At 42.0% G+C, this 144,179-nt stretch overlaps 3 protein-coding genes and 1 long non-coding RNA gene across 4 annotated transcripts; all 4 read left to right on the top strand.

The window, feature by feature from the left end:
* Positions 1–11,579: 11,579 nt before the first annotated feature.
* Positions 11,580–37,513, top strand: LOC146181673 (cytochrome P450 3A18-like). The gene is made up of 14 exons (XM_084575827.1): positions 11,580–11,617; positions 16,769–16,874; positions 17,172–17,224; positions 18,686–18,782; positions 19,952–20,077; positions 22,619–22,862; positions 26,321–26,448; positions 27,644–27,734; positions 28,665–28,737; positions 29,906–30,014; positions 30,772–30,860; positions 32,761–32,901; positions 35,265–35,430; positions 37,265–37,513. The coding sequence occupies exons 1-14, from the start codon at positions 11,580–11,582 to the stop codon at positions 37,349–37,351; spliced, it is 1,548 nt and encodes a 515-aa protein (XP_084431953.1). The 3' UTR covers positions 37,352–37,513.
* A 6,258-nt stretch (positions 37,514–43,771) lies between these two features.
* LOC146181672 (uncharacterized) lies at positions 43,772–56,252 on the top strand. Its single transcript, XR_014700268.1, has 3 exons — positions 43,772–43,906; positions 54,370–54,485; positions 56,205–56,252. It is a non-coding gene; the product is annotated as an uncharacterized LOC146181672 (long non-coding RNA).
* Positions 56,253–64,097: 7,845 nt separating this feature from the next.
* Positions 64,098–101,015, top strand: LOC146181671 (neprilysin-1-like). The gene is made up of 18 exons (XM_084576677.1): positions 64,098–64,255; positions 68,172–68,252; positions 68,759–68,967; positions 72,012–72,206; positions 77,557–77,643; positions 79,247–79,377; positions 82,019–82,244; positions 86,020–86,118; positions 89,057–89,134; positions 91,341–91,453; positions 92,490–92,548; positions 93,011–93,062; positions 93,774–93,841; positions 94,977–95,107; positions 98,768–98,833; positions 99,179–99,283; positions 100,245–100,321; positions 100,766–101,015. Exons 1-18 carry the CDS (start codon positions 64,114–64,116, stop codon positions 100,869–100,871), a joined length of 2,025 nt encoding a protein of 674 aa, XP_084432803.1. The 5' UTR covers positions 64,098–64,113; the 3' UTR covers positions 100,872–101,015.
* A 3,109-nt stretch (positions 101,016–104,124) lies between these two features.
* LOC146181670 (uncharacterized) lies at positions 104,125–136,985 on the top strand. Its single transcript, XM_084575826.1, has 8 exons — positions 104,125–104,316; positions 121,219–121,257; positions 124,534–124,633; positions 126,474–126,583; positions 130,027–130,053; positions 131,367–131,390; positions 133,400–133,553; positions 136,808–136,985. Exons 1-8 carry the CDS (start codon positions 104,125–104,127, stop codon positions 136,882–136,884), a joined length of 723 nt encoding a protein of 240 aa, XP_084431952.1. The 3' UTR covers positions 136,885–136,985.
* Positions 136,986–144,179: the final 7,194 nt, after the last annotated feature.

The following is a 144,179-nucleotide window of genomic DNA, read 5'->3' as shown; positions in this document are numbered from 1 at the left end:
AGCGTTTGCACTACAAAGAAAACGTACTCTTACTGTGGACTGCTGGGCCACTTTGCAAAAGCCGTTTCGTGTGTTAGTGCGGCGTAATATTATATGTTCGCTTGAAAAATGTTACTCAGGGCAAATTGCCACGTTTCAAGTGCCTAAGAGCGGCGAATCTGCTTGAAGGAGGTTTTAGGCCATATTAAAAAAAAAAATATTTAGTCATTCTTCTTCAAAACATTCGCCTAACTTTTGAAGTTTGAATCTAAAACTGAGTTCTTTATTTATATTGTTTCTCGCATGAATCGTGAATCAGGTTATTTTCAGGCAGTTGGTAGCGTTTTCTCCTTCATTACAATTTAGAATGGGATACCCAATAGGATCAAAGTGCCGTTTACACCCTCCGTAGACAAGTACCGTATTGCAGCGTGTAAATGTAATCTATTTTTTTTTTTATCAACAACCGCAGTCGTCCAGCCTTATGTATATTCTTGTACCACAAAGATGGATATTCTTCTTTTTGTCTTTTTTTCGCGTTCACTGACGTTGCCGTGCGGTCGTTTCACTTTCACTTACGTTGTGCAAACAAAATAAGCCCAGCTCTCTCTCAAAGGCTGCAGACAAACGCGGTTGATTCGGTACTGTTTGAGACTGTTCTAGCTTCATTTGGCAGGATTTTCTAGCTGTTTTTTCGCCGACTTTCAATTTAGAGCTGACGAGTACAGCGGGCATTTGTAGTTGGACGCCCCCGAGCATTCTACCTGCAAACACCGCCGCCAAAGTGCATAAGTTCATTAGTGGGCGTATGTCAGCCCAATAAAGAGTTCATTTCAGTGAAACCGTATGAACTCTTATAGGCGAAAGCCTTTAATGGCTCATCATTGTCGTCAGCAAAAGTGTCACGCTTTACCAGCTGCTCTGATACTCCGATCCAGAACGACAAAAACACCGTGAGTGGGAGGAACCAAAGTGTTCAATATTGACGTTGAAATTGCACTTCAAATGAAGTTTGGTTTGTTTTAAGAGGGCGTAACGTCCCAAAGAGAATCAGGCTATGAGAGGCATCGTAGTGGAGAACTACGGGAATTTTGATCACCTGGGGTAAATTAATGTTGATTCACATTGCACAGCTCACGGGCGCCTTGCTCTTCCACCTCTATCGAAAAGGCGTTTGCGTAGCTGGGTTTTGATACCGCTTCCTTGGGAAGAGTGGGGAAGTGCCGTTACCAATACACCTCGGCCGAAGGCCACTTTTGCAAATAATTCTAAGAACTTTGTTCTCCATGCTGATCACCAACAAAGTTTCATGGTGCGGACCCTTCTACAACTGCAATTCAACATGCGTCATACTGGTTAAGACAATGCAAAGCCATGTGGCTAAGGAGGTGGAAACGCCTTGCGTTTAGAGGAAGGAGCCACCTCTTACTCAGAGTTTGCTGAAACCCGTTTGTGGTTATAGTTTCCGTAACAATCTCTACTGAGAACAGCAAGAGAGGCCCTCTAGTGTTCACCGCGGAAAACGTCGTACGAACTCTTCAAGGCCTATAAAGGACGTTACATTTCTGTCTGTTTACAGTGCTATTTTGCTGCTATAGGTTTCTTGTTTTCCTAGACTCAAAGTAATTACTTACGATTTTTCTCCCACATTGCATATGAGAACAGCGTGAATGGCAAATTTACAATGCATCTTCAAGGATTAAGCTTTTCATTCGTTCAGTTAAATGACAGGTATGTTGCTAGACTAGGCCGCAGAACATTACCGTGAATCTTTTAGAGGTCACTTTCAAGAACCAAACGGTCTCATTTTCAGCAAAATAATCCCGCGCTGCTTTTCTCCTGTTCGTTCATGCTCAGTGCCGTTGGGACTAAGGTTGATCGCTTTCTTTAGGACTCAATATTCCAGGAGATTTCAGTTTGCCTGTTCGTCTACGGCTCTATTTGCCATTCGCGGCTTTATTTTGATGTTGTTTGGAGAGCCTTATATTTACGTTAGCAGAGCATTGCAGGCAATATGTCCTAGCACAAGTGTTAGGCACGTTCGCTTCTAACGACGCCGACTGGAATGAATACAAGGGCCCGGGAGGCGGAAATTCCTGCCTGTTCTTGTAATCTTAAGTGACCTATAGAGTTAGTAGGCCCTTCAGTATGATGTGGTCCGCTAAGCTCACGCAAAACGCCAACTATTCAGAGCCTGGCCACGCCATCCGCCAACTACTATCCGCCGGAGCTACGTTCGTAAGATTTGCGGCGAATATCCAAAAACCTAGTTTTCTGCAGAGTGAACATTTGAACGCTCTCTTGGTGAATAGAAACCAGTTTTTTTTTGGCTCAGATTGTTGAGCAAGATAGGGAAAAGTAAAATATTTCACGTGGTGGGTATCGGCATTGTCGGCGTTCTAGGCGAAGAACAATGAACATGGTTCTCACAAATGATAGTTTGCAGTTCACATGACAGGACACTGGTTAGAGTAAGGATTGCATTTCCTTAAGAGACCAAAGAACTTGGTAGGAGCATGGTAACAATGGTAGTTTTATTGAGATTGGAATCGATTCCAAGTAGAAATCCCGATTCACAATTCAACACCCACGCTGCATCTAGGCTACGCTTGTGCGTTTTTGCGACTCGTTCAAAGCGGCGTTTTACGTCTGGTTTGGTTTGTGGAATTAATTGATTCGTTTATAGGAAGGGAAAGGCGCGATAACTGTCTCACTTGTTTTCTTGTGGACACCTCAACCGCGCCGTAAGGGAAGGGAGGAAGGTGGGGTGAAAGTGGAAACAGAGAAAGAGGAGCCGTAGTAGAGGGATACAAAGTAATTTCGACCACCTGGGGATATCTAAGATGCGCTGACATCGCACAGCACACGGACGCCTCTTCGTTTCGCCTCCATTGAAACGCAGCCGCCGAGGTCGGGTTCAAACCCATGTACTCCGGCACAGTAGTCGGGCATCTTACCACTGCACCACCCCGGAGGGGCGGTTTGTGGGGTAACGTTCCAAAGCGACTCAGGCTATGAGAGACGCCGTAGCGGAGGACTCCGGAAATTTCGACCACCTGTGGTTCTTTAACGTGCAATGACATCTGTGTCGGGTGGTGTTCGGCCTGACATGGTAGCAAACGACTGCATGCTTTTAAATATGTAAAGGGTCATCCACTTCTAGCTATAACATGGCCGCTGCTTTCAAAGCAATATTTTGTGGCACGTGGACGCATATTAAAGCAAAGCGATGCAAGCACAGAGGGAGCCGGACGTGCTGCATCATATGACCTGCCACTTAACTTTATTGCGCGGGCGGGTCAGACGCAATGACTATTTGAAAGCAAGGACCTTGTTATAGCTAGACGTGGACGGGCTGTACAATAAAACAGGCACACATTACGAGACCTGCTCCGAATAGAATATCAAAGCGCATGTGTACCAACGAGAATGCGCGAAGGGAAGCACAGGCGGAAGAATGAATGCTGTTACGTCATACTATCAAAGACAGAGCCTAACTCTCCTCTGAATTTCAATGCGACAGAATTTTTTGCATCATTAGTAGCGTGAACAGGATGTGTGATCATGAGCTACGGACAGCATGTGTCCTTGCGAGAGAAAAAAAAAATAAGCAAAATAAGTGAATCATGACCACATCTGGACTCGAACCACCACCTTTCCAACACCATGCTGATTTCCTGAGAACGAGCTCATAATTCTCCCAGTGTAGCGTAAGGACGCTGGACCGAAGACTTGGGGCGGGGCAACAAGTGGAAGAGCAACTGCGGTTCTGCGGAAGAGAATGTCAACGGCTGCCGCACGACCACAGCGGTCTCGCCCGCCTTGTATACAACGCCGCGTTGGCTCAGATCTCATAAAGTTTAAAGGAGGGGAAAGCGAAGAGAATTAAGAGCATCTCTTTCACTGTTTCTTTTCATCGTGCACGTGTCTATGCACCTACTACAATTCGCCGGTGTCGAAGTAACCAGGCAGGCATGACTGCTATTTTAATGGTAATGTTCTTGTTTAGCTGAAGGCAAAGATATGGAATTTCGTCGATATTCAAGGACTGCTGCGAATAAGGCTAAACTCCGCGAACGAAATTAGGTATATTGCTTGCGTTTTCAATACTGCAATTTTTACCTTCTCCTTCGTTACTTCCTTCAAGAGACTATACAGGCGTCGTCAAAGTATAATGGTAGCAACATCAATCTAGTTCTACACTTCTCTTAAGCGCCACGACACGGGTGATTTCCGGACGCGTTTCAAAGACTTGGTGGCGTCTTAACAAGACTTCTAGCAATAACAAAGAAGGCTGCCTTAGGACCTAAATGCTGGTTCTGTGCATGGGATGGAATCAAATCAGAATAATTGTTACACGTCCCCAAGTGACCAAACCGAAATCTCTAAATAATCGTTACACGTCCCCAAGTGACCAAACCGAAATCTCTAAGTTAGTTGGGCCCCACCGGGGCGGTGCAGTGGTAAGACGCCCGACTACTGTGCCGGAGTTCCTGGGTTTGAACCCGACCTCGGCGGCTGCGTTTCGATGGAGGCGAAACGAAGTGGCGTCCGTGTGCTGTGCGATGTCAGCGCACGTTAAAGATCCCCAGGTGGTCGAAATTACTCCGTAGCCCTCCACTACGGCTCCTCTTTCTCTCTTTCCACTTTCATTCCCACCTTCCTCCCTTCCCCTACGGCGCGGTTGAGGTGTCCACAGAGCAAGTGTGACAGTTACTGCGCCTTTCCCTTCCTGTGAACCAATTTAACGAAGTGGCGTCCGTGTGCTGTGCGATGTCAGCGCACGTTAAAGATCCCCAGGTGGTCGAAATTACTCCGTAGCCCTCCACTACGGCTCCTCTTTCTCTCCACGTTCATTCCCACCTTCCTCCCTTCCCTTACGGCGCAGTTCGGGTGTCCACAGAGCAAGTGTGACAGTTACTGCGCCTTTCCCTTCCTGTGAACCAATTTAACTAACTAAGTTAGCTGGAGGCTAGTCTAGGGCATGCAAATGTGATTGCGAGAAGGTGAACGTATTTTGATTGTGATATTAGTTTTTAGAGCTCCTTGTTTCATAGAAAACGAGATGAGCTGATCAGAATTTTTTTCATGCACGAACAAACGCATCACTCTCGCCATCCTGGAAAAATACTCGCCGAACAAATGATTTGAATTTTGTGAGAACACCTGATATATATAGAGTACATAGACAGCTATAACATGCATTACGTTCCGGTTAGAGAAAGAAGTGGCTTACACTTTTGTTGGATATAATTCAAAGGTATGTTTTAAGGTTTAAGTGAGCCTTTAGAGGAGAAAGAGTTTGCATATAGGTACCTTGCTACCCGTTTTTTTTTTTCCAATTACCTGTGAAAGTTGGGGCTTGAAACCGTAACGAAACAAAACACCACTTTATTCGTCATAAAATTAATGTACTATCATTTCATAAACTTTCGGAAGAACCAGAAGCTCATTTTCTGCTCGATTTAGGAGAACGATCAGCGCCACCAAAAAATATAAAAAAACTAAACTCATTCGGCTATTATTACTGCGTCATTGCGGCAACGGGAAGGCGCCTGCATAAGTTAATAAATTTAGGGCCTAGAGCTGACAGTAGTAGGAAAACTGGTCGCCAGTGACTTGTCGCACGTGCATTCTATGCTTTCCATGTTTGTGATTTATGACCCTTGTTTAAAATAGAGGAAAAGCCAAAGAAAGAACCGGAAGTTTCAATTGAAGCTTTGTTCACTGCTTTCTTTTTTATATCAGATATCATAGTACTGTCGAGCCCGTAATAATATTCAGCACGCCTCAGCGACATAAGCTTCTATTGCACTTGAGCTAGCGATTACTAGACGTTGCTCCACCATACGTTAAAACAAGGCATCTACCTGATTGCATATGAACGGAAGTGACTATCGCATCCTTTTTTGCCAAATGCGTCACAAAATTCTGATCACCGGAAACGTGCTCCATAAGCATATCGCCACACGTGTACAGTCCCGACCCTAATAATACGGACATGCCTCGGCGATAAAATATTTTTGTCACTTTTACCCCAGAATATGTCAAGAAGCATCATGCTCGTATTTACACACACGTATATACACATGCCACACGTGCGTCGCATACTAATCATTATAACCATGGAATTTTCTCTGCGGAAGTTGTGAAGAAGCTTCAAACGTAATAAGCACTCTCCGTGATTTTATGTTTGCCCCTTAATGTAGGGTCATATTAGGAAGTGCAACCGAATAAAAGAGGAAAGAGAAATAGAACACCGGTTCTGTTTCTGCACGTACAAGATTCGTTAAATCGTAACTATGCCGCTTCAACTACACTTGTAGTCTTGCCAACCTTCTCCTGTAGTTTTTACTCTCCTTTTTAAAGCATTTTACCGAATTCGCGAGAAGTGAGATAATTCGTTTGTGCATTACTTAATTTTAAAATATGTTGTTTTCGTACCCTCCATTGAGGTGGTTTAAGTGGACAACATTGTGTTTGCGATGTCACACACATTATGCTCACGTTATATCTCCACTCTCCACGCTAATTAATTTTGAGGCTCCCATCACGGAGTCTGAGGCATTTTAATAACTGTATCTGGATTTCGAGACTTTCGCCATTCAACGCACGTGGGAATGTTCGTTGAATCCGCTGCTTGATGTCATTGTTGTTCATTGGACGTGGTTGCTGACCGTGAAACCCGTATAAAGTTTCAGTTGACTGTTCTTCCTTTTAAAAGAGCTTATACATACTACTTTGCAAAACTGCTTCACTATGAGAAATTCAGGGGATATCGAGTAATGTAACCTATTCAAAAACTTCAAAATGACAAAACACACGTGGTCGTACTTTTTTTTTTCAGACAGTGCAATTTTACTTCGGGCTTTCTTAGTCGGGAACATATGACCAGGCGCGCCTTTGAGGCCCGTCTTGCCGTTTATTTTTCTTTCCACCATATATTTGGTCATCCCTTTACTATAGCAGTTTAACTTGATGTGAGGTAGAAACAGGAAACTACAATCACTGCATGTGTAGAGCTGTCGCTCCCCCAGACAAATGCCCCCGTTCTCTTGCTAAGCATTCATACTGCTTCTAGCATTCATGTGTTCATGCATGCATTTATGAATGCAGCGTGCGTTGCGGTACTCGTAGTTCCGTTCACATTCGTCAGCTGGAAAGATGTTTACTGAGCGCATTGAGCGAAGTTAATTTTTTGGGACATAGGAATATCAGCAGTTGCTGAATTTGTTTACTAAGGATGGGTTAGCTCGCATATGCAAATTTAAAAGCTAGACACACACTGGTAACGCTACGGTTAACGAAGCTGACCGCGCCGAATGGTACCATAGAAATCACAACATTGTGTTGTCTATATATCGAGCAATATGGTAATTCTTTTCAAAACTCTGAAATTAAAAAAAGCTTTCGTTACTCTGCAACTATGTTTCATAACCGCAATAATTACATAATGTTGCTATCCGGCGTGAGGTAGTTCCTTACTTTCCCCAATTTCTATTACTGCGTTGATGTTTTTGCGTCAAAGAAGACGCAAATAATTTAATTACCAAATTTCTTGACAGCGAAGTGGTTTACTTCCAAGACGTCCAGCTTTGTTTGTCCTGAACATTACATAAATTGTGTATAGTAGTATGTGGGCACTCTTTAAAGGCTTTTTTCGAAACATTTGTGAGTGAAAACGGATGTGAGGCTAACATTAATCACAACCTCATCAGGGACTTATCGAGCTGACCCCAGTTGCTAACCTTAGCCTAGCGTCGGAAAAGCTATTGGCGTTGCAGTCGTCAGTTATAAGCAAAGCTTTTTACGGATAACCTTTGGCCGTGGTATGGTTGCTAATGGTCCGAATAACTCGTTGTAGTTTAGTAAATATAACCATTTCAGCGATGCTTCTCATGCTTTAGTGAGATCTGCATCAAAATAATTATACGGCATCAATGAGGTACAAAATTAAAGATCATTTGAAAGGAAAGGTCGATCGTTTCAGTTTGTTCAGTTTCAGTTTGGGGGTTTTATAGCTACATGAGCTGTAACATTTCCAGTACAATCGTTTTTTTGTTTTTACATATCGCGACCAGGTAAGCTCGGTGTTGCTTCTTAAACGTAAGATAAATATCGCCCCGCCGGGGTGCTGCAGTGGACGCCCGGCTACTGTGCCGGAGTATCCGGGTTCGATCCCGACCGCGGCGGCTGCGTTTCGATGGAGGCGAACCGAAGAGGCGTCCCTGTGCTGTCAGAACACGTTAAAGATCCCCAGGTGGTCGACATTACTCCGTAGCCCTACACCACGCCTCCCCTTTCTCTCTTTCCACTTTAACTACCACCTTCCTCCCTTCCCTTACGGCGCGGTTCAGGTGTCCAAAGTAGCAAGTGTGATAGATACTGTGCCTTGCTCTGCCTGTGAACCAATTATTTCAGTAGCGAATAAACAGTGTTTCAACGCTACGGTGTTGTTTATACAAAGTATGGTATCAATTCCGTTCAGCTAACACGAGTAGGCACATCATGGGCTCACCGTCATGAGTTTTATGATTCTGTGAAGCAGAGGGAAAACCAGCCTGCAAAAGGAGACTGAACTGATTAGTTAAAATGTAATAAATATTACCGAAGAATAGCAATAGAGTAATTGTCTAATTTTGGTCACCTGGAATTCTTTAACGGAGACTGACACTGCACAGTACATGGGTGCCTTGAGTATTGCTCCATCGAAAGGCGGCCGATGGGACCGAGTTCTTACTCGCGTTCTCTGGTTCAATTGTTTATCCCTGTAACCACTGCCGCTGTGGGGGAATATAAAGTTCTGACAGAGAAACTCTAAACAAAAGTTACGAGCCTGCAGAGCTGCAGTAACATATCGATACATGTCTATACATGTCGATACATGTAGCAGTATTAACCTTGGGATGAATGTCTAAGTTACCTTTCGTTTTGATTTTGTAGCGGCATCAGTTTCACATAGATGCAAAGATGCAGAAAAAGATTAGAGGAGTATCTGTTACGAAAAAATGTAAAGGTGACGCTCAAGTAACTATGCGAATAATTAGTAAGTTGAAAACAATTTAGACACATGTTTGAAAAGACGTCAGGCTGTCTGACTGAATGCTGTGGCTCCTGAGGTTACATTTTGTTTTTTAGAAAAACATCAAAAAAATAATAATGCCTGCCATTAAAACTAATGTCCTTGTAGATTAAAACTCATATTTCCGCGAAAGAATAAATTAGGGCCTAATTGCGAGCATCGAAGGAGTTGTCGGAGTGGAGATCTATGCAATACTTTTGGCCATGTTTGGACTGTAACAATCATTGAGACCCCATAGTCGACACAGGTGCTTCAGCTTTCCGGGATCGTAATGATCCATGAAACTCCCTTGCTTTTGGAATGGCCATTAAGCTCAAAGGAAAAAAGAAAGTACTTGTTTTTTGTGTCGTCCAGTTGACATTTTTATTTGCATGTTTATGGCCTTGAGTTTGCACGCCATATGAAAAACGCGTATGGCTGTGCACCATGCTGCTGCTGATATTCAATCTTTAAGAGGTAGCTTTATTGAGAATGTCATATATGTTCGTGAAGTTTTCAAGGCTCAAAAAGAGCCACTACCATGAAGTTCTGTGTTGGGCTAGTTGGCTACTGTCAAGCGTTTTTAATAATGTAACAATAGCCAATTATGTGGTTGTTGTTTTTAGGATGTCCGCTTATGCTTTTATCTTCGGCTGTGGCATTGGATCAGTAATAATGAAAAAAAGCCGCGGTTGCTCAGTTGTGAAGGCGCTCTGTCCATTAACCCGATTATCCTGGTTGAATCTGACTGCTTCGAATTCGCCCAGCACCAATTGTTTTTCTTTGTCTGCTTCCAGGAAAGCACTTCACGCGGTTCAGTTAAGCAGCCATGAAAACAACGAAGTCATAGTTTGCAGCCCAGAAAGCTGGATAGCTGCTCTAAAATATTTTCACCAGCATTGAGACGCTAAAGGAGGAGAACAGGTGGATCAAAGAAGAAAATATCTTTCTAACCTAACCACATGCTTTATGGAAAGGCACCGCCGCGAGGATGCAGTAGTTTGGGATCCCGAGCAGGCGGGATCGAATGCTGGTTACGGCGGCCATTTTTAGATGAAGTCGATACGCAAGGCACCGGTGTGCTGTGCGATGTCAATGCACATTAAAATCACCACGAGATCAAAATTTCCGGAGCGCCCCACTACGGCGTTTCTCATAGCTTGTGCCGCTTCGGAATGTTAAACCCCATAAACAAAAGGAAGCTTAGCGGGAAGAATTTCAGTTGGGGCCTCGTGAGGAGTTCAAGGTCATTCGACGACAGCCGACGAAGTGGGGAACAACAGACCAAATAATAATGCCACCGTTTTAATACTTCTGATATTACTACCAGCCAAACCTTTAAGAACGAATTAGAGAAAATAAACTTAGGAGCAATGAGCTAAAGCCCTCGCTTCGGCCCACACAGGGAAGTCGTCAGATATTGGAAGACTGATTCATACAGCTTTTATTGGGACGTTTTCTGGACAGATTTCTATTACCTCAAGACTGTTCTTGTAGGAGACAAACTATATGGTCCTACTTTGAAGGGAAACTCTAGATGTTTACAATCCGCCATTAGATTCGAGCTCTTAGGCGCATGACGAGAAATAAAAACAGTAGTAAACATTTCCTTCCCGTGCAGGCAACTCTCACAGCCAAACAGCTGACTGTAGTCTCTCTCAAAGCATTTCAACATCATTGCAACCAACATCTTCCTCTATTCCACGTTGACGGCAATCTGCTGGTAAGGCTCATAATCACCGGAGCTCGCACAGCAGGATAGTTAATCAACATAACTATTCAACGCTCCATGTAGGTGCACTGAGAGCGTATTGCCATTCCCCGAAAACTCAAGCAAAGGAAGTGCCGGGTGGCATCGCTAAAACATAAAACACAACAAAAAAATAAAGTCAATAAGGCTATATATTTTTGACTAACATTGCAGTGCATAAACTAAAATGCATACGCAATAAAATAGTTTGCTGGATTAAAATCGCTTGAAGTAATCTTCTTACCATGCCAGTTTTGTCTGTCGAACCAACTTTAGTACGTTGAATCAAAACGACTAAGAGCGCATATAAAGACAGCACTACCCGTCGCTGCTGTGGCGCAATTAGAACACGTAACAGATATTAAGCTATTAACACTTTTATCTTAGCCAAAAGGCCAATTAACAGCACGTACCTGATTGTAAAACATAGGTTCGATTCCTGTAGATACAACTGCTTTTATTTTTGAACACGCAATATCCAATTAAATTGCACCCATATTTCCTGGGGTATGTTCTCCTTTAGATTGCATAATACGATGTTGTTTTTTTAATTCCTAATAGCAGCAAAACCTGCTGCGAACGCAGCCAGAATGTTTCGGTATGACAACGGTTACACCATTTAATTACCTTCGCAGTAATCAATTTCTGTCTTAACGTGAGTGCATGTTACCTTTCGGTTGCCTTCAGAGACAGTTCTCTGCAATGATTGCCTTTTAAGACTCTTTAAACACTTCTGTACGGATATACGCCGCGCCAACTTTTCGAATTAACCTATTCAATGTAGCAAAGATGGTGCGAGAGACGCCACTGATGTATTACGCTTTGCAGTAAGTAATTTTAATCATAGAAAACCATTTTATTATTAGTGTATTTAAGTTGCCGTACGGCGCTTCATGCTCGAACAAAACGTAAGGTTTTGTTTTATTTCGGAGTGACGCACTCGGCGCTTTTTTTGCTGCAGTTTTCGGGGAACGGCAATACGCCTTCATAGGCTTAATAAATACGAAGGTTTGGTATCACCACTTCTACAACTTTCTCTTCCTAAACTATATTGAACTGATTACACTCTTTTTCGTGCGTATCACTTTCCAAATAATAAACCTTACTTTCTAATATTGAATGAATGAATGAATGAATGAATGAATGAATGAATGAATGAATGAATGAATGAATGAATGAATGAATGAATGAATGAATGAATGAATGAAGCCTTTATTTTATAAAGGGATGCCTCTGTACCGCTGTTTGGGTAGTAAGGAAGTTAGGAGGCATGGGAATGGTAGCTTACTGCTTCTTCACAGTTCTTGAGGCTGTTTCTCGTTGCTTGCCATGCCGCTGATCTTTGCGCTGTATGTCGACCGCTCTCGCACTAATCGAAGCAGGCCACTCTCACTGCCATAGGTGGCAATAGAATGTTGTATTGCAGTGCATGATAGTACCTGATGTGCTAGGGTGGGCATACAATTAGAGGCCATACTCTGCAAAGAAAGGTATGATTGTGCGATGTGCTAGCAAGCAGTTGACCACATTAGCGACTGCTTGGTGTTTTTGATACAGCGGAATATTGATTTTGATGATCTGCGCACATGATGAACTTTGTCTGGTGAACAATGTGTTAGTGCGCCTCCCGTTTCCTTTTTGAAGAAAGCGATGAAAATTCCAGCTTACTGGCGGTACAGTGAAGGAAGAACTCAGCTGTACTTAAAAGTGAAGAAGGAAGAAGGTGCTTAGGTGTGAATAATCACTTGTCAGTGCAGCGATCGTCCTTGTCTATGTGTGTGTGTCTTTGCCAATTCTGTATGCGTCGTCTAATACATGCGTGCTTCGACATGGTGTTTTTGAGCTCGTGTACATAATTAACTGTTATGATCATATAGACGTGAATTTACACTGCAACACAAATGTTTCACTAGCGCATCAGGACGAGTCGAAAAACTGGTAATAAATACTTTGATAATTACTCTCGGCGTTACTCTTTTCGGATTTGTACTAATTATTCTCCGTTGTGGGAGGGACGATGACGCAACAGGGTGAGCCATTACTAACAAAGCAACAGTGAGCAAACTGGCAAATTTATACCTGATTACCTTTATTGTTTTTTACTGATATTTTTAAATATCTTGCTAAATACCTTTCCAAATTTGTATTCAATATTTTAAATAATATGGAATACGTTTATAGATGCCACACCAGACCACATTTGCGACAGGTAAAAGTTTGACACAAACCGGGCTCAACGGTTGTCTGTGGGTGTCATTCAGTGACGCTAGGGAGTATTTTATAAGGGTTTTTCATTGGGTTTTGTGCAGATACACAAATATTGAGCAGCCTCTTTGACTGCTATCAACAATTATTACTTTAAAGTATCGGCAAATATTGTACAGTTGCTTTAATAACAAATAAAAATTTCAGAAGTTTTGTAGTATAGAGCACGAATGTTGGGATTGAGCCCTGCACTGACAATGACAATATTGGTGAACACGAGGAGAGAATAAGAGCGAGAATAAATTCACCACTGAACTAAAGCTTCTATTAAACATTTTTTCCGCTCTCTCCTTAGTGTGAACACAGATAGAGAGTGTCAGGTATCTAGTGTAGCACATGAACAACAGCTATAGAACCTCACCGCTGGCGCGGCACGTGTGCGTGCCCTCACACTTGGAATAATACAGCGCGCTTTGCTACTTTTGTTATTGACGCGAGTAAAGTGTGTTCGCAAATGCCTTGTTCGATCTCCTTGGCCAGCAGATAGTTGCGCTGCATTCGGCTATGGACGAAATGGAATTCTTTGTCGCCTTCGCAGAACTGCGAATTTGCTCATAATAGCGAACTACAGAATACAAAAGTCAATGCAGTGCTTTATGGCTCCTTCACTTTACAAAATGAAACATATGTTCATATATCCTTCTTGTCTTTTGTGCCCCTTCCATAAATTACACAGCTGTGGTGAATAATAGATCTCTAAAATACACTTGTTAACAATGGAATGAAAAGGTAAAATTACAAGAGTTGATTAGAAAGCAGGATTATTATGGTGTCCAATGCCTGTGAAATCTGGAACCTTTAGAAGAAGATACGTGAAACCTTTACCTCCATTGTTCCTAAACTTTTCCCTTTTCCTTTATTCCTTCCATCAATGTACGGTCAAGCTGTCAAGTTCCAAAACTGCTGTAATTGCTTCTTTGTTAACTACATATAAAATATACAGTGAAGGAATGATAGCATCTCTTTCAAGGCAGCTTTCGCATTGAAGGCGTGCACCAGAGTTAACTGGCTTTGTAAATTTAAAATTAGACTGGATGTAAAAACACTATTGCGCACTGTTATTGATCCTGATACCCTATAGCATACGCATTATCGCCTTCTCATGGCGAAGACTTGCATTTGCGGCTTGAGTGGCATGCTGAGCCGATTGCTGCTTGAATCGCATTTTGCTGCGCTCTTTTAAAATGCCGTTCTCCTTGTGATTTGCAAACCGCTGATCGGGAGCATAAAAGAGCGCTCTGGTGTGCATAACAAACGGCTTTGCAACTGGGGAAAAGAGACTGTTGAAACATAAATTTTTCCACTTTTATGTTCGGGTAGCTTGTCGATATGGGCTTCCTGGAGTTCTACCTTCGTGTAACGTGGCGTGTACCGAGAATAAGGATAATGGTCATATTTTCAGCCCCGCATGTACCTGACAGATAATTCCTTTTCGAGCACAGTGCACTTCCGTTGGTTCGGCATGGAAATGGCTGCAATAAAAAAAAAATAGTGAATCGACGGGACGAACTGTAGGGAGAGTTTGTTCAAAAATACTCGTGAACGGATGTCGGTCGGATTATGCCGGCTGAAGCATCCGGCAAACACTACAGGAGAAGCAACTCAAGGCCACATTTGAGTCAACGTATGCGGCAAGAATATCCTGGTTTTATCCGCTACCGTTGTTCAGCAAATACACCTACACCGCACGTGGCGTTTATGACCCAAAAATGTTAACCTTCGAAGTTCTATAAAAGATTTGGTGAACTATTTTTCACGGCCATCTGCAGGCACATTTTCGTAAAATACAAATGGTAGGCAACAGCTCAGGTTTTCCTTAGCAAGGCCTTCCGTATGGGGATCTCGTATACCTTGTTCGCCATCCTGAAATAAGTATAGGCCCTGGAAAACTAGGTGAATACTTAAAAAGCCAGCAACCTTGCCATATGCTACATATTAGGCCATAGCATACGGACTTCGTTGTGTTAAAAACCACCAGACGTCATTGCCACTGTCCTGTAGCGGTCGGAAAACGTTTGATTCCACAACATAGCGGAAAAATTCTGATTGAATGACAAATTTACGACACCGCAATCACATCACCTCTCACGGGAATTACAAACACCCCAAATACAGATAAAAGGAAGGCTGTCGAGGACGTTCCTCAAAGTGGGTATTTAAGAAATCTGAAGAAACTCAATCAAATAAGTTTGTCGCCACGAATGTTCGAAGCAGGACCCTCAGACATGTCAGACGGCCACTAAAACCACACGTCACAATTTTTTGAATTGAAGCGATTGCTTCGCTACGCGAATTAAAGCCAAAGTCAGTGTGCTTCTGATGGCCTTAAACATCTTTGAGTTCGAGTTGGAATTTAAACCACAACAACTTTGAGTGGCTATGTGCTCCCAAAAGTTCCAGGTCAAAGGCAGGTCAAAGATCAACTGACCTGGGAAATAGCTTAACGCGTGGGCAGCTGCGTGGCGATACACATGATCGACGATATTCAATTTTGAGTAAATATAGAGCAGCAACGTGCGGCTCCGCCGGAGCAATCGCTTCACACTAGGTTTAAACGAAGATAAACCACAGCCAAGCGTCTTAATTATTACAGTTATTACAGTGTTAGTTATTACAATATTGCATGCTCTATATAACGTGCACTGCGTAAAGATTATGGGAACACCCGTGTCAAATAAATGCAATCTAGAGTGCAAGAAAGCAATGTAGAACGCTGCCTACACTATCGGGACTATGGCCTCCACCCTTTCGGGTTCATAACCGGGATTTAAATACAATTATCTCCCCGAAAAAGGAACGCTTGAATGAAAAAGGTGCACGAAGTAATAGAAGAACGCTTACGTTTTGCTCAGTTACAATGCCTAACGTCTCAAAGGGACTTTGGCTATGAGAGACGCCTAGTATAAGGCTCAGAAAATTTCAACCACTTGGTTTTTTTAACGTGCACTGATATCGCAGGGCACACGGGGGCCTTGCTTTGCGCCTCCACTGAAAAAGTGCCCGCGCAGCCGGGATTCGATCCTGCATCTATGGGCACAATAATCGAGCGCTCTAACCACTTCGTGACCGTGGTAGGTAGGCAATTTTTTTTTTTAAAAGCTCAAAACAATTTATGGTATAAACACTTGCACTCCCTAGAATACTCTCAGCAGACTAAGCTCCTGTGGAAGCCATACGTTGTGCGCGTCAAGTTCGTTCGTTTTAGGCAAACTTGAAGCCTGTTAGCGTTCCCCTCAGCAAGCATCGATTAGCTACACCTATTGAGCGAAATTTCGAAAAAGAAATTTTTTTCGGGGCATTGTTTTCTTAATGTCTGCACGAGTGAGGCGAAACATGTCATTACAGCCAATATTGAATGTTCCAAGCTTGCCTGTAATTATTACTTGATGCCTTTTATTAATTTCCTGTTTTGTTGGACGAGATATTGTGAATGCTGAATGGAATTCAGTCGTTACATTGTTTCATTATTCGCAAAGACACTAGTTAAGTTTATGAGTTCATGGTATAGGTACCTTTTGCATATAAAAGTTTTGGCGAGTACAAAGAAAAAGTGAGTATTCAGAAATATTAGCCTCAGCTCCACACAATATATCATTATTGACAGCTGCCGGCAATAGACGTCTTCCTTACTTTAAGTGTGGTATACCGGCCCGTGTTGTTACGGTGTTCGCCTCAAATATTTCACTCATATCACAGTGTAACAATTATTGCAGGTTCTGCGCCCAGAGAGCATGGAGGTTTTCTTTGTTCAGAAGACTCGGGATACCCGGTCCTTCACCCTGCTTCATATACGGAAATCTCCAGGAGCTACTTGGAAAGGTAACTGCGATCGCACCGATAATTTAGCAGCAGCCACATCACTGCTGCTGGTAAAAAAGGGCAAATCACCATACATAAACAATTATGCCCCAGCGCATCCAGAAAGCATATTTATCTATTTCGTTTTCTTCTCAAGCATAAATTCTAGCGTAATAAATTTAATGAAGTAATCGAAACTTTACTAGATAAAATATGACTTTTGTAGCACGTCCACTACAATTCCCTCTACTCGTCCAAGCAAACGGTGAAATCACAATATTATGCAGGAAGGAACTTTATGTCATGCCTGCTTTTCAGGGAATGGCCGCCACGTTCGACGATTGGATAACGAAGTATGGGGATATTGTTGGGTGAGTTTGCTTTCTTTCTTACTCATACATATTGTCGGGCCAATGTTTCTTGAACATGTTGATAACATGCTTTTAACTTTGTTATGCTGGAAAAGAATACGAGTCGACGTATTTAGAATGTAGTCGCTAAATAAGTCGTGGCTGACTAAATGCCTATTTAGCATTGCCGTTGACAACGTTATATATGTTCCAACATTCTAAGTAGGCTCAAAATAGTCACAGTTTGTAGAAACTATTCCTGCAGGCTGTACAGATAGCTTCACCGTCGCGTTATCTACGCATTTAGGGCGCTAGACATCTCCTAAGGATGCGGGTGTGATTGTGACCTCGACGGCCGCATACTTAGGGAACGTAAACAAGATAAAGCAAACAAAATTCACATGTAACTCGTAAAATGTAAAATGAGGCATTAAATATTTTTCACACTACGCATGATTTGCAAGTAATACAATATTGAAATGCTTTTTGTAATGGAAAAAAATACGTCTTAGACATCTTAAATTCACAAAGCACAGCTTCTATTAAAGTACGCTTGGCTAAATATGAAAACAAAATCCAATCCTGCTACGTACGAAGGTTGGCCATATGTCGGCCGCTAGGATATATATTACTAAACTAATTTTGCATTGTAAATTGTTGGCTAAATATGAAAACAAAGTCAAATCCTGTTACGTACGAAGGTTGGCCATATGTCGGCAGCTAGGATATATATTACTAAACTAATTTTGCATTGTAAATTGTTAAATTATAATTTTGTACCAACATCTCATCCCCTTTTTTTAACAGCACGGAATAAAAATATGCAGGCATTTCACAGTTCTAGTTTCCTTAAAGACCTATAAGGTAACACTACGACCTCAGACAATAGCTAATTAGACAGTTTTTTTTCAGCAACCGCAGTCTCTTTAGTCTAAAAATGTTCAGATAATAGAACACTCAGAGCAGTCGCACAGTATAAAATGATAGGTTTAACGATAAAAGATAGGAAGCGTGCGGAGTGCATCAAAGAAATAAGTTAATTACATTCCAGTCGAAATCAAGAAGACGAAAGGGGAATGGGATTCACATGTAGTGCGAAGAAAGGATAATCGACGGTAACTTAGGGTAAGAAATTGCATTCTAAAGGAAAAGAAGTATAGTGAAGGGCGACAGAAAGATAGGTGAGCGGATGAGGTAAAGTTTGCGTGGGTTAAGTGGATACATTTAGCACAGCAACGGGTTAATTGGGGGAATGTGGGAGAGGTCTCCACTTGCAGTGCGTATAGTCCGGCTAATGATGATAAATATAAAAAGCAAGAAGCTGATAAGGGCTATTTGGGTAAATCCTAGACACCGACTAAGCAGATATTAGAGCGTTTCCGGCTAGATAAACAATCAAAGTAATGGCTGATGTTAAAGATGCTTAAGTGCCGCTCACCTTCAGAACCTGTGAAGGAAAACAAGTTTTTCCTACCCTTTCAGGTACTTCCATGGGTCTGTTCCAGCGGTGCTAACAAGTGACCCAGAAATGATTAAGCAGGTGTTCGTCAAAGACGGAAAAATGATCACAGGAAGACAGGTAAGGACTGGTTAAAGAACAATTAACTTTTCTTTTTGCTGGGCTTAAATGGTTGCATATCAGGGCCCGAAAGAACACTAATAAGGAGAAACGAATATAAATGGTGGTAATTATTAGTAGAAAAAGTGGCAAAATTAACGAGATAGGAGGGCAGACCTCGGTGAAGGTGGTGTCGTTTTCTCTTCGTGACCTACTGTTGATCCTATTCATTATTTTGGGAAGACATATTTTGCACGCATAGCCAGTTTTTAAATAAATGAGGTCGGAACCAGGAGCCATTATTCTACCGACTTTCATCAGCGTTTTTTTTTTCAGCCCCTTCCATCAAAAGTATGTATGTTGACCTCCTGATACGCGACCGAGGAAAACACGTGGCTTGTGTGAAATCGGCCCCTACTTGATCACCTGGAGATATTAGTGATATATGTGCAATTATTAGCTGGTATTACCTGCTAAAACAATAATTCGCGAGTGAGTGAGTGAAATAACTTTATTGAGGTCTTTTGGTTAGTCTCGGAGAGTCTTCCTGCAGCCGCTTCTTCGCCACCGTTGGAGACTCCTTAGCACGGGTGGTTCCCTCATTCCAGGGCTCCACTGGTCCTGGCTACCTCGCATGCGTGCTGCACCAATGCCTTTTGGGCGGTGAGCTCGCAGCTGGTTAGCAGGCCCTCCCATTGCTCCGCACTTGGGTTAGTTTGTTTGTGGAAAGTGTAGTTGTGTTTACATTCCCATAATTCGCGAATAATTCCCCCTAAAAGTAAAGATTCAAAAACGAATTTGTCATTGGTTTGAATTGATCAATTTGTTAAAATAAAACAATTAAAATATTCGTGATATGGCTTCGACCACCAGCCAGTTCTTAAGTTGGTGTTGTCATCTGCCATTGCTGCTAATCAGATACTCATATAAACTACTCAGCACAGTGTCACACTTTGGCCAGTTTTCGGAGCTAGAACTTTGCATTCAAATTACTGTCAAAATTTTCTCAAGCAGCGTTTCGAATACGCTTAAATGCAATCTTAGCGCTTGTTGTCAAACTTAAGATTTTGAGTTTCTCCGTCACTCATATGAAGTGCACTGGCCTCGCCTTACAAACATTTAAAACAGAAATGATAATCTTCTTTTACACTCTCAATTTTTACGTGTCATCTCTTTCAACGTCTTTCTAGGTTTTCACTTTGGTCACAAAGCCTCTGCTTCTGAATCAAGTGCGACTTACGAGAGTGTATGGACAAGAATGGAAGGAGCTCCGCGGACTCATCTCTCCGACATTCAAGGGGACCTACATGAAACAAGTTCGTATAGGGGTCCTTTACACCGCGCCCATTACAACAGCTGCACAACCACTTTTATATACCACACTCGTCCGCTCACAGCTTGAATACGCTTCAGCAGTCTGGGATCCTGGTACTAAACATTTGATCGACCTACTGGAAATGACACAACACAAATCAGCTCGTTTTATCCTCTCTGACTACCGGCGCACATCAAGCGTAACCATCATTAAACTTAGCTTGGGCTTAACTTCACTTGCATCACGACGCAAAACTGCACGTCTATGTCTTTTTCACAAAATGCTTCATTACGAATCGATTCGCCGTGAGCTGCTCGTTCCCCCTTCATACATTTCACCTCGAACCGATCGCATACATAAAGTAGGCATCTCCATCTGCGGAACTAAAACATTTTTGTACTCTTTTATACCTCGCATATCATAAGAATATACGAGGTATATTCTTCCCACCACCTTCCTTCTTCCGTTGCGGCAATTGCTGATCCTGTTCTGTTTCGTTCTGCTGTTACCGTTTGTAATGTTTAATATTGTATTATTTACTTGTAATGATATTTTTTTCCTCTTTTGTTTTAGCTATTTGTTGCGTTCTGTTCATGTTTCACGTTTTTCAGTGTTTTTATGTACTTTCCCACTCTCCTCTGTAAAGCTTTGCCCTGAGGGTACAATAAATAAATAAATAAATAAATAAATAAATAAATAAATAAATAAATAAATAAATAAATAAATAAATAAATAAATAAATAAATAAATAAATAAATAAATAAATAAATAAATAAATAAATAAATAAATAAATAAATAAATAAATAAATAAATAAATAAATAAATAAATAAATGTCGGATATGAAGTTTAGCATAAAAATGAAGGCTGGCCTTGGAGGATTGTATATTTTAACAACAGTACATAAACACTAACTTCGCTGCCAGTAAAGAAGGGATCATAAACATTACCTACTTCTTTTGATGCAAAAGCTTCATTGCGCCATGTAGCAGCCAGTCAACATGGCAGGCCGCTTGGCAACAAGAGGTCACAGTGTGGATATTTAGCTTAACCACGGTACCACGTATGGTGTACCATGCTACTCCTGATGAGGGTTGAGGGATGAGGGTGAAAAACTGTGGGAGAGGAGGGGGAAATGAATGAGAAAAAAAAAAGAATTAGTGTCACGCACTTTCACACGCACATAAACACACATCACATAATCATAATCACATGCTAGACTCACCACCAGGCAGACATCTCCTGTTGCCATGAAAATATCTCTCTCTCCCTCACGTATGGTGTACGACCACTTGAGCTTTGCCACTTGACATTTGACCTTTTAGCTTTGATCTATGTGACAGATACAGCATCACGTGTTCCCTCTTGTAGTTTACGGCTTCCTCGACCCCGTATTCTGGGTAATTTATTCACTGCAAAGTTATTTTTGCCCACTTCTAAACCTAAGCCTAACCAAATCAATACCAAATAAAGCAAAGCTTTCGTTTGGTTTAACGAAGTTTAGACGGAATAAATCTAAGCCATTTTTTGATGACATGATGCCCACATGACAACTATTGGTTCTGTTAGCAATAAATGAAATAAGAAAAGCTTGAGTTGTGTTAACACTGGGCTGTATTTTTGCTTACTGTAAATAAGAGATAAATACTTTAAGCATTCGTTTTACAAAGCACTCTCTTAACAAGCTGGCAAGGTTTTCTTTATACGTACGGGCATCTTGGATTTTTTATGAAAATCACATGATATATTTTATCCAAGACGCAGCGCTGGAAGCTTTCACCCTTTTTCAAGCGATATGCACTCACAAGATCACTGCGATAATCTAGTGCAGTTTGTATGTAGCATGAAAAACAGAAAGTGAAGGAAACAAAAACAGGTAAAAAGAACCTAGTGTAGAATTTCTTTTTCTGCTGTCGATTTTACTTTCGCTGATTCCTAACGCTAGTAAACCAATCTGAAAGATATGTAATGTAGCCACTTGGTTGAAGGAAATTGAACTAATAACATTTATATCGTTCAAATCCTTATTCATCTCATAAATGCAGTTACTACATTATTACACCAAATCCTCAAGCATCAAAATTTATACAATGTAGTATGATGGCAGATACGTTTGCTGGTTCAGAGAGGCTTCATAAAAATACAGGTTATTAGTTAAAGTCCTAACAATGTTTCAGATAATGCAGATAGCTTTGTTCAGATATCTAGAGGCAAAATCTTTCCTAAAAGTGGCAGAAGATGTCGATTGAGGTGATGCACACTTTCGATTACAGCTTATGCCAGAAGCATTTGCTTTTACCTAATTATCTAGGGGTTCTGTATCCGCCAAGAAAGTAATTGTGCTCGCTGAAGTGCGCACAAAAATTTGTGCTAGAGGAAAACCGAACTTATGGGTACTGTCTTTCTAGACGCATATCTGTGTGTTCCTCTTGTTCTGCTGCTCAAATAAATTAGAAAATACAAACATTCGAAAAGAACATCGTATCACATCAACAAAAATGAAGCCTTTGTGGCTGCTTTGTTCTCCCTTATCTTGTGCGCAGGCTGTGGTCATAATGAAGGATCGTGCCAACCTTTTTGCTGACATGATCGAGACAGCCGCGGCGAAGCAGGAAGGTGTAGTGAACATGCACACCCACGTGCTTCGTCTGGCAATGGACGTGGCAATGGGAGTGTTTCACGGCACCCAAACAGACGTGCAGCGAGGCGACGAAGCAGCCTGCAAGCTTCTCATGAAGTGCCGTCAATGCACCGGAATGTTTGGCGAAAGCAAGATGGTTCTGATAAGTAAGGGATGGTTTTTACTCACAAGAATGCGGAACAGGGGAGAGCGCATGCATTTTTTTTTTTTCAGGGGTCAAATGAGATGGAGAAGGAGATTGCCGACAGCAAAGGCACTTTCTTACAGACTGTGCATTATTAAACAGCTCAACTAATTTGCACAAAAAATGAGAATCCAGGCAATTCGTATGAAGTCGAAACCATTAAACACTCCCTACTTCATTCCAAGCAGAGTGCAATTTACGTTTTCCTTTTAAGGAGCTCCAGATTTGGGAGGCCCATAAGCTTTCAATCAGTTACGAGTGAAACTTGATATTCCTGCTTATTTTATTGCTTTCAAGTTTGCGCATATAACATAGTACATATTGAAATAACTTGCAAGTAAACCGGTGCTCCTGTGCTTCTTGAACTATTTTTCTCTCCCATCTAAAATTGTTCTTTTTTTTTTTGTGGCCTATGCAGAATTGCATGTCAGATTTCATCGGGGGGGTGGTTTGAAAATCACCCCGATAGCTAAGTCTATTCGAAGCAGTTTGCAGACAGGAATAGAACTGTTTGTTATTTTAATAGCTGGGCAAAAAGCTTCGGAGTCTTCAAGAAAGATGAAATGCCACCAATAGAAGTCAGAAAGAATCTAGTTTTTCTGTGCTGAACACCTCCGCTCTATAGTACGCAATGGGCTTTGTTGACTATCTATGATGTACTATCAAGGGCCATGTTGTTCTTTTCAATTAGCAAGCGGTATTCAAGCTCCAATCGACGAGTTTACACGTCGAAGGTGTGAGCTTCTCTTAAAAGTAATCTGCGCTCGTGAAGGAAAGCCGGCATTTGTTTCATTCCAGAGCATCGCTTTTTCACTGGCGGTAGCCAGAAGACAAATATTCTAGGAGTGATCCCAATGCCACGAATTTAGAACAAAGCAAATTCCAGATAACAAACACCTCTGCACAATGGAGGTGATTTTGCAGAAAAACTTCTGAAAATGACATATTTACACTCACTCAAAGTAGAGGTTCTCTCTATTCGGTGAGTGGCCCGCTGGGTCCGTAAAGTTGTATCGAACGGTCCGGATATGGTCACTAGCCCCTGAATGGTGTGATTTCGCCAGCAGGCCGAGACAGAAAGGACTAAAATGTCATTTTTGAGTTTTTTTTAGCGCTCATTTCTGGATTGATTCACCTCGCTGTTATCGCCGGTGTAGCGGAACGAAGTACCGTCGGTCGCTCTTAGATTGCTATAGTGTCACTATAGAGTCGAGAACTATATTATAGTGCGCAATATGGTCATTGCATGGACAGTGATAGGGTGGCTATACAAGACAGATATTTCTGAAGCGGCAGGCGAGTACCGCCGCTTGCTCATAGATGGCGCAAGGAGGGGAGCGCGCTTTAGAGCTCTGTCGTCAAGCGCGTTACCTCCTCGCAGTCTTACAGTGCTGCTATGAAACGTGCCCCATCGTTAAATCGTCCAGTCGGACTGTCGGTTCTTCTGCTGGCATCGTTGTCTTGCTAGTATGTTATGTGAAAAGTAAAGAATAGTAAAATTGTTTAAACAAGTTACCTGCGGGGTAACTTGCTTAAGTCTGCGGGGTATGAGCGAAACAAACGGTGCGAATGCTTCGTCTATCACAAATAGAGGCTCAGTGACGCAGACGCTTGATTCGGGAAGTACTCACTACCACCCACAGCACCCTGCAGTTCCCGACGGGGAAGATAAACAGCTGCGCTGCGATTTAGCATTGTGGAGCATGGTAGTAGTGCAAAAGATTATTCTTTTACTTCACTGATTTGAAAGAATCGAACCTTTACCGCAACATGGGCGCAGACTTTTTCTACCGTCCGATACACTCTGGACGCGCCCTCTGGGAGGACAAATACGATTGCAGTGCTTGCGTGAAAGGCTTTGAAGCCCTAAAACATTCTTGGGCGACGTCTGATAGTGACGGAAATTATGCTTCTAGCGTGATAATTCGCTTCAATCTCTTCATTACTGCCTAGCGTTACCTATGCATCTTAGCATCAACGCGCACATTTTTGTTGTTCTTGTAAATTAAAAATCCATCAGCTCTCAAAGCGGTGTTGAGATGACGACTTTGAAATTCTTTTCTTCACTTAAATTGCAGCTGATAAATTGGACTTGCAGTTTTTCTGAAAAGAACGAACAGGTGTGGTGTTTGAGCACTGCTGGTTGATTGACTGATTGATTTATATGAAGGTAAAGGCACGGTAACTGTCTCAATTTTTTTCTGTGGACACTTCAACCGCGCCGTAAGGAAAGGGAGGAAGGTGGGTGTGGAAGTGGAAAGAGAGAAAGAGGAGCCGTAGTGGAGGACTACGGAGTAATTTCGACCACCTGGGGATGTTTAACGTGCGCTGACATACGGACGCCTCTTCGTTTCGCCTCCATCGAAACGCAGCCGCCGAGGTCAGGTTCGAATCCTGGTACTCTGGCACAGTAGTCACGCGCCTTACCACGGCACCACCCCGGCGGCGCCTGCTGGTTGGCGCGTCTGCAGTTGGTGGTGTTTTGTGGTAGAGGGTAGGTGAGTTGGGAAGTATTATTTTTTTTTTGTTATTTTTATGCTGCGGACAACTAGGAGGCCTCATGAGAAGGAAGGATCCTTGCTACTTCCTCCAGTAAATTTTGTGGCTCTTTCCTTGGCCGGGTGATGTCCAGCTTTCGAGAGAAACCTGTCCTAAGCAAAAGTGGAGAAAGTTTCTGCGAGCTCTTTTTTTCGCTGATAAATGTATTCAGCGTTAATGACAGGGTTAAGATAAAATGAAAGGTTAATTCATTTCTCGCAATTTCAGCTGTTCTCGCGTTTATTCTATTGACACCTAAATTAGCAGGATGAAAATTACAGATGAAAAATAAGGCAGGTTCATGTATTAGAGTCTTGGGCGTACTTGTGCGGCAGAACTGTTAACAAAAACGACTTGCCACCATTGACGCGAAGAAACTGGTTGTCTCGTCTTAAACTGCTCTTTCAACCTACTAACGGCTCCTAAAAATAGATTTCACAGAAATGATTTAGTGTCATCAATAACGTCTCCATGCTCTGTACTCCTTGTATCGTATCCTACCCTGACAAAACCTCTCTCTGCCTATTGGAAATGCGCTAATAATCAAAAGATAAGAAAATATTCTAAGCTAATCGAATGGTTGGGGTAAGAGGCTACCCTTTGTAGTTTTGTGGCTTTTCTACGAATAATGTTTCCCCGTAAATGCAGGAAAAAATAATGACTGCACATGTTAATAATGGCCCGTGTTTCATGATCTCACTGTGAAGGTGCCATATGCGTGCATACACACGTACCATGGTCAGCTGAGCTAACCATGATGAAAGTTTTGGCCTCATGGCTAAGCAGGCCACATTCTAAAGGTTCGAAAAATACGATAATATAACTGGTCTCGAAGTGGTGTATTTAAGAAAACGTGGTTTGCGACATTTGTTTTTCCTGCAGATTCAATCTCAGAGCTACCGTTCCTTTTCAAGCCACTGCTGAAATACGGCTTGTCTCGTGGTGTTCCCATGGACGCTGTACTTGCCTATTTTGGTCCTCTTTTCGAACAACGAAGGCGGATGAATGGAGTGAGTACCCTTATTTATTGCTGTAGGCCGGATTAATGAGTACGATGGTAATGAAGTAGTTTGGTTTCAAGAGGTAAATTTCCCTCAGGTATTTTAGCGGAACGGGAAGTCATGCAATCTGAATATTTACAGAAATGAGGCAGTTTAATGTACTAGTCTCCTCGAGCCAAAGCTCAAGAATTTGACCTCAGGTGCGGTGCGAGGTGACGGCGCCACGCTTCACCTTCGCTTGTGGGGTGCGCGGAGGCGTGATTCCGTTTCCTGAACGGTAGGGTCCTCTGAGCAGCGTCACCTGGCGACAAATAGCAGAAATATTGTAAAAATGAATAATCGCGGGTTTAAAGCTTGCCGTACTCGTTGCTTCAGTGGTGCAATGGAGTGACACTACTTCCTTCAGCACTATGCGAATAAAACATCTGTTCGATTCCTCTAACAGCAATTTTTTTTTTCTTTAAATTTTTTTATCAGTTTAGTTTTCACCGCGACAATAAAATAAGCTACCAAGATCCTTCCTCGGGGGTGTTCCCTTTTAGGTTGCAATGTGTAGTGTTTGTATGTATATGATGGGAAAGCGGCAACAGTGGCGTATTTGTTATGGCGATCCATAAGTAGTGAGGTCTTGTCTTCGGATCCCAGCGGGAGACCCTCCCTGTGCTTTGTTCATATTATAACATCTACCCGCGGCTAAGATGTATCCTCAACGCATTCTGCCACACCGCGATAACTCAGTTCTCATGGACCCGGGTGGAATTGCGGGGTGGCTGCTTTCTGATGGATGAAAAAACAAAACAGAAACGAGGCGCTTAATTGTGTACTGTGTGATGCCAGTACACACGTTAAAGGACTCACAGAGGTTGAAATGTCTGGAGACCTCCACTACGGTACCCCATGGAGTAGTTTGTAGTTTTGCGGCGCTAGTCCCATTAAGCAAACTACCGTTTCCACAATTCTCAGTTTCTACAAAAAAAACAACACCTTTAGAAATGGTACTTTGTCTTGTGTTTTCTTTTTTAGATAATTTTTGTTTTTTGCATGTCTACTGCACAAAACCTCTAATTTTCCTAGCCCTTACTGAAAGTGCAATTGTTAGAAAATTGCAATGCCACTTTGGCCTGGAATAAGAAAGTGACTGAGTCTTTTTGGGTGTTCTTTTGAGCCTCACTGTACTTACTCTCTTACTCTCTCCTTCACATAGGCTAACAAAGCAGATCTTTTACAAACTCTCCTCAACGCCGAATCCGAAGACAGTCCACAAATCAATTTCGAGGCTGCAAAAGGTGTCACTAGTAAGTGGTGTATTGAGCTCGTTCCGAATAGAAATTGATTATGAGTGGTAACTCTTTTAAGGTAAATAAAATTTAATGTACGTACTCTCATTTGCAATGTATTATTGCTTTTAGGCGTATTGCTGAAAAAAATGTCTTTCTCCATGAATGATGTTTAAAATCTCAGCCTTGAAATCTCCTTGTGTAAATATTGGAGAAAACGACTCCATGATACTTCCTTCAAGCAATTTAATATTTTGACCTACATTATAGCTCTCTCTATATAGAGAGAGCTATAATGTAGGTCAAAATATTAAATTGCTTGAACGAAGTATCATGGAGTCGTTTTCTCCAATATTTACACAAGGAGATTTCAAGGCTGAGATTTTAAACATAATTCATGGAGCAAGACTTTTTTTCAGGAAAGCGTAGCAGGGGGCGGCAGAAACTTAGGTGGGCGGATGAGGTTAAGAAGTTCGCAGGGGTCAAGTGGATGCAGCTAGCACAGAACCGGGTTAAGTGGAGAAATATGGGAGAGGCCTTCGCCCCGGAGTGGGTATAGTTAGGCTGAAGATGATGATGATGATGATGATGATGATGATGATGATGATGATGATAGCCTTTCGATCAGTTCCCACCAGCCGCACATAGACCAAGGTTTTGCCAATTCATGCTGGCTGACTGCAGGTTTTCATTAACGTCGAATTTATTATACTGAAAACAGAAGTTTCTCAATTTCACCATCAATAAAATGGCGAGCGTCCCTTCCGAGTCCCATCTGCTCTAACATACTCAGTAGACGCAGGATGACTTCATTAACTCTTCGCTCGCTCAAAAGGTGCTTGTTTTGCAATATTTTATTGCCACGCGTTTTGATAATTGCAGTGGAAGTCAAAGCATAATGCTATGTTTTTACTGTTCGAACTTACACGCTTTTTTATGTATGCTCAGGTGAATATAAGCAAGTGCATCTTACATGCCGCACGCGGACACTGGCTAACGGAACTTTATTCATTATTGCTGCGTAAGTATATTATTACCCAATATTTTGTAGCGCTTCGTATGTAATTGTAAGTTTTAATAACTCAGCTTTCAACCATTTACTCCTATTAACAGAAATAAATTTTTCCCGAAATAAAATTAACATTGACTTTTACTCATTTGAATAATAACGTGTACTTTAACACTAAGTTTAGTAGCGTAAAGATGACAACCAGAGTGAATCTCTAACCAATCACGCCCGAGAAAAGCTTGGCGTCCAGGATTATGCTTTGCTTCATTAACCCAAGCTTCTTTTTCAATAAGGCTCGCGTTTTTTGTGTGACAAATAGTGCAGGAAGAATCTCAGTGGCTACCGGGGAAACTAAAAGGTACAAAGCGCGAATAGGTCAATAAGTGGAATCTATTTGTATAGTTAATGGCCAAATTTCTGGCAAAGTAAGAAGCGATTACTACACCGCACACATACTAAGAAGAATACCTGTCTGCCCTGGCTATCCTATTCCTCAAGGGAGGCCGCAGCGAACACCGGTAGCAACAGCGCTGGATTGGATTCTGGCGTGAAGTGACAGACATTGCGACAGCGCCTCTGTCACAGGTATATTCGTCACTTGAGAGCCGTTGCCTTCCAGAGGGCATTCAAAATAAAAACCGACTATTGTGCCAGCCGTAGCTATTGATGCTGCAGGTAGCCTTCTAAAAGAGCTCGCAAGGTTCCATCTCTTTATCGCAATCGTAACAGTTGGGTAGGTGTCAGTGTGACATCCTATAACAATAATAAGGCGCTAACTTTTGCCACCAAGAAAAAAACTGCGAAGTTGTATGGATAAAAATCTCTTTATTCTTAATGTTAACAAATAAAAGCGGAATTCGTTGTTGAACAGCAGCAGTACATATACAACCCATATTCTGCCACAATGTGTTTCCATTTATAGTGCACGCTTAGATTTAAGGTCATCAAAAGGAGCCGAATTACACCATTGCAACAGCCCTTCACTTTTCGTCGCTCGGCATTGATATGTGGGGCATCCCACAAAAATACCGCGTTAACATGAAAACAGCACCGGCTTGAGTTCTAGAGAACTCGGCGCTTGTTTCTCGTAATCACGATATATGTTCAGTATATATGTAAAAAAGAGCTAAACTTTCTTATTTAATCAGAACATGATAAGATGTTAAAATATTCGCTTTAGGATTGATGCCGTCGCTACACCACTGACGTTTGCTACTTACCTCTTGGCAATGCATCAAGATGTTCAGGATCGTCTTAGAGAGGAAGTTCAAAAATCAATTGCGAAAGATGTGAGTCGATGGCTTTCCTTCTTTGTTTATTCTATATCTTGATAATATACCACCCAAAGTTAGAAAAAATCGCTGACGTTTTGCCTCCAGATCTCAAAGTGCCGTAAAGCATTGCTGGAAGTGGCCCTCTGTCAGACGTTGCAGTTACTAGACTATCCCTTTCTCGTCCCTAGCAAAAAAAAATAAAAAAATAGAAGCCTGGAAGTGCGGAAATCGTTAAAATGATGTTCAATTTAGCGCAAGCTATGTAATTTTTACTCAGTCTCTAATGTATTTCAATGGCTTTTATGTCTCATAGACTTTTAGTGTTCTACGCTATATTTCATTCTGCACAAAATGATACAATCGAAATTTTTAATATGAGCGAATTATTGGAATAATGGCCTACTACATTAACTAGCTATTTCGCAATGCTGCAGCTAATAACTAAGTGAACAAACTTGTCCAACCGCAAAAGCATGAAATAACTGCTAAATTATTGCTACTGAAATACCGGCAACGCGGGTTTTGTTATTCTTGTGACTTGGTGAATCCATGAGTACCTTCTTTTATTGAGATTTAGAGCAAGGAGCTTTGTTCGAGACCAGTATAGGAACAAGAGCCCTATATGCATATGCCCTATACTTAGAAATTGTCGATTCCCTAAAATATGCTCAATATTTATTTGTATAGGCAGGTATTAATCGATAAGGGCCGCAATGAAAATCAAACATTTTATGAAATGACTACCTTTTGTTACGCTTTCTTCACTGAACAGGGAGAGTTAACGTACGACAACATTTGCGGAATGGAATACCTTGGTCAAGTTATATCGGAAGCCCTCCGAATGTATCCTTCTCTCCATGGGTAAGACGTTTCAAAGCAAAGCTTACAGTGAGAAAACTAAAAGGGGGCATTGTGCGCACTATGGTAGTAAGCGAAATGTGTAGTAGGGTACTGTACAAATGATGTCTCATGAAAAGGCAATTTCTAGAGAGTAACCTCTAGGCCTCCAGAGAAGAACCTGCAATTTTTGAACTACGTATACATTTATACAATGATTCACTGATTTTTTACATGACGTTTATTGTTTCTCCTACTGCGCTTTCAAGAATAGTGCCTTCGTACGAACGGTTACGCCCCCTTAGTTACTAACGGGCACCGTGCTCCCAAAAATAGTGGATGTTTAAGCATGGAATGAACCCAGTTATAGAACAAACGCTGCGATTGCTACAGCGACTGCCACTTCAACGGTGCAGTTACTGGCAGAGCAATACAATAAATGAAGTGTATGCTATACATAAATCAGTGTCGGCGCTGGCAGTTGGTAAAAAAAAAAGATTAGGGACCCATAGAACTATCGCCCATGCACGGACTGGGTTCTTGCTTTGGTCACAGGTGTTTCCCTCTGTAAGCATCAGTAATAATGCTCAAAAATAAAATTTTACCAGGCCTTTCGCGCTAAAATGTCAACATCTAGCAACATAGGTTATTGCTCTTTCGGAGCCAGCAACAAAATTAAAGCAAAAACTAAATCGCCGTATCGTTGCACCAGAATTCGGTATGTTAAGCCAGAGAAAAGGAAAAAAAGCCTCGTGATATTCCGTGCAGCGAAAATCGGATATTAACTCTTGCTTGGCCATAAACTTGCATGTACATTCTCCCAACTTTTTAACCTGAATAAGCTAGCATAAACACCGAGTCGGTAAGCGCTGTATGAATGAGCACCGCGTCGAAAGGAGCGCAAACACGCGCATGCGCGCAAGAATAGTCTAGTGTTACTTTCCTCTTCCATGCTAATACAAAAACCGGACCCTGATTTTTTCCACTGATTCTTTTATATTTATCTTCTGGGCTTACGGCTGTTAAAGGACTAGAATGGGCAACGTGGTGCCCTCTACTTTTTTCTAAGAGGCGAAGGTGCCAACTATAAGCAAAATTATCCGAGAAGATGTCAATGCTATCGCGCTTCGCGGTACATGACACCTTTTATCTACTTTATTACCAGCGCGGGCACAGAAATTCTTATTGGCAATTTTCGTTTTTAGTCTGTGCTCTTGAGGGAAGCAATCAATTTACTTGAGCGAACATAATGGAAGGGCATCTGCGCTATTGTTTGTGAGATGGAATATTCTGACCAGTAGTACTTGCAATGGCAACTACCTCTTTGGCAACACTAATGTGCTACGCCAATAATGATACCAATATTATTATTAATAATAATTGGTTCACAGGAAGGGAAAGGAGCAGTATCTGTCACCTTTGTTTCTGTGAATACCTCAACCGCGCCGGAAGGGAAGGGAGGAATGTGGGAGGGAAAGTGGAAAGAGATAGAGGAGCCGTAGTGGAGGGCTACAGAGTAGTTTCGACCACCTGGGGATCATTAACGTGCGCTGACATCGTACAGCACACGGACGTCTCTTCGTTTCGCCTCCAAATGATGAAGACGAAAACGGTGCTCAAAAAAAGAATACGGGAGTGCGGTCCGGCTCACGGAACAACGCGGCAGAGTTCAGCTTTGCCGGACTTTTCATTGCTCGGATGCTTGTATTTTCGCAATATTATCCGCTGTGCCTCGTTACACGGCGCTTATTGACTTGGCGGCCCATGCTCGCGCGTTCAGGTTAAATGATTGGAAGGGTGTACACCTAATTCAGGTTGTATCGTTATTCTTTCTGACAGGCGTGTTTCTTTCGTATGTCCCGATACTCAAGTGTGTACGCGTCATGTGCCTGCCAATTGTTTAGGCTGACGATTTTTTTTGCAGATTTGTGCAGCGTGCGTGCGACGAGGATTACGAATACAAAGGCATGCGGTTTCCAAAGGACACAGTCATAGGGGTGCCAGTGCTCAGGATGCATTATGACCCAAGATTTTGGACTCACCCGGAAAAATTTGATCCTGATAGGTACGCTGTAACATGGACATAACATTAGTGGTTTTCTTCTTGATACTAGGCGCGACATGATTTGAAACGGGCCGGAACATTTAAATCGACAAAAAGCGACAAAATGCTTGCGTTGTTATAAAGGCATCTAACAGCACAGCTCGTTTCCTTTTTAGGAGCTGTTTTTCAGCGCGTGGCGCTAAGCTTCGCTTCGCGGCGTTTATTGGCTACCTCTAGTCGCCGAGGTTCACATTCTGTCAGCACAGAAGACTTAAGCTACGCTGTACTCATTGTCGAATTCCTTTTTCTATGTTAGACAAGTATCCAATCTGCAAACAAATCTAGGAAAAATGAGGGTCTTCGAAATGAGATGCCTACGAGGGGGGCGAACTCACACAGATTGTATTTTGTCATGAATGCGAAATAATAATGCTACTGAAGATTAAAGCTGACACGCCAGTCATATGCTTCGATTGGGATCCCACCGCAGGATACTAATGGCGCCTTATAAGGTTGTTTTTTTCTTCTTCTGCTTTATAATCATTACCTACATGGTTAGATTAGTAGTTCACACGTAATAGAAAACCTTGTGATTTTCGTTTGGCCTGTGGGTGTTTCATCCCTTCGTGAGTAGAAAGCATAGGAACGCCACTTGACAATAGAACTGGACTCCAGCTTCTCGAAAGTCAAGGTTAACTATATGTGTAATCCCGTCGAAAAAAAAAAAGGTGTAAGAAGAGTATCTACTTATCAGTTTATTTAATTTTCGATACCTAAAATGCCCCTCTTAGGCCATTGGACCAAAGAAAACAGTAATCAGCGCTAAAGTGATGAAACTATCCACAGAGCTTCTATAGTACTGCCATCAAAGCTTCCTCAGAATCATAGAGGAATTGTTCGCTACAAAAAGGCTGGGGCCGCCAAGGTGCGTCGAGCGCTTATCTAAGGGCTAGGTTAAAGCACATTGGTGTATAAAAGGGAGTAATGGTAAATATTGTTTAAGCATACAGAGACAGTGTAAAAGGTAACAACTGCAATAAGGAATAAGAAATGAGCATGTTCGTTCTGATATTTCTTTCCATCAGGTTTCATTGCCTCTGTGAATCGAAAAACAAGGAGCTTGAAGTATCAAAATTGATAAAGTTGCAAAAACAATTTCCTCCGTTGTGTATTTGGCGCTACGTTTCTGAATATGGTTTTCGCTGCTATTGTGTTATCATGGATGCTAATTAATTTTATAATAATTATTAACCCCATGTGGCGTTTCTTGCAGCCTTCGCCTTGTTCTCCAGGTGATATTGACTGATAAGGGCTAAGAAGAAGCTGAAATCAATAATGAGGGCAGTAATATTCGAGATGCATCAATGAAAAGAAAAAAGCCATGTGTGTAAATTTCCCTTCGCATTTACCCATTTGCAGCCTGCAGTCGCTTTGGGACGTTAACACCCCTGTACCTGATCAAAACCAGGTTGCCGCCATATGCGTGCCACATGTGCCTCCGTCGCATCCGCTAGTGCGCCAAAGTGGAGTTGATGTACCGTTGACTGAGGCTATTAAAACGCTATCATTGTCGGTCATACCTTGTTTGTGGGAACAGGCATTCTTGATAACAATCCTGGCACTTTCAGATACATGTGAGTGTAAATGGTTTTGAAAAATAACAGGGAGAACTTTCTATTCAGAAGGAGTAATTTGATAGCGGTGACTGTAGGCAGTGTTTGACAGGGTGTATTTAGCTCACTGCACTCAACTGTGTACACCGCTGCTGTTTATCTTAGTTGAAGGTTAAAGAACACAAAAAAGAGGGCGTACAGTTGGCATTTCCATCCACGTGCTTTGGATACCTTTTTAGGTCTGGAAAGCAGCTGCCGGATATGCGCACTGTCATTAATATTTCGAGCGTACTTTTACAGATGTGAAATTGCGGCAGACGTAAGCACTTCTAGCTGAGCATCCCGTGATGAGGTATGGTTCGAAAACATTCACAGAAAATTAAAAGGAAGTTCTGTGAGAGTAAACATCGTTATTTGGACCACGCAGAGCATGCCGCACAGGAAACGTAGGGTTTTCTCGCTAGTTGCACAAACACGTGGATACCGAGAACTGTCCAGCCACGCTGGCGACATCTCCGAGCTTGCACACTCTCATATAGAACCAAACAGGGGTTACATGTAAAGGGCAGTCCAGAAAACAGCGGCATACTTTAATAATAGTGAAACAGTTTACAGAGGAGAACAGGCATGTGAAACAAAGAATGTTTTTCCACGAATAGTGAGCACAACATATGTTCTGTTCATAATTTTCCTAGATTGAACGCAGAGAGAGGCTGGCTGTGTAAATCTGAATTGTTAAATAAATGGTTTTCTTAATCACTGTTAATGCAGGTTCAGCAGTGAAAACAAGCACAAAATAAACCCGATGGCGTATCTTCCCTTCGGTGCTGGGCCCAGAAACTGCATTGCATCCCGCTACTCCGAACTGATTATGAGGGTAACGCTAGCTACACTTGTCTCCCGGCATAAGGTGTCACCAAGTGAAAAAGAACCAAAGGTAATTGCAACTTTCGTTAGTGCCTAAAGCTGTGCTTGCAATCGTTTCCTCACCTAATAAATATCGATCTCCGCGCATTTGCGCAATTATTCCCATTTGTTATCCCCGTCATTCCTGCTCATTCGCCCTCCCTGGTGGTTCAATTGATAGGCAGCCCCACAGCTCAATTCAAAGAAGCGAATAGAATTCCGGCGTCCACAGGCCGGTCTATGATGGAGGCGGAAAGGAGGGCGGCGACTGTCCAGTGTGCCTGCCAGTGCGCATTAAAAATTTATTGTGAAATTTTTTCAAAGCCGTCCACTTCGGCATTCATCATAGGCCGATCCGATTTGTAACATTGAACCCTATAATCCAAACGTTATGCCACAATCGTCTCACTGCCTCGTTTTTACATACATCTAACCTAATCACAAGCTGGCTTTATTTTCGCCCAGCGTAAAAGTTGTTACATCTTTTGAGGGGCACACGCACATTCAAAATTCTATACGCTCTTCTCGCAGTTATTTTCCTCGTTTGCAACTTCACAATGTTTTTATCAACTAACAGTAATTTGCGAATTGTTATTTGAAGTTCTTTAAAACTGCCAAATGACCCCGTATATTTTTTTCCTTTGGCTCTCTTTTCCCTGCCCCCTCCCATAGCTTACTTGGTTGTGGAATGAAAAGATAAGATATGATGACAAAAAAACAGCCTCACTCATAATTCATCCATGATTCTTTCTTTTTCGTGTGTAAAGTGTGGCCGGAAATTTCTGCCAGCTCGCACACTCATTTATTTGTTATATTTTCAAGTATGATTAGCATTGCTTTGTTTTTCGAAGACATCTTATTATTCATTAGGCTTGCTCCTATTCTAGAATTTGGCATATAGTCTGTCACTGAGTCTCTCTTTCTCTCACTCCACCATTCTCACCATTTGCTCATGTGCACTTCTTCCTATTTGTATAGGCGCCTGCTGGTTATTGTTATCCCTGTGCCTTTTTATCATATGCAGTTGATGAAACTTATAAAACAGCTAATATATTTCTCTAAGGATAAAACATTCCAGAACAAGTTTCGCGCAACGCAAGCTATTCAGTCTATTCAGAGTATATTAGAGTCAAGCTCTACTACTGCAAGGATACAAAATTGAAAATAGGCTACCTACCCTCCTTTCATATTGTAGTCCGGAGGAGCTCACACCGTGCTTAGTCGCCTTAGCAGTCGGTTAAATCTGCTGTAAATATATCACAACATAGATCGTGTTAAGTAGAAGCATATCAGACAGTTACAGTTAGTTAAAAGGCAATTAAGCAGTGCGTAAATATAATTTCGCACGTAAATTACCGTTAGAAAATTGTGATATGCCCTTGAATCGGTACTGACGAGAGCCAGTATAACCTAATAGTAATCGGTTATAATTAATTACTGTGAATAATTGTACAACCTAAAATATATTGCGAGATACATCGTTCGAATGATACCGGCGTGATAGTGGAATTATTTGACATTCAAATACTGACGTAATGCAGTATATCGTTCGATGGCTGTTGACGAGTGCATTGTAGTTAAATTACATATAAGTCCATGCTAAGCCATGAAACGAGAGCTATGCTTGAGAAACTACTTTCGACCGGGTCGAACAGCATCGATTGTTTTTAGAATATCCCTTTAAGAGAACTGTCAGACCAATAAGGAATGCGCTTAGAAAGAAAATAATGATGCTGGTGGGGGGGTATAGTTAAGAGAACTGTCCGAGCAATAAGGAATGCGCTTGGAAGGAAAATAATGATGCCGGTTGGGGGGGTAACCTCAGAAGAAACTGATCATTCTGTACGTATACATTCCTTTTTCAGACAACAGGAGGCTTCCGCGCCACCTTTATTCTTCTTGTTCCGGAGAGGGGAATATGGTTACAAGCCGAGAAGTTGCCTACACCTTGATATTTCAACGAGAACAATTGGATAACCCAGCATAGCTCTTTTATCGGTCTCGAACTGAGTAGATTAATTACCTCGTTTCTGTCATAGTTCTGAATATTTAGTTGCCTGGTTAGTAATATAAAACCATGCTAACTCAGAGACACATGTGACTTGGATTGCGTAAATAAAGGAAAACTTGATTATTCTGCAACAAAAATGTTTTATTAACTGAACCAGACGTTTCAGAGTAGGCACAGCTACTTCTGTACAGATGACAAAAGGATTGTTGCGTTTAGTTGGATGGGGCTGGGGCAGATAGGTCACCGCCGCTTGCGGCGGGGGCTAGCCTGCCACCGAATGTTTATATGTTGTAGGCCGTCATTGCACCCGCCACCGCTTCGGTGGTGGACGACGGCTGCTGTTTCTCTCCCTTTTCCTTTTCATTCTTCTCTATTTTCTCGTCTGTCTGCACGGGGCAGCTGAGGTGGCTCAGCTACAGAGCCAGTAGCAGGCCCGTGCATTTCCGTTTCCTTCTTCCTACAGCCACAACAACAACGTTTAGTTGTGTTACTCTGGAGTCCTCCACTACGGCACCCCTTTCCCTCTTTCACTCCCACCACCATTTCTTGTCCTACGGCGCGGTCAGGTGTCCAAAGAGCAAGTGTGACATATACTGCGCCTTTCCTGCAACTGCCAGCAGGGGGATTATTGTGTGTTATTCGAAAAAAATGATTACTCCCTTCGGCTGTGTGTAGCACTACGAATCACAAATCTTGTTCACCAGTCTAGGCTACAAATTGCGGAACGGTTAATTAAATTGTGAAAATTATATATTTCAGATGGACTAAGGAAACTAGTTTTATGCAGCTGCCAGCCACCTTGCGCTCCACAGGTAATTTGTTTGTTTCAGAAGAAATTAATGAGCACATTAGGTTTAATTTTCTAATTTACTTAATCATCACTTTAGACAATAAAAGTGATTTGCGAAGTTGGAGAGTACGTTCAGAAACCCCCCTTCTATTTATTTGAGATAAAGAAAGTCGCACGTGGGCTTTCGTCATGGTCAGCTGGTGGAATGCTGAATGCTGCCGCTGCTGCCTTCATTCAGCTGGCGGTGGGATGAGCTGCCAGGCATGGAGGCGAGATGAGAGGGACCGAACTTGAACGCCCGCTAGACCCCGGGCTCCCAGGTCGTGGCGCAGCCCCTGTCTTCTGCCCTGCTCGTCTTTCGTCCGCCCGTCCCGTTCACTGCCTGCAATTGTTCTCCCCCACTATCCCGTTCGCCTCATTCTTTAAGCCCTCCGTTCCATAGCTGCGCCTCCTTTCCGCCCGCCGTACCGGTTGACCGGTCTGCGCGACCATCGGCTGTCTTTGTTAGGGTCCCGCCACTTTCGCCCTTTCGCAGGTCCCTTCCGAAGGGAGTAGTCGGCGGCTGTTCATATATGGGCAGAGTAATGTTACCAGTTCGTTGTTCGGCAGGTACAGAAGCAGACGACTAAAACAGTAGACGATGATCTGATGATGGTCAGGAGGAGATATATATTTACAGATGAAAAATATTTTTTACATTGGCAAACAGTTACAGTTTTCACAGACAACTGCAACTGCAAGTCACACCGACAACTGCAACTTAAGACAAAATAGACTCTCACACAGAGAAGTCACTACAAGCCCTTAGTTTTCTACCGAGCATCTCGGTTAAAGCCTAGGGACTGTAAATACGTGCTAAGCACGGAGCCTCAAACTTGACTGACAAACATGGTCCGAGGACCGCTTTTTGATGACAAACTTCAACAAAGGCCCGAGGGCAGTCACCTTCGGTGATCCGCCCCGAAAATAAAGCAGCCAATCAAATTATTCAAAAACATGCCACAACCCCCCTGGGTTGGGAATAATCTCGGACCCAGGTCCTTAATTACTTCAAATAAAAATACAACATTCAAAACACACACTCTTTCCACTCGCCGGTCTCCAAATCCTCTCACACGGCGCCTGTCTTTGCCTCCACTCCTCAGCGTGTTTGCGACGCGACCTTGCAGCTGCGCCTTTGTGAAAGAAACGCCGGGGGGATCTCGAGACGAGGTCACTCAGCCGTCCCGTTCGAGGAAAAAGAGGTGGGGGGCACTGTCCCCGAGCAGTGTACAGTCGCCGTCGCTCGGAATGTCCCGGGCACAGCGGGAGAACGCTGGGCTGATTGCCTACTTGGGGGAGGGCAGGGGTTGCGCCTATTGTCGCCCTCTGCTGGCCATACGGTGGTTCGCAGAAGCGTGCCATTGTTGTTCCCGGCTGCGTTCGCTTCTTGGCGACACCTCGGGGCGAAAGGACAAAACAAACCAGGCCTCCCGTGCGCCCCGCGAGCCCGCGCCCAAGAAAAGGGGGGAAAAGGAGAAAAAAAAAAAACAACAGCGCATCGACCGCCAGCGCGACTCCACGTGCGAGTCGCTTTTCACTGCGGCCTTACAGGCAGGTTTTCGTGTCGTGATACCAAATATGGGCATGCGTAGAGTTTTACCACTCGACGCTGGCATGGCACGGTCAACAGCGTCCAGGAAATGTCACTGACTGGTGTCCGCAGCCTCGCACACGCGCACAAGCCGTCACACCACCCTGCCCGAACCGGCTCAAACGGGTTCAGAAAAAAATCTTCGGGTGTGTTTTTGCTCCACTTTTTTATTACTGAGTTTTCTTTCCTGTTCTAGTAAATAATAAATGCTGAAAATTTACATAGTAGTACGTCTATTGGCTTTGTCATCAAATATGATGGGCTTCAATAGGTCTACAAACTTAAGCAAAGTGTAGGTAATCGACGATTAGAGCAGGATGAGGAAAAATATTGATTTTACTCATTGGCCCGTAACCGACTTAAGCGGTCGCGCGCCGACGGAAATTTAAAAGAAAATAATATTTGCCCCGCCGGTGTGACGCTGTGGTTATGGCGCTAGACTACTGTGCCCAAGGACGAGGGATCGAATCCCGGGCTCGGCGGCAGCTTTTCGATGGAGGCAAAAAGCTAGGTGCATGTGTGCTGTGCTATGTCAGTGCACGTTAAAGAACCCCAGGTGGTCGAAATTTCTAGAGTCCTCCACTACGGCGCCTCTCATAGCCTGAGTCGCATTAGGACGTTAACCTCCGAAACCAAACCAACCCAAACCAGCAAAATTATATTTCCTGCTGGGTTTTTCAGGTATACAGAATTTCACATGAATTTAGTTTAGAGTGACCTGCGCTATGCATGTACAATGTTTCGTTCCGCTCCCACTGAATGACTTTGAAATCGGATCAATGTCGAATGAAGCACACCCTCCAAGACTAAAGATGTACATACCATACGTGGGACGTAGTAAGGTTATCCTTAAAATATTGCGCCACGGGGGGACTAGACGCTGTAGTCGCCTTCTAGCCTTAGCGTTCCAGCCCTAACAGACAGAGCTGTGACCCCAACCCGCGGTGCGAGAGGTCGTCACTGCAGCGGGCTCGGGCAGAGAGGACAAACACTGAGTTACGCACAAGAACAAGTTTTAATCGGCCCGAATAATTATACACAGCAAATCAACAGCACTCAAATACATCCCCCATAGCGAGCGAACGTCACGCTCGCGTACGGGGGTGAAATAGAAACCCACCAAAAGAGGAAGCACACGCAAGGAGATGAGAGGAGTGTCCTGCTCACCTGGCGTGGCTTCACGCTCACGGCCCGTTGCGGTAAGCACGCATGGTGGCCGGGGACTCCGTGACAGCGGCGGTCTCAGTGGCTTACAACAAAACCGTGCGCTTGCACGTCCAACCGCCCAAGAACTCTGAGATGTGCGACAGGAGAGCTATTCGTCTCGGTCAAAGAAGAGAAGGTCTCCGGGTTACGCCGGGAGGAAAGGGGGAAACCCGCGGCAGCGATACTGCGGGAGACAAGGAGGAAGTGGGGGTGGCCAGTTTGCACTCTCCTCCACCAACCTCCCTAACAGCGTACATAATTCCGGTGTTAATTATGTGTGGCTGCTACAAGGGGGGGCAGAAGATTCGTGTGAATGCCTACAAACTATATATTGCACAGCACGCGGACGCCTTTTGCATTTCTTGTTTCTATGAAGATGAAACGCAAAGGCACATGTGTGTTGTGGCCCGAAAGACACTGACGAAAGTGTCCTCCTCCATTTATTGGGGTTTGGAGTATTATCATATTGGCCAGAGAACCGGAATAATTATTAGTCTCGCTCATGTGGCCACGACACGATGCGATAATAGTCTTGTAGCCACCGTGACGCGCTACAAGACGATTGTTGCATCGGCGCGCTGTAATATACCTTCTTTTAGAACAACTTTGATACTAGGCTGCTATGTTTAGTTACATAATGTACACCAACCATCACATAACATCATGGCTGCTATATACATTTCATTGTGTTATATACATACATACATACATACATACATACATACATACATACATACATACATACATACATACATACATACATACATACATACATACATACATACATACATACATACATACATACATATATATATATATATATATATATATATATCATAATGTATTTCATTATGAGCTGAGTAAATGCTGACATTTGTATTGGCCAGCATTGAAAGACCGAAGGAAGAGGACAATGTCGAGGGTTGCTGACGTCATTCGGATTCGCTGACAAGAGAGGACATACTTTATTCCAGAAGACTCTCTCTCGACGCTTACTTGTGTAGATGTCGCAGCAAGAGCTAAGTATTGTAGCTACTGAATAAAGTTCTGGAAGCCGCAACTTCTCCCCCCAAAATTTCAAAACACTTGAGTCTTTTGCTTATTCTGGGCACATGTTGAAATCCATAGAACAGGTTCTGTATTTTTTGTTTTCAATTTTGAGAGAACTGCCTCTGTCTCCAAGTCCTTGCAAGCCGTCTTCTTCTCTTTCCATATAAAGCGCTTCAAGCTCATCCTCAGCTTGTAAGCTCTTAGAGGGGAGATTATGTTGCCGCCTGTAGTAGTGCTTAATCAATTACAAAACGTCATAAACATTCATGTTGGGTTTGGTTCCAGTACCCAGCGAAAATTCGAGTTCGGTTTCGGGTTTCGGTTCGGTTCTGGTTCTACACCCTGGTATTCAGAATGTTTATGTTAGTTACAATAATGGTCGTGTAAGATAATGTAGCTATTGACTGGTTAAACTATAATTTTTGATTATTCTTCACCTGATAGACTACACCTTGCACCTGTAAATTCTCTACGCCGACCACTTCGATTCCTATAGCTCAATTTCATGTGCGCTTAAATTGCGTGCTAGCATTAGTGTTAGCCTTGGTCCTGGCGGAAGAACCAGAGCATATTGTTCGAACGAAAAGTGCATTGTACATTTGCGGCAGCCCTGTGGAAGTCGAGATTAGAAGTCGAAAAGAACAAAGGACGACCTGCAGCGGTCGGCCACCAAGGTAACTTGATAGTTAGAAAGTTGCGGTTATTTCAACAGTTATCGCATAATGTGTCGATAACTTCTGATTTCGTGAACGTCAATTCAGCAGATATAGTATTACGAAGCAGCAGATTTACTACTATGAAGCTAAAGCGGACACACTGCAAAAGAAAGAGGAGCTTAGAGATGTCGGCAGTGCCAGTGGGGGAAACTGGCAGCTTAATGCAGAGTACACGCGGAAGAAATTTATAACGGGGAGCACTTACTTTCATAGCGACCGCTGCGAAGACCAGCAAGGTCTGGTACAGCGAGCCCAACGGGTGGCAGTAGCCAGCGAAGCCCTGGACTGAGGGCAACCGAGCATTGTGCAAAAGTGGACGCAGTCGACGCAGAAGACTCTTGTGGATTCAACAAGCAGACATATCTGAAGACGTCCCAAAAACCGCCAAGTAATATAGGGCTAAATAATGTTTTTCCTCCTCCTCCTCCTCTAAACATTCACTGTAATGTGTTAGTTGAGCGTTGCATTCTTCAATAAAGGTGACCTGTCGCACCGCAGATGTTTCAATAATAGAAAAGCATATCCTGATATATTCGATTTTTTTTGGTGAACTGTTCTTGGATGGCACTGATAGCGCAGTACTTTGCTCACAGTGAGTGCTCAACGGTCTCTTGGAGGATACCCGTATAATTCTTCTATAGAGCGAGATATGATTCAGCGTCTGACGCCGAAATTTCTTGTTTATTTCAAACGTATTTTCAAACGTATTTTCAAACTGAGTTTTCACGTTCCCTCCTTCCCCCCCCCCCCCCCCCTTTCGAAAACAAAAAATCACGTTATAACCTCGCAATGCTTTCAAGGGTGCAGTGTAAGCAGTTTGGAAGTTCGCAGCTGTCCAGGGAAATTGTCAAAGGAGCTCTTACTCAGCAACTGCCTGAACGTGAGATCGAGGACCGCATTGTGTTCACGGCAAAAGCTATAGATTCGCCCACAAATCACAATGCCTCGTTTTTGCCTTCAGCAAGAAGAAGCAGAGCAGAAGCGAACGCAGAAAAAAAAAAAGAAATGTTTTCTGAAAGCCGCGCCACGTTCTACTGCCTATGAGTGCTGTCTCCTGTAGGACTGTTAGGTTTTTCTCTAGATAGCCGAGAACACTGCCGGGTAAGTAGATCTGTTATTTGACTGAAGTAACACGACTCACCTTTCTCAATCAAGGGCAAATTTCTGTTCTTCGCCCATCACAGATTACCCTCTGGGTCGTGCTGTCGCTCCTGAATTCCTGGGAAATTCCAGGTCTATCTTGCTCTAATGTTTTACTAAAATCACTTTCTTTGGCGTTCTGGTAACCTAACCTTCAACTATTAAAAATGTGCCCATATACGCTTGTTATAGCGTAAATACTAGAACTTTATAAACATTACCTCATAGAATCATTTATAGAACAACTGGGTCCTCGATGATATTTAGAATTTAATGTGGATAATCCTGAAATCCTGAAATGCGTTTCGATGATTGTCGAGTTGATGAAAACGCAGTTATGCTTGCACAGAACAAACGATGAAACAGCTAAAGTTCCACTGCTTTACAAACAAATTAGATTGTTGGCGCTAGTGCAAATATTGTGAAGCAATGTTTCAGGTTTTTTTCACCAAAAATATTTCTCAAAGATAAATAGTGCGCTTTTTAAGGCATGCCGTACTGCGTTTCTCTAACTTCTTTATATGGGAGCGATCATGCTAAAAAATATTATCTTTGTACAGAAGATCAGTCTCATTTTATGTTAGCTCATCTGTTGAACCTAGCGAAAGGTATATTGAGCTGGCTTAATATTCCTATACTATAAGAGTTAAAAAATATGCATAATTTTATACGATTATTATACAGTTGAAAACGCGTTTTCTCAACGTGTTTAGCTGCTTTGTTCTTTCAAGAGTAACAATAAAAAATTGTATTCTGTTAATGGTAGAAGTGAACCAGCGCTAAAGGCGGTTGAATGCAGAGCCAGGTTTGATACCGGCTATGGCGGCTTCTTTTCGATGGTGTTGTAGCGCAGTGTGACCGCCTACTGTAAGATGTCGCTGCGTGTAAGCTAACTCCAGGTGGTGTAAATAATCAGGAGCCCTTCTTCATAACACCTTTTATATACAGCGTCGGTTTATGACGTTACACGTTAGAACAGACAACAAATTAGCCAATATCTGCCAAATACGGCTAGTTTTGCCAATAGCATTGAGAGGGTTCAGCATTGAGAGGGTTCAGCAAGCGTAACACCAGCAAGGGAAATCTGCTGTGCGACGACCGAAGACAGAATTCGCAACATTAGTATACGTGGAGTTGTCGCTAAAATATTGCAGCGTCGTTACAAAATTTGCTCAGCGCAAATGATAACTTTACAGTGCCAGTTCTGCGGTTACCCGTCGCCAATTGAGCAACTTGGTAGAGTGCTTTTGAACCTACATTCATGAAACCCTTGATAACACTAAGCTCTGTGGATTTGGAGGCTGGTCTAGCCTCTTTATTTTAGAGGCGCATTCCAGGTGGCGCGTCGAGAAGGCAGGCGTAACTGCACTTTGCCTAAAAAAAAAAAAAACGCCTGATGACACGTGATAATAAGGATTTCATTGTTCTTGATGAGGTATGGAGATATTCGCGTGTTTGGCGTCATATATAGGAAGGTTATTCAAGCGCATGTTTATACAAGTGGTCCCACATACCTCGAGCTAAGATTTTAAAATGAAACGAAGTACGGACACCAAATCAAACCGGATGCATAATGTTGTCCCCAACTAAAATGTAGTTAAGCCGTTCTTTTTTCCCCTAGATTATTTTATTCACAATGTTTAACTTTTTAGGTGTTGGCCTTCCGACACCAACTGGAATAAACTAAGTTTCAGAGACATCAGAATTCTCTAAATAAATTTTTCTGCCCAATATATCTCACTTGGTCTTTTCTTTGAGCGTTCGAAAAAAGCCTACGAAGTATGAAATAGTAATGCCACGTGACCGTACGCTTGCGCCACGCTATTAGGCCTCTTTTAAACGTGCAATGGGTTATCAAGGTTGGCTGCAGTTTTAGTGTTTTGTTTGGTTTGGTTTGGTTTGTGGGGTTTAAAGTCCCAAAGCGACTCAGGCTATGAGAGACGCCCTAGTGGGGGACTCCGGAAACTTCGACCACCTGGGGTTCTTTAACGTGCACTGACATCGTGGCCACGAAAATACGACAGGGCTTTGCTCCTGTCGTAAGTGTCTGGCCCTCCGGGTTTCGTCGCAAGAAATTGGAAAACCCACTAGACGTGCACGCTGTGGGCTCACTGTGGGCCCACTGGGATTTCCTCAGAACCGGAAAGAAACAAGACTACTTGATGTATTTCGTGCAGAAGAAAATTAGAAAGGTTTCTGAAGGTGCTGGAAAAATTTGGTATCGCACTTGGTGTCTGCGGGCAGTGCATAAAATGGTTGGCAATTGAAATTAAATAATAATAAATGAAAGGTAAAAAAAAAGGCTGTCTAACTATAGGCTATACTCGCGGACCAGTTTTCTGGCTATGAAGCCAAGGCTACGGGGTGGAGCTTTCATCATGGTGTTATTACCACATGTAGTTCTGGCATATCTGGCCTCAGGCAAGGTTTCGGTTTCAGTTCCTTCTTTTTTTAAATAACGGCTTCCGAGCAGGCAACGACGCATAAATGTCTTTCTTTAGACTGCTTAAGGTCTAAGTGAACGCATATTCGTGGTTAATGAATATCACGTGCAACGTATGTTTCCGAAACAAGCGAATCACGCGAGCACACAAAAACCGGCGGGTAGACGCAGCAGCAGGAGCAGCCAACGTACGCTTCAGGAGATTCCCGGCAGATGGCGCAGCCGCCCCGTTTCCACAGTGTCGTGTAATGATTTTAAAATGCACTACACTAACGTTGTACTGCCCTATATAGTACAACCTTAATGTAATAACAACATAGGCATTTGTGTAGCTATATAATTTTACCAAGGGACTACATTCTGCTGCGCAGTGAGCTGATGCGTTTTGGCTCTGTAGCTTTGGCTGCATAGCCACAAAAACTTGTCCGGGAGTATTGTGTTAAAGTTTTTTTTTTATTCCTTTCGCGTAAAAAGTGTTTTTTTTTTTGTGTGTTTAAAACCATGGTTAAATTTTCGTGGGAAAATATTTATACATCCGCAGCAATGTTAACAACGCAACGCGAAATGCTAAAGCGTACTCTTGGTGAAACCATTTGCTTATTTCCGCTTAATGTAGCGCACTCATTGCAAGCAAACGTCTCTAATACTAAGTAAAAATGATTTACTTACCTTTTACTCTAACAAAACGCAGATTTCTGAAGCCAGCTCTAGAAAACTCAACAAGTGCGCCAGCTAGGCGTTCTATCGAAAATTATACGCAGTTGTTCGTCCTCTGTGCACCCCTTTTATGCACAGTAAGTGATTGGTTTACAAGTACAGGCATTCAAACGGTCACGAGTAGCGTAGGAAGAACCAGTATCTAGTAGAGGCTACCGTCCTACTGCATCACTAATAAAAATCAAGCATTCTGTGATGCGTACCGTAAACTGCGCGTAAAAAATTACATATTCTAGAAAACCGCGAGAAAGTCGCTTAAATGCTGCTCAGTGTGAAACTTACTCGTTTATTTCCAAATAATAGAAAGAAGGTAGCCTCTGATTCCTCAAAATAGTGTGCTTTTCGATGTCGCTCTGGTAAATCTGTATGTCGGCAGGAAGCCAATATTTGCTGTAATTTGGTACACACTGTCAAGCTGTTGGCCAAGCTGACACAGTCTGTCTCACCTGTAACTCGCGCCGCGTTTGCTCGTTCAAGCTAATGAGCCATGTTTTGTTCCGCCTGGGGCTCTTACTCCTGGAAAAAGTGTCTGCACCGGCCTGGGAAAAAAAAACGTTTCCTTTGCATCCCAGGAAGTTAATTTCGCCAAGTTTTTTCAGCGATATAATTCGAGTATAGCTAACGCAATGGTGACATCCAAGTTTCTATTGGCCACTCCCAAAAGCTTGCCTATACAGAATTTGACCACAATTAATCTCTAATTTGGGTATGATAAACACAGTGAAGATTTGTATATTTAATTTCTCGTATTATCACCTATTAGTATTACTTCGTGTGAATTTGACTACGGGCAACTCCTCCTTGACTTGCAAATTTGTTCGCCCACCCCGTAATTTGTCATCGATAACCATTCTCACCGCCTGGACGGTTACATGCGCCATTGGAATTGTCGCAGTGTGATCGCTACGCTCTTGGAGTTTGTATTCGGCGGATTTCAGTGGTATTCAGTTATATGCTCTGAAGTGTGACTTTCTAACTTTATCCGTATTTTGGTGATGCCAACCTTTCGTTCAACAAAGAGCCATGAAGATTAATAACCGTATTGAATACAATAGCAATCATTACAGCGCATTGTTGACATGAACTGAAGGAAATCATATTTCTGATTTATAGTTAAGCAGTTGCACGCATGTGTTATTCTTAGTGAAAATATCTGACACTGAAGGAGTGTAAGGAAATTGTGTCATGCGGCTTAGATGCCGTCTAAGGCGAGATTAAAAGTTAGGTAATAAATTGACGACTCAGGAAAAATCAGTGTTGGTGAGCGAAATATATGCTGAGTGTAACAATAGTCAGAAACAGGGCAGGGATGTGGAATAAATTTAAAATATTTTCCTCGGTACACGCACATCAAACAGTGAATTCAATTAATGCATTTTTGCTTGCCTATGACAACAAGTGAATAAAAAGAAAACAATACAAACCAACAACAAAGAAAGAGACAAAGTGACAGTAAAAAGCGATGGAAGCTTCAAAGCAGGCAGTATTTGCTTGTTAGCCCATCGAGATTAAAAGTTAGTAACTTTTTGAATGACCTTTGCGAGGAAATATTTCTAAGCAAAACGACGAACCCGTGTTTGTTACACAACTGACGGCCTATTTAAAAAAAGAAAAAGAAAAAAATTGCTTGCTTGAATAATTGTGTATCAGTGGGAATTATCCAGGATGTATCATAGCTTTTCTGAGCTGTCATGTAGCACTGTCCTAAAGAAGAATATTTTATTTAATACCGCTTTCAGTGCTTTAGGTGCTAAATCGAACAGCAAAAGCATTTTAATTTTCGGTCGCGCATTCAATGTCGTTGTTACGAAGTAGGAAAAGAAAAAACAAGAACAGCATTTATCATTGCTTATAGCCTTAGTGTTCGAGGTTCAGGGCAGCAAAAGCTGTCCAGCGACGAAGACCTGGAAGACGCTGCTACAACGTATGCTGTGGTAAAGCCGTTGCCATTTTTTTAATAAGTGTATAAAGAAAATACATCCGTACCTCGGCCCCAGCAGAAGAACCAGTGGCTATTCTTTAAAGGTGAACTGTACAATTGCAGCCGCCCTGTGGCGGTCGAGATTACAAGTTAAAGAGAACAAAGCTTGGCCTTCAGCCGTCGGCCACCAAGTTAACCTGAGAGATAACGGGTAGTTCCGGTTAGGTATACAGTTGTCTCATCATGTGTCTAGAACAATTGATCTCTCGAACCTCACTACAGCACAGAAACAATGAAAAAGCTGAAGCGAACATATTGGTGAAGAAGAGGAGGCTAGAGATATTGAAAGTGTAGTTAAGGATGTTGGAAGCATAGGATAGGACACGCGCGAAAGCAAATTTTACCTGGGAGCACTTATCTTCTATAGGAATTTCCTACTAATTGTTAGTTATGAGCTGTATTCTGCAATAATAGTAGCCTGTTGCGCTGCGGGTGTTTCAATAATAGCGAATCTATAATTATAAACGGTAAAATCACTGAGAAGCAAAACGCGGAGCTGGCCTAATCATGATGACTGTAGCGCTCGAAAGACAACGAAAAGAAGTAGGAGACTATACAAGCGCATTAAGTGCTTGAAACTTTTCCTCCTTGAGAGCTAGTCTTCATCATAAATAACCAACTTGCCCAATCAGCTGCCCTTTCTGTAATAAGAAATATTAGCCTACGGCAAGAACACGCAAGGTACCTGGCGACTTGCATATAAAGATGAAATTTAAGCTGATCTAGTGTAGCATAATTTCAACTCACGTGGAGAAAGCGCTGTATTATTTTCATCTTGAGTGCTTTACTTGTATGCAATATTTTATTGCATGGTGGTGCTCTGTTTATAAAGGGTACAGTCCACGAAATACGAATTACTCGTTTTCAGCATTTTGAGCCTGACAGAAAATAAATTTGCCAAAATAAAAAAACAAAAACACACCGTACTTCGCAGCCAAAGTATGAAAGCCTCTAACGCTACAGACAGCATTGAACTGGTAGAGCTATAGGTACAAATTATCCGATATAAGGAAGTGTAGCCCGGTAAACATCGAGCATGCTCTAACGAACAGTGGCAGCCTTAAAGCGGTGAAAAGTAAATTGGGCGCAGGGAAAAATCAGGTATATGCACTAAGGAATAAGCCGGGCAATGTCATCACCATTATGGAAACGATAGTCAAAGTCGCCGAAGAGATCTATAATGACCTATACAGAAGCTAAAGGGATCAGGACAATAATGAGATTGACAGTAGTTAAAATCAATGAGACGTCGCCAGTAACGAAGGGCGGGGACAAGAAAAAGTTAGGAGCTATGAAATGGGTAAACGCAGCTGGGGAGCATCCGGTAACTACCGATTATTAAATGGACGGGGGTGACATCGGGCTAGAGAAATTTGCCACTCCGTATACGCAATGACAGGGACCGTACTGCAATGATGGAAGAACGCTTACATGACCTTATCATAAGAAAGGTGGCTGGCGCAATGAATTAAGAAAATAGACTAATCAGGTTACTATCCGTTATTAACATGGTATTCACTAAGGTAATTTTTAACCGAATCCGGGCAAAATTAGACTACAATCAACTAAAGCCTCAAGAAGGTACTCGGAATGGGTACTCTACTACCGATGATATTCGCACTATCAATTATATGATAGAAAAATGCTCGGAATATAAGCGGCCCTTATACTTAGCATTCATTGATTACGGAAAAAGCATTTGATTCAGTAGAAACCTTGGCAGTCATGCAGGCATTGCGAAATTATACTGGTATAACATCATTTCTACGTCGAACACCTGGGCACACCACCGTCACAACGTTGGACCGAACCTTCTGTCGTCTCTACTAAGTACTGAGTTATCTGTCTTCTTCCTCTTTTTCTTCTTCTTCCTCTTCCTTCTTGTTCATTTTCTCCTTCTTTTCTTCTTTTCCTTCTTCTTGTTCTTTCTCTCCTTCTCCTTCCTCTTCTTTTTCTACTTCTTTTTCTTCATCTTCTTCTTCTTTTTCTTCTTCTTCTGCTTCAAGGTCTTCGATTACGGCCAAGATGCGGCCACAACGAAAGTGCGATCACGGCGAAGAGGCGATGTGGTTGGCGTAGTGTAGCTCGCGACGAAATGGGTGCGATCAAGGTAGGATCATAGTATCAACAGGAGAGCCAATGAAAGCGCACACTACCGCATCTGCTCATAAGGCGACTCTCAAGCTTCCTCCTAATTTTTTATATTACTCAAGTGTCACTTCAATTATGCCGATAACAGCTCGCATTGGATAGGGTGAATATTCCCATCGTTAAAAACGTGCTCTCTTGAAAACGGTTTCGATTCACAACCATAGGATGCTTTTGACGAATGTTTTCACTAATATTCAGCAGTTTTTCCAAGCAGCAGCGACACTTTCAAGATCAAATGAATCACATGGAAAGCTTCAACTTTTTAGAACACTTTTGTACTGAGAGCAATTATGTCTGGTAGCGTCGGTTTTGGGCAATTAAAAGTGAAATAACTTTTACAATATTTTTAAAGCATTTTATTTAATAAAATGGCATGTTGTTTCTGTTTTAGTTCTGTGCTCATTGTATGGTTTTAAACTTTCATGTGCTTACTATGTTACTCTTTATCGCCATGTTTATTTCTGCATGTTCAAGATCTGCCGCATTTTCAATGCATTTTACCATGATTTATTTTTACCACTAATTTCTCAGATTTGCCTTTTTCTACTCTCCCTTTTTTATTATAACCTCGCGTTCAAACCTTCATGGTATCTTTTGATATGAATAGATAAAAGCATCAAATATATGTGATCACTAAACTAAGTGCATGCTCCTCACTACGTGTGAGTAACGAACTTTTTCAAAAATGTCGCCGAAATGAAGTGTGTTGAAGATATTGCGAGAAATATGAGAATAGTTTGTTTGATATGAAGAGTTTTATGCTCTTTTCCTGTATCAATAGGGTGACGTGTTTTCAATTTCCTCAAAGGCAAGTGTTCTTTGCCAATATATTAGGGATGAGCTTTGTGAATGCTGCATTTTTTTACATGGTCTTTTACCGGTCTATGTGTCTTTTTGCTTGGGCAACAAAAATATCTGGATTTGATTACCTTGGCACTTGTTGTGTTTGCTGTTAAAGATATTAGAAATTATGTTTGCCAGCTCGTGGAAACGGAAGTCCAAAAGTGTTTTATGGTTACGTAACCGCTGTCGTTGTCAGTTTAATTTGCCACTTGGGCTTGCATTATGCCCCGCATCTCTTCTTCCGACAGTGTCCTTCATTGGTATAATGATTTAGTATTGTAAGTCACGTTCATGCTTCGCAATTTGTACTCATGTCAAGCTTAATCTTCGAATACATCTTCGTATAACAAAATGGCTAACTTCACGTTTTGAAGAAAAAAAATAAACGGCATCATCAACATCAAATTGGCGAAACATATATTCACCAGTGGTCTGCTGCAAATGAAGAGAACTGAGTATTTCTATTCCTTTTAAACCTGATGTTGTACGTGAACACGAACACCGGATAAAAAAGCAGATCACGTTAACCCTCTCCGTTGGCTGCGACATGACCATATACTTGCAGCCGTTGAAGGCTCCAGAACGCAGCTGCTGCCTCCAAGTATGAGCGCTGCATCCATTCCGCTGGACAGAACAATATCCCGGCGATTTATATGTGGTGCACCTCTGTTTTTTTTCACAGACAGTTGTGTATGGGAAAGTGAGGGTCTGAGAATGCCTTTCCCAGTGGTGATTCTGTCGTTTTTGTACTGCATTTGGTTTCAGAGGATAGGCCTATCCTCTGACGCCGAGAACAACATTTAAAAAAAAAAATACTTGATGAAGAACCTAAACGTTTAGTTAAGCGTAGGTTAAAAGGATTTGGTTAGCGACATTTCTGTCTGGAATCTATTAGAAACCAAGTTATGCTCCCTGATCCGAAATTGAAAAGAAATTGGATCGGATGCTCCCAGAAGAAAAAAAGAGTTCAATTATTGCCTCGAAGCCTAGGGTAGTTATTTCCTGAAACCAATGTGCTTAACCTAAGGTTCAATCAGGGATCTTCTTCGCATTCACGTTCATCTCATCACTTTTACGAAGGTGGCAGGCGCGTGGATTTTTTTAACCAGACAGTGTTTCTCATTATTTTAAGAGGGATTATTTCTGGAGATTTCTTATACATCTTAAGAACATTTCACGAGTATTCAACAATAATCGCAATAATTATCAAGTAGAAAACCCCACTTGGCCGGTAATTTGTCCCGCTAATCTTTCGCCGTCAGACAAGTTTCCAACTAGTGAAGAATATCATGTTGAGGTTGTGTAACTGTCAAATGTGGTAGCTTTTGAAGTAAATAGACTACAAGAAGCCCCTTTAAACGAAGATCTGTTTATTGAAAAGCATAAAAATACACCAACTAATCAGTCGCTCATATTGCTTCGGCTCTCTCCAAAGCGCTTAGCTTCGAAAATATTTATTTTTACTTGTAATTCTGGTGTTCTTACGGCCGATATTTCAAACGTCCTGCTTTTAAAGCTAAAAGTCAGAATGTATAATTATTGTGCGTTAATCAATTTGAACATTTCTTGTGCTGCACGGGTCGGGGAATAACACTGAATGGCACCCAAACAACATTTGCATGGTTTAAATGTTTTAAGTACGTCGAGATTTTACGCATTCAAAGCCACATCTTTCAATCATTCGAGGTGTCCTTTTTATTCAAGGCATCAAATTCGGTTGAAAGGTATCATGGTATTGGCAAATTAAAATTATTCATAAACACTCAGATGTAGTAAACTGATAATTTTGCAAAACAGGCGACTTAATGTAGATGTTAGATCTCAGCAGCTGCCAAATTATCTTCACAGCGAAGTCATTAGGAAAAAATATAAATACGTGCATATGAACACTCCTTGGTTAAGAAGTTTGAATATGATTTGTTGTGAAAAGCAGAGTGTGGCTGGCACGTGAGGTCAACTCTAAATGACGCCAGATTATGAAGATTGGCTATAACAGGACTATGAATCTCAACCCTGACGTTAAGCGGAAAGGCAAAATTAAACGGAGACAGATACTGACTTCATCTATTTGTTTCAATACCCTACCGCTGCGTACCCGCTTCTAGACATATCCGCCGATCTAGAATGGTAGTGGATAAAGCTAAAAAGTCCCTATATTTTGCATATATTTAAATTTTACACATTGTGTTTTAATTCGGTAGCGTTAGAGGCTCATCAACCAGTTTTATGCAAGATAGTGGGAATGTGTAAAAATACAGGATCTAAACAACCTATTGTTTGCACTTGCAGAAAGAATTCTCCAGTCTTTGTTTAGGAAATATATATGGCTATGAATTTCATAACTCTTTTGTCCATATTCCTGTGGCTGTGTTCAGTGGATTCATGGGGACCCCCATGGCATTATGGTAAGCATGCTGAGTGTTATTCTGTTTGAAAACCGATGACATAAAAAAAAAGTTGTCGAAAATCACCGGATATTGAGGTGTACCATTTTCTTGCAATTATTGGTTGAAATACACCTATATCGCCGTCTGCATTTACGAAACGTGCCAGGGAGACAGGTTCCATTTCAATTGTTCGTGTCCTTATTAAATAAAATTGCAAAGAACTCCTCGGCTTCTTCAGAAAGCGTGAATTTTTATATTCTAAACATGGAGGTGTTTCTCAACTGCTCACGTTGTCAAAGTTCTTCTAGTGCACACGTTTTAGAGGTTCTCTCCGCCGCAATTTCTCAATTTTTGCGTACTCACACAGGGAAAATGATGGCGGTAGACGACAAAATTATCCTTAGTGTGAAGTAGCTGATGCGAAGGGATTTCGTCTTTAATTTCACACCCATAATTCAAAACAACAAGACAACGCGCTGCCTCATTCTAGCAAGAACTTTGTGCCAATCGTCAACGGTGTGAAATTTGAAATTTTATTCCACAACAAAAAGATGCTGCTGTATGCACAGTAACGCCGATTGAGCTAACAATTTGAAATGAAATATCACAGACTCCAACTGTGGTTTGAAAATTCTTCGAAGCGGAAGTACTAAAAGGACCGCCTCCAATTCGACATCATTGGCCAAAAGGGCGAAAGTGTGGAGATAACTAGCACTTTCAGGCATCTAATTATTCTGAAATTTATTATAGACCATTTTGTTAAATGAAGAAAGCAAGCGTATATATATAGTGCTACGGGAGATGAAGAAGCAGGGGGCACTGGCGTTGGCAGGCGCATTCGCGCTATGTTCTTAACAATATATATATATATATATATATATATATATATATATATATATATATATATATATATATATATATATATTCATTTATTCATTACTTCCTTTATTCAATTGATCTATAATATATATAAGAATATTTAGTGGCATGCCTGTGTCAGTGATCTCTGCACTCCTGCCCTTCTGGACAAATAACGTATGTAGATTTGCAGAACCAACTTACTTTTCACAAAAAGATTTTTTGCAGTGTTTCAGACATGCAAAGATTACCTATTGAAAACTTTCGGGTTTAAAAATTTCGAAGGTTTGCGGCTATTTTGGCAGACATATCTAGGGTCCACTATGGGGTCTCTGTATCGCCGAATGAGCCACGTGGCAAACACAGCAGCTCGCGAAGTCATGGAAAATTCACCTACTATACTCTACGTTTACTTGCATGAATGTGGGGGAACGTTTCTTAGTGTTTAAATCAATTCTTCTGTCGTGATTTATAACTAGCTGGTGGAAGATGTACAGTATATACAACCGGTATGGCTTTCTTGTGGTTCAACGCAGACTTGTTACATCAGGTTTGAAATATTGTGAATATTGGAGATAATATTCTTGTTCTTCTTTTAGACTGCAAAACTTGTAATTCCATCCTATGTAATCAATTACGGCAATCTGCAGCAACATTGAGGGACGGCGAGTTATTGCACATCGTTTGAACGGAACCTCTCGTGAACACAACCACTTCTTGGAAGGCATGCGCGAAAAAGTGCACGGAATAAATGTTTGTGAAAAATATTTTAGCTTAACGACTGTTTTGAAATGCGCTAGAACGATGCTCTTTAAAATTTTAAGTAATTGTAGTAGCCTGTAATTAGGTGCCTAATGATACGTTCATCTCCTTTTTCAGAACGCTATCATGTTTGCAGTAGCCCCGTTTGCCGACAGCGAGGTAAGCAATTCGTTTTCTTAAATTCGTTCAATACTGCACCGAAATCCCCAGGTGAAGTGTACTCCATTATTACTTCAAAATTCATTCAGTGTTCTGCATGGTATTATAATTAGGTGCTTTCTACAACAATTCGCCATTAATTGCTCAAACGTTTAAAAAAAGGATGACTCAAGTTTCAACAAAAAAACACTTAAACAATAAGTCGACTGGGAAATTACAAAGAATTTTATTCCCTGTGCATTTTTGCGTATACGATGCCTGGATTTAGGACGCTTGGAGGACGTAGTTCTTTATATTTTTACATATATGCGATCTCAGATGGCAGAAGACAAAGATTACGAACACAGACAGAAGACGAAGTGATAGCATCGGTTGCTGCTAAAAAAAGGTTGACACGGCTGTGTTTTTGTGTGCTGTGTCATCTTGGACTAACCTTCTTGGACTAACCTTGCCACGTATCATCTTGGTGGAGGTGATTAAAATCCCCATGTGCACAGATAAGTCCATTTAGGCAGCCAAAAGCTGGATTTACGTAGTGACCGCCACCTACCTGGGACCACAACATCAACTACGCACACTATGACCTCTGAGGCAGCTCCTACCACCGCAGCAATATCTGCTCAGCCACTCACCCTCGCGAAAATCCTCCACCCTCCCATCTTTATTGGCGACGACAAGACAGATGTTGACGATCGGCTGAATGAATACGAGCGCTGCAGCAGGAACAACTACTGGGACACGACCATCATGCTGGAGAATCTCATTTTCTAATCACCAGCATGAGCTGGTGACCTGGGAAAGTTACAAGGAAAAGCTTCACGACTTGTTCGGGAAGACAATTGGACGGGCTCTCGCAGCCAAAATTGAACTTTCGTCTCGCGCCCAATCCCTCACGGAGTCCTACCTTGCATAGACGTGCTCGCGTTGTGTCGCAAGGCGAACAGCTCCATTTTGGAAAGTGCAAAGGTAGGGCACATCCTCGAGGGCGTCGAAGATGACGCGTTCAATATCCTCTTCTGCATGGGCTGCTCTACCGTCTCTACCGTCTACTCGCTGCTTAAAGTCTGCCTAAGATTCGAGAAGGCTAATCAACGACGTCTGGTACATCGCTTTGAGCGTCTTCCGAACACGGCAGCTAAACCATGCTGCGATTAACTGGACCCTCTTCAGAAACCTTTTAATTCCACAACCATGACTCGGATCGTCAGGCGAGAACTCGAGGCCTCATCTCCTGCGCCACTCTCATCTCCACTGCCCGACACAGAGGCCGTGATACAGGCTGCTGTCCGCCGGGAACTTGCCATCGTCGGTCTTTCCTCCAGCCCCATGCCGCCCTCATCACCACCGCATCTTGTTCCTGTAGTGGCTGCCGTAACCACTAGCCAAGCTTCCCCACGTCGGTACGTTAGTCGCAATCATGCAGACTGGCGCACCTCAAGGGACAGGCCAATTTGTTTTATTTGCTGTCGCGCCGGCCACCCTTCACGTTATTGCCGCAGCCGTACTTTTCCCACTTCTCGTTCTTATTACAACGCTGACCGTCGGTATTACTACGGACCTCGACGCTCCCCTGCCCAACCTGAAGAGCTCTGCCCCGCATATGATGGACCTGGACACTTCCCTCTTCACCCAAATAAACCTCACACCGAAGCCGTCTTAAGCGTCCGTCGCAACAGCTGATAGCTGTTGCTGAGACAAGGATGATATAATGAGAGGAATGGAGTCTTTTAGAGCACTTTTATGCAAGCGTGAGAACGGAGGCGTTCAAGCATACGTATAACAATCAAATAGCAGACGTGTACATCAAAATTATTAAGTTGGTCACCATATGTCTATACCTTTGCTTTATTGTGGCATTTCGTTCGGTCACATGAACATTAATGCCTTTTGCATTTTATAATTCGGCAATTGCGGTTTCCAGAATTAGTGTAAAAACAGTGTTTTAGTTATATAATAGTTGTTTAGGCAAATGTCCTACATTTTCACATTTTCCAGGTATTTTCACAAAAGTGCTTGTGCTTACCGAATGTTAATGGCACTAAAACCTAGTCGTTAGCCAATCTTCAGCATATTATCCCCAAAGTTGTGTACAAAGTAGTGACAGAAAGCCAAAGTGAGAGAATGCTGTATTTTATTCAGAACGCCTTGCAGGGCAGCTTGAAGCAGAAATCTGGCGATGTGAGCGGAGTGGACGGAATATCATAAACATCCTTGAGAAATACTGGTTAGATGACAAAGGTGGTTACCGACAAATCATTAGTATGTATTACGTCAAACATGACACAGGATTGGCAAGGGCTCGAGACTTTGATCGCGCCTTTGAGATAACAGGATGAGGTGGAGATCAAACCAAATGGGACCCTTTGATCTCGAGTGAGACATGCTCCCTTGGCCACACCGGCGCGTTCTTAGGCCTTGGTAAAAACGGTTCCTTACATCCATGTCGGACGCTATTTCACATACTGCGGTATCTCACTGATAAATGCTTATGATTATGTATTAGATAATACAGCTGCAAATGGAAGAATTATAGGATAACTCAATCGCAAACTGTAAGTAGACAAAAGCGATTCCATAAGAGGATACTCTGACAGAAGTCATTGGAGTTGCAATACACGCAAGTTTCTGCTCACAGCCAGCTGCCGCCTCTGTGGCGTGGCTCCTCCGGTCCGCTTGCACGCCACCTCCGCTAAGATGTCCGGGCACAATTAATTATGTATTGCTTTTATTGTAAGTGAATAGAATTGAGAGTTATGCAATTTCATGGGTGGGCGATTTACTATAGCACTGAGAAATTTCATGACGCCGGTCCATGCTCTATCGATGCGAAACAAAATAGGCCTAGCGACAACAAGGGCTCTTGAGCAGCGCGCGGGAAAGGTCGCTGTCGTTGCCGTGCTAGCGAGGGGCACCGCTTTGGTAAGGTCGCGTCATCCGATGTTGTAATTGTTGCGATTTTGTCTACTTTGATGATGCTGCTGAAACGGGACCTTTTTCAACATTTCATTCAACAACACTCGCTCAAAGCCTTGCTGCAAAGAGTAGGCGTGCCAGCAGTATGCTGCATGTTTCTGCGGCGTCGCAAGTACTCGAACGCTAGATACAAGCTCAGTCGGGTGCCATTTTAGACACTGCCCATCTTATGCGTTGCTCTTAAAATCGGATTATGTGGGATATGCGCTTTGTTAAAGCGAACCAGCTCGTTCATTTTTCTCAGCCGGGCGCCGACGTGCTTGGTGCCAGCCGCCAGTTATTCGCTGCATAGGGTATGGCACGGCGACGGTGCGTCGGCGTTCCGTCTCGCCGCCAAAAGTTCGCACAGAAAGTTCGCTCCATGTTGGGGGCTCTTAAAGGTGCAGCTTTTGTGTCCTTGATATCGCTTTTCTCTTTGTTGTAAAAAGCAGAGGCTTGCGTGGTCAACAATGCGCGCTCCATCGAGTAAGGTACTTACTATTTTTCATTGTTATTGACAATCAGACAATCTTTCAGCAAGACGTCTTAAAATATTCCGCGGCCAAAAAGACCGCCACGATTTTTTAAGATGCTCCCAGCTGCTGAAAAGTGTAGTACGCGCACAGAAACAGAAAAAAAACCCTGTCTTTTCTGCAACTGAAAGTAGATATACGATAAGCATGAAATGGTTTATTACCGACGAAGCAGATTAAAAAGCGTGCTCAATTTCTCTCACCGCGTTTTTTTCTTCTCGCCCCTTTTGCGTTGACCTGTCAGTCGATAGATGGTGCAGCGAGACATAGCATACTGGGTTTTGACCGGCGGGCGCTTTCTGTAATGACGGCAGCTGACGCGTCGCTTCCTGCTCATTCGTCAAGTGCCGCCAGGAATAAACATGATGCGTTCATTCTGCGTGCCAGAGCGTAGACTCCTGAGCGCCGCGTATTCGCTGGGCCCACAAAAGGGAACAAGCAGATTTTTTTTTTTTTAAGCAGGCATTGTTCCAGCAGCAACGCAGCATATAGGGATTCCTGAATCAACAACGCAAACATGCAAAATTGTTTATTTACTATTGTGTTCTCCATTGTTCCGGCGCCAGTGTCATTGGAGGTGCGCAGAACGTCAAAGCTACAAGCTTTTCACTCCTAAAAAAGGGCCCTCCCTTAGGAAAACCGAATGAATAACATACAAAGTTGCTGAAAACGATTGCATCTTGTCTGACTTATTGTTTAATACTTATGAAAAGTAGGTAAAACATGAGCCTCAGTTGAATCTTGTTAGGGATGTGTTTCAATAATGTAAACTTGGTAATATTTCGTAAATAATCGAGCTAAGATTAAAACTGACTGATTTAATTTACTCTCAATTTTATATTTATTCAGGGAGGTGCTCTTCACAGTAATTGTATAAAAAACGGTGAGCGCTATAACAGCAACTGAAAATGCTTCCGTATGGGCATGCGACACACATAAGTGACTTTTAATCTCTTTAGGTTAGTCTAACCTTTTAAAGTCTTGAAACTTGCACGATTATGAAAGACGCCTGCTTCAGCGCTGCTGTAGTTCTTTTTTTTTTTTTTTACTTCAGGCCGCTGCTCGTGTAGCTGAAGACACGCGGACAATAGCAAAGAATCGTCTTCCGGGGAAGTGAAGGGGATGTCAGCAAAGAAATCTTTTTTTTTTATGTACTGTTCTGAGGGGAAGCGCTTTCCAAGAACTGAATATATATTCGCACCTTTCCAGTCAACGATTTCTTGGGCTACACACGATTTCTATAAGTGCAGCTTGGCTGCTATTCCCATGAGCCGTGTACTCTCGTATCCAGGATATTCTCGTATCTCGTATCCAGGAGTTCCGGTGTCCAGGATATATCTGAAAGAATTACAAATGTTCTCACATGTAGTTACGTCATATATGACGTAACTTGAAGACAGAGTTATGAAACACCGCGCGATTTCCACAGCGCTCTTTTGAAGGGCTGTCTGGTTTTGAAGGTCATAAGCTTGAGCAATTAATCTTATATTTAGCAGAATATAGTGCTACTTTGTAGTCATTGTCTCTTATAGTGGAAAATGCTTTATAAAGTCTGAAACAGTGTTACTTTCAGCAAGCTTCATTTATAACAGAAAAGTGAGCACCTCTTATGCACATAAAGAACAAGAGCTGAGTTTTGTTTTTTGATCTATTCTTATTTTAAATTTGACGTCAGGGTTTTTTCATTGCGTGAACATGCTATTGTTGTTGCTGGTCGGCAGGTGGAAACGTGCAGGCTCACTATAGGTCATAACTATTTGTTCCAACCCAGCAGCCATGTATGAGACCGAATTTATCTTGTCCCACTTAAATCAGAAACAATCCCGTTTCGGTGCTGCCGGGTCAAAAGTAATTAGAGCGATGTGTGTGTCATCAGTTTAGCCACGTTCGTACAAAGTATGAACGAATGAGAAAAAAAAGAGCAGAAGAGAAAAGCAATACATATCTAATTGTAATTTCTTCAATATGCATAACATTCTAACATAAATGTTGTATAAAAACATTCCATGGGCACATGTGATAGAAATAACTGATTTAAGATACTAGTCTGCGAATTAAGATGGAAGCATTGCGGTATGTGTTTACAGGCTGAGGAACAAGTAGGAAGGCCTGCAGCGTTATATTGCCAACCTCTTTCAGGCTTCCCGTCAGGTTGGCGCACTAGTTAGGGCGCTCGACTACAGCGTCCACGAATGCAGAATCGAATCGCAGCCCCGGCGGCCACTTTTTGCTTGAGGTCTAAAAAAAGCTAGGCACCCGTCTGCTGTGCGATGTCAGTGCACGTTAGAGAATCCCAGGTAGTTGAACTTTCCAGAGCCCTCCACTACGGCGTCTCTCATAGGCTGAGTGACGTTGGGACGTTACTCCCAATAAATCAAACCAAGCCAATCATTTTGACTTCTTTTTTTCTTTCCGGGGAGAGCCCAAATTGATCTTTCATTTGTCAGTATGCATCTCACACAAGGTACGAATAGAAAGCCGACAAGCACGCCCTCTTTAACCCCCATCATGTCTCATGCGACATCCACAATGGGCCTGTTTGCACTGTGTCGTTTAGGCAGGTCCATGGAGTTCTTCTCGCATAAAGCCCACATTTGCGTTTAATCTGTTCTAATGTGTACTACAAGGGACCCACGTGGGTCTAACGCGCACACTCCCGAATTCAAGGCGCGCAATTGCACATGTAGGACCTTAGCGCTTTTCTGTGGGCTGCTCCGTCTCGGTTAGCCTCTATTTTTTTTTTTTTCGACAGGTGCCTTGTGGTTGCGTTTTATTCTGCTGTAATTTACCGCAGAATAAACAGATACAGGATTTGAAAATGTGGGCTCAGTGTGTCCTTGCAACGCAGATATGAGGCTCATGTTCAGACAGGCGAAATTGCACGTACCCATTTATTGCCCCCAAGTCTTCATGTAGTTATCCCATGAGCTGATGCATCCCAACTTGGCCACGGGGGGGCAAACATGGGGCCCACATTACGTACTGCTAGATCTGTCACTCTCGCACCTTTCTTGTGCATGAAAGCGTTGCAAGTTGGCTTGTATACCAGACATCTGAAACAAGCGCGAACGAATATCGCATCTTTATGACATCACCAAATACGAGAGATTCAAGAAGCGCCCATGCTTTCCGCAAATCTTCCTTAAAAGGCTTGCCTGACATTTGCCGCTTGTAAACCATAACACTTGAGCTTTCATTTCCTTTATTGTAGTGCCACTTATTTGTTTTCAACAGCATGTGCTGCAGACGGCAGTGAAACATTTTGATTTAGCAAGCTCCCTTTTTCTTGCGTCTTTCCTTAACGAGAACATGAGTACGAGCATTCTAAAACTGATCTCAATTCCCCCTTAAAACTCGTCCAAACGCTCCGCATGATGTCCCAGCAAAAAACAAAAAAAAAAAACGCTGTGCGCTCTTTCGGCTTTTTATACGGTGATCGAAAGTTCTCTGCCATAATGACGGCTCTCTATGCACCGCAGAGCACATACGCTTGATGCAGAATTTTTTCGCACTAAAGATGTTAAAAGCAGCATACAGCGGGGCGCAGTAGTTACATATTACGGAAATATCGAACATGCTAAGCATATATTTACCGTTAGGTCAGGCATTGCCAGCTTGTGGTTGTTATCATAAGCCCAGACCTTAACACAGTGATCATCATCAGTCTGACTATAACCACTGCAGGGCGAATGCCTCTCCCAGATTCCTGCAATTACCCCGGTCGTGTGGTGGCTGCATCAACTCTACCCCTGCCAACTTCTTAACCTCACACCCACCTAACTTTCTGCCGCCCCCTGCTGCGCTTTCCTTCCTTTGGAATCCGATTTCTTATCATAAGCGACCAGATGTAATCTCTTCGCACTACATGCCGTGTCCAGGATCCTTTCTTTTTTATTTATGCGAGAATGTCAGTATCTTTTGTTATTTCTCTGGCCCACTCTCCATGTTTCCTATCTCTTAACGTTATGCCTACCATATTTCATTGCATAACTCACTGTTTTGTCATCAGCTTGAGTAAAAATCTTTTCATTAGCCCCCACGTTTCAGCCCCATAGGTGAGTACAGGTAAGATGCAACTGTTGTACACTGTCGTAATGCCGTAATGGCCGCAAAGTGCACAAAGCTTCTGAAATATTACTGCCGTTCAGCAATAGCAGCCGTTGATTTTTTCACAAGAATAACAAATCAAACCTCTTGGTGTAATAAAGTGAAGGCACTGAAAATGTGTCCGATGATTTAGAAAGGGATTAAAACATCGGACACACTTTGTAATAAAATGGTCATTAGGCTTCAGGGTAATTTCAAAGTGAAATATTTCTTGAAAAGTGCCCCGGCTCTGAGCTCTGTTGATTTGTCTTTCAGCTAGGCTCATAAGGTCATATATGAACCCTTATGTGGACCCTTGCGAAGATTTTTACTCCTACGCCTGCGGGGGATGGCTGCGAAGAGCCAAGATTCCGGAGAAGAAGTCCTCACACGGCAGTTTCAACATCCTTAACGAAGAGCTGATGAAGGTACTAAGAGGTAAGGCACTGCGTCCGCCTCCATGAGTTTCTCAGCGATATGGACCTTTGAGGTGGCTTGCATCATACTGTTCGTAAATAATGGGGATATGGTCTTGCAGTTACTTGACAGCCAAATTTCTTTTCCGCATAGATTTTGTTCCTGCAATTTTTTGTCTCTAGTTACCATGTCAGGTTTCTACGAGTTGATTTAAGTGACTCAGGTGCCTCAATGGTACACTTGGCGCCGTGTACAAAGACTTAAAATTTTTGCTCTCATCTCAGGATGCTTCAAAATTTCCTGCATTATTAAAATAGCTTACGCCGGCATTAAGATAACTCTACAGAATCTTCAAATTTCTTGTGAAAGAAAAACAAATTGTTCAGTTGATACCAAACAAGGGACAACACGATGCTTATCGTGCAGACCTTGAGCTCGTGTCCGTTACCACATAGAGCAGATCAAAACGGCAAAGGGAGAAGAGGAACGGGAATTAGGGATTCACTTAACAGTGAATGTAGTAGGTTTGGAGTATTATGGAGCTCTTAGTCTAGAAGGATTTGCTTTTTGAACTACTTTGGAAATGCGGCAGCCTTCGCTGGAAGTAATTCAGACTCGTATCAGGCAGTATACAAGAATGTTACACCGTGCCAGCCATAGGCGGTATGACGTTTCTTTCATTTATACTTTTGAAGTAGTAATTTTCTTTATTTCATTATATTTAGATTCGATAAATACCCAAAAATCTGTATTTGTCTTGATGTCATTGGCTGTTGGCTCTACTAGAGTGTCTTACGGACTCCTCCCCTTCTTATATTTTGGCGTTGAAATGCTGAGCCAGTGTCTGCCAGTGCGCCGAATGATTAGCCACGGTTACGAAGTGTTGAAAGCACATTATTCTTTGACGCTACGAAGACGAGATTTTCCGAAGAACCTGGCTGAACCGCGCGAACACGTGATCTAAATGAGATAAATAGAACCCGAGGTGATCGCAAACGAGTGCTAAAATAGGATTTACAATGACTTGAGAAGGGAAAGTAAAATTTCTGCGCGACGAAAAGAATTAAAAATGTTCTGGGTGGCTTCAAAGGTTTAAATCAAGTAGCCTTGGTAAACCTCGCTAAAGCTTTCATATGGATGGACATAATCAAGTTTGCTTCGAACATACTTGTTGGCCAATCGATGATGGAGACGCAGAAAGTGATTTCTTGAATACGTAGAATTTTGTGATAGCCAGAGCACAAAATAGCCTGGCGTGTTCAGCTCTTGGTAGGTTGCTCGTTATCAGGTTTGAAAAGCAACTGTACTATAAATGTTATGATAGCTTCTTAGTTTCTAAAGAATGGGGAAAGGAAAATGTTGGGAGTCTGTATGAGCCGGTAAAACATTCAAAGTTCGATTTATTTATGTATGAGGTCCTAAGTATGCCAATTCCACGTTTATTTCGGTTAATCTATAGAATTCCACGACTACTATTAAGTTTGAAAGAGACAAATGACGCAGACATCAACTGTAAATTCGACTCGGCAGTTTTTTCGTAAAGATTCAGGTCTAACAAAGAGACAACCAGTTATAGGAGACCAAAGATCGCCCTGTGAAGTCTCGCGCCTGGCTGGGGACGACGTTGAATTGCGAGCAATTATTGTAGAGTCAGCTGATCGATAAAATGAAAACAGGGTCATCTGACAGGCAAGAGGTTTTAGACCTTTTTCAAAAATGGACGAAGCGCTAACAACACATTCACAGTTGTCAGTGAGCGCTTGTTCATGTCTTCTTTCATGTGAATGTGTTGTTAGCGCTTCGTCCATTTTTGAAAAATGCTGCACCAACTGGCTCAACAAAAAGTCCTTCTTGAGGTTTTATACGTTTGGTGCTCATAATATCAAGCTTTAGAAAGCTTTTTGAATTTTAGCAGGACAGCATATCTTTGAAAAGAATAGTATAGAAATTGGCTAATATAAGTAAATGCGACGAATGTTCCACATCATAAGCAAAACTTCCATTAAACTGAAATTTTGCGTGCGGAAAAGAAGTTTCAATTGAGATGAAACGAAATTTCAGAAAGCCTTACAGAAAGTTTACAGGGGATAAGGTTAACAAAATGGCACGCGCATTTCGAAGGGGGCGTGTGGCCTCCGTATTTTCGAAGTCGCGAAATTAGCTTTAATATCCAGACGTCCCATATTACACTCTTATCTATAAACTCGAGCGAAAAATTTGTTCCCCGTGGCTATCCGAAAATCGGAAGTGTTTTCTTGTATTTATTAGCAATTTGTGTTCAGGTTAACAAGTTCAGGCCACTATAAAAAAAGATTTTGTTCTGGGTTGATGAATACCCAGGCTGATAGTTACTTTACTAATGCCGAAAGGGGTAAACTCTTAGTGACTATAGTAGTCCTCACAACTTCTTCGAGCTTAAAATGCACAGAAAATTGCAAAATCAGAAGTAACATTGACGCATCACTACACAGGGGTCTGCATTTTGCGGTCCGTATACAGTATTTATCCCAACTTAACTGAAATGAACGGAGATTTCCAGGGAGGTATATGATACAGTTAAACAAAAAAAAAAACACTCTACCAACAGCCTAACACTAAACATCCGATGATGTTAATCTAACCCGAAGAGTTGGGCGAAAATATACGCACATTATTTAGGCAGGCATCATAGCCACTCCATTTTTAGGAGCACATTAAGGGCGTCACCCGTAGCTTATATACATGGCAGCTGTTAGAGGCTCTGTTAGAGGAATAGGTTTCTATGAACTCTGGACTGTAGTCAAATTTACGGCATCGAACATCAAGATTGGACGGGTTCACAGGTATGTTCAAAGGACGGGAGTTCTACGCCCATGTAGACCATGTGCCGGAGCATGGAACGTAAACCAACACTGCTGCGGAGGCCATATATGAATCAGGTAGTTCAAGAGGAGGCTAATATTTATGTTTGATGCACACATCGTCGTCACCAGCGCCCATTCAGTGTGAAGCATTTTGTGGAGCTTGGTCGTCAATTTAGCTCGGGAGCAGTTTGCAAGAATCTCCAAATAACTACAACTGCGACTTTAATCGTAGAAGTAATAACAATCTGATTAGATTCTGTCATCATTATTTGGAGAATGTAGCTTTTTGTAAATGGAAATGTCAAATGATATTCGGTACCCTGTCCACCCCGAGAAATCGTTAACAGGGGACGAGATATACGTGAAAACAATACCTTACAAGTTTTGTACTTTATTTTTCAAGTTGGGGATGCATATCCGACATGAGGAGGTAAATCAATAAGGAGCGAATATTAATACTTTGAGAATAAAGTTGTGCCCCGCAAGAAAGAAAAGAACATCTTTATTTTCTGTTAGGTTCAGTTTATTTATTTTGGTTGAAACGAAAGGGGAAGACGAAGCAAAAGGCATACAGTCTGACAAAACCGATTTTAATTCACGTCTTTCTAATATATGGAGAGGGATTCCTTTGAATAACAATGAATTCATATATATATATAATAATTTGTTGGATAGTATTTTAAGTTTTATGGCGTCAAGGTATGCTTACAAGTACTGCATAAGTTTTCTGTCAATTTTTGCTCACAAACGTGTTGCCCCAAATTTTGTTACGTATTGTATCGCAATCGCAAGCTACAACACGTAATAGAATTTGTGGAAATGCAATTGCAAGAATATTTAGACAAAAACATCCACCAGTTTTTCAAAGAGATAAGTTGACACCATAAACCGTAAACAGATATCGCGACGGTGAGGAAGAATAATAGTTTCCATGCATATTTGTGCGCCTATGTGCATTCATTCGGCGGATTTCAAGTAAAAAACCTTCCTGCTCAAGTGCATCATTTGCATTAGTGCAATTATCCGCAACTAATTACGGTAGCTCTCTGAAAGTTAACTTTTTCTGAATGACGTGAACACTTCTTCGGTCATAGGTCTACTGGAAAGAATAACTGTTGGAGAAGGAACTCAGAACGTGCTTGGGAAACTTGCCCTCACCTACAATGCCTGCTTGAGTAAGTTTGTTAAATCTCTCTGCCCAAATTTTGCGAACGCTGCAAGACATGACTGTTTCTTTACGAACAGTTTATTCCTTTTGGCCTGTACGAGTAAAAACGCTCAACTTGCATAAATTCAAGGCCGAGCACTATTGGTCACAACTGTTTTGTTAGTGGTACAGTTCTTAGAATATGTTATCTCTTTTAGTAATCAATATTGCAGTCATATGCGCCTGTTCAAAGACCTATACAACAAAGATCTACCCAAAAGAAAGAGGAGCTTTCGACCGTTTTAAGGCAAGAATTTCATATTTTAAAATGCCTCCAATACACCCCAATAAGAGTACGGAATGAAGGAGTGTACTTTGAGCATGCAACGTAGAGCCTAAACAAGAGTGTAGTGAAATCAGTCGAAGTTATGAAAAACAAACCAATTCAAAATGTGCCTTTCTCTAGTACCTACCTTAACGCTTGAATACCTTTACCAGTCCATATAGATATATTAACCACATTTTAATTTCCAGAAGTTCCTATCACGCCCGATAGGCATGACGCTTTGTCCGAAATAATGAACATTTCTGGATTCGCCGATTGGCCTATATCTAGCACAAGTGTAAGCGATGTGATGCAGATGAATCACTATGCGGATGTCCTGCTCAAGGTTGGAATGGGAGCTCTGCTCCGGTACGACGTCACAAGAGATAGCAAGAATACTACGGCTCACGTCATTCAGGTAAGAAACCTAAGAAATACATTACAAAATTGCTAACTCATGCTACCCCCAAGCCAGGACTAAATAGATTTTGTCACATACTTACGTCGGATTGAAAAAGACAGAATAGCAACGCTGCGTGCGTAATACATGAAGTTCGGACGAGAAATTACCCAGCGGAGGACTTTACTTCCGCGTTTACCGTTCTCTTACTGTTTCAAGCTGCGCATTGTTGGCCCAAATACGACATGGTATCCCCGTTAATGAATATAATATATAAAATTTACATAGCAAATAAAAAAGAAGACTAAGCGAAGCTGAATCTTCGCCTTGACAGCGTGTTTTTTATTGTGAAGTTTTTGTAATTTTTTTAAGTTCATGAAAAGAAAGACGCCGAATTTGTCTCAGATCTCTGAAGACACCTAGACCTAAAAATAACAGCCTGAAAGCAGCAGTACAGATTTGGTCGGTTCGAATCCTGCAGTAGCAACCTAACCTTTGAGATGACAAGTAGAAGGATGCTAAATGGGAATGGAAATGAAGTGTGACTGCCCTCAGGTCTGCTCAAGGGGTTATTTATTAATTTAGACCCGATTTCTGTGCATACGTACGCGTTCCAACCTCGGCCATACAGGCATGATTGCGACATAGTGGTCTCACGCTAGAGATTAAAATGTTTCAAGGCACCTGCATGTATGACGAGTTCTTATTTCTCGTGACAACCGAAGGTACATTCTTTGCAATGCTGAAGTACTGTTGTTTGATGCCCGTTTTTTATTTAAAGGGAGCAAATAAACGGTTTCAAATGTGCAGCAATCGTATTAAAAGACATTACAGTTACCAGGTCAGTAGAAAATATTACAAAAGCCGCAGTTACGCCCTTGGAGAACGTTAACAATATTTTTTGCAACCACCTGTGTTTCGGGAAATGCAAAGGCAGCACGTCAAGTGATAATTCTAGTGTCACGGGTGGAGAAATAGAGCGCATGAATAAACTCTCGCTTTTTAAATAATGTGAATACCCCGAAGGTTTTTCGATTTCGTCCCCTTGTAAAAATCAAAACAAGACACAAGTCCCTGTAAAAATCACCAAAACGACACTCATGTCCACTTAATCGCAAACATCGCGAACGAGAAGGGAAGGGGAGGAAAAAAATTACAAATGCGGCGCTCTATTATGCAAAATCTGCACGCAACTCTTAAGCAGCAGAACACTTTGTTTCCTCTCCACTAGGGGCCTAAGCGAGAAGCAAATCCGTTCTGTAAAGCGCACAGTTACACACTCCCCAGTTCCTTGGCAGCAACCCGTAGCGATCAATCGGAGAACTTCAATGAAGAATAATTGCGCTACTCACACAGCTTTCGATTGAGGAGTCTTTAAGAGAATTAGCATGAAATCGGGTTCGAGCGCAACTGAACACGGTAATTCTTGATGACTGTGTTTGGAATGTATTATAGGTGCATTGATGAACGCAAAAAGTTCAGTTTGAACCTACTTGCGTTGGGTTTCGCCTTTATTTTATTTTTGTGTTACTCTAGAAGGAAATCTTCTGAATGGGCAAAAAATTTAGAGAACACTTAAGCTTCGCTGCTAGGGACAGGGCGCAATAGAATTAAGGTGTTTACAGCTACAGCTATTCACAAAACCTTGCGATGCGTCAGTGTACTTTACCAACACGAAGTTTCCTGAGGCCCTTTAAAACCTTACACTTCAGGTCAGCTTATATGCAGTTTGAAATAGCGTGGTAACTTAGGGCGCCCTTAAGGTTTCCCTGTAATCCACCTTTTTTATAGAAAATGTACAAAATGGCACCGTTTGAGAAGTGGTGGAAAATTCGCCTGCTACTGATTGAAAGCGTCCTTGGGAGACGTATCTGCCTGGATTGTGGCGATGTATTTACTTGACAACTACCGCCATCTGTCGCAAACACCTGTCACGAATGCGAAGTGTACCAGGCCTCCGCGATCATCTCCGGCATGCGCAGCTGGGCTTTTGAAACAGAAATGTGGGGTTCATGCGCACAGCGGTGCTACTATAAAGGCGGAGTTTATGGTGCGAGATAGCTAAGGGGCCCGTTCGAATTGCAGTGCTGTAGTTTAGCAGAACGCCCTGGTAGGCTGTATTGCGGTTGGAACATACCAAGCTGCGAAAGCGAGAGCTAAATTCGCGCCAAAGTCTGTCTATTGCCAAATGCACTAGTGTGGCACTGAGACTTCCTAAGCCTGCTCACTGGTTATAAACCGACAGCAACAACGAGAGTGTTGCAACTCAAGCCAGCTGGAACGGACTGCGTTCTGAAAGAGTATATATCACACCATTTCTCAGAAACTTCAATAATAGAGTACGTTTTTGCGGAAAAATGGCGAAGAAGTTTTAGGAAAATAGTATTGTTTCGCACAAGAAGGAAGCTGCTAGGTTTCGTTGGAGTCATTTGAATGCAAGGAAGTCTCCAGTAATGTACCTAAATGGATGAAGACAGCCAGAATAAATGCAATGATTAAAGAGCTATTACCGTAATGCAAAAGAAATGCCTTATAATCGGTGCAAAATATGTTTGGCCTGCTTTGTGTCCACTAATATATTTTGCTGCATCCGTCCAACTTTGCTAACCTGAAGCGAATTGTTGCTTCTAGCTAGCCTTGTCTGTTGAGTTATATCCTAGGAACGACTAAAATTTTAAATCTTCTACAGAGGTTGTAATGGATATCTCTTGCGCCTATTTCAGTGGTACGCACAATGCTGTATATCAGCCAATTCAAGTTTCGTCTACATACTTCCTCAATATTAAACGAAAAGTATTACAAATATTTTGTTTTAGCACATCAAAATGTTTGGCTTTCTCGCAGATTTCGGATATCGAATGCATTCATTGGTCGTTTTAGCGCACGATAAATAGAAACATACCACTGTGCTAGCAACTTTTCGATGCACTTTGCCCTATTTAGTATCAAAGCAAATGTTGCAGAATTTTGGCTGAAAATTTATAGTCTGGTATTAGAGCTGAATTGAGCCAATTGTCAGTTAGTTGCCGAACATTCAATAAAGAAGGTTATATCTTTTTCAGCTTGATCAAATGACGTTTCCTTTTGTGGGGCGGAATCAACTAATTAATCCAGAAGACAAGCACAGCAAGCCAATTATTGCTGCTTACAAGATACTAGTTGAAACTACTATGAAATACATGGCTCCTAGTATCAGTCAGTCAGAGCTTACGGCGATTTCTAATACACTTGTGTCCTTCGAAGGAAAGCTCGCAAACGTAAGTGAACCGTCAATTTTATAAAATACATTGGATGCTGCGTGATGATGGAACAAGTATATTGAATGCAAAGCGTAGTGGAGTAAGCTTTCTTATGCGGTCTCTGTACTAGGCAAACTTGTACTTTGGGCACTCTTTATGGTTGTCTACAGCTGTAACTGCAGCCAAAGTGAAAGGCTGATAGTTTCTCATAATACAGTCATTTGAAAATCCTTAGTACTTTTACTTGCTACTATAGTTTGCGTCGAATGCCTCATATGTCTCTTGAGTAAAGGGCAAAGGCTTTGTTAAAGGGACTATCAAATTCATCAAATGAGGTAAAGCAAATTGGGGGAGAGAGAGAGCTATTCCCTCACAAGTCAATTCACCGCAAGAATTTTTCAGCTAGCTTCATTAACACCGGATATATAGGCAAATAAACAATGCGATCCTCCTCTGCCCCATTAACTCAACACTCCCAGACACCAAAAAAAAAAACAACAACAAAGAAAACAGCTTGGAAACTCCGCCCCGGCCACAGAACGTCATTAGGTGACGATCGGTTCGCAGACTTCCGGTTGTCGCGCTTGTTTTCCCGAGCGTCGCCCACGCATTCATCGGTCTCTGTCTCTGCCTTCCCGTTTGCGTTTGCATAACAGCATAGCTTTAAACCTTGTCTCATGTCTTCATCGGCCGCCGGTTTCAGCCCTCAGCGATCCTATCCCAAGTCTCGAAACTCAACATGGGAGAGAGATCATACAATTACATCAAAGACTTCCTCACGGAAAGAACGGCCAAGCTCAGAGCGGGGGACCTCCAAGCACAGGAGAAGAAGCTGGGAAGCACAGGCACACCTCAGAGATCGGTCATCTCGCCGGTGCTTTTCAATCTCGTGATGATAGGAGTGGCCGAAAGGATCAGGAACATCGAGGAAGTCCGACATACTATATACGCGGACGACATAACGCTGTGGGGGGAAGGGGGCAGCGATGCCCACATCGAATCCACCCTACAGGCGGCCGTTGATGCGATCGAAGACCAACTCGACGGAACGGGGCTCAGATGCTCGCCGAGCAAGTCGGAGCTCCTCGTCTACCCGCCCGTCAAGCACCGCAAACCTAAGAGCAGCCCGAGAGAGTACGAGGCAATCAAAGTCAAGACCAGAGAGGGAAACGCGATCCCAAGAGTCAACAAGATCAGAGTGTTGGGGATGACGATCGAGACGCACGGCAGAAACGGCGAGACCGTCACCCGGCTCATTGCGAAAGCGGCGAACGCCACGAGACTACTCAAACGAGTCACGAACAAGAAAAGTGGAATGAAGGAAGAGAGCCTGATCAGACTGATCCACTCGTTCGTCATATGTCACGTAGCGTACGTGGCGGCCGACCACAAGTGGAACAAGAGCGAGAGAAACAAGATAGATATGCTCATCCGCAGAGCCTACAAGATGGCACTGGGACTGTTCGAAACAACGAGCACCAAACGCCTCCTGCAGCTAGGGGTGCACAACAGGCTGGAGGAGATAGCGGAGGCCCAACGTGCCGCACAGCTCGAAAGACTGTCTACGACCAAGGCCGGCCGGAAAATCCTGGACAACCTGGGAATTGGATATCAAGGCAGGGAGCAGACGCAGCTCTCCGTCCCCGATGAGATCAGGCGCAACATCAGTGTAGACTCGGTACCGAAGAACATGCACCCGGAGTATAACAAAGGGAGGAGAGCAGCGAGAGCCAAGGCGCTGATAGACCAGCACGCGGCCGACACACACGCACGCTACGTTGACGTGGCTGAGTATGCCAAGATACACGGGTTCACGACGGTCGTCGTCGACGCGACCGGCACCGTTCGCACGACCGCCAGCACGAGATGCACCAAGGAAGAGCAAGCGGAGGAGGTGGCCATCGCCGACCGCGACTGCCACACAGTGCGACTCGAGGCAGGCGGTGAGAAATTACGCCAAAGGTAGGATAGCGAAAGAAGCTGTGCGCATACTGCAGGCAACCAAAAACGACGATGGCAGCAGACAAGTGAGAATCAAGTGGTTCCCGGCGCATGCGGGCGAGGCGTCAGACCGCAACGCCAACCACAATGAGACGGCACGTGCCGTCTCGTTGTGGAGCGCGCGCGCCTCGGCGTGCACACGCCGAGGCGCGCGCGCTAACGGACTGCGCCTCGGTCGACTGGCCGCTGTGATTCAGCACCAAAGACCGAATGACCGACTACAACGAAATAACCAAGGTGTTCCGCCTAGCTCGCAAAACTTTTCCACCTCCTTGCTCGGGGCTCAGTAGAGAGCCAGCCGTTTTATTCAGACAGCTACAGACGGGCTCACTCCCCAGCCCGTCGCTGATGCATAGAATGTATCCCGAGACGCACCCGACAGACAAATGCAGAGTCTGCCGAACGGAGACGGCCGGCTTCGCACACATGCTGTGGAATTGTACCAAGTACCAGGAAGAAGCCAAGTCTGGGAGGATCCCGCCGCGACTGGAAGCAGCCGCAGGGAGCGACAATCAAGAGGAGCAACTCTGGGCCGTCCAGCAGGTCATCAAGGCGCTGGCCCGGCAGGGAACCAGCGAGCCGGCGACGGCGAGCGGGGACCCAGGCCGCGCGGCCGGTGCCCAGAGGACGGCGTAGGCCCCGTCCGGAGCGCGCGCGCGCGAGCGCGCGTTCTACTGCAGGCCTCGAATAAACGTTTTACCAATCCAATTCACTTTCTTGAACTCTCGGAATTGTGTGCGGCAGCAGCCGAAACGATCCTGGTCGTTCGCGAGCGCGTGCCTGTAGCTAGGCAGGCTTTGGCCCACACACCGGCGGCCGCGCAGAGGAGCACTTCCCTGCATATCCCTTTCCCATTCAGCGCAAATCAGCGTGCAGTCCTGCCGAGTACGGCTTTCTACAAGACCCCGTTCTTTTGTCGCACTGCTCCTATGTCAGTAGCTTTGGTACCGTCTCCTGTGTTTGACCAATGGCAGCCGGTCTCCTCGCGGAGTTGACGCGATAGCAACTACACTGCATGGAGGCTGGCATATGAGTTTGCGAGTTGCACGCGTGCAACTCGCAAACTCATGTGCAAACGTGTCGTGGTCATTTTTAGCCAGGACCGCTTTCATGATGGTCGGCGAGAGGCATCTCTTGTGGAGCATAACAAATGGGATGTACACGTATTATTGGCGAGAGCACGGACCGTTGATCGCTACAAAGTTGGGATATCGGATTAGAGGTGAGCACTAATTATTTGTCCCCCAATCTTAAGAATTGAGATTAACAAAATCTGTAGTGTGGTGTTTTTTTTTTCAGTTATTTCGCGCATCGTTTAGGAAGTGCCAATGCGTAACATGCAGGTATGTTTTATCTCATGTGCACGCATCGCCCGAGCCAGAATCGATGGCACAAAAAAAAAAGCAGCTCTGCACATGCAGTTAGGCGGAGTAGGTTGCCCCGATTTCCGCAACTACACGCAAGAATCGCTCACAGGAGCACGCGAGCGGCTAGGCTATGCTAGAGATGCAGCGAAACAGCTGATTTTAAAACGCCGTACACTGTGGCTTCGATGCCAAACAACCAAGACCTAGCAACGACCAGAGAGCAGCGCACGACCGAAGTGCGGTCGGCCGCAACGCTCGTGGACGGCATCTCTGCGGTAACCTGACGGTATCCGATGCTGCACTTAACCTGTGCGAATTTGTGTACTTTCGGGTTGAAGCTGAGGGGCAGACCTTTTTTGAAGCACGTTCCATTTAATTATCAACATGCCGCACAAATTGTCGATGCTGTAAAGAAGAGACGGGACTACAGTACGCTGTTGCTGCTCTGTACGTCGGTAGACGAAGGTTGACGCTGCATATTTCATGTGTCGGTACTGCCCGAAATATAATCTTATGCAGAGTGTACAATTTGTGAGATGTTGAATCGGACCAGCTCGGGCTCTTTTCGCACTCCGGCGCCGACGCGCGCATTAGTCAGACGCCACCACCTTCTCGATAACATCGCGAACTGAAGCGCCAAGCTCAGGGGTTGACGCATGCAGAGCATGTAGCCCTCGAGCAGCTACCGGAAGTGCATCTGTGAGGTAGGGGTCGTGCGGCTACAGCCAATGGCAGCCTGTCGTGGCCTGTCACTCACGGCAGTATAGTCCCAAATCTCACCGCCACGCGGGAACCGAGCAGCCAGCAAATTTTAAAAGAAATCAGTTTTTAAAAATTACTAATAAATCGCTGCCTATGCTCCTGGGAATTGTACTCTGGGGAAATACTAAGAAGAATTCGTTCTACCCTTTCAAAACGTTTGTCAGTGACCTCTTTGGCCATTGCATAGTCCTTTTAAGTTTAGAAGGCAGTGGCAGAAGAGAAAAGTGAATATGATTCCGCATCAATCCGAAACCGATGGCAAATTTAAAAGCCCTCTTTTTGCCAATGGAAATCAACGGTGAAAACAGGTAAAAACATTATATACACCCAAAATTTCCCTGTATGCGCTCTGTTCTGTGTCTCTCTCACATCCCTGTCTTTGTGCGCATCAGGCTTCCCCTACATTAGCAAACTTCCCCAACAAGCCCAAGATCCTTGTTGTCGGGACATTTTGCGCAGCGAACTTAAGTTATTGAGCCTTTTTGAAAAGAAAGTGCTTTTATTACAGCATGTTCAATACCAAACCTTATTTTTTGTTTATATCAGTGATAACTTTTATATCATATTTCCCTTAATTTCCTACCACACCCAACTTACACGTTAATGTGTCATGTAACCTCACAAAACTTGCCTTAAAATTTTCGAAATACTAAAAAAAGGATTATTCTTGTAGCTTCAAAGGTTTTGTTACTTAAGTGGCCATATGTGCCAGGGTTGACAAACCAATGCGAAGGATGTTGTTCGAACTATTTATTTCATGGCGTAAAATTGGGGTCATAATTTGTAAATATTGTAGAAGGTTTGGAGTCCAAGAATTTGCTTCAAAAACATTCAGTAGGGCTCTTTTAGCGTTCTTATGACTCCTGCTCTGTGAATATGCAGGATCAAGTATTTCAAGCATTTGTGCCACTCATGTGTCCACTGATTGTTATCTTTGTCGGTGTGCGCTGATTATTTCCAAAGCGAAAATGAGGTATCTTGCTACCCACATTATATTTCGTTCGCCCGGCGTACACTACAACCAGCACGGTGTTGCTGATGATCAAATCTCCTACGCTCTAGACTTTTGAAGACGGTTGAAAGTATAGAGCCGAAAAAATGTAACTTGTTGCAACGGATTCTTAGTAGTCGGGAGGTTGTTTCCAAGCGTCCATTGACCATATTTTTATGGTCTTCTTGTGTCCGTACTTAAGCTTGAAGACTTATTTAGCTGTTTTAAATATTTTAATGATCCACAGCTGACTGCAACCCCCGAAGAAAGAAGAGATGTCTTGTCTATTTATTATCGCACAACTATATCCTCCCTGCAGAAGATTTGCAAAAACGTAAGTCGGTATTTGATATGCCACCAGATAAAATACGATTCCGTCATGTTATGGTTCCGCAAATTTATCACAAAGAGCTTCCGATGTATTACCTGCATCGACAGTCTTCTGCGTAAATATGGCAGTATAGTTCCCCTACAACCTCGGAGAGTAATCATAAATACAAATTGGACCATTATGATGACGTAAGGACTTTCGGCATTAAAATTACTCCTTGGGACTATAGCATTATCATGTATTTTTCTCTTCTCTTGATTTGGGCGTATTTGTCTAGCTAAGGTAGAGTCGAGATGTTAATTTCATGAATATTAAGAGTAAAAATTACAAGGTGCTTTACCTAGCACTAGAACGATGTTTAATTTATAACATTATAGACATAACAAATATAGGGGCGTTCCGCGCCACAAAGTCAGAGAAAAAAGTAAAAAACGTGCGCAGAAGCATGGGAAATGTTAAGGAGATATTTGTTTTTTTCTGCTATAACGCCCGTCACCAGTCTTCATTTGGTTGGTAGTGTGTATATATTTAAGAGATAGGAAGCGTGCAGAGTGGGTCAGAGAAATAACTCAAGTTACTGACGTTCAAGTAAAAATTAAGAAGAAATGGGCATGGGCAGGACATGTAGTGCAAAGAGAGGATAACCGATGGTCGCTTAGGTTAACAAACTGGCATCCAAAGGAAGGAAATCGTAGCAGGGGGCGGCAGAAAGTTGGGTGGGCGGATGAGGTTAAGAAGTTAGTACGGTTCAAGTGGATGCAGCTAGCACAGAACCGGGTTAATTGAAAAAATATGGGAGATGTCTTCGCCCTGCAGTGGGTATAGTCAGTCTGATGATGATTATATATTTAAAGAGAAGTTCGTTTCGGTAAGATCTAAAGGTTTCACTATGTAGTCCCTAATTTTGACAGTTTAATGGACGCCCCCAAAATGAAACAACGGGACTTTATTTCGCGTTGCCGATTTGCCGGGCTCTCAATAGCCTTTTGAAATAACTAATTATGCACGTAATTGTCTCCCACTGTGCGCATCACACAACGCCTAGGCTCCAAAGTATGCTTCAGAACATTCTTTCGCAAAATGGAAAGCGCACCTTACGTTCAATACGTGATAGGTAGGCCACCACCTACTAGTTAATGCTTAGGTTTTATTGAGGCGAGAGCCGTTAACGGCTCATGTTGTCGTGGTCAAAATGTGTCCCTCTTTTGCAACGGCTCTGATTGGCGAGGCGGTATGAAGTCATAGAGATCTCGATCAATCACAGAGCACCAACGCAGTATGCACAAATGCGTGTTTTATATGGCCATATGGCAAGCAATGGTCAATCACTAATTATATAATATATATTGAATAATTACAAATTAAAACTAATTAGGTATTTTAATAAATAAGTAACGAATAATTTTAAATAGCTAAGTAAATATATAATACTTCGTACCTAATAAATATATTGAATAATTAATTACTATTTAGTGCCAGTTGCGTAGCAGGATGCGGCACTCAGGCTTTCGTCTTTTACTACTTTAAAGTCCCTCGTAAATTTTTAGCCTCATTAAGGAACTATAGCTCCATTAAGAGCCATTTACAGCATCGGGCTCCTTTTCAGTTTCCCATTCTAGGTGTTCTGAACAAGGAATTCATCAAAGGAGACATAGTTCTGACGGAAGACGAAACAATAGAAGTCCACGCTTTGAAATACTACAAAAGATTGGCGAAACTTCTGGAAAAAACCAAACCGTAAGGAAGTCACAGTATTACAAATTCAACGTGAAGTGCATGAAAAGAAAATGAAAATCTCTGCAGCGTCATCCAGTGCAAACCTATAGCGTGCAGCTTTATACAGAAAACCACTTTCAATATCTGAACCATAGTTTACCTATGGTAAGGTACAGGTATAGACAGACTGTCGAAAGTGCTTCACTCTTCTAAGGAGTAGGAACGTTCAGATTCAGCAGCATTTCCTGCGCTTACGACGCGTAGTTAAGACGGCAATAGAAAATTAATTAGTTGTGTCTACAAACATTTGCTAAAATATGAAATACACCGAGAGGTTATTTATGAGTACATAATAACATGCTTATACGCAGCCGGAAAATACGCTAGCATGCTATAATTAATCTTTCGTGGAATGCTTCAAATGCTGCTTACTGCTATGTAAAAATTAGTAGTGCTAATTGAAGTTCAAGTTGAGGGAGTTGAAGGCAACCACTGAATAACAAAAAATTCACTTAGGCAATAGAAAATCGAAAAAAGAACACGACACTCAGCAATGTCAAATTGGAGCACGGCTCTTTGGGTCGCAGAAAACGAGGCGTCTTCGTCAGCGCGAAAGCGGGAAACCTGCTTCCATTCTGTCAACGCTGCAGTCCTCCAGTTGTCACTGCTTCTGGTTGTGCTGCGTAAGTTAGCGGTGAATAGGATTTATTTTTTTGTAGACAAAGTGCAGCGCGTTTCTCACATCTTCTGGTTGGGTAACGGTTGCTAGATGAAAATATTAGAAATATTATGTTAATACAGACATTTAGTTTAGCGCTACCGCTTACCGCTACCATCTACCGCTACCGCACAACAGTCAGTACGCATGCGCAGGTCATCGCAAGGCCGACAGATGCCGCCACGTTCCTGTAAAATTCCAGCGGACTCGGCACGCAAGGACCAATCAGCGTGTACTGTGCTGACGGCGCACGGTAGCGGTATACTGCCGCGGTAGGCGGCCGCTGTAAGCTAAAAGTCTCTTATGACTGAAAACTAAATTTAGCACCCTATAGTTCTCAGTGACCTCTGGCGCCATTGTTAAGATCTGTGATTTTGAGATTGAAATGCTCCAGTTCAAATAAACTTATTCCGGTTTTTCTTTAAGCGATTTCTTTTGTTATTTTACCGGATATTCTTTTAAACGTACAAAAATATTTGGAACGACACTTAAGGTTCTTTTTAAAGGTAGAATTCGATAGCGCAAGATATGAACTAGGATTCATAAGCTGCTGTTTGCAAAAATCCAAGTCCTCAAAGCTGCATATGAGTATGAACTCTCGCTAGACGTCGAGTATAGTTTTGTTCCCCAGGTTGGCCTTTAATACGTGCAAGTGGGTGGGCAGCCAAACCAGTCTATCCCTGGTACATATAAGCTCTGTCTGCAAGTGTAGGATGCGACAATATTAACGGGTTCTTCAGGATCCCAGTGCTGTCATCCACCGGACATATCAAGGCTTGTGTGTTCCGAACGGCCATGATGAGTTGCAGGACGCTCTATGTATTCTTGCGCGCCAGGTTGGTGATTTGCTTGGCCCCTTATAGCTTTGCCCTGGTTACGTGATTGGCAACGGAGAGGACAAAGTTCTGCAAGACAGGAATTGGTGCGTAGGGATAGTGCCTAAATAATTTTCACGTAGCCACATTATTATACGCTCAAATTAAGTGGCGATGTGTCCCATGAAATGAATCAGACTTGTTTCTTGCTTAAACTATAAATAACGAAATATTGAGACTTGATGTGGTGAAGGCAGTGTAATATTAATGAACCAACCAAGTCTATGAGCATGTTGTTTTAATTAATATAAGTGCCTTATATCATAGAACCCAATTTCGTATTGGGAATGTTTGAACTGTTTGAATTGGCTAGTTTTTAGTGAGATAAATCACTACTTTCGAGGCTTTTAGAGGCTATGTACTTGTTGTGTTTATGAGCCAATCTGCATTACATAAATGGAATAAATACTCTGAAGTAAACTGCATCGCAAAGATGTTCTTGCCAATGGAGTGAAAGAAAAAATTAACTAGGCGATGCAGAAGCTACGCATTTAGCAATGTTTGAGAACAAGCAGGTTCAGAATCTTCAAACCGACAGCGAATTGCTGCAATTTCTCTGGTCTCAGGAGGGACCACGGAAAATTGGTGATGCTATTGAATATATACCTAAAGCATTCATTGTGCCCTCATTTATTAGTAACCTTTGTTATAGTGCCGCTAAAGAGGTGAGAAATTCACAAGCGCTTTAATACTTCGCAACATCTCAGCGCAAGACTTCGGTTTGGGCAGGGTAGTGCGGCAAAGTGGTGTTGTTTATTTCAATTAGGTACACTGAAATATTCGATCGTGTTTTGTATAACTTTGCTGAGAAAGGAAAGCAGCCAACTCTACATCATGCAAAATTGCATTTGTTAGTTTCATTTTCTTTTCAGCTTAGAGCGCTACGTTTGTGCAAGAGGTTTTTAGTGGAAGGTATGACGAGCTATCTAACCTGGTCGCATTGCGTCTGAATTGCTAGAAAGCGTAAAGTACATTTCGTCAGTTGAGATGTCTAAAACAGTATTTAAACAGGTGCAATGATAGAAATCTTGTAGCAAATAACTCCGGAAAAAAACGCTTTCTTTCACAGTGTGACGTTGTTCAACTTCATCGGTCTTCGTGTGATGTTCACGTGGGCACCACATGCGTCAAAAAGTATCCGGGATGCTTTCTTCGAGTTGAACAAGGCCAAAACAGGAATTCAGGAGAGACAGCCTCGCTGGGAAAAGTGCACATCCTTGATGAACAAGGCGATGAAAGAGATCACTGGCTACCTTTACGTGAAGGAAAAATTCACCCCTGAAGCGAAGCGCGAGGTAATCAATAGCAAGCCTTTTCTAATTTTGTTTAGAATCTGTCTATTTTAAAGTAATGCTATGAAATGCCTAGAAGAAGCACGAACCACCGGCTCACTGTTGAATTGTTTTGGCAGTGCATTGGTCCTATGTAGGGCCGGGCATCGAAAATACAATATCAATGTTTGGGCCATGTTTTATGCTGCCTGTGCCACGCAGGAAATATGGACATCGGCGTTCGTTTGACTGCAAATTTATTATAAGTAGAGTCGCCACATTCTTGCTCTTTTTTGCTCATCCCGCTCTTTTTTGACGAAAGACGCGATCATCATTTCCACTTTCGTATTCTGTTATTTCGACGCCTTTGATGCTCTTTTTATTTCAGGTTATAGTAGCATGTGTTTCATGTGTGAATATAGGTTTTCTTGCATGTCTCTCCAGTTGCTTATCGTAGCCTTGCGTAGCTTCTTTATGGGGCTTTTGTTGGCGACGATGGTGCTACCGATGCAGTTATCACTGAAACTGCTGCCGTTTGTATTGTTCGACATAAAATTTCGCGTATGTCTGATACAGGAGAGCTGAGTACAAGTGTCTTCGATAACAGTGTTTTCTATGCGATTTGGATTCAATTCTGCAATGCGGTCACCTATTTGGAGTTTTTTATTTGGAAATTGAAGTTGCTTTTCGTGCTGCACGTTTGAGTAGTTATTCAACTTTGGGCTTCCTCTGCTTTGTAGGAGCGCACATTCCCAGTACAAGACATTCTATTTTGGTCTTCGGGAGGATTTTTAGGTTGATGAGGTCAGACTCTGTCTTTTAGTTCGCATCAAATTCCACGAATTGCCTTATTGACATGACTGCTCCCTAATGGCTTCAATTTTCATTCCATAACAATATATCCAGCAATAGTAGGTGTATACTCATGTTTTTGGTGCTTTAACTTGTCAATAAAGAAATAACATCGCAGAAAACCTCTGTTCTTCGCTAGCAACGAAGGTTGCAATTTGTTTAAAGCATTGATAAACATGCGGGAAAGTGCTCAAAAACTTTACAGAGGAAGCACATCATCGCGTGAAAACAGCAGAGCACTTTAAGAAAGAGGCTTTCAATTTTTGCTGCGCTAAAAAGGCGATCGTTATGGATGACGTCACCCTCCTGGGTCATAATAAACATCAAATGAAAAAAGACAATTCGTCCAAGTGTTTAAGATCAGTAGCACCAGCACGAGAAAATATTATAGCATTTCTTCCGGTCGTGTGTGAGAGGTAACGACTATGAACGACTGTAGTCATCAGGGTGATTCAAGGCAGGTAATTGAAGACTCCACCGTTTAATTTATTCGGTTGGCTTAGACGTTATTTTGTTATGTTTCTTTATAAATAACTTATTAATAGTTCGAGTAATACACCCACTTAAAATTTGAACACTAATCTGGTTTCCCTATTTCCATCTTAACGAAGCAGCAATGCATTTGAGCATGCATGATGAGTACACCTACTAGTACATGTATAGTACTGCAACTAAAAGCATTTTAACAATACTGGAGTTTCTTAACAGCTTCTTGACAATTCAACCAACCAATCAGATGATTATTTCTAAATTATGTGTTCGAGAACTTCTTAGAAAAATCCCACCAGATGGGATTGAAGGTGCACATAGCTCAAGTTGGATGGCAGCATAGAGAAAGCAAGAGCAGTAAAGCCAGGGTGATATCACACGTTACGACTGTGTGAAAGAAGACCACTATACAGAACACAATGCGCTGAAATGATAAAACTCCGCACATTCCAAACAACACAGGAAAAAAAGGATACCTACACAATAACGCCGAGCGAAAAGAGCAAGGCGGTAAAGGGAGCACAGTGGCACAAATATGCCACACAATGAGGTACAGACTTTCCTGAAGAGTGCGTACGGCAGAGCCTGGGGCTTGCAGTACTATCCTACATGGCTTTATAGGTCTAATATTGCCGTCATTTGATATCCTAATTTTCTACATTTACATTAGTTATCTACCGCACGTTATGGGTGAATTTCGATAACGTGATTCTCAATGAGACGGCATTCGACTTCGCGTCTATTTGTGCTCAAGAATCCGGAAACCGAGCAAAGTTGCGATTAATACTTTATGGCCTCTATGCCTCGGGCAACTAGACGATATATAGAGGCGAAGTTGTGCTGAGATTTCTCCCTCAGTTATAGAGAAGCATTATATGTTGAAACTGTGGGGAGGGGGCACATTTACCCTTCACTTCACCAACCTTCCACTGGCTATTTAAAATACCTTGCCTGTGATATACGTATGTTGCCCATCGATGAGAGCACTCGATATTTTTCGCCTTAGCGCGAGTGCAACGTGCATCGGTAGCCAGCGACCGGTTTACAACACTAAGAGTGTGGTAGTCTCCTTCTATTTTCCACTCGTTCTGGACTTTGTTTAGCTTCCGTTGCCCCTTTTCCTCACAGCTGGATGCCCTTTCAGCTCTCCCCCGGTCTTTTCTTCAAGGCTTGCAATTTTGTGTGTCTGCGCGAGAGGGTGAGCAAGCCAATACCCGAAACATGGAGATGCATTCCACTTTTTGGCGCTGGTGTTGACGTAGGCGGTGCGCGTAAATTGTTTTGGTGTAGTGTTGTGTGGTGTTGTGTTGTGTATCTTCTCATGTGATTGTGTTTGTTGCGCCACATTTTTGGGTACCTTGCTTTGGTGTCCCACCATAACGATCTCGTGCCTTTCCAATGTCTTTATTAGAGCAAGAAATTCAAAAATACTGTTCACAGAATACTTTTTTATCTGACGTGATTTTGGAGTAACACCTACTACAAGATACAAAAATTTCCTAAACTACTCCGGCTGTCACGAGGCCGCCTCGGTATGTCCATATTCCTTGATGGATGCAACCGTGACTTATAATATACGCTGAAAATGTAGCAGTTAACTGCACTCCTGCCATAAAATGGTGTGGTTTAACCCTGCTAATTCCTGATGAAGCAGAAGCTCCGTTAAGCTCGGTTACATTTCTTCTCACTCATCATCTTCATCCTTAGCGCGGCTATTATCGCTGTCATCATAAATTTAAAGCACAGCCAATGTCATCGCTACTAGTATCATCATTATTAACTGCATCGTCTTTGTCATTGCTACTAACATCCTCACGTTGGACAAGAGTGATTACAATCCGTTTCTAACGAGCTAGCCGCGGAGTAGTGGCCAACGCTTTCGGCTGGGGATCGGAGGTACAGTGGTTCCATTCCCAGTAGAGATAGTGTTTTCTTTATTTTCAGTATGGTCTTTGGTCATAGCCACACATTGCCCTCTGGCTTCTTGACGATGCGACATTATACAGCGAATACAAGGTGTTTGCTTATAGCCACACGTTTTCTTCCGGCTCATTGAAACCCAAACATGACCCATCGCTGACATTGGTCCGAGGTGGCGTAGTGGAGCTTCCCCTTGCAAATACTTCTTTGACCTGTTTTGGGCTTTTGCAGAAATTTTATGTTTGACGCTATGCAGCTAGAAATGCTTGCAAATGGTTGATGCGCACTTGGGAGTTTTGTGATGGCCATCAGAACTGTCTTGGAGAGCAACAACCGTAAAACCTAAATAAACCAATTATTGTCTACCCTCTCAATAAGAGGCGGCGAGATGAGAACACTTCAGATAACAGGACATTGTTTTTGAAATCGTTGCGGCGTAATTGCTTCAAAACATCACATTTAGTAACAGCACACCGATTGAAGCAATAGCAACAAGAAGACTTTTTATCTGCAAAAAATAAACTTATATTTACTACAGGTAGAAGACTTAGTCGTAAGACTTAAAGAAGTCTTCCAAGAGTCCCTGCAACAAAACCGCTGGATGGATAAAACAACTAAGGCTAAAGCGCTCCTTAAGGTAAGTAGAAACATTTCCAATCACGGGTGACTAAAGCTAACGTTGTTTTGTCGTTTTCTTTTTAATTATGTTAGTCTTCTATGTCTAATTAGAATTGCACATGTCCAGCCTTAAAATCCGAGCAATAAATCTCGTAGGCAGTGGATGGGCTGCTTGATCCATACTGCCATTTGTTATCCAACTGTGCCAGATGTGCACAAGCTTTGTCAACCGTGGCCTTGAGCTGCGATTCTATGATATCCTTCAAAAAGTCGGCTTATTATCCCGCCTTCTACTGGGAAAACATTATCTGCTTTTTACGCTTTTCGGCAAACGTTGGTTGGTTCTGGTTAACGAAATTGATCATTACCGTCTTTATTGTGTGAAACTTGAGAATGAATAGATGTTAAGAACTATAATATAGTGTCCAAAACAATAAACAACAGTATCTCTTTTTACGCGGCTCTAAAAAACACGCAATATTTTTGCTTTCGAACCCCATATTATATTTAAATTGTTTTTTGTTTTGCATTTTGCTCGACCTACATTGCATGAAAAAAAAAAAACAAGTTTACGAAAAGCAAAATTTATTCCGTTGATTGTAAATGAAATTATCCGTTATATTTACGACGTGTTTGAGGTGTCTCATATCAGTTTTCAGCCCTAAAGTATGCAAGAGCCCAAAACAAGGGTTGAGGGGCGCCTTAGATCCCAAGCCGATTCATTTTCTCGACAAGGGGACTCGTCTGCGTCTGGGCAGCGCGATCATCAATGGCGGAGGTTGAAATAAACTTTTGCTTCCAAAGAAGAAACGCCAGGGAAGGGGAGGTAGGAGGGTGAGGGAGAAAGAGGCAGGGCAAGGAATGAAAGAATGTTTCCTAAGGGATGAATTTCTGTGCCAAGAACCGGTGACCGCGCCTCACAAAGAAAAATACGTAAAAAGCGGAAGCAGTAAAAACATCAATGTTGAGTGGACGATGAGTAGGCACCTAAATCAGGTTAAGATGCTAAGATGGCTTCGTGAAAGGGTAAAGGCATTCCTAATGGCATTGAGGAAGAATACTTGTCATATAGCATTTCTCTGGGGCGCATGAAAACTTTAAATTTCACCATGCTTTAGGTTCTTTGAAACGGTTTCTAAAATTGAGCCCAGGTGATATCTATCGATGTTTTCTGTGTTAATGTTTTCACTCTTTCACAGAACACGCGACATTCTATTAACGTGGTCAATACTATAACGTTTTTGCCCTCACTAGATTACAGTCACAAGTTGGATAATAATCACCTCCACATTTTCTACAACAATGACACCTGCTGCAGCACATAACTAATCAGTACACTATTGAAACTGGGAGAGTTCTTCAGCCAATCAATCGTCTTGCTCCGCGCCACGTCGCCTGCACATCGTATTTCCCGCGGCGTATGCAGATATGGTTGTAAAAACGGCATGACGATGCTGTTTACGTGCTAGAACCCAAAAGAAGATTAGGAAGTTTAAGAAGAGCATTTTAGGTGAAGCTACGCTCATTGTGACATCCGCGCATTTAATTGAACGTATGTAAACTAAGCCGTGGCGACAATTTCAGCCTAATGGCGCTTTCTGATTTTTAAGGCTAAAATATATTTGTCCATGAACAGAACAGAAATTAAAATAGAATATATTCGTGACTCATCGATGTTTCTGTAGATTAATCGAGGCCAAACAAAAAACTAATGCGCCATTTATAGTTTCAGAGCGTAATGAAGCAATTGGCAGTGGCTTAGCTCGATTATGCCATGATGTACATAGCGAAAGCTAAAGCATAGACTGGTTAGCCTTGGTTAATCTTCAATGCAAGTCCAAGTTAGTCTGGGTTTCTAGCTATGATGTTGTTGTTGCATTATGTTGTGTGGCAGGTTATCAGACATGTGACTACAGCACGCGAGCTCTCATTTTCAATCCTCCGACTTGTTCTCAAGAATGCGACACAGCTGGTGAAGCGAGCGGGGGCGAGCGCGTGGCTTCCGCCAGCTACGGCGGCTGCTAGGCAGCGGCTCAAGGTCACTCTGTGCCTCCTCGGAGCACCGCCACAAGGACATCGCAACTTCGTGGCCAATTTAGCTTTCGCCACAAAAACGACAAAGAGCGATGAGTTCAGTTCGAAGTTTATGAGACAACTTATGAGTCGGTCAGTACTTGAACATCTCGGGCAGCTGAACTCAGATTGGTTTTGTCTTCAGAAAAAAACTCCTTTTTTTTTTGCTCTGGAGGTGCTTGTAGTCAGGTAACTACCGCAGCTCCTGTGTAAACCAAGACATGTTTTTATCAAGTGAACGACAAGTAAGTAATTTAAGATTTTACTTGTTTTGTGGCGGCTGGTGTAGCATTTTTTGTTACATGATTTTCAACCAAATGTTCACTGTAAAATGGCACGGAGGAAAAAGGCAGACCTATTTCTAACCCCTTTCTTCAGTACAGCCTGCAGTATGTCTTCTTCTCGACACCCTTCCCCAAATATCAAGTGAATGTGTTGCTGCGAATTGCTGTACTCTTTATTTCTTGCTGCTAAGCTCCTTAGACACAGGGCCTTATCATTGCATTCTTTTATCACTGTTCATATCCTTGCATTTTCATTATCACGTGACACAACTTTAAATAGTCAGCAGAGATAAGGAAATGTTATTTATTTCATTTTTAAAACACAACCTTATACTACCTGTTCTCCACGGTGTGAATGAATGTTAAGGAAGCGCACAAGACCTGGAGAAAGCTCAGGTTCTCGTTTTTCTCATCATTGAGCTATATTGTGTAAAAAAACGGGTGAGAACAAGAGTGCAACAATACTCACCGGATGGAAGCTTGCACCACGACAGCCGTCGGCTATATATTGTCGTCGCCTCACTTTGTTTTGCGACAGAAACTTGGTGAAGGCTTGTATATTTTATTTACCTGTGTCTGAACGCATACTCTTTTTTGCAGTTAAGAAAAATGGTGGCTAAAATTGCATACCCAAGCTGGGGGCTCAATCTGGAATTCCTTGAAGGCCTCTATAACTATGTAAGTGAAGCTGTTTTCACGAGCCAGTAAATATATGTTCACTTCGCTTCAGTCATTGCTAGAAAAATAAAAGATTTATGCTTAAACCTAACCGACAGTGCGCCGCCTTAAAATTCAGGCTATATTCGGATGAAGCGAGTTCTTTTTATTGAAGATGATGGCATTTACCATATGCTTACCATTGTAGAATGTTAGTGGCACACAAAAGCACACAAACATCTGCTTGATAGTAGATATAATTTTACTTCGAATGTGATTCCTGATAACAAAGGTCATAAAGTGTTTCTCTAAGGCTGCGCGAGATCAAATTATCAGTAGATGCTAACCTTGCAGCCGATAACCCCGTTTCGCCTACCGCCACCATATATCTACAGGGATTGAGAATTAGTACGCAATTAGTGATTTTTTTTTTTTTTTGCTACATAAGCGCAGATCTACTCACGCGAAGAAATTACCGCCGATAGAGTTAAGGCGTATTTCGCTCCTCTATTAACGCAAAATATTGATTTCTTATTTTCCTTTGATTGTCGAGCGAAAGATTAGAGGACTCTTCCGGAAAGGAATATGCTTGATGTCTCGAGGGATTGGACGTCTCAAAGCGACTCTGGCTATAGGGGATGCCATGGTAGAAGTAGAGTTATGAAAGTAATTCAGCAGTGTATACCGTAATCAATATACGGTTCCCTGTATTAGGGCCAGAAATCTTCCAAGAGTATCTTTGCAAAGAAGCTGATGCATAGGTGACATCTTGGTCTTATGTGAAATCCGCATTCCTCAGCTATTCCTGAATATTGAGAAATACAGAAGTACAATTGCGTTATGCTCAGCCTTATGGTTAAATCTCCCTTCGGCTTGCTCAAAATGTTTCACCACATCTCTCGACACCTCGTAATTAGCAGTATACTTGTATTAGAATGTTATCGAGACTGGGGAAAATAATTTTAATGAAAGTATCAAAACAAAATCATTTTAAATTTTCTAGAGCACAATATCCTACATTTAAACCTAAATAAATAAAGTATTGAGCAGGTATTGTTGAATATAAAAGGAACATTTTGTGTCTACGCAAAGTGAAACCGATGACGCCCGTTGGCAGGAGTAATATTGATTACGAAAATATAAAACTGAGGAAGAACAAATACTAGCCGAGATGATTGAAACTTTTAATCTTCGAGTCCCACTGTTACGAATAACTCGTGCATGACACTTTCGCTTCCTCTCCAAAAGATCATACGTTTGCAATTGAGAAGCGCGAAAAGGCGACGACAAGGCGAAGCGGCGCTGTCATCGTCTTTACCGGCAGGTTTCCGCGATTGTTATGGACGAGTAACAACGCAAACTATTGTCATGTTTATCTGGGCAAAGGCAGGAAGGTTTTATTCAGTTAATATGTGCAGGATCAATGCCGTCGGGTGCGACTTTACCACTTTCTTCGCCGCGGAAGTTGCGCCGTGGTGGCTCGGACGACTAGACACTCGCGCCTGTTCTACATTCTTCTAGTCACCTTTTGCGGACTTCTCTAGATGTTTTTTTTGCAACTTTAAAATGCATGATCGTTGACCAGTGCGAGGGCTATTCTTAGTTCGACGATCGAGGAGTAGGTTTACTACTATCGCCGCGGCCGTGTGGTATAATTATTTTTGCGCGCGCAAGTCAGCCCAATAAATTTACTTTCAGTAGAACACTAGTCTCTTCATTGGTTGCCTTGGGCGTTGTCACCACCACGTGGAAGTATGCGCTATGTAGCCTAGATTTAGATGTAATGATGTCTCTTTTGTTTGCCTTTTAATTTGGCGTAACATCTTCTTATAATATTTTAGTGAAGACAAGCCGAATTGTGGAAATGGCAGACGAGAAATTTTATTTATGCTAACCTATTTATTAATTACAAAACAACTGGCACAACACTAACACAGGGACGAGGAAGACGTTATGTTAAGAAGTTTGTAATGCACTCGCCTAACTTTACAACTGGGCCGCCGCGTCAGGCGATGCTTGGAGGCAGGTTCGTAACATGGCATCGCCTTTCCAGCTGTACGCACATACAAACGTACAATAATTCCTTTAAAGAATATAAAATGACCGCCCTCGTGAGAAAAATAAAATCTCTACGGAGAACATAGCATTTGTGTTTTTTTTTATTGAGACACTGCTTAGTTTTACTCTTTCTCAACCTTGAAATGAAAAACCCTCTTTCCATTTCCAGGTACCCCAACTTGACCCCAACAGTGCCTTCTTAACAATGTGGCACCACATAGCAGCAAACAATGGGAAAAAGAAGTTAGAAAAGCTGCGTCAGAGCTACCAGAGTGAGCTGGAGTAAGTGGCTTATGTGCTAAGCTCTAACATTCACCTGCGCATATTCTTACGAGTTCTGATTTTATTACACTTACCACGCAAATATGCAAAAAAAATGAAAATCGCAAGCCAATACACTTTAGCAACTATTTGTAATTTTTGCTGTATAATTATTAGTAATAAAATATATCCAGTTTGCTACACAATATGGCTAGATTGCAACCCGAGGGACCATTTCCTTGTTCTACACATTTGAAACTACGGCTTAAGCACCGCACCCCCTTTTAGATAGTCGATTTCGGATATCTCTGCAGGTATTCTTGTGACAAGTAGAGGGGAAAAAATTGTTCCAATATTAGCAATATTCTGGCTTTACGAACCAATATCATTATTTACTTAGCAGACATAGGGTATAATATGGCTGCAGCGAACTTACTAGCGAAAATATGCTTTCCTGGGCTTGGCTCTGTCAATGTCCGTTAAAATTATTAAATATTGGGGCTAACAAAATATGTCATTTGAGGAATCCATACAGAAACGGCAGAAAATGAAGGTGCGAGTTGAAAAGTTTCGGCGTAAAAGTGTAGTACAGTACATAAACATGAAGATCAGATTTTCTTCTGAATTTTCAAGCTCTCACAAAGTTCCTTGGTTCATTATATTTGGGTGGTATTTTAATGCAATTTTGATTATATAGTGTAGAACAATGATAAGGTGTTTATACGTACTGGTGAAAAGGACACCACTCTCCAAAATGAAATAAGCGGCCCATATTTTTCGAAGGGGACATTATCTGCAGCAGAAACCTAGCATCATTTTTTAACTACGCTTAGTTGAATTATGCTTGGCCACAAGAATAATTCACCAGTACAATGTAGAAATTGTGAAACTACCCATGTGGTTGATAACTACCTTAAAAACGATATTCAAAACTTCCCCTTTAGCTGGCTTGTAAAAGCATTGTGTAGACGTCTACAGCGTGTTTAATAAATTATGAAGACAGTTTTCAGTGTGACAGAACTTAGTACCTCCGGCCATATTTCTCTTTTAAATGCAGATGGATTACCGGCGCAGCTCTTGTAAACGCTTTCTACAACTCGAACAGCAACGAAATGGGTAAGCATTTTGCACCTACCTCAAATTGTGTCTCGTATTTGGGGAAAGTAAGCTGCATCGATTATCCTTCTTACTTACTCGAGTGAGACAACTAGAGTATAAACAACTCAAACTTCACATTACCTGCAAAATATAAGATAATTTCAGAATGCGGACTTATATTGAACACGGGTTTTGCAAATCAGATGAGTACAATATAAACTATTCAAACCTGACAATATCCTCCAAGTAGGAAATGGTTTCTCAAACAGCACTTTTTCTGAACCCAAGTAGTGGCTTAACGTATACAAGAATAATGTATTTAAAGAAACACAAATGTGAAACAAGAATAATGCAGATTTTAGTACAACATCACCCGTAATACGTTCTTTGAAGTTTTCTTTGAAACGGGTTCTTAGTTGCTACGAGCAGCGCTGATTCGGACTGGTCCAATTTAAACCATGTTAAATAAACTTTTTGCAGTGTACCCGTCTGGAATTCTACAAAGTGTGTTTTACCAGTATGGACTTCCCCGGTAAGCTATTGTGAAATTACTTTCATTGTATCCTCGTATGAGACCTAATCCTTTGGTTGGCAGTAATATTCGCAAAACAAGGATTTATAGGATTTTTTTATGTGGAGCTTGTCTGCGATTCGTTTGGAAACTACAGCTGAAGATAATGGCATTTGCTATAAAACAATATTTTCGTAAAAAACATTCCCGGTTGGTATTGGTACTCATCAGTTATAGAACAGTGGCGAGGGCTTCAAATCTGCACGAGTTGTACGACTCGCTAAGCTTACAAGTCAAATTCTTCATCAACACATAGGTGTAATCGCTCTAATATGTCTTCACAAATTGGAGGTTTTCAGCTATTGGAAACCAGAGCTCAAGCGAAAATAATGTCATACTTCAGATTGCCTGTTTATCGGAGCTATTACTATTAAGTACCATTTAAATTCCCTCAGTTCAAATAGCAAATATGTTATCCTGGTAGTGTGCACGCTCACCTAAAATCTTTATTTCTACTATTCAAGGAGTTGATCGGTTATTGGAATCTACAGCTCAGACACAAATAATAATCTCCTTTCAGCAATGCAATTTTGCCGCTTAAGCTGTGCTATTATCTTTACGCAAATATGAAGTGCACGAGTTTCAAACAGCTAATAAATTATCAGGCGGTATGCGCTCACTTTACACATTTTTTAGCCTTTCATTGTACGTAAACAATATTTTCCCTCACAGTTCAGTGAACTTTGGAGGTATTGGCGCCATTGTTGGACATGAAATGACACATGGTTTTGATGATCAAGGTGAGTTTTTTCAAATATATAGGATGAGACTACTGTATGGGAAGATTACTGCTGTAGCCAGTAGTACGAAACTTCCACGTATCAGAATACAAAACCCCATGGGCTAGCGTCAACTTCGCTTAGCCGAAAACTGTAGAACAGTTTCTATATATTCGGTACGTATGCCTATGCTTGCGATCCAGTGCACAGTGATCTGCATAGAACCATGGTTTCTGGCGCGTTTGTCGTGAGTTCAGTACGTTTGGTGGGGGAAGTATTCCGCGAAATTCGAACATGTTTTGCATGTTAACATTGATATATTCGATGATTGTTCAGACACCGCGTGGAAAGTCGGGAAATGTGATTGAAGTACTAAAATCATCGCTCTATGAAAAGCCCTTTTTTTAAGCATGCACTATTCTTTCAAAATTTTTCGAAACGTGCTCCGTTTTTTAATTAACACTTTTTCTTTAACTGTATTGTGGTGTATTTAACCGCTGATTCACAGCTTTACAGAATTATTGGCTACAAGTTCAGTCATATTATAGAGCATCAAATCGAGGAATTTAATGTTATGTGTCTTCATCTCTTCGCTTTGCTTACGTATTGATTGAAATAACATTGATTGATTTTATAAAAGAATGTAGCGTTTATTGCGCTATCTTCTTCGGCGATTTGAAAATATATTGATGATCCTTCGGGATTGGCAAAACACCAAAGCAGATGTCTTTCATAATGCATGGCTACTAGAGCACGAAATATGCATTAAAATTGCATTTTTTCTCAAAAACGTCGAGGAACAATTAGAGAAAACTACATGATTTCTTAGGCTTCCATAAAATTAGGATTATACAAACATCCAGCAGATTGCATACAAAAGTTATCGACATGGCTCATTAGACCAAAAAGAGACGGCGTATTAATATATTGCCAAATTGTTCGCCTATTGGCCTGGAATAAGAATTCCTCCCTTTATGCCTACTGTTACAAAGCGTAAATAGATATCTCTAGCCAACAACAACAAAAAACAAAAACAAAAAGGCAAGAAAAGCAAGATATATTTTTAATGTTGTAGAACCACTTAACTCCACAGTTATATTCATGAATGTCCGATGTGAACGGGTCTTGATAAGCATATATTTATTATGCTTTGCAGGAAGCCAGTTTAATCACGACGGTCGGCTGGAGCATTGGTGGAGCAATCTCACTCGTGCCAGATTCAACAAAAAGGCAGAGTGTTTCAAGCGTCAATATGGAAGGATCTATGTGAGAGAACTTAACATGACGGTAGGAAGACTTGTCTTGTCACCTAGTAATTTTGGAAAGATTATCTTAGTAAACATTTTCACTAAAATAATAGCCTTGCTTCGTTAAAGGGCTGCTTTAAGGAATACTCGTAGGGTTTTTGCGTGCATCGTGAAGGCACAGTTCAATGTAATAATCGTTTAAAATATAAAACGTGAACTTTCATTATTGGCCATGGGCATGCAAACACCAAATTGCGCAGGGATATTCGACATATTGAGCTTAATTGGCAAATCATTTTCAAAATTTGTTCCTTTTTATCAGTATTAAACAGAGGAAGGGAAGAATGATTACAACTATAATGTGTAGCGCCCCCCTCATTCCCGCTATTAACATGGTATAAACCTGGTGCTTTCCGCTCGGCGAAGATGATAATATGGGGGAAACTTGGTGCTAATAAAGGTAATCAAGCACCTACATGCGCAGAAAGGTAGCATGTTGATTCGCAGGGTGGTCAAAAAAGAGACCAAACTGCTCGCTAACGACAGTTGAAGAACAAAAAGTTGGATGCAGCCTGGACGAAAAATAAATAACGACTATTCCGGCAACATGCTGCCGCAAATATTTACACCCAGTGAAGGGTACATATATTTTGGTGAGGCTACCCAAAAAAAACATAAAATAATGTGCCTCTGCCCGTGCCACTAGGTATAACAGGCTTAAGTGAAGGGTACCAGTATGGCCTTAAAAGATAAACATTGACTGCGGGTATATAATTTGTTAACCCTGTAAGCATCGATAATTACTGACTTTTACCTTACACGGTGCAGGTAATGACCGCATAACAACGCTGCTATAAATAAATAATGAGGGCCGAAAGAACACGATTTCTCAAATTTCAAAGCCACGCATAGATCAAGCAAGACTGACAAACTTCGTCAGAAATAAACATATGCGAGGACTTTATTTTCATAGTGCTCTTCCGTAGAGCACTAAAATAGATGCTAACGAAAACAGTTTAGCCTGTACTCTATAAAACGCTGACTGCATTCTTCCCTCATGTGCCAGTGCTAGTTGCGTGTTTTTTTTTTTTCGAAGCGTAGCAACTGAGAATTAGCGAAACAGTAAGTTCTCTTTTTACTAAATATTGAAAGCTAACTATTGCTAACTATTGAATGGAAGGTGATGGAGTTATGGATGGCGTTTCCACGTGAGACACACAAATCATGGTCGGTCGACCTTCGATATTTATTTCAAAATTTTACATATTGTTGCCTGATGACTGGAAAGAAGAGATCTTCAGTTGGTTTCGAAGCCAAAACGTTTTTCAACTTAAGGCAATGGGAATTAATGACTAAGAGGTGGAGTGCCACGCTTAATTTTCTTGCTTTTTTTACGAACAAGTTACATTACAGGTAGGTAGCTGAAAATTATCTATGTATATGGACGTTTTTATTTTTATCCAGTAAATGTTCTTCTTTCTGGGTAGTGTAGATGATTTGAAATATTTCTCAAAATTGACCCAGGAAACGTAATTTTACCTGTTTTTCAGGCCTTTATCTCAAACAACAGTTTATGGTAGAGCAGCATTAATTCTACACTATGGTCTCGGCATACTTATCTATCCAGCTGCTAAAGCTTATATTTATACAACGGGTCGATACAGAGTTACGATCCCGCTTAATTCAAGAAAATAGCAAATAATAAAAATTTCTGAGGACAAATAAAAAACACAGGTTTTTGATATTTTTCTAACTTTGTCCACCTATTCTCCTCTACTTCAGCTTTCAAACTTATTAAAAAATGCTGCATAGTTTTGTTGTACTAGTAATTATGGTCACTTCAGTAAGGCCCTTGCGCAAAGCACAGCGCGCCATGCAGATGTTAAGATTCTACGACATATGAGAATCGGGCACAATTTTTCAAATTTTGCATGAAATTCTAGTAGGGAAAATGCATGTACGTTGAGAGACAGCCAAGGAGCCAGGCAATGAGGGCCCAGTGTTCGACGCATTTCTTTCTCGTCACCTTCCACGCACGAGCGTGCCACTTTGTCCTCATCGTTGTCCACCCGTGACAATATTGTATCTAGTAGTTTTTGTCTCGACGTTGCAAATTGGCTGTGACAGACGCAGCAATGAATGTCTCGGGGTCAGTTTTGTACGCGTGGAGTTCCTGATATGCTGTGGCATTAGTGAGCACACACGTTTTTCGCAATTCACCTTAACATAACGCGGGTACACAAAACGACGACGAAGTTCAATTGCCAAGCAACGTATTCCAAATAAATTTTAGTGAAACGGAAAAGTTGTAAAGGTTATGGAGAACAGCCTTATTAAAACGCATTATTTCTGGACTCCACTGGTTTATTGGAATTATTCGACAGCGTGCATTGCCTTCCTTCCTTCCTGTACACACAGTTTCTTTCATGTAGTCCTGGCTATGCGTGCCGGCATGAAGTGTGAACAGTAGGCCGAACGCGCGGCAAGAGAGACAGTTCCGGCCGTCTGACTGCCGTCATCTGAGATAGGCGCGAGCATCTGGTTACCGTTAGTTTTGCTTTTTTTTCTTTCGATACCTCGCTCTGTCACTGGAGCGCCATGTTCATGTTTTCCAATGATCGCATCTGGCAAAGCGCACTTTCTCATGCGGCAGGGACTGACGTATGCGCGGATAAAGCGGGTACTGAAATCTCTCCAAAAGTGCTCTAAACTCGCTTCCTTCACCGCCGTGTTATCGGCGTGTGGCTGCGGTTCGAACAAAAGGTGGATATATTAACGAAGCTCCGATGCACATGCGCTGAACAGCCATCTACCTTGAGGTACTACTATTTCGAACTGTCAGTTGGCGGGCGAGACAACGAGCTCCCACTGCGCAGCCTCTTATAACGAACGTCTTGGGTGCACATACGCCCGCGCTCATGAATATTCTAGTGACCAAATCTCCTCCACATTAACGTCCTCAGCTCCGTCGGCATCGTTCCCGTACTGCTGGGCTTTATTTACGAACCCGAAATTTAACTCTGCTTGTATTTTATACGCTTAGCTACCAAGAAGTCAAATCTACAATAATTGCCAATTCCTGCTTAAGGGCGCTATTGAACTGGCCGTAACTACTAGTGCATCAATATTATGCAATATTTCTTAATTATGTTTGAAATCTGATGTGGAGCAGATTATTTGGACAATATTTAAAACATAACAAAATAATTTCTTTATTTGCCCTCAATAATTTCTGTAAATTTGAATGTTTGTTATATAATTTTATTTTCTGTAGCAATAAGAACATTGTGGTAGTAGTAAAGGAGTTATTTTTCAAACCACTATATTGAAAGGTTTCAACACCTTCACACAGCATATCGCCGCATAATTTTCCTTAAATTTAACAATAAAAGATGCTGCGAAAAGCGGTTGCTCTGAAACAGGCCAGGATCTTCCATGAACTAAATGCGTGCCCAGAAGATGTGCGAAAATTGAAATAAATAAAAATAAAACCTTATGGAAGCTCAACATGCTTTTTCTATTAGCAGCTACTCTGATAATGTCTAGCTAAGAGTACCGGCTTTTTAAATGTAATGTTCATCAAAACTGTCTCAAAAAGACCCATCTTTGAGCACAAATGGATGCAGAATAATACAGTATACCATTCCACCACATGCTCCTAATTTATTTTGCGTTCGGCTTTTTTCTCAATGAATTGCAGCTGAATGGAGAAAACACAGTCGGCGAAAACATTGCGGACAACGGTGGCATACGATTAGCTTTCAAGGTATGTTCCGGCTTTCGCAATGTAGAGCGATTGTAGAATATTTGGTGTTTACTGAGAAGAAAGTCGGTAATGCCTACTTTAAAACGTATAAGTTAAATCGACTATGGAAGTACGAATTTTATATATTAGTGCTGTGAGTTCTGTTTCGCAAAATATAAAGGTTTGAAATAGATATCCGGATTAGAATATATTTGCTGGATGAAAACAACCCTAGGGATACGTAGCGGTTGTAATCTTTTGTATGTAATCACTTATGTTTAACCACAAACTAGCAAAGCGTACCTGTTGAATATTCTCTCCTAAATGAATGAGTTACCTGCGTACTTGGCACATTCTTCATTCCAGGCGTACCACAAGCTATTGACACAAGAATGCGACGACGTGGACACTCGACTACATGGCATTGAGTACTTGTCTGGAAGAAAGCTGTTCTTCATCGCCCATGCAATGGTTTGTTTGTATAAAATACACTTGGTTTTCTTTTGATTTGGGGTTTTCTTGCTAAGCAATACATATTTATGGCGTGTTACGTGCAAAAATAGTACAAATTTCGCAAGCAATACCACTTTTCACAGTTGTTTTATAACGCGATAGCCTTACAGCCTTTGTGCATCAGATTATTTGGCGTCGGCATTGTCAGCGAAGAAAAATGAGAGAGAGAGAGAGAGAGAGACAGAGAGAGAGAGCAATAGTAGAATAGAAAGGCAGGGAGTTTAATTAGGCGATCCCATGTAGGCTGCCCTATGTGTGGAGAGGAGAACAAAGGGAGAGAAAAAAAATGGCAGAGGCTTAGCTCTGCTACGCCTGGATATACGTAGCATAAAGCATGCGCAGTAGCGCGGCGCAACAGTAGTAAACACGGCTCCAGCTGAAGATCACGCATCGGAGAGGAGCGCACGGCGGCGGCGGCGGCGAGGAGCGCCCACCGGCCGTGACGACGAGGCGACGCACCTGCGCCTTTCGTGACGTCCCGCGGCTCTCGCGCATGCGCATAACGGGTGGCGCACAGTCATATGAAACTCGGCTCTGACCCGCGTAGGGTAGCTTGACGCTACAAAAAGGAAAGGAAGAGTGCCGATTTAATGAGTCTGTAAAAATCCCAAGAATGTCTCAGGTAGGTGGTAGCTGGCAGCTGACATGGCCGCATATTGATTGTACTTAGGGTTCGTTGACGTGACATCTGGCAGAAGCTGTCAAGCCGGGGATTTCATTTCAATAAGGAGGGTGATATCAGTACCAACCTCTCAGAAACCTTGTATTCCGAGTCGGACAGTTACCCTTCATTAGACCAGTCAGGCATGCTCATATGGCATGGTTACAGCGGGGTTTTTTATGTGGAGTGCTAACCTACGCTATCGCGTGATAACCTTAAAGCGGGAGCTTAACTATTACCCATAAATATTTTCTTCAGGTCTGGTGCAATTTATCACGGAAAAAACATCTTAAACACATAATCCAATATGATCCGCATAGCCCGAGCCGCTTCAGGTGAGTGATATTTTGCTGTTAACGCTGCGAAATGCGGACTCTGCTTGTTTCTACTCATCATATCTGCAAATGTTCTGAAATTTTACTAAAGTTGCGGTGCTCAGAATGAAAGAATGGCTTAAAGAATGTGCTACTGGCTCTCCTACTTCAACTCCATCGCCTTATATGCGAATAAAGTGCATCATTTGCTCCGTGATTTCAATGTATGGCAGCAAATCTGTAGTTTTAATAATGCCAAACCTTATTTACAATATTACCGAGTATTTCGGCGGTCTGGCACCCGAGGTACAAACATGTAGCACCTATGGAATGATATGCTGCCTCCCAGAGGACAAAACGTGAAATAAACAGCAAGCCTATTTAGGAGATAATATGCACTTCTAACTGTGCATAACTTTTGCCTTTGGCGCTAAACCTGACAATTCTATGTTAATTTGTTTTCAGGATCAACATACCACTCAAGAACTCGAAAGCATTCGCCAGAGTATTCGGATGCCGGCCACATTCAGCAATGCACTGGCACCCGAAAAACAGGTGTACCTTGTGGTGAAGAAATGTCGCAACAAAAGTACGGAGATTACGTTTGCGTTTATGATGATAGTTGCGTTATAAATGTCAGGTTTACGATGCCAAAAATTTCAAAATAAAGTTTTTGAACGTGAGTGTAGGTCACCGTACCACATTTCAACCGGTGTTTTATTGTCCTAAAATACAGGCCGGCTGATCGCTAGTCAACAAAAATATAGTATTGAACGTCTCGCTAAGGAAACTTTTCAGGCACATAAGCCCATCTGCCTAAAGATTAAAAAAAACTTCCAGTCTGCAGAGAGCGACGTTTCGAAACTATTTCTCTTACTAGAGCCAAAGCCTGTGCTTTAACAATAACAGTTACATCTATAAAGTGGCATGCAAAATACACTATGCATGTAGAGAGGAGCTTTGGCATGGTTAAACTTGCTTGTTTTGCCTGAATAGATAAGCGTGATTACTACATATTAGGCAACATAGCAAATTTTTAATGGGATGCTTTCGTAAATGCGTTTGAGCGCTATTTTTATGCACGGGCGTTAAATGGCCCTCATTATTCATTTTAAATATACGTTTCTCTTCTGAACACTCTTTTAATGCGTTTCAATGATAACTTAACATTTTCTGTCCACCTACTGTGCCCTTGGTCACACAATATTCGTTAGTTCCAAACCTACGGTAAACATTCTTACGGCCCTACAGGTTCATTTCAAGCGTGTTGCAAAATAAAAAAAACGCTTCCTTGCAAAGCTCCCCAAAGGGATGACAACCCTTGTCCTCCCATCTACGTGGCTGTTGAAAGGTATGGGTGCTGTATTGCCTGGTACATGATGTAGCCCACTGCTCTAGGCCACGAAGGCTCAAAAAGGTGAAAGACACACGCATCGTCTTGCACCATTCATGTCTTGGTGCCTTCGCCTGCAAGCGCTGGAAATTCTATGATTACTGAAAAAAAAAATTACAAGATTGCACATAGCCTGCCGTGCTTCTTAACGTGTCCTCTTCTGTGTACTTCTTCTCTTGTTCCTGTATCTTGTTTGTTTGTCTACTCATTATAATTTCATTGCCCTTTCTTTGTCTTCGTCATCAGAACTTATTGAGAAGTCCTTAGCGGTGAAATTATGTTGACATCATAACCTATTGCGACGTCTCGCTGACATATCTCGGTGTCCTATCTCTCGAATTTTTACCCACACATCTCGCGAACATATCTTGCTATGCGAGATATTCACCATGAGCCTAAAAAGACTGTCGGCTGAAATAACGAGCTGCTTAGGCTAACTTATCTCGTCCAAGGCAGTAAAATATACTTCTGAAGGTGATACTAAGTAGTAAACATAGTAATGAAAAGATTATCGTTCAATTAATCTAAATAAGTTCTCATTGGGAACATTTTGCGGCTGCATAAATTGGGGTACTGGAAAATATGGTAGGACTCTTCAAGACCAAACAACTTTCAGATCTAGTCCGTAAGTTCACCGATTGCAATATACAGGTATAGGGGCACGGAATGCAATAATAGCAACAAAACTCAGCAACATATGTCCAACAGCAAATGTTTTCATAGCAATTCGACGGCTTGTCATACCATCCCGCCGGACACCACAGAACAGGATGAGTGAGGGATTGATCGCCCACAGACTATCCGTTTTGAAGCTGCGACTCCTGGCTTATGGTGACGGGAAGTTTGGTATATGGAGGCCCGTGTGGAACGTGGAAGTCGACATTCACAGTATGGTTCCTCATCTGCCGCAAATAACCGAGTTAAACAACTATCCTAAAGTCCTGATTAAGCGCTATATTTTGTGTAACTACCAATTAGATGATGAGTTTCGAGTCTAATGAGTTATGGAAATGGAAACTTCAACTGCACATCCTACATGACAGCAGATTGTACAGTTATCAAAAAATCAACGAGGCCTACAGGATATTATAAGGATACGCATTGTGAATGCTTGGGTAGTGGCGATTGAAAGTATTTGGTACCCTAGAAGTCTGTCCGCGTGTCACTGAAATATGCGATTTCAAGCTCCTTGCGTAATTGTTGAAGATCTTTAGAGGCTAAAAAAATGGCCTATGTCCTCGATTTGCAAGGAAGCTCGCGAATATTTCTATCTTACAGGGGAGCGAACCAGTTATGAAAGTAGCTGTTGGCCTCTTCTGAGTCAATATTTCAAGGACGCATTAGTATATGCATCATTTTTTTTGAGCAACTTGGTTTGCTTCTTCTTGTGTCACTACAGAAAACTAAGTATATAAAAATTAGTAGACGAAAAACAAACACGTTAATCTCGTCGGGAGCGCCCTATCAATCATATGTAACCATAAGCTAACGAAATCACTCATATCATTATGAGGGCTGGGCGAATTGGCAATAAATCTAAACCTTGAATGCAAAAACAAACACGTAGAAATAGGTTAGGTCGAAACATTATAGGAGTGCAAACTTCAACGTATTGCGTTATTTCGGGAGAAAAAAGACACAAGAAAACAAACGAAAAAAAATATTTTGCACGTTTTGACACCCTTTGCGCCCATTATCGGTAGCTTATTTTGACATTTATGCCTAGTAAGCTTTAATGAATTTTTTCCTCTCCTTTTTCTTACTGTGTTCATTGCGCGACGAATCTCCCTAAATTTATACAGGGTGTTTAAGATCATAATCATACTGTAAACATGATGGACACTGCTCCGAGAGAAACGACGATGCAGGCTTCGCCGATCAGCTGTTACGTGTCAAGGATCATTGACTGCCTTGGGCGAAACCGACATTGTGCTTTGCGTCACCGGTCGCGTCGCTAGTCCTCCGGAAAAACCAAATAAACCCTCTTCATTTGGTGGAGGTACTGGCTGCGACTCGTAAACGATCATTGTGGAGCTCCGCAGCTGTACGATGCCCATGGCGACAAAGTAAGGTAGGCCAACAGCAGCCTCTTCGCAGTCCATTTCATGCTCCTGTGCCATTCGGCAGTGAGACCTCGCGAGTGAGCGACCAGGACGTTGAAGATTGGCTGGCCTTGTACGACCGCGTGAATCGTCATCTATCAACAATGTCATATCTTCTGCCTGAGCGACGTTGCTAACCTGTGGTAACAGAATAATGAGGAAAACACACAAATTTGGCTACCGTCAAGACAATGTTCGCGGACGTTCGATCGTCCCACAGTCCAGAAACTACACGTTGAAAAATTCTTGTGCGAGCTCAGCATAAAGGTGAATCTTTCAGTGGCTATATTGAAAATGTCGTGGATTTGTGCAAGCGTGTCCATCCGTTTATGGATCAGCCTGAAAAGCTAAAGAACATAATGAAGGGAACTGTCGACGATGCATTCCACATGCTGTTGGCAAAGAACCCCACCACAATGGCCTTAGTCTACAACCTTAGTGAGAATTTCAACGAGTTGCGCAAGCAATGCCTCTACAGTCGTCAACCTCCTACACCTGCCGCATCTAACTCTGGCCTGGCTGTGAGCAGCGACCTTTGGCTCACGTCAAAAAATTAGTTCTAGTCGAGATCGCCCGGCAGATTGGGCTTCTGTCTGGTCACCTGCCGTCGTCTACAGCCCACCTGCTTACCCCTGCGATCCGACACACCGCGCAAGAGTTTGCCGACGCACTTCCTAGTTTTGACCAGCCGCGGTACCTGTGGCACCTCATCTCGACCCCGTTCCACTGCAGCCATCCCCTGTGTCTGCACCTTTGTGCTACGCCCCCCCCCCCTTTTTTTTTGTCGTGCCGCCTCTCTCTGTGGCAGTGAAGATGTCTCCCATGTATGTCGTAGTTACCACCCGAAATTCGCCGCATGAGCCATTTTGCATACGTGTAGACTATGGCGCCACTGTCTGTCGCTCAACTGCTCCGGTAAATGCCACCTCCCTATTTACCTTGGCGCACAATTCATATCCGGCCTATCTGCTATGCCTGACGTATTGCAAGCCATGTCACCCGCCTTTTTAGCCGTCCTCTGCGCCCTTTCACCTGTACGCACTACGCCAGACTAGAGTTATTAGTACCACACGTTGGGCTCAGCTTCGATTACATCTCTAGGGCAGCCCCACAACTCATCAGACCACCAGCACATTCCGTTGTACACCTCACCATCCCCTCCATGTCGTTCCTTGTCGCCAATGAGGCATTGAAGCGTAACATATAAGACTCGCAAAACTAGCAGCCGCTCTTCTTGGGGCACGAACTGCACATATATTGCCTACCAATCCTCCTCTCTCTCCGCCGAATGTTCTCAAACTTTTATTGTACTGCTGCAGGTCTGTCACTTCGCATAGCCGTGGTGTAGTCACGGTGACCTTTAGAGCAGCGGAAGATGGGCTCCCAGCTCAAGCCGTCGGGTGGCCGCGGCCGGTAGCCACAGTGCGCCGTATATGAATCGGCGCCGCTGCCTAGTGGGGGCGCTGCCGTCGCAATGAGCGGCGCAGAAGGAAAAGAAAAAGTAGAAGAAGAAAACGAGAAAGGAAAGAAGAAGAAGAAAAAGAGAAAGAAAAACAGAAAGAAGAAGAAAAAGACGATAGATCAGGAAGCCAAGCAACGTCGGCTTTGCTTACGTAACCTACCGGGTTTAACTAAACTAAACCCCAGCGATTTTTTGTTGACGGTGTTCGTGCACATACGCTTGGGGATATCAGTGCTACTCTTTCCATCATTAGAGAAAGCGTTTGTCGCTAGCTTCATAAAGTCACCAACCCGCCTTCTGGATTCTCCGCACCGCCAGCGCCAATCCCATTCGTAAGTCTGCTGTTTGCAATGTGCCTGTTGTCATCGTAGACCTCTTACACATTGTCGAGATTCAGAGCGCAGCTCTTTGGCGCCGTTTGCGGCGTTGTGTGGCGTCGTCGCCGTCGGCGTTGTCCCTCGTAACCAGCTCCGCAGCCAGGCAGTGCGCGCTCCGCTGCGTGTATCCCGCTCCTTTTGCGTGGAGGCGATGGTTGCCTAAGCGCCGGCTCCGCATCAGCGGATCATGATGCGGGCATCCCAGGCAGCAACGTAGAGCCACGTTGACCTCACTCGCTTGTGGCGTCAGCGGTATCAGTCAGTCGCTGCTATTTGCTTCGCCGCGCAATGTTCCTAGGGGGCCTACGCGCTGCCTCTCGCGATCTCCCGAACTACGAAGATTTCTTAATGACAGCTAAGAACTGTTAGGGGAGTGTTTCTTGAAGTAATATGTGTGAAAAATAAAAACAGTTTTCTATAACTGTACATACATGTGTTGCTAGAATTCTTTGCTCAATCTATCGAAGAGCTGAAACAGCTGATGAGCTGCTGTCAAATTTCTCATTAGGATGTAACGTAATCGTCGGCAAGTTTTTTACTGGTTGCCTGATGCTCCGATGATCCAATTTTTCTCCATGAGCCCTTTGATATGATTTTCCTCCTTTGACTGCACAGCCCGTGGAAAACGCATATGTTGGACCGGAATGCTGAGCCTCTTGTTTCCTCATTACTCATTTCGCTCAGGTGGTGCACCAGCTGAAAGCCACTTACGAAGATGGTGACTGTCAATCGGACTAGCTCCTATTATTAAGAGGAAAGCTTCAATGCCTCATGTGGTGTCCGGCGTCCAGCATCCTGTTGTTGTGCTTGTAGGAAGAAGTAAAAGAAAATGCATGGGTCTGCTACTGGCTCTGTAGCTGAGCCACCTCCGCTGTTGTTGTGGCTGTGGGAAGAATGAAAAGAAAAAAAATTTGGAGGACGCTTAAGCTTCGCCTTCAAGAGTGGAACGCGATAGCGTTATTGCACCTCGTCGAGAAAACTTACTAAACGCAAGGGTATTGGGGCATCCTCGCACCGGTACCTGCGCGGCCCGAAGGGGAGAAGCGAGTGAGCGAAGATAGTGATCTAAAGAAAGGAAAGACGCTTGATTTTACAACCCGTCAGGGTGCACGGCGAAACGTCAGGGGCGAGTGGCGCGCCACGTGTCGAGGCAGCGCCGCACATTGCGAGAAGGGGTTCTTCTGTGTTTGCCGCAAGATGGCTCTGCATGTGCGCAGAACGCAGAAGAAATGTAGCGGAAACGTACTTCGCTACTCGTGTAACTGCGACTTCTGTAAGTAACATGCTCATAATTACCGATATACACTGCAGTATAACGTTCTACGGCATGTTTCTAAGGCAACACCGCATTCACTAGAAGCGCTTTTGTACCGCTTTCAAGCATCGAACTCGTGGCTGAGTGGTAGCGTCTCCGTCTCACACTCCGGAGACCCTGGTTTGATTCTCGCCCAGCCCATCTTGGAACTTGCTTTTTATTTATAAAGTGCATGTTTATTTATGAAGTGCATGCCGGGATTTATCGCTCACTGGACGCCGACGACACCGGCTTTTCTGCGACACGAGCTCCTTAACGTTACCGCGTTAATACATGGGCCTGCTACTGGCTCTGTAGCTGAGCCACCTCCGCTGCCTCGTGCGGACAGAAGAAAGTAGAGAAAAAAGAAAAACTTGGAGAGAAAGACGAACGCCGCAACAGCCATCGTCCACCACCTAAGCGGTGGCGGGTACAATGACGGCCTACAACAGATAAAAATTTGGTGGCTCGCTAGCCGCCGCCGCAAGCGGCGTTGACCTACCGCCCCAGCCCCGTAGGGCCAGGAGCAGCTACCCTTTACCACCTCCTCCAGCATCCTGTCCCAGCCCTGCCGGGGCGGTGCAGTGGTCAGACTCCCGACTACTGTACCGGAGTATCCGGGATCGATCCCGACCACGGCGGCTGCGTTTCGATGGAGGCGAAACGAAGAGGCGTCCGTGTGCTGTGCGATGTCAGCGCACGTTAAATATACCCAGGCGGTCGAAAATACTCCGTAGCCCTCCACTACGGCGCCTCTTTATCTCTATCCACTTTGACTCCCGCCTTACTTTCTCCCTTACGGCGCGGGTCAGGTGTCCACAGAAACAAATGTGACAGATACTGCGCCTTTCCCCTCCTTTGAATCAATTATTATATTCTTAAGGTGGTTCGCAGGAAAATATAGCGCAGCATCTTTCGCACTTATTTTGTGGCCATTTCCGCGTCGTAACGGAATGCAGGAAGGTTGGAGAGAAGGTTTGAAAGAGAGGACAAGCTATAGTAGAGGGCTACGGAGTAAATTAGAGTCCCTGGTGATCTTTCACGTGCCCTGACATTGTACAGAACGCGGATGGCTCTCTTTCGCCTCCTTTAACGCATCTGCCGGCTACTCCATGTCAATGGAGGCGAACCGCAGCCTCGCAGACCTATTTCGGGGAACAACAAATAATCAATGAGGGAATAAACGAATGAAGCAATCAAACAAACAATCAATGAATCCAACAGCGTTGGGAGAGATTCCTGGAAAGGTCGTTATTAGCTTAGCTGTCACAGTATCACGCCTATATTTGCAGATTCCACACATTAAAGGCCATGGTGCAAGAGCTGGAAGAGGAGTTTGTTTCGGGGCATTGGAGCAGCTTTCTTCAAAAGAGAGACCAATGATTTCGGTCTGTCTTCGGGCTCCTTGTGCCGCCTTGCATATTTATGTAATGAATAATGGGTTTAAATTTATTCGTCTCAGCTTTCTTCCTACGTCTTCTTCTCGTCGGTAGTCTAGATTTGTTATCCAGCCTGACATTTTCTGGTTTACTTTGACGTCTTATGCTTGAAACTCTCGCAGACCTCCTACAAATGCTACCGCACGACCTGCCAGGCGGCAGCTGATTTCAGCGCCCACCGTTTCCTTGAAATGGATTCCATCTCGTTGAAATCCTTGCCAAGGCCTGCTCTACGTACTTTTTTTTGGTATCAGTTACCTCGAAACGCATTTCTCGACGTAATTCTCTAATTGTAGGGTTTCCCTTGGCCACTTCCATTTCAATCTCTGGGTTCCCTCCGTGCACCTCTGGCACTAAGCATGCTACAATCTGCACCCTTGGAGATACTGCCCCCAAATCTTCCCCTTCCTGTGCCAACCGCTCAATTACTCTCGCCCCGTCACCTTTCAAAACATCATTTAATGCTGCTTTTACAATTGCGCTCTACAGATTACTCTGAAAGTTCGTCTCTCGTTATCTGTACCACGTTATCTCCGAAAAACACCCCGAATCCAACTCTATAATCTTTCACCCTTTCCCTTATATTTGGGCTGCGCCTTTTCATGTTTGAGTCACCACCTATTAACACCAGCTGGCTACGCTTCCTCTCCCTCTGTACTTCCGAAACCTGCTCGCGGCCCGCGTTTTGGCACTGTTTATAAACCCCCTTACTAACTCCCTCTACGACACATTTCCAGGGATCCGCCTTTGTACTGTGAATGTTGCCCCAAGACAACCTTGTTTCTTTCTCTGCCTTTGTACTCTTTTTCGCGAGGTCCGCCACGTTTTTCACCATATCAGCGACTTGCCTCGAGAGCCTACCATTTTCCGCTCTTTCCAGCTCCAATGGCCTTCATATGGCAACTAAACGTGACACCAGTGAGGCATTCTCCGCATATACTCTTCCTAGGCGTTCGTACAGCACGCTAGATCTGTTTCTGAACTGGTTATCCACCTCTTCTACAAATTATCATCGCATGCCATCATAAACCACCCACACCGCGTATTCCGTGCACGTAACTTCTTTCTTTTTAACCATGTTAACGCATGAAACCTTTAGGCCCGAGTTTAGCAACTACGAAAGTAAAAACAATTTAAACACGTATCGTTAAATCAATTACGAGCGACCATTTCCAGTATTTTATCATCTAGGACACATAACTAACTGCTTAGTTTACAGGTAGCTATAGGGAACTGTAATAAAATAAAATCATCAACCCATCCCTATGGTGCTGTCCCGTCGCTTCGCTATCTTCAGCCCACCTGGTCCCGGTCAGCACGTGCTGTTCCAAGACAGCCCAAAACCTGCGCCCTCACGACACGAAAGCTAACTGCTAACTCAATGTTTAGACTCTTAGCTAATTTTGCCACTCTTAGATTGGGTATGGGATTGTTGCGTTTGACAAGTTCCTGTGGACTCCACTCATGATCCAAGAGAGGCTGGTTAATATTCTGTTTAGCTTATAATATTGTCCGTTGTAGAACTCATGTGAGCAATTGCTGGGGGCTCTAGTAATGAAATGTCGGCATCGAGTATCGTAACTGCCAAGCCTGACGAAGGGCGTAGAGAGGAGCCCCTGATTAGCTTCGACCACATTGCAACCTCTAACGTTTACAAAGAAACATGAGGGGACACTTAAGCTTCTACATTAAGGGTAACACGCATTAGCGGTTGGCAGACACGGATGTTTTTTTTTTTTTCACACTTTAATTTAAACTTTTTTTACCTTCTTTATTTTTAAATTTGCTTATTTAAGAAATTTTATATTTGTTTATATTTTTTATACGCCGATACTAATCAGCAGACATTGTCTCATCAGTGTGAGAAGTTTGACATCTTTGGACACATTTTTGATCTTTTCAAATATCTCAATCAATTTATTTATATAATTGGACATAATGTTCTTATTTAGCATCATCAAGCAGTGACCTTTCATTCTGAGCTTTTCGACAAGTTTGAAGCCACTTAGTCGATTTTTAAATTTTCGCATTCTTTTATTTCATCAGTTATTAAACGATTGCGATGAGATCACATATGTTCCTTTTTTAGACAAAAAGGATGGATTGCAAAAAAGAAAATGATAGAAAAATATGTTAGGATGTCTGGTCACTTGATGAAAATAACAATTTCGAGCTTGCAAAGCGACCGCAGAACGCGCTCGATAATTGAAGTAATATGACAGACGCGTTGCAAGACGTACTGCAGGAAGTTTTGCCGATAAAGGCATTTCATTAAATATTTACGTCATGAGGCCTACATGTATTTTACGGTTAACAGGTGGCTCTTATAATATTCTTTTTGTCCCCACACTGTACCTGCTGATAAATATTTTAAGCGTAGATGTCTCCTTTGCATGACTATTTTACCGCTACATGATGTGCATGTACATCCTCAGTACACTTGTAGATCATATCTCAAGACCGTACTAGATTAAGATAAGCAAGTGAAAATTTTCCATAGTCTAGGCTGCTGTAAACGCCGACTATAAATGAAGGAAATCCGGTGGCACACAAGTTGTCTCTGTACATAGCTGGATCTGGCTAGCACGCGAGTGCATGTAGAGGTTTTCTGTTACGCAATGGATTAACTGCGCTTTGATGATAACAAAAGTTCGGTTAAAAATACTAAAACACCAGCATGTCAAAACTCTTGTGGCTCTTAGCAAAATTTATTTCTTGGTTCTTCCACGTGTACCAGTCCGACTATTTCTTTTTGTTGTACATTCTGTTCTAGAAGGCTAGTAATAATCGAGACTTCTAAACACTCTCCGCCATCAGCCACTATCCATCTCAATAAGCTTTGTGAATTTTTTAATTTGGCTCTTTAATAACCCACATTCAGACACCTTGATGGACCCCACTTTCTAATTTTGTTTTTGGAAACACGCTAAGTACATCGAAGTAAATCAATGCCCACCTTGCGGTTCAGATGTCACAGAGCGCTATTTCTTTCCATCTAAAATGGGTCATCAGCTGGTCAAAAAAGGAGACTGCATATGAGGCCTGGAGAACTTTGTTACAGGTCCCACACGTGTTTTATCGCCTAATGCACAACCGAAGCAAAAATAGTGCGCTTTCTATAGCACTGTAATTTGTACTCGCTGTTGTTCTGCATCTACGTATGGTAACACGTATGTTAGGCGATGCTACGTCGTTATTGAGGCGGAAGCCATTTTTTAGATGATTAGTGGTGCCCGCAGTAACGTGTAAAATATGACAACTTCATTGTCGATCCAACAGTAGCCACATAAAAAGCCAACATTGTCTAAATTGGCGAAGTGTCTAAACATTCGGTAGTGAAAAGCCATTAACCAATCCAAAGAGGTTTTCAGGAGAGTTGAAACCTGGGTCAGTTGGTACATTGTATTTAAAAACAATGTTAGTTAAGCTGCCGCTTGTGCCTCGTCTTCGTCCTCATCCTTTGGCTGGTTTATTATTTTTAATAACAGAATGGTTGTAAATAAAAAAGAATTCGAGAATCCAATCCAGCAGTCGCAGAACAAACAAAGATTGGGTAAATTTACTGAAGTATCTTAGAATTGGATAATCAATAGCTAAAATTTTTAGAAACAAATAAAAATGAAATAAAAAGCAAAAGGCTTTCGCTTTACTAGAATTTTGTGCGTTTTGAGAAAGGTTTAACAACTGAAATAGTACTTTGTTCTTGTAAACAATTAGGCCTCATTTGACAAATCTAAGGCACTTCGGGCATATTGCCACTTATATTACATTGCAGTATTTCGATGCGCTTCATTTGCTCTGGCTTAGCCGGTAAATTGTGGCTTATGACGCCTAAACGCGCCTTGTATTGGGTTTCTTTCTGAACCAATAGGCATCCTAATGTCGACATTTATTCCAACTCGATCGATGGCTTTACCACCTTTATTGAGTGACTGCTCAATTATATTAAGACAATTCATAGTTTTTTAGGTTTTAAAACTTTTACATAATAAATCATTTCATGCTACTCATGCTACTCGGCCTACGCAAGAATCAAATCGTTAATTATAGAAATATGTTTATAATATATGCGTATTTAAGTAACAGACTCGGTTGCGCTATTTCTCCTACCATCCTGTGAAGCTATACTGGTTTTTGTGCCCGTTAGTTGCAATACAAGTAAAGGAATATATTAACTAGCATTAGCTAATCATTTTCGATTATAGTGTTTGCACTCTGTTATAGTCAGGAAGTTGTTATAATACATAAGCGGCTTTGATCCCACATTAGGAATTGAAACGTGCTTTGCTATAATCCTTAGCGCCATAGAAACCCTTAGCGCCTTCGGTATATATTATCGGCAAAAAACGGTCAGATTTTTATACCTAAGCATAAGGAAATTTGATGCGAATGAATTGCCCTAAAACGCTAAACAAATTGGAGGACACCTGAGCTCTGCCATTAAGAGAATGCGCGTTAGCTTTTCACACGCACGAATATGTTTTTTTTAATTTCTTTAATGGTTTATTTTCTCGTGCACTGATACCTACATCAAGAAACTTCGGAAATCCATTCTGGGCACTTAGAGAAGTTGACCGCCTTATTTATTTTTACTTTTCAGTTAATTACTGCACAAATTACACAGTTTAAGTTTCCTTCAGTAGCATCATCATGCAATGGCGTTTCATTCTGAGCACTTTGGCACAATTGAGACGCCCTTTTCCCTTTTTTTTTTCCTTTTCAATGAAGGAATCTCTTTTATTGGCTACTTTTTGATTGATACCTAAATTAAGTATACAAATTTCATTAACTCGTGTTAGCCTCTCACACACCAATCAGTCATAAATCACTAAAAAGGCAAATTGCTATCAGAAAACTTTTTTTTTTTTTTTACGAGGCTACCGATTTTTTACAGCGCATAATGCCGACTACTACTATTCCTCCTACTACGCTTGCGGTTTTTAGACTGAACAATGTGCGGAAACTATCCTTGGAAATGTACTTTTCGAAAAAAATCCTGAATTTCTGCTGGCATTCTTCGGCAATTTCACAACCATTTGCTACGTTTATGCACCTCTTACAGGAGCCTTAGCCTAGCCAAAGTAGATGTTTCAAATGTTTAAATGGCAACTTTGCGTTTCAACACTGGCTTTAAAGCTTACGCTCTACAATTAAGAAAAGTATCGTTTCAACTTATCGATATGAATAGACTAGCACGAACAATGTTTTGTTAACGAACTAAATGAATATGGTCCCGTAGGGCATGTAATGAGGCGTAGAATGGACGAATGGTCTCTTTTGTTATGGATCGAATTATGAATCACTATGGATCGAATAAAAAATTTGTAACTTATCTATGTTAGTTAACCTGTCGAGTACGAGAACGAGGTTAAACAGAAAGTGGGAGAAAAAACATTTACTCCTCGAACCTATTCCATGCCCTGGTCACAATATGAGTAAAATCTTTTAATGAAAAATATATGGCTCTCTAGTGTTGCGAGTGTGTGATGCATAAGGTAGGTCTAATATTTGTGTTTTACAAGGGCTTGAGAGACACGCGAGACAGCTGGAGTGGTCAGAGTGCATGAATGCCGTAATATCGCGTCATCTCTCAATTCTCCTTAGGAAAGATGTCGTTTATATCGAAATATTGAATCGCCGTTTACTCGTGTAAAACTCAACCAGGGGCTCGAACCCACTCGAACTTCGCGGCTATATGAAAAACAAACAAACGAAATAGCAGAGAAAAACAAAGAAAAAAAAACTTTTGTTCACTAAGTTCAGTTCAGTCGTTCAGTCGTGTCCGACTTTTCGTGACCCTATGGACCATATCACGCCACGCTTTCTGGTCTCTCACTATCTTCCTAACATCACATAACTTCATCTGCAGCGCCTCGAGGATGCCATCTAACCATCGCGTTCGCTGCCTACCCCTTCTCCGGTGATCCTCAACCTTTCCCAACATCAAATATTTCTCCAGCGACTCCTCTCTTCTCATCAGATGACCAAAGTAGCTTAGCTTTAACGTTAGAATTTGAACCTCCAATGAGCAGTCAGGGTTTATGGTCTATTTGATCTTCTGGCCGTCCAAGGAACTCTCAAGAATCTCCACCAGCACCACAATTCAAATGCGTCAATTCTTCGGCGGTCAGCCTTCTTCACAGTCCAACTCTCGCATCTATACTCACCCTCCCGCAATTTCCGGACTTCAAGGTCACCGTATGATCATGAAAAAACAAAGCGACCTAGAAAGAGGAGGTAAGCATTGTTCTGTTTTCAAGCGGAAAGCGCTCTCATTGCCGCCCATATTAAACTGGAGGTCCCTGTCTCCTTGTACTGTGGTAAGCAGCGCAGATACAGCACCTGTATAAATACTTTAGTGTGCTGCATTGGTGCAGCACGAAAGCCTACAAGAATCGGGCACCTGGCAACAGCGGGTGCTTCCCCGAACTATACTTCATCATATTTTATACTTTACCTGGACACAGGCACCACGTTATCGCTCACACTTTGTCTTGATAAAAGTAAGCGATCCTGCAGTAAATAAAAGAAAGGGTGATCTCCGTCCAGCCAATCATTACATGCAACCGAATTCCCGTTACGAAAAGGTCCAATTATACATGACTGCTTATCTTAAACTTGGCCTAACGTCCACAACCACTTACGCAAGGAGTGAATGTTTCCTGGAGATAAGTAAAACATTGATTATTATTTTTTTATTGATTAAGGTGAAATACTATTTTAATGCTGGAAATAATCGACTAGAAAGTAAGAAACGAGAAGAGTATGTCGCTGAAGGTTCCATCTCCACAACTTTCAGATTCCATGTGTAGTGCTTAACACAGACTCAGCGATATCAGTGTCTGTTGAATATAATGTTTTATTAGGTATTAGTTTTCAGTGCAACCTATATTTAAGAGTGTTCGCAGCGCCATACCCCTCCATAGCAGCGGACGTAGAATGCCCAGTTATACAGCAAGCATGACGAATGTGATGTAGCGATGAAGGTGGGGGTTGTATCATAATCATCATAAGCTACCAATGACAACAAAGCGGCCAGACTAAGACGAAGGTATGGTAATCGCCAAACAAATGTAGAGAACATCAGGTGCTTGTTATGAGATACGGAAGGGAACGAATAGGCACTGGCACAGAGGTGATGATAAATTGTCTTTTTTAATGTTGTTGAATATTGTGGAAAACAAAGCTATTGTAGAGGCAATTGTTTAGATATATGAATAAAAAACCAAGAGCATTTCGTCCGTAGGATCCGAACACAAGACTTACGAATTGCGCGTCCGGTATGCTCCGAGTCAGCTACGAACATGGCTGTTCAATCATTTACTTCATGATGGAATTTATGTTGTGCGCAACCTGTCCTAAGATTGTTATCCAGTCCTTCTCGAAGGAATAGATTACGCTACTTCAATACCAAGTTTAATATTGAGCAGGCGTCGCCGTAGATCACTAATAAAGAAGAACTGCCAATTACCAATTGCCAGCGTCGGGCTGGTGGTTTTTCGGTCAGAACGCCAACGCCCGCGGACGGCCGCCAACGACTGATTTCGGTTAGCAGAGCATTTAACACTGTTGCGTTAAAACCGCAGGATAGTTAGTCCGTAGAGCACTCAAATTAAAATGAGTAAGTTGTAGGTTTGAATCCTAGCAGCGTCATGTTCTTGTTCCTTCTTCTACTTTCTAAAAACTTATGTTGAGAACTAAATTACTTCCCCGTGTCTGAAGGGAATAATTATTTCCCATCATTACCATTGATTTTTCTATCTTGTTTTCGAATACTTGATCTTAACAATGTCTCTGGCCTCCAGGAAAAATCCGCCGTAAAGCCTTCTTCATTTTTATTTCTTCAGCATGTGGTTTGGATATTGGCGTAATATATGAGTTGCTATAACTTTACAGATTCGAACAATCTGAGTACAAGATTCTTTTATTTTGCTGCTTGAAAAAGGGTCTACTCATTTAAAACTTGAAGCGGAATAACTATGACATCCTTATTGTGTAAGCGCGGCTTCGTATTCTATGAAGCATGCACAGACATGCTGAAAACAAAGAGCATATAAAGATAACGCTAACCACAGTCCTGTCATTTGCAGCTGCAGGAAATTCATGACGCTATGAAACAGGCTATTCGGTGACACGAACAGCAGTTAGAGCGTTATAAAAGCTGCGGTTTATGCAGCGAATTAGCAGTTCATATTGTCGACATCCATTGCATCGTCATAAGATGAAGTCATCACATAGGCTATGCGTCACTCTCTCTGTTGCGTCTAGTCTCCTCCTCTCAGCGGTGTCACCTGTATCAGCTGAACAAAGCAGTAATCATGACACTCTTGTTTTCTTGTTAAGAAAGAAGAATCCACTTTTCTCAGCTCCGTTTTGTAAATTAACGTATGTGGTTTATTCAGCAGCCATCATGATTAGGCTCTCCCATCTTTTCTCGCATGTGGAAGCCCATGCTTTGGAGAGTTTTTTTTTTTTCCTTTGGAGTCTGTAATTTATATCAAGGGTGCAGTTAAACTTTATTATCTTGTTCAATATAAATGATATCTATTTTGGTTATTTCTCAAATGAGTGACGGCACTTGCTCACTGCCGAAACAAGCAGGGGATAAGTTTGTCAGAATAACAGTAGGAGTTTTGCAACTATTTAAAATAATTTTGTCTACTCTGGCAGATTTTAAATGTTTTGCGCTAACTGAAATCTTAAATTTAATAAATAATCTGTCGCTCACCGTGAAACTTAGAACCAGAGGACATATTAGAAGGGACAGTTATCGTAGATCCTTAATATCATGGGAGATTATTGCCAATTGAACTTTCTTGAGTACACTGCCTCGCGATACACGGCTTAACCACTTAAAATTTAAAGTTCGCAATCCTATCACCGCACAGTTTGATCTTGTCATTTCCTTGAGTATAAGAATACAGCGTTATTATTTTGCTTCTGAACAGCTTGCAATGCAGAGACTTTCCCCACCCCGGAGCGGGTAAGATTCTCCGCATGCTTTTTCATATTGTCATATTTTGCTCTACAATTTCTAACTTTCTATAATACTCGATTGTAAATCCGCCTAAAAGCTTTATAATTTCTGAGGTGATCCAGAGAAAGTTCATATTAGCAGTTTTAATAGTAAACAAATGTTTACTTCTCCAAGTTTGGTATAAAGAAAAAGGTAATAAAGAAGCTATCTTGGGTTTCATTTCATGCGATGCTTCGTACCTCGGTACGTGTCACTACCTGCTTTTATGGAGAACTCAAGTAACGTGGGACATCTGTTAAGGTGGCATACGGAGCGCAAAGGCCGCATTTGCGGTAGTCTGGAGGCTGAAACTGAGTTTAATAACATGAAGTATTTAGAGCGTGCCAGTAGTCTATCGAGGAAGACGAAGTTGAATGGCCTGTGTAGTGTGCGATGTCAGGGCCCGTTACAGAGCCCAAGGAAGCCAACAAATTTCCAGAGCACTCTACTGCGGCGTATCTCATAGCTAGATGATCCCATTTTTGAACGCTAAAGATCATATAGCATTTGAAAACTTAGTTGTTGTGCTTGAGCTGGCATTTATTTGCTATTGTTTCTTTGGCATATACAAGAATGTATACGTGCAAGATATAAAAAGATGCATTATGATTTACATGCATGCGCAAAAGTTTGATAGGCGATATAATGTTTCAGGGAAAAAAAGAAATGATCCTAATAAGGCGGTGTTCATAAATACAGCGCAAAAAATTTGCCTACCGTTAGCTTGTCAACTCAGATGAACACGGTGCTAATTTGTTGATATAACTGGTGCACACCACGCAAACGACAACAACAGGAGGAAAAAGAGCGCATTGGAAGTGGAAGTATGTGTAAGTCATACTCAAGAGTAATGTTTACAATTGTCCACTAACGTATTATCCTCACTAAGAGACCGAAACGGCACTATTAGCGCAGCTTTGTGATGACCACCAACAACGTTCACGTCATCGTCAAAGTAAACCCTATAAATAACAAGTTTTTAACTCTAAGATTATGCAAATAAACTCGCTCCAATACAACCGTGCGTTGAAAATATTTTCTCCCGGAGGCTATCTAAATGTGGCTACTGTGCAGGCGGGGCCGCGGCGATAGCGCGGCCCCGCAGTCCACAAGGAAGCGCCCGCGCTGGGGCGCGCTAGTCGGCACAAAATGGCCGCGCCCGGGAGCGGCTAAAAATATTGTCTCAAAATGATATCTTCTTGAAGATTTCACACATTTGTGAAGCTGAACAAATTGGTGCCTTGGAGAAGAAGCATTCACGAAAGCCACGATCACTAAAACCCGCAAGCCTTATGTCCAGTGGTAACGGGAGAAAAAGCAGGATTAATCTATGTTTAGCGCATAGTGGTTTAACCTCGAAAAGTGACTAAAGCTATAAGACATTTCTTTCGATAGCTTCAGATAAATTTCGCCGCCTCCAGTTCATTATACGACACTGAGATCGTAAAGTGCAAAATTAGCAGCGGGCGGGGTCAAGCTGGGACTGCTGTGTTGTCTTTGTGCTCTCTGGAGAAGGGACAAGTACCAGATGTGACCCGCCCTGCGCCAACCTGCCGCTTCATCTTTATCGCACGTGCTGCTCAGATGCGCAACAAGCTGCGACCTCTCAACGCTAAGAAATGCCGCCCAACAGAAACGCTCCATTATAAAGTCGGTGTTTGAGTCGCATCCCCAATGTGAAAACCGACAAGATTGCTACGATTTCTGCTTTTTGCCGCAAGCTTGAGAACTCTTTGACATCTAGATAATTTGGTACCTTAATTCATACGCACTTTGAGCATTTCAACGAAAATTGTAATATAAGAAGTATGTCAAACTATACGTATCACTTTCATGTTTGGTATTCCTTTTGGCTAGTGTACGATTTTATTTACGTTAGTTTATTTGTATCAAATGCATATGGGTGGTGTGATTTTGTTCCATTCAAATTACATCCCAAGCATCGGTGCTCGTTCTTTGTATACTGCGTACTGCATATTATAGACGAATGCTAGAGCACTTCCCTGATTCCTCTGATTTAGGCAAATAGGATATGTACTCCAGCTTTGGCGTCAATACGTGAATTTGAGTGTTAATGTCTTTAAAGGTTCTTGACAGGTGCTCGTGCAAATTACGCAATGATTGACTCTTTTCTAACAACAAACTATAAGCAACTGCAGGATAGAAGTAAATAACATATGACGACCGTGTATATAGTGTCTTAATCTTTTAGCGAAATATGCATTTCTGTTGATAAATGAAAAAGCGTGGTACACATTGCATGACGGTATGCCCATTGTGTCCAACCGCTGGTCAACGAAGGGGGCTATTGGAAGTGATAATATTTCTGGATAGTTCAAATACTGTATTTTCTGGTGTATAACTTGCACTCTTCTCAAAACCACAGTGTTTTTTTTTCGTAAAAAAACAACAACACAAAAGCGTCTCACCGGTGTATACGGCGCATCAGTTCGCACAGTAGAAAATTCATTGATGATCATCCTGTGACAATGTATGACGAAAGTTCATGCTTGCGACTGCTGCCGTAAGCATGTACTTATGAGCGCCGGAATATTTAGACTACTTCGGTCTCTTATTGTGCGCTAACAACGTGCAGGCACCTTTTAGGGCGCCCACCAGGAGTGGCCGCCGCGGCCCGCATTTATCCCAGACATAAGTCGCACAGGTGAAGATGACGCCGAAACGAAATTTTCGAAAACAAAATAAAGCTACTTTTATCTCGTAAAATACGATACCTAATGTTTGTAGAATTTCTCAACTAAATTACTTTGTAATACAGGCAAAGCCTACGCAGCTCTTCATGTAAATGCAACTTTACATTTATTTTTATAGCTCTTAATATATAACAGGTCCTTTAAAACTATTCATCTGGAGAAAATTACCCTTTTTTTGTTTTTGCACCAGGGCCGTTAATTCCACACTTGCCCATCATCTATGGTGAATGTAGAATTTAAAAGACACAAATGTAAATCTACACGCACTAAGAGGCCTCACGCTTACTTGCTTTTTTGCTTGTTCAATTTTTCATAGTTTGCACCTTTAGTCAGAATTAATGAAACGGATCTCTTTTGAGAACAAAGATATAGTGTGCTTTTATAGCAATTAGAAACGGTGGCCCGAGCAAATAAATCAATTGATGTGTTTGTGAAATTAAAGGTTCCACTCTCCTTCAAAGGAGCGGCGCATAGGTTAATCACGTCCGTATTTCTATACTTAAACCCTTGCTAGATTAATTGTAGTGTCAATGTAAGTGATAAACAAGGAATATTACGAGTCTGCGAACGGTCCGTGAGAAAAGTCATGTAAAAAATACGCTTGTAATGAAGAAAGGTAAATCAATAACAGAAAAGAATTGACCTCATCCGGATGGTCTTTGTCAATTTAAAACAGAAAAATACCCCAGCCTATCTATGTCTCTAATTCAGTTTGATGAAAAGAAGTTCCCGCGTTCTTATGCTGACCGCTTACTATAGCCAAGAAGCGTGCAATGCAGATTCGAGACCACTAACGGACGTTTCGGACTACATATGGTAAAATATGTGTCGACTCTATTTAATGTCATGCAGTCGAAACAAAGAATGTTTGAAAAAAAAAAACACTAAAAATAAGCGCTGCGTTACTTTAATATAATGTAGATCCCTAGGGGACATGTCCGAAAAAGTGAACATGCCTGTTGTTTTTCGGCAATGCCTTTCCTGAATTTATATTTTGCATTGTACGCAGCAAAGAAGGACATTTTCAGCAGTGTTTGCAGTTATAGACCACCGTCTTACAACGTATGACTTCTGAAACATATGAACTGACACCCCGCACTTGTCTCACGTTTCTCCTGCAGACTGACAGCGTGAGCCTCGGCGATTGTGAAGAGTACTGGGTGAGTAGAAATTTTAGAGCGCGCAAGCGTGAAGATTAGTATTAGGCTTTTTGCCTTGCCTTTATGCACTAGAAGATAGCAAGAATTCCGGCTTCTTGGTTTCTTTGTACATCGAATAGTACTGAAATGTTTCAAATGAAAACAAAACGCACAAATAAACAAATTGAGGGAAAGCACCGACTAAGAAGTCATTGATAGGACGAAATTTCCTAGTTGACAAAGAAACAAGAGTGTAATAGCGAACCGCTGCACAATATGAACTAAAACCAGCAGATAAAAAAGAATAAAAATGCGCCCGTAATCTGCAATATGTTTACACACTATTATATATTAATTATTGATAGTTAAATAAAGAATCACAACATAAAGTGCTACGTTCAATTTCTGTTGGGCTCACCTAATCACACATTATTCGAAATGTTTCCTATCAATTTGAATCTCTTTATGATCTCCAATGGCAATGCAATTTTGACCAGGATTTTATTTTTTTTTAACCTGGTTTGAACAGCAGGAATAAAGGATAACCGTTGCGTGAACTGCTTAGACATGCTGATGTATGATTTGAATGTTTTAACGATCTTTCTTAAGTCACTTTAATGGCAGGCTGCGTCAAATCAGCACATCTGACAAATGAGGTTTTATTTCAGTGAGTCTATTTACTTGACCAACTACATGTTGCAAAAATCAATGCATTGTTGAGTATTACGGTATTTACGCTCACAGCCAAACATGTTTCTGAAAATGACAAAATGTAATTGCATTAGCATTGTCTAAAAAAATTAGGAATAACACACTTCGCTAATAAAGACCTCTCTGCTCATTAGAACCTACTGAGATGTCGCGCAAAAGGCAACACGAAGAGTCAAGATGATCGCATTTAAAGATGCGAAAATGCCTAACAAAAAGGCATTGCCTGTGCAAAAAGTTTATTCAGTGTGCTCATATCCTGAGAGCCGAAATATATCGCCAAGTAGGTCTCTAGATCACTTAGAGAATCACGGGACAAACAAAATCTGAGTAAAGCATCCCATATCCTTAATATGAAGGCAAACATTTCTCGGTTACTTCAAGAGATTATATAGCATGAATAACATCTTTGTTGTTTATTTTGGATTTAAATTTATGAGAAGACCGCAAAACACTGACTTTAGAAAAGATGAAAAGAAATGGAGGAGGTATATCGGTGGTGTAGACTGCGGGCAAGAGCAAATAAGCCAGGAACAGGGACTACAAGAGGTCACTCTGAAAAAAAAATATACCCGCGGAACAACTTATAGTGGATACTTAAGATAGCTTTGGGACGGAAGGACGCCGCATTATCGACGGCTATCGTGTTACGCCTCGCGCGGAGATCCCCGTTCGTGCACAAGCAATTTACTACTCGCTAAGAGTCTAATCCCTTAATTTGCGACTCTATTATCAAGCACGTACGCGCTAGCATATAGTAATGAGATACCACATTACAAGAAATTCCCATCCTAGCGATTGATTTAGCACGGCTGTTTAACTAATACAAACGAAATTGCCCGTGTTCTTTACGAGCAGCTTGTATTGCGGGAGGCTTAAAAAGGGTTCTGCAGAGTTCGATTGGGCCTTTCGTTATGGTATCGTGATGTGACGAAACCAGCCCATTCTTCAATGTTCAAGCATAGTGCCATAGTGCCTACCATTAAGCAGCTGCCAACGAAACGATTGCGATTTGAGCTGAAACGCCAACAACACCGGGCGTTTGGAGAACGCAGGCTTAAATCTACCATGTAAAGAGAATAGGATCTTCCAGCTAGCTGAGCTTAAGGTGTCGCTAAGAACATGGTGAGGGGAAGAATTTGGTTCCTGTGCTCGAAGTCGAGTTGATTTTTTCAGCTATGGCGTACAAAACACCAGGCATACCCATCTCGTAACGGATTAAAATACCAGTGCGGTTAATTTTACCCTTCTCTGCATTTCCTATGCCTTAAGAGCTTCCAGTTTCTGCTGGGTTCGCAAGAAGGTACCTTTGAGTGCATTTTGGCCACATATAGGCAGTTAAAATGTAAAAGTTTCCATTTTCGCTGGCTGGAAAGTTGTTCTGTGAAAGATTTTGCAGGAGCCAGACACATTAGTGCGCCAGCAACCGCCGTATTTTGATGGGACCTCATCTGATGATATTTGGCCGCATTTATAGCGTTATGATGAAAAAATAATTTTCCTGCCGCTCTATAGTTTTTGTTTATCTTTCCTATATAGTTCCTCTACCACATGTTGCCGTCCCTGTTTGCGGTAAGTGTTTAAATTTTTAATTAACTTTTCTAGGTCTCATTGATCGAAATGTATTGTATGCATTTGTGTAAAAAAACAATATATGTACAATAACCTAGAGACACTGAGGCCATCGCTAAAATTGTAGGGGAATTTCGGATCACTAAACTGCGACGAGGCGAAAGCCTTTATCGCGCCGGTTGTCCAAAGCACTCCACTACGGCGCCTCTTCCTCTGTTTTCATTCCCACCTTACTCCTTTTCCTTATGGCACGATTAAGGTACTGCGGAGAATTGTGACAAATACGGCGCCTTTTCATTTCTGTAAACTAAATTTGAAACGCCTCTGATGCCTGCTACAACGAGTCTGCTTCTGTGTGCTCAGAGGTGCGTGCATGAAATGCGCCGCACGCGCGCCTGGATCGGCATAACGCGATAGCGTAATCTACCGCCAACATATAAAGCCCCGCTTTAACCAAGCCATACGAACGTGCCTGCGTTGCTAAGGGGTAACGTGAATTCGAGGGTATTATCAGAATGATACTGATGTCACGTTCCCATATGAAAAGAGAAGCCCCAGTTGGCAGCTCTTGCCAAACGTAATGTCAGGAAGCCCTACTTCTAGTTAGTGCTCGGCCATGTCAGCTGCTAGCTTCCGCCTCCCACGTAACGAAAGCGTTACGGACGGACGAATGGACGAACGAACGGACGGACACAATTGTGGCCGTGAGCATGTTCCATTAAAGGCTTACGTCTTAGTACCTTTCCTGCCTAAAAATATGGATGCCTTTAGATGAGATAGTGTTAGTTTGTATAACTTCAGGGATGAACATATCGTGCCCTGAAGAAAGCATCTTACCATTATATGTCAGTTCTTCAGGTCATGGAGCTCGGCCTAATATATTATATATTGGATTTGCCAGCTATTGATTAGCCCTTATATATTGTGTTGAGTAACCAGAGCTGAATGTATTATATCTGAATGTAACTTATGCATTGCTTGCCAATTTGTCTAACTATTGTAAACCTCTTATTTTAGCGCACGCTTGAAGCTCCGTTCTGGAAAAACACTCGGACAGCATTCAAGTTTTTCGGAGGCCTCATTGCCCGATTTGCGGCACAAATAGAATTCTACGAAGGTAAGCCCTTTCATTGCTGTTCCCTACAATTAAATATTTAACAGAGAAATTACTACAATTTCCGGGAAGCCTGAGTACTCGGAGAGCCCTTGATGAGAATGGATCGTGCTTTAAGAAGTACCGTCATGGTGCCAGTCTGGTCAGCAAATACGTGATTCTCGTGCTTACTTTGACTCGGTGACGCGACATACGCACTAGTTAAGTACTCCGTTTGGCTGTGCTTCCGTGGTGACCGATATAGGACACATGTGCGGGGATAAATGAGCGCCCTACCACTGTATGTGAACATGTAGTAATAATGGCACACAAGGAGGGCGAAGACTGTCCTAGAGATAACTACAGACTGGTGGATGACGTTATGCCTAAAGCTGCTCATACTAGAGATCATTTCTCTTCTTACAGTGTTGTTTGAAGTGAAAGAGAGCCTCCCTAATTTTCTTTCATAAAGGGTTCTATTCTGCTTGCCGCGGCTAAAACTGCTAAACGTTAGCGAAGGTAAATAGAGTGACAAGAATGGCTCAAACAGATATATATATTAGCTTGCAGGTCTGAGAGGCATAACCTACTCGCAAAAAAAAAAAATAAATAAATGAACGAACTTAGCGCATGTGATTATGATACGCATACTTTACAAATCGTACTATCAGGTTACTGACGACCAACCGGGTACTTCACAGCACTTAGCTTGTATAATGGTTTCGCAGCCTTTGTGGAACAGGCGGCCGCTGGATACCGACCTCTACTTCAACATTCATTTACAGCAACCGAATTGGCGGGTATTCGTGTTGAAAAGGCTCTAAAGTAGAAAGAAGTGCACCAATCCATGCGTCATTTGACGACACGATGGTGTGTTGATGCGCATCTGCTCCACTTTTAGTCTGTTGATCACTTAGTCATGGCAGCATTTTTTTATTCTTCGTTTCTTTAATAAGGTACAATAACCTGCCAGCTAACACAAGTTATAAATTGACAAAGTACGTACAATAACAACTCTACTGCTTTTGAGAGTTTACCATGTAATGTCCACGAAAAGGACTGGACGTATTTAAACGTAAACAGTTCGCCTCAAAGGTTAGCGTCGTCTTAAAGATACTAAACTGAGGTCCTCTTCGACAAATACACTGCTAAAGAGTCCGAATATGGACGATCTATCAAGGAAAGAATATTCGATTTTGCCACAAACATTCGGAGAAAACCGGCACTTAGGTGGGGAGTCATAGCTCAGAGATGCGATGAAAAAACATTTCTTCGAGCGAATTCGAGCGTGGCTCCTCATAAAGTAGGTTAATAGTGACTCCTTCCCCTTCTCTTTAAAAAATGTTCGCCCAAAGGCACAAAACAATGTGCCGCCATCAAATCTGGTTCCAACAAAAGAGACATATAAACATCCCGTGGAAAAAGTTTGTTTGGCCACGTTCCAACATTCAGTGTCCTCGTCATAAGAAAGAAAAGAAAAACAGTGTTCGGTACTGCTTCCGGAAACACCTTTCTTACCGTGAGTTTGAGAGCTTCAAGGCAGCATGAAGGAATGGGCTTAAAATACAAACATATACCGGCTGTACCATGGGTACAAGTTTGCCAAAAGACCTAATTTTAGGCAGGGCAAATTTTGACATTTTTGATTGTTGAAACCAATTCGATAGTTTCTACATTTCAATAAATGTTACCGCTCGCTTTTCTGCTTGCTAATTTATTATTTCTCATATTGTGTGAGCTCTCTATTTCAAGAAACATTCACATTCAATCGTGTTTCCATCTGGTGCTCCGCAAGTGCGTCTGTAACCGTGGGGAAGCAATTTGAAATATACTATACTCATATTTTACATCTATCGGCTTTTAGTGGCTGTACCACTGCGACAGGAGCTGGAGAATATCAATGAAACTTTCACCGACCCTAATTGCACAAATGTCAGACTGGGACAGGTTTTTATGCCAGATGACCTACACAAGGTAAGCATGCAACTAACTTTATTTGATTGCTTTATTCCCCAAAGCGTATGCAGCTCTTTTTGTCAAGTAGGAGTCATCGTTGCCGTCTACTTATTCAGAAAATTCGAAATTATGTAAAAAAGAAAACAGCACGTATTTCATGTCGAAGTTATGCATGCGACTGCTCTTTGCGCAGAGCTCAGAGTGGTGTCACAAATTTCACTCGATACTTATTTATTTTCCATACCCTCAACCGCTTTGGCATTGAAGAGAGGAATGGGGTTGCATAAATCATAAGAAACAAAAAACAGAAGTTTTAGAAAACAAACGCAATACAACAAAAATGTTCAAGAAGTGAACTAGAACACAATCGAAACAGTATCAAAACAGTTGATAGCATAATAAAAGCGGTACAAAACTTTTGAGCAAAAAACTACTACACCATACAAATATTACCAAATCTTATCATGATAAAGGAATGAAAATGATGAATAAACGAGTTACTCGCAAAGAAAACTAAATGAAATCACATATCAAAAATGCAGACAGCGACCGGAGAAAAAATATCGAAACCTATTAAAGACACAATATCTGCGGAAAGGTGGTTCCAGTCATTTGATGTACGTGGCATGAAGGAATAATAAAAAGAGTTTGTGAGGCAGTGACTAACGTTCACTTTGTGCCGGTGATCAACTCTTGAGGACCGATACGTTAGCGCTAGTATCAAGTGGCTGCTCAAGTAGTCATGATGATAAACCTTGTGAAAAAGACAAAAGCGCAGCAATTTCCGTCGAAGTGACAGACAGGGCAGGGACAGGCTGGCCTTGATGTTAGTAATGCAGGGGATGTGGTTTAAGTTGGAAAGAAGGAAGCGAAAAGTGTTTTTCTGAACCAATTCAAGAGCGTTATTTAAGGCTGCATTGTTAGCATCCCAGATTGATGCTAAATAAAGTTTAAAGCGCGCAAGAGATTTATATTACAATCATTTTAGTCGAGTCGGAGCTTTACTGAAGTTTCGCTGCGAGTAGCCTAAAGTCCGGTTAGCATTAGCAATTATGTTGTGAATATGAGGCTTGAAATTTAGAGTAGAATATTAGTACGCCTAAATATCCATGTGATGAAACAGATCCAAGTTTGACTCTGTTTAATGTGCAGTTGGATGTACAACCCGCATGTCTTGATCACTAGTCAGTTTGCATTTGTAGGATTTAATTCCACTGACAACCCTTTAGACCAGAAAAGGATATTATTTAAGTCTAGTTAGAGGGCCAGCCTGTCACCATCTTGTTAACTTCACGATATACGGCACAGTCGTGGCCATATAAGTCTATGCAAGATGACACACACTTAGACAGATCATTATTATATGTTAAGAAACGTAGAGGACCAAGGACAGAGCCCTGAGGCATTCCCGACGTTACAATAATAATTGAGACTCGTGGCCATTAAGATTAACGTACTGAGATCGATTAGTGGGAAATCATACAGGCCATGTTAATATGGACGAATGAAGGTTAAGTGCAGAAAGTTTAATCACGAAAGGTTTGTGATTTACTTTTTCAAAACCTTTTGCACAGTTAACAAAAATGTAGTCTGCCTCAGAACAGTTATCTAATACTACAAAGAATGAATACCTTAAATGTCAGAGCTGTGTTTCACACTTGAGAGATCGACGAAAACTGAGCTGAACAGAGGTGAAATGAATTTGATTCAAAAATTGAATATATGCGAATAGAAGATGTGTTCCGTCAGTGTTCATAAAATGCTTCTTATCGAAATGCATTGATAGTTTAAGGGCCACTGTTTGTTACCAGACTTGGGCAAGGGAACCACTTTCCCAACCTTCCATCCCAGCAGTAACATACAATGATTCAGGAACTTTAGAAAAGTTTGGCAAGTGTAGCGATGAATATGTTTTAGTCTGCTTAACAAACTTTCATGTAATGTTGCAACAACCACATGATGAGAATATTTTCAAAGAATTGATTAATTTCGAAGTTCCGGCAAGGTGAACAACAACTGGGTGCATCGGAACAAAATCGCAGCGGAGAACAGCAAAAGTTAGAGTTGCATTGTCAGAAAAAAGCTATTAGCAAACACCAGGTTAATTATGGAGGCACACTCATTCGAAAGAATGGGCTCTCCGGAATCATTGCTGAGGCCAATCTGGCGGCTACAATTGGGACTTACTGTGTTCCAGAACTTTTTTGGATTCTTAGATTGTTCGGCAAAGTATTGTTAAAAAGTGATATTTTCTTCGCGAAGTACTTTTTTGTATTCCTTTTCAACCTTGTGGCACTTTTCCCAGCGACCAAGGCATTAAACTTATTTGTAGCGCGAAAAAAACCCTTTTTACTAGAAAGCCGTTTTAGAGTGTTAGTGTACCTTGGGTTAGATCGAACGCGTCTGACAGGCGTATGCGCGTCTGTCAATTCTTGAACTTCGTTAGTGAATATGTCCCAGTTTTCTTGAAGACTTGTTTTATCGAAATCTTTGATATATGTACCCAGATGGTTACTAATCTTTTCATTGATCGCATCATAGTCGGCTTTGCTGCAGTTGCGGATAATTTTATTCTCTGTTGCATAAAGTGGGGGACACATGACAAGATAAAACTGCTATAACACATGATCGCTTAGACCAGGTAGGCACAAAATGCTCGACGAAACTTCTGGATGCGTGCATAAAATCAAATCTAACGTGTTAGAACACTCTGCGGTGCGCCTAGTAGGATGAATTACTAGTTGTGTGAACTTAAAGCAAGCACATAAGTTGAAAATATTCTGATATTGTAACGAAAAAGGTTTCACTAAGGGAAAAGGGCCAGACCAGTGAACATTAAGAAAATTAAAATCTCCTAACAAAAGTATTACACAAGATGAATAGCGGCAAACAAAGCCGTTCAGATTCTCATGCAGGTTCTCCACAAAATCAGGTGCAGCGTTTGGTGGGCGATAGCAAACACTGAGAATGATTTTAATTGTTTTATATTACCGCAGACTCAACTTCTAGGTGTGTTTCAACATATAGTTGGATTGATATGATGCTCTGAGATGTAGCTGTCAACGTCCCCCCACCGTGTCGACCTTTTCTATCATAATGATAGACATCATAGGATTAGCCGTACTCAAATATTTTAGTATTGTGGATTCTCTCATTAAGCCATGTTTCTGTTAGTAATTTATTATCTGCATTAGCTGAGGAAATAATACAGTTAAGCTCATCCTACTTATTCATCTCACTTCTGGCATTGCCAAAAATTGCCAACAGGAACAGATAAAGAGGTCATATCTCAACTACCCCTCAACCTAGCTAAATGTTACGACGATGAGTGCTGCAACGATGCGATGACCGATTAACAGTAATCTACAGGACGTCTGAGAGCAAGTTCAAAATTATCTGTTTCTCTATCATCTATCTGCCGTGGCTTATCAGAAACTCCTCGTTTTCTATTTATTCTGCAGTGCATCCCCAAGACTGAATCATGCCGGGTAAGTAAATATGGCTATATTGTATGAGGCACAAATTATTTTCGCAGGTATGACATCACTGCTGCAGACGTTTATTTCTGTGTTATGAAGTGGTGTGAACTATTGCGCAGCTTGAGTTAAAATATTATAGACCATTTTAAAATATAACACAAATATGCAGAATTCTCAAAAGGAAACAGAGTTTGAAAAAACTATCTAATGAAACAGTTTTCGAGGACACTGATTGTCAATAGATCATTTCGCGCATGCAGTACATGAACCGTATGCTGAAACACAGGCTACTGCTCGTGCTGAGACATGAAAAGTGGCACCGCAAAAAATCTGCGTCTAGCAATACTTGATTTTTATATTTATCTCAACCATGCGCAATATTCATTTTTAGTGGGCTAACTCTGAGAAGAAGATATATGCTCCCGTCCCTTGCAGCTCCCCTACTATTGATGGCAGAAATGCATCAATAGTAGGGGAGCTGCAAGGGAGGGGAGCAATATACTGATCACAACCACCTGTCTAACCAAGGCTTCATACAGTTGGATGGACATTGCGTGCCGACGTAGTCGTCTCGTGATGGCACATTAAAAATATCTTCTCAGAGTTAGCCCCCTAAAAATAGTTATAAATCTGGGGGTCGACATTTTCAGGTGAAATAAATTACAGTGCCTCCAATAGCGCGAGTCTCTTTGATACGGTAACCTCTGCACCCTAAAGACAGTACTTGCAGGTTGTACATGCTTTACATGCTTTGAAAGCTCGTCAGTTATATTAGTTAAACTGTTGAATTCCGCCATTGTCTTTCCAGAGTGAATAAAGCATTAAAATTATTACATCGCCCACTGCAAAACAAACACATTTACTGCATCACTTACAAGGAATGAGCTAAATGGCAAATATTTTATTCTGAACATTGAGCAAAGCATAGCAGTTCTCAAGCAACACAATAGTTGCTTGGATTGAGTACTTGCCCTATGGTTAACCTCTGTTGGCAGTGTTGTGATCATATTTGTCTGCAAATATTCATTTAGTGCATGCATGTATATTCGTAATATAACAATGTATAAGATATGAATGTACGTATGGATAAATATCTGTCGGTTACCGGCCTAGAATACCATATTTAATTGTACATAATCTTTTTAATTCTTTTGCAGTATCTTCCTACAATTCATTTCTCTCATATTTTCATCACACCAATTTTTATACCGTGGCAGTAAGATATTTTTCATATATTACGTCAGAGGAAACAACATTACGGTGACATTATTTTATTCATTTAATATATTGATGTGCAATTTACGATTTTGTATTTCTTTCAGGAACTAATGCACGATACGTTTAACGTAAGTACACAAGAATAAGTGCCCATTATCTGCGCAAGCGAGGCGAGAGAGTTGAACAGGCCAGAAGAATAATCAAATTGGGGAAAAATAAAGAAGAGACTTCAAGTAAACGGGCCAAACAAATTTAAGCACTATAAATTCTGACTGTCATCTAGCTGGCTGCTTTTGATTTTACCACATACACATATATAAAGCACCAAAATTATTATTTGGTAAAGAGCAACAACGGGACATATTCAATCTTAAGAATGCTAGCTGCAATAATGGGGCTGCTTCACATCTAGTGTTGCGTATCTTCTTTTCCCAGCATCCTCAGCTATTATTTATGTTGTTTGAGTTTCTACTGAAGTGGGGGAGGGGGTGTTACCAACCAGTGATCCTAATAAATATCTCTACTGACACAAGTGATACTATAATAATCACGCGTAAATATTAAGAACGCTACTGAATTGAAACCACAATTTCACAACGCTGCCCTCTGTTCGTCATATTAGTTCCAGCAGAAAAGCTGTGCTGCCATGCCGTTGCTGGCAGGTCAACTCTTTGGCAGCTTCCAAGTGCATTGTTATCCATTTCCGTGTGTTGGACGCAGAAGCTGCACATCTGCGACAATTTGTTTGTAGTTATATCTGAAACTGTTTACTTTTCCTTCTTTATATTATTGTTTATTGTTATTATTAGAAATTTCCCATCTCGGAGGGGAAAGAAAATGTATGGTATGAAGCTGAAGCTATTTTTTTAATGTTTGAGATCTGATGTTTGAAACTGATTATTTTACTTGGTAAAATAAACTTCCCGCTTTTGTATTGGCTAAAGGAACGCCTCTTTAAATATTTAATACAGGCAGAGTACAGGACTGGACAGGAAGCGCCCTTTCCTGCCCTTGTTTTCTCACGTGTCTTACGTGTTGCGCTTATTACACTTACTTGCATCCCATTGCTCATTACATTAAGGTTCACCCCGTAGGAGCGCAACCTTACGTTTCATTGCCTACCCTACAATTACCCTAAAATGTTCTTCTGTCATGCGTCTATTCCACACAGTACGCAATATCATCACACTTTGGCCTTCCTAAAAGAAACTGTGCCGCTTTTGACAATAAGCATGCAGAAAAAGGCGGAATTTGGCTTGAGATAAAAATAAATTCGGGCAGACTAAAATTGCTGCATGCAAAGTACAGGACCGGATTCATCGTTTGTACAGGCAGGTCATCTAATGGCGTTATTTCTACATGGTGATTTAAGTACCAGCATGGACCATCTTGCTAAAGTGTAAAATCCGTCAGAATCATTCTACGAGAATAAACCTTCTAGCTATCTGGGCCGCCACTTAGTTTAGTATTTCTTTGGCTGTTCAACACCCCAGATTACTGGAACATTGTCTAAACATGAATCGCATGCGCTGTGCAAAAGGAAATTATTGTTCACTGCCCACAAAGACATTGATAGCTTCAGAGCATGCCATAATCAGATTTGCAAAAAGTGGACTTTGCTTTTTAGATACAGGGTGGCACTACCACTTTCATGTTTTTTATTGTTGCATCTATCCGCTTGCTGATGATATTAGTCTGGTAGATATCCTCTTCTAAGCGTCACCAGCAGCGGTGGTTCCCGTCGGTTTCATTCTGACCCCCCATATGGAAGTCTCCATCTTACTAGAACCCACCACTACGCGTAAACACCGTTTAACGTGGTATTCAAAACTAGTAAAAAATGCATTCCTCAAGTTATTGGTGTCATTATGCTCAAGATGAATCCCAAATTTAACGTTACTCTTGTTTGCCTTTGTCTTTGCGGCCACATTTTGAAATAATTATACCAAACCAGTAATTTCTGCTGCGGCGATTCTTCAGCAGGTTCCTTATTGTATGTTGTGTTTTGTTAATCGCGGTGTCAGTCTGAATTAGCAGACAGCATAGGCCATCTGAAGAGATATTAAACTTTCTCTCCATGAGATAGCTCATGAGATAATCAGGTTAATACAAGGGAGCTACGTTTCATTGTTTGCAGTGTCTTACCATACGAAGCCTGGAGTTTGCCGAAAAATATTTTCCTAATGGGAGGCAGGTGAACAGCTGCAAGTTCATTGCACAATTCATCTTTGTGGCTCGGTCTAACAAAGAGGAGTTCAAACACATATTGGAGCTGCTTAAACAGTTGAACTGTAAGTATATGAGGGCGCAGGTAGAATATTCAAAAAATATCAGTTTGCTTTCTCGTATACAAGACATCGGTTACTCAGCAGGTGATGGCTACAGTGTTTTGTTCGTCGATTAGTACAGGCTCCAATGATATATCTAGTGTTTTCAGGCGGAAATATAATTTTGTTCGGAAGTAGGCGACATTACGAGCCTAAAGCAAAAATTGCAGCTATTGTTGATGTTTGTTTCTCTCCAATACTTATTCCGAAATTCATTCTTATTCTGCTACAAGGGAAACTTGTAAGCTACGTTGTGTTTATTTTAACCCTAACTCTTTCGATACAGTTTATAAGTGTCCTGATCGCAAACTATCATTTGGTGCATTTGCAAAATATTATGTGATCCCACTATGAAACCGTTTTCATATCGTTACCTCTTAAATTTTAACCACATTCTTAGCAATACGTGCGAGATTGTTTTTTGCACTGTGTTCCTCTCATCATTTTAAGAGAGAGGGAGAGGGAGTACATTTTTGAATTGAATAAAAGATGACAGATCCTTGGCGTAAGTCCTAGTGGTATAAGCGAGGAGGACAGCCGGGTTAGGGAAGTTATTCTGTTTTGTGCATTGTTAATAAGATCTGCGTCCTTGAATTGCATTTCTCCGTATTCGAGATTCTGGATAAATTAGTATATTTAAGATGTAGCGGAACAATGTGTGCCCTCCTGCATGCTAACATTAAGACGTACTATCCTTTTGAAAGACTGGGTAATCAGCCGAGAGGAGAGGAATTTCTCGATTTCAGCTAGGTCCACATAGTAAATATAAGGCAAAGTATTCACATCAACCTACGTTGCATGGCCGTTTTTGTTTTTTAGAATTCGATCTTTCTGGGATCTTAATCCGAATGTTGACACAACTGCGTGATATTATAAGGTACTGTGAAGAAATGGTATATAGAGACATGTGCAGATATGATGATTCTAAAAATCTCGCTTTTAAAGTTTGGTTACTTGCATCAAGAAACTAAAGCTGTAACAAATAGCCGGTGATTTTTGTAATAAACTAAAAACCTTGTATCCACCCACAGAAGGATCTAAGGTGAGAGATCACTGCCAAGGTACACGCCTAAATTTGTGAAAAAATATATCGTAAAAACCACAGTTTTGCCTTAATTTTGCGGTGTGTAATTTCTTGCGACTACGGCCATGTAGAAGAAATTATTTAAGTATATATTTTATGATATGAGCACGTTTTATTCCAGAAACAAAGAAAAATTTGTACAAAAATTAGAGAACGCTCAAGCTTCCCCTTAGGAGTGACCACGAAGCGCTTTTAACAACGCCTGTTCTTTCCACGAATATATATATATATATATATATATATATATATATATATATATATATTTATATATATTTGTTTACATTGATTTTGGGAAACGAAAAGTGCATTACTTTATTTCTTAGTGGACACCTAAACTTGCCATAGGTACATACCTCCCTTGTTCGAGTCGCTATTGGAAAGCCATATTCAATTTGACTGGCAGAAGGATGCAAATATTAATGCATATCGTTAAAATAAGGATGCACAAATTACGGTCACGTCCGAATTTGGATCCTAAATGGCATGCGTGTTTTCTCCGGCACCGTTTCTCCCATTTTTGGTTTACAGTGTCTGCCCCAGCTTCGCGAAATACTTCGAAAAAAGCGAAACACATTTTTAATCAGTCTTGCATTCTTCAGAGGCATGGAATATAGCGCAGTCCAATGAGCACACGTAAATTTGTCTGCACCCTTCGCATATAGCTGAGCAGCAAATATGGGTGGCGATTCCGCAGATGTCAATTTCCATATCCAGAATGCCAGTTCTAAGTATTCTAGACGAAGGGAAACGTTTCATGCATAAATACTGAGACTCACTGTCTAGCAGACAAGCGATGGTTGTGTAATACACATGCAGGTATTGAGGTTATCAAGAAGGTGTAGGTCGTTATGACGCCAAGAACGGTACGGTCGGTAAACGGAGATGTTGCATACTGTATATTTTTGAGCGTAAGCAAACAGCTTTCAAATCTATTGCTAGTGCTGTCGAGTATGTCGTTTAATTAATTCACATGGTTTTATTTAAACAATGCGTTTCTGGTTTTTTTTTTCATGCATAGCAGCGTTTATGACGTTGTTGACTGAAAAGAAGTATTTCGCTAAGACAGCAATATTGCCTATAATTGCATACTTAAGAGAAGTGATGCGGATTGGCGAAACGTTTAGTAATCTATTTTTTTTTGGAGATAATTGGCTAGGGGCACAATAAGACATTAAATAGGAGTAATTCACTGCCTGTTAAGAAGACAGACGTCATGAATCAGTGGGGTTCGTTTAGATATATATAAAAATGACGTCGGCATCCGGTTCGCATCTTGCACTCTAGTAAAGAAGCGGTAAGAGCCCCTCACACGCAACTTGCAAAATACTGCCATACATTTGATTCAGCGTTCATGCATATATGCCTCATATGCCAGCCGGCTTCCCGGCTGCTACCGAATGAACGTCATGTGTATTCTTTTTATCTTTTTGCTCGAAGGAGATGTTACGTCTCCATTCATGTCCACTCATAACCGCTTACTCGAAGAAACCTGTACCCGGCTTCGCGGAGAGAATTTGACGGCAGATTGATTGAATGATTCGGTGCCAAAAAGTGACATATGGATGGTGCCGGTCTTCTCGTTGTACTTAATAGCCCACGCAGACATTACGAATTTGATGTAATAATTAAATTTAGCGCTGTACAAGTAAACAGCTTATTCTGATGTTTTGGCATAGTATGAACTAGTAACGTAGTAATCATCGTTATTTATTGACAATTTGTTTCATTGATTTAGCTCCCAGAAGTTATGCAGGAAAATGTGTGTTGCTTGTTTTCGTTATGCTATGAAAGTAAAATAAATATTACGTTGGAGCGACCATCGCCTGAAGAAATTTTGTCGCAGAGCCGCAAGTCACAGACATTGAAATGCGAAATTATTTCCTTAGATGGCGCTTTGTGTCAGCATATTTTCGAAGGCAAAAGGCTAGCTCTTTCCGGCAACCTTTTCCTGACAATGAAGAGTTGTGTTCTCCCGAGGTGTTGTGCTGCTAACAAGTTTCCCTTGTGACTGGTTTGACACCAAAAATCTGTGCGCTTATAAGAGGCCGCGTTCACCAAATTCTTTGCTTGATAACAAAGATAGAAGTATCTAAAATTGTCATGTAAATTAATTTTTCTCATTCATATCATGCAGGTTGGACAATTTTGCGGAACAGCAAAGGTGGCTTTGATGGACATTACACTAATCCAATCCTACATGAGCGGTACTAATAAAAGAATGTGCAAGTCGTTTGACATCGCGAACGGAGATACTTCGGTCGCTGAAGCCTCCCTGATGTCCGTGAAAATAAAGATATTTACTTTATTAGCTATATGGCTTGTACTAAAGATTTTCTATTCAAATTGTCGACATCAGTGGCCTGATTTGCTTGATATTTATTTGAAAAACATCAGTCAACCAACCTCCTATTGTGCGGGGCCGCTTTGCAACGAAAACGCTACAGTAAGTTCTGTTTGACAGCCTTTCATGCGTTCGCGTTCGGTAAAGGTGTTTTATACCAAGAAGTACGAACTGCGTATCTTGGTGCGCTTATCGCTGTGACATAGTTGTGATAATCGTTTTGTGCCTTTTTCTTAAGAAACCAAATGTTTCATAAATTGTTTCTTTCTTCAGTGAAACAAATTTCGCTTGAGTAATCAAGTTCTCACTAGTGTTCGCATTGTTGTTTATATTTTCATGTCCCAGGCTTATTTCTATATTTCCCAATGCCTAACCAGAAGTAGCAAGAGTTGGTTTCATTGCACGTTCTTTGGCGTTATTTTTTTTTTTTTTGTGAATGCGGCTCAACTGCCCCGTTAGCTTTCATTTGCAGTACGTTTCAATTTTCAACCCAGGCATTTCCTTTCTTATACTGCATTGCACTTTCTCAAAGTAGAGTCACAAAAAACTGCTGCCTTTTACTAATCGAAGTTAGACAATTTTTTTTATCTGCATTTATTGGGACAAATTCTGACTCGGCTTAGCTCCTATGATATGCGCAGGTGTGAACAAATGTAAACATATGGTCGGTTGAGATAACTGGGGACTGCCCAACCGAAATTGCCAGCTAAAGTGTTTTACTGCTGAAGTAGACAGTAGTACGTATTCCGATGGAAGCAAAATAGTAAGATTTGATTTCACTTAGGAGGAAATAGTCTGCTTCGATTCCTTATGTGCGAAGCTGCAGTGTTAATCTAAAGGAGACCTATAAAGCAGTAAATATTTCAAGTTGTGCCCCTAGAATAGATAGCACCTGGTTCGACGAGACTACGACTTTTCATGACCTGTTTGACATTCTCTCCGCAGTCAACCCTTGTCTCGAGCGATGCATGGTTGTCATGGATGCGTTTGTGTTGCGACCATATTTCGCCGTGCATATTACACATCAGTCGCCATAATCTAACGTAAAAAGCACAAAAGTTCCGCTCGGAAAAGTACTAGTATACAGCGAGAGTACATATGGTCTTGTCTTTATTTTCGTTCTATGTGTTAGCGCGGTGAAACCACTACATATCAAATATTGCCAAAGAATTTCTCAGATCTGTTCAGCTTAATCTGTGCTGCATTCCGCTACTCAGTTTATATATCAGCCTCCTTATGTGTATTTTTAGCTTTCGCCCTAAACGCCCGCTTTGCCAAAAGAACGAAAGAAATGAGCTGGCTACACAGTATGAAATAGCACAGAAGAAATGTTGAGGGAGAGACAACAGCCGACAACAGACAACCGCCGAGGCAACGTTTCATCAAAATGACTTGTATTCGTTGAGGTGAAGACAAGTCCTCTTGTCGAAACATTAACTCGGCTTGCGAACTGAGGCTCGCAGTCAACCCTCGTACCCTTTTTCATGCTTTGTCTTTAGTCACTCCTCAGTTCTATCTTCTTGGCCGCCCTTAAGTCGCTGGTACTTAAGCAATTATTATGGCCCCTCCGCCTGTGGTGCCTGCACGCTGCATTCGTCCAGTGGCTGCCATAATCTAGTTGCGTACTCCTCAGCTTGCGCCATGCCGCAAAACAACTAACACTACTGTAACTACTCAAAGTCTACTTCTTCGATAAACGTGAAGGGGATTTTCATTACTTTCCACTGACACCTACTAGTGCCTACTACTTTTGTAAACAGCCAGGTACGCCTGCTATGCTGTCGAAGACGGGAAAATCAGCAAAGGGTACTGAAAAGCTGCGCTCCTAAAATTCCCCTTGCCACTGCTACTCCGTCTAAAGTATATAGAAGCTATGCGTTTTCTCACTGTTCCCACAAGCACATAGCATGTACGCAGAATATGTAAAATGAGAACTCTGCTCAAGTTTGCCTTGTCCAGTTAAGTCTCATTGACATGCTGATTCACCATCTGAACAGTGAAGCAGGAGGCAGCGACCAAATGTAGCACCCAAATGAAGATCAATACTTGCGAATGTGCAACCCAGGAGATTAAATTCCCAACACGCAGTCTCTCTTGTTGCCGTCTGCGATCCTTCCTATCCGAACTTGTTTCGGGGACGTGGCGGACAAAGAAGCGCAGGTGCGTCAGAGTAGCCCTGCGGTAAGGGCTGTCTAGACCATCCTCCTCCTTTTCTGTGCGCTGCTTTCCTCAGTAGGCCATTGCTTTCGTGTGCAGTTCTCGCCTACTGCGTTCTTTTGCCCCCTTACTCCCTTTCGTTCTTCACGCTTGTATCTCTTAAGCCTTTTTCCACAGTGTAGGGTAGCGAACCGGTTTCATTTTACGGTTAACATGGACGACTTTCTTCTCCTCCTCCCTCTTGCAATGACTGAACTCATGGCCTATTTTATCGAATGACGTCCATGTGGCAACCTCCTTGGGAACACTACATTTTGAAACATGAGTAATGGTTGCACGTGCAGAAAACTGTTTATAAGGCGGATATTTTAAACAGATTTAAGCTTTTCGTCTCGAGTCTTTGCATGGTAAAAATAATGAATAATGTTATGACAGCGGTTGATAGTGTCATGTAGGCTAACTTCATCGACCATATGGTGTATTTCTTAAAACTACTTTATTCGCTTCAACAAAGAGGAAAAATGCTTCATGACAGCCATTAAACCGAACTTTGCTGCATAGGTGCAGTGTGAAAGACCTTGCGCAGCCGTAGGAGTATGGATCCCTTGCACACATATAGTTTGGGATGATTATTATCCCTGTGCAAAAAAAAAAAAGCGAATTCTACTTCTCGTTTACGTCATTGTAAAGCATTTACCTTACGGTGTTGCCTGCCTGGCAGGGAACTTAATGCGTAAGAAATATACTCGATATTTCCTTGATGTAATCCAATGATAAGGAAAACAGAGCTGTGGTTGGCCAAGGATCTGATGGGGAAACAGACAAAGATATCTGGATATTTCCTACAGACGAGTTCTTAACATTATTTAGCTTATCAAATAACTATAAAATCACGATCAATATGGTCATTCAATTTTCATCTGCAGATTAAAAAATGTTTTCAAATATTCGACCAGTTGGCCAGTATCAATTACTCTGTGAACACAGAAAATTGTTCGAAACAAACTTCTGCCGCGCATCGCAAGCATAGACTGCTTCCATCCAAATATTCATAAATAAATGTAGTGTATTCAACACTTACCAAGCAGATATTTAAAACCCATCGCAATTATTCCCTGCGCAAGTATTTATTATCTCATACGCATGCAGGCATCTCTCATAACCGAAATGGTCTTATGCACTCTAAGCCAACAAATGCAGCGAAAATAAGAAACTACCCTGGGACGTAGAGAAGGGATCCAAGAGCCACTCTTGGCGTTTACCAATGTGAAGTATTTTTAACGTGGAAATAATAAAAAGAAACAAGAAGAATAAACAAATTGAGCAGAAAAAACAGCGCTTCTCCGTATCCACCAGCTCATCCCGTCTTCCTTCGTACGTTATTATTTCCAGCTGCCAACCCCGTGGGTGGGATCCGAACACATGAACTACGAATTTCGCTTGCAGTGCTCTACCGAGGAAGGTTCGTCGACGGCCCCTCAGTATTCTATATTTCGTCAGTATTTGTGCTGAGTGCAACCGATCTATGAGAGATACTATGAGAGATAGAACATACGATGATACAGCGAATGCTATGCAGTCTAAAGGGAAGGTGGGAGCTGTATGATAAGCCTCTTACGCCTAAATGTCTCCCTTATTTACCCTAATTCAATGACTTCTTTACTTCTCAATTCATTGCGTGAGGTTTTCGTACGCAGTCCCTGCAATCTCTAAGCATCTCTCTCCCCAACCACATGTAATCCCCATTGCATGAAAGCATATTTCATGCAGATGTAGGAGCCTTCAGCTTTAGTCATATAAACGGGAACAGGCCTGCAGCTGACAGCGAAATGCTTATAACTGACAGTGTCACCTGCCACTATCATAGATCACATTACCATGGCCGCAGCAGCGATCACAAGTGTGGCTTGAGGATTGCGCTAGCTAACAATCTGATCATTCTTGACTGTCGCGGACCAATCTGAGAAAAAAGCCAGGATAGAGAACTGAAGACGATACTGCAGGGAATTATGTTTCAATCAATGCTCGTGCCGTGTTTCGTTTAGAGAGAAAACGTCAAGAAGGTATTCTTCTTGAAGAAGGCTTCGAGGGCTTTCAAATCTTATTTTCATAATTGGATTCACTTCATGATTTTGTAAGCTCAGCTGATCATACCTTCATTGTCAAATGGCATAAACAAAATAATAACCTGCTTACGCCTGTGGGAGTAATCCTATGAATTATATTTATGAGCAAAACAGAAGATCCACAGTTAAAATGGCAGCTTTTAAAATTTTGGTTTTACGCTGCTTGAGGCCATACAAACTTTAGTTGAAGCGGCCTGAGTATTCATAGGAGTCAATTCAGGTATCGGAACATTTTCCAAAACCTTAATAATGCGGTTATCAGGGACATTTCGTCCCAAGCATCTATCTGAGCAAGAAGCCTTGGCCATGTGGCTTTCCTGTAACGTACTTTGTTGGACGAAGTATGTGACAATGTGATTCTCTTTTATGACGAACAAAGGGGGGTTTTGAGACCATTACTTTGTTTACAGTAAATGTCCAACTGCTTCTGAATACTGCTATTTTCAGGCCTCCGAATAATAATATTTTATGTTTCGCAAACAAGACAGGGGGTATTAGGGGGGCTAAATAGAAGGTTCCGGAAATATTTTGTGAATGCACAATTGTTTTATAATGGTACTAACAAAATGTTTCAGTCAACGGTAGATGTTTAACATATGCTGTTGGAGAGGTAAGCGTTGGTTGGGTGTGACGTGAAATGATAACACATTTAACGCGAAATATTCGCAGAGGTTGTAAAAGCGGTTTCCGTGCAGTCATGTTTTCAAAAAAGGCAAGGGGAATTCCCAAAGGTTCATTAAATTAGTAAAAGTTATCAGTAGATCACTGGCATCCCCCCATGTGGAGAAGCAACAATTTTTGTGACACTAAAGACGCTCTAAGAGCGATAAGGCGAAAGCTCGTAGGGCTGGCACTACTGTAGTGTTTATATGCCAGATGCCAACTGATCACACAACGCTTCTTCCGTGCTGGATTCGAGGTGAGAAGTTCCACTAGGCGGTAATGGCGCGCACTCGTTGCAGCGCTTGTTCTTCATAGCTGGTGGCACAAGGCGATCGTCACGCGCCTCGAGACCGGTTTGGAGGAATCGTCGATGCGCCTCTACGTTGCTATGGAGACGGCAGGAACGCTAGGCAAGGATAAATGTTTCTGACATGCTTGTCTTGTGATCGGAGGTATAAGAGTTCGATTCCATCTAGAGGAATATTTATTAGTGCGAATGCACTTATTTCACGAGGTCTCACCGGACATGCAGGATGTGCGAGGCAGATACTGCATCTATCCTGCAAAAAAAAAAAAAAGATTTCATCTGTCCACAGAAAGCGAGACAGGTACTGTGCCTTTCGATTCCAGTAAACTGGTTAATAATGAAAGCATCAGTAGGGTACGTAAAATATTAGTGTAAAGATAAATATTATCAAATACTACTACTAATAATAATTGATACATGATAATACCTTAAAAAATAAAACAAAAGAAAAAATTACAAGGAAATAAATATTATAACACAGAGAAAAAGAGAAAGTAAAAATAAAACACTAAAAGTTATACAGTACCAATTACAATAACTCCGCGTTAGAACTAGTACTTTCGCATCCTCTCAATGCAAACTCTGCTGTGACCACTTAACTTTAGTGTGAATGCACTTTTTCACGAGGTGTAGCCTGACCTTCAGAACATGCGTGGCGTCAACTTGAGTGTGACTTTGCCAAACCAAGCAGCAAGAGCTCACCCATAGTCAGTGCCAACTGGGTGGCGTATCGCAGGCCAAAGATGCCGAACAAAGGGAGGGGGACGCACCTGGCATGACTATGGAATCTACACTGCAGAAATGCGAAAGCCGGAGCGTTGCTGGTGCACACGTGAATCCCGTTCACTTTCATTATCATTATCAAATAAACGTACCATCATAATTATTGCTAATACTATCGCTGTCATTATCACTAACTATAGCGTCATTGTCATCATCACTATCATCCTCAGTGCAGACAAGGAGAATTAGGATGTGTGTTTCAAGATCTTGGGCGTGGCTTAATTTGTTGTTTGGAGTGCTCGGCTAGGAATCCGAGGGATGGAGGTCCGATTCCTGGAGACAGATTCTTGCTCTTACATGTTCATTTATGCGACCATTTCCTTAAAATATTTTCTTTCCCCTTAAAATATTTTCAGTACTATAATACAGCAGTAGCAACCAACCGCTTGCTGGCGAAAAGCAAGCATGCAAAGGTTCTGCTATAAGTTTGTTTCCGAACAAAAGCTGCATTTTGTTCCGTTATAACACATGAATAAAAATTACAAGCGACTTTAGCGACTAAAGTAGTGAAAGACGAAAGCCTGAGTGCCGCATTCTGCTACGAAACTGTCAGTAATTAGTAATTAATTAGTTAAATAAATAATTAGTTATTGTGCAGTTTATTTACTTACCTACTTAGTTAATTAGTCAATAAATATTGATGAATGACTGAAATATTTGATTGGTCAATAATTGGTAATTCATAATTGATTGGCATATGAATATATAAAACACGCATTCGCGCATACTGTGCTGGTGCTCTGTGATTGGTCGAGACCTCTATGACGTCATCTCGCCTTTACCAATCAGAGCCGCCGCAAAAGACATTTGTCCACAAAAGTATGTGCAATGAAAGGCTTTCTCCTTAATATATATAGGAGATAAAATGCAGAATAAAGTCATTTTGAGGGCCCTTGCATCTGGCTCACAAAACTGAGCGCCGCACGAGGAGAACGGCGGTGGCGCTGCGGTCGACGAGATGTGTGGACGTGATCCAATCGGCTCCGTCATCTTCATATGATTCCACAGTGATTTCTGTCGATTTTCACCGAAGTTCTTGCATCAGCAGTTTCGTGAAGTGGCAGGGAATTCGTGGATACCTGATTTTGAGGTGGGTCTTCATTTTTCAAGAATCTACAAGTACGTTTCT

This window comes from Amblyomma maculatum, chromosome 8 (genome assembly GCF_055883805.1).
Source record: "Amblyomma maculatum isolate TAMU_Amacu chromosome 8, ASM5588380v1, whole genome shotgun sequence".
In the NCBI taxonomy this organism is placed as follows: Eukaryota; Metazoa; Arthropoda; class Arachnida; order Ixodida; family Ixodidae; genus Amblyomma; species Amblyomma maculatum.
This window is presented reverse-complemented; position numbering and strand designations above follow the sequence as displayed.

Coding starts and splice junctions, on each gene's coding strand:
- LOC146181673 (XM_084575827.1), top strand. CDS start 11,580: ATGGTGCGAGAGACGCCACTGATGTATTACGCTTTGCA. Junction 11,618..16,768: donor CTGATGTATTACGCTTTGCA/GTAAGTAATTTT, acceptor CAATTATTGCAG/GTTCTGCGCCCAGAGAGCAT. Junction 26,449..27,643: donor AACGAAGGCGGATGAATGGA/GTGAGTACCCTT, acceptor TCCTTCACATAG/GCTAACAAAGCAGATCTTTT.
- LOC146181671 (XM_084576677.1), top strand. CDS start 64,114: ATGAACCCTTATGTGGACCCTTGCGAAGATTTTTACTCCTACGCCTGC. Junction 82,245..86,019: donor CCCCTGAAGCGAAGCGCGAG/GTAATCAATAGC, acceptor TATTTACTACAG/GTAGAAGACTTAGTCGTAAG. Junction 93,063..93,773: donor TACCAGTATGGACTTCCCCG/GTAAGCTATTGT, acceptor TTTCCCTCACAG/TTCAGTGAACTTTGGAGGTA.
- LOC146181670 (XM_084575826.1), top strand. CDS start 104,125: ATGGATCAGCCTGAAAAGCTAAAGAACATAATGAAGGGAACTGTCGAC. Junction 104,317..121,218: donor CATCTAACTCTGGCCTGGCT/GTGAGCAGCGAC, acceptor TTTCTCCTGCAG/ACTGACAGCGTGAGCCTCGG. Junction 124,634..126,473: donor ACAAATAGAATTCTACGAAG/GTAAGCCCTTTC, acceptor ATCGGCTTTTAG/TGGCTGTACCACTGCGACAG.